Source organism: Colossoma macropomum, unplaced genomic scaffold (genome assembly GCF_904425465.1).
Source record: "Colossoma macropomum unplaced genomic scaffold, Colossoma_macropomum, whole genome shotgun sequence".
In the NCBI taxonomy this organism is placed as follows: Eukaryota; Metazoa; Chordata; class Actinopteri; order Characiformes; family Serrasalmidae; genus Colossoma; species Colossoma macropomum.
In genome coordinates, this window is record NW_023494785.1 from 13,263,809 (window position 1) to 13,385,704 (window position 121,896).

The window sequence follows — 121,896 nt, forward strand, 5'->3', positions numbered from 1 at the left end:
CTTCCTCTTCTGAGAAATTAAGCACAAGCCCTAAACTCTAAATTACAAAAATTGTTGATGTAATTTAACAATAATAGGTAACAACTGGATGTGCAAAACTCTCTAAAGACTTCGTGGAGCTCATCAGGGCCAGTGAAAGTGGGTTGTTTGTTCCTGTCGCCTGCTTAGGCTGTTATTTCATGTGATTGGGGCCATTAAGAGGAAAAAAGCACAGGAACTGCTGGTCATCACCACAAAGAGTGAAGATAATTGGCGCACATAGGACTTCCTGTCAAAAGTAGGGCAGGAATGCTTTCCCAACACACTGTCAGTACAGTAAGCATTCAATACAGGTTAAACATATAAGGCTCAGTGGATGAAGAAAACTTGCAGGTGACTTTAAAAGAACCCTGCAGTGCTGATGTTCTCTGGTTTCACAAATTTACACAGCTAAGGACGGTGATACTCAAAGACTTGACTGTGTCCATAAAATCCAGAAGAGGCGCCTTTGACCGAACACAGCAGTTTAAAATCAGTGTGGCCCCCCATACGCCCGATTTACATCCATCTTAAAGGTTTATCCACTGTTGGTGGACATAAAGACTGCCATTCAAAACATTGTGGTGGAATCCCTCTGAATAGCAGTCACTGTTCCTCAGGGAAACCTGAGCCTGCACACAGGTGAAAGGTCAAAGCCAGGTAGACCGATATAAGCGACTAACACTGAAAGGAACAGGTGGAATCTTCCATGACTAAATTAGCATTTGTCTTTTGACTTTGTGAGACACAAAACAGGTTCATCTTTTATGGTGCACATGAAATGCAAAACCTCTGCAATGGCTATAGCACCAACCTAGCACTAAAAAAAGAACTTTGTGAAATAGCTGCTTGATTAAAACAAGGTTAATTGAGCTTGAATAGCACAAAAAATAGCAAATGAATAGCAAAAAAATCCTCTCTCAAGATCCCAACTAACTGAAACTTGAATTTCACAGTGTAAGCTGCAGGAGTTTGGCAATAATATGATGACTTAAATAAATCCCGCACTATACCCAAACCAATTCATGTGGGGTTGCCTGAAGTTCCCTCTTGCTGGTTTTCTTCCTGAGGTGGTTTAGAGGGTTCGCACACACAAAATCACCATTTAAAAAGTGACCCTGAGAGAGAGGCCTACTATTTGAAACAGACCTACAGGAATAGCACGATAGTTCCTGGCAGGCAGTAGGCTATATCCTTAAACAGGAGGTTCAATGCTCCTCTTTGACATCTAACCCCACATCCAATCCTCTGTGGCCAAAAACTAAGGCTTTTTCCACAGTTATATTAGATTTCTGAAATTTGAGCAGCATTTATTGGGTCGGGTAATAAATATATCAATAATATTTACAAATAATACAAGTAACATTTTAATTAGTCTCAGTCTCAGATGTTCTACCCATGGACTGTCTGATATTTACTGTACACTAAGATAGCAACAACTATCAGAATATTGCCAGTTACACTCATATCTGCATGTCTGTGTGTAAGCTCTTTCATGCACATTATCACATCTTATTTTAAAGTCTTTAGTAGTTATTAAACCCGATATCCTGGCATGTTTGCTGATCTCTGTTGGGGGCAACACAGTACAAAGTAACATATTACAGTAACATAATTCTGTTTTCCCTGTAATGAAGTAATGTTTTGCATTACAATTTAAATTCTTATAATCACACTACAGTTACTGACTTAATAATTCACTTAATAATTATAATCAGATTATTGTTACTTACTTTTGTTATTTGCATCACATCACATCTAATAAAGCAAATTGATTGTGCATGAAGTATTTAAAACACAGTTTTCTCTAAATATTATCTGTGCCTGTTCCTGTATGTCATTTATGTGTGCATGTTGCTACCTGCGACAGCTGACTGCATGACTTTGTGAATATGAGCAGTGCAGCATGAGCGCAGGAAGTACTGTAAACTCAATGAACAATCTGTCACACTAATAAGAAATTGATGTACAAAGATCTCCATGCTGAAGAAGGAAGATCCCCAACCCTACCTAAAGGCCTGATTTGATTTTTATTCAGAATCATCTCTGTAAGCTTTGCATTTTTTCTAAAAGATTTTGAGGCAGATGTTTTGGAACTGATTCTACTGGCTAGTTTCTTGGTTTTCAAACAGCATCAGTCATTCAAGATTAGCGCAACTACCTGTGTCTTGTTAAAAGGCAGAAAATTGAAATGAAATTTGAAAGATATTTCCTTGTGCAGTTGGTACAAGTGGGTTTTACAGAGTAATGTAAAAGTAATAGTTAATGGCATTACTTTTTTAAGGAAGTAATAAGTAATGTAATTGCAGTACATTTTGAGAAAGTAGTAGAGAATTAGTGACTTTTAATTTATTCCTTTTTGAGTAACTACCACAACTCTGGCTGACACTGAATACTTTGTTGTATGAGTCTGTTTTTGTTGTAGCACCATCTACATTTGTCTGCCATTTTGATTGGCTGCATGATGCTTGGTCCCCCTACACGTCACACAGAAGCAAACAATTTCCTGTGAAAGTAAGTAGTTCTTAGTTACAGAGTGGCCCAACCTACTAGAATATCTGTTGATAGGCTATATGGATTGCAAAAGAGCCACATGGCTTAGACACCCCAATCATTGGCCTGACCACTGCACTCTCAGAGAAAAATGGTACGGAACTGTCACTGGTGCAGTACCCCTCTTGTTACTGGGGTGGTACCCTCAAGGGTACATCTCAGTACCTTTATTCGGGGAACATAATTGTACCATAATCCACAGAAATTATATTTTCTAAGTTGTGTTGAACTCACACACCCCGTCTCGTCTCCAGGCTTTTTGTTTTATTGTTCTGTTTTAGAACATTACGTTCTAAAAAGGTGCACGGTACTTTTATTTCCAACAGTGTGTACAAATTCTATGACTGTTACATTCCGTATCTGCTACTAGCAGGCGGTTCTCTCTTAATATTTAGTCCTGCTTCATTTATGTACTGTCTTTAACAAGAAACCAGTCAAAACACTGTCAGGAAAAACAAACGCTGAAAAACAGAAATAGGAAATGAGAAACAATGAACTGGGAAATATTGCTAAAAAATGCAAGTATACTCTTGCAGGACTTCATGAAGGGAATACAGAAGTCTATGAACAAGGAACAAAGGCAGGTGATAATGATCAGGAAGTGCCAATGTGCAGCCAAAGTCGGTGTGGACCTGTCATTAGCAAAGGAACCAAGGCAGATTAAAAGATGGAGTCTCCTAGGCTATAGTCTGCAAGGATGGAGACTCCCTGACACACTCACTGCATTTCTCCACAAGCCACTATCCTAGGTTTGTGTAACAGCCAAGTGATGCGCGATGCCTCAGCTGCGTATGCAAGCTGTGAACATTTCAGCCTTGATATGATTAGAATGACTGGAACAGCAGACTAGCAGCCTGAGACAATAAGAAACTCCATAAAACATGGGCCTTCAATTGAAGGCAGTCCAAAAGCAGTCCCAAGACATACTGCGACTTACAAGCTGCATTAAACAGACCATTTTGACCTAATGGCTGTGAAAACAATACACTCAATAAAAACAACATTATGTTTCCTCTTGTATGTTGCAGGCCTACCTTTAGGCACATTTGTTAAGTTAATTAAGCTCTAGATCTGTTTTTTTCTTCTTTTTCTTTCTCCTTCTTTTCTTTTTAAAAAGTATTTCATGTCATAGGATGAAGGGGAGGGCTGTGTGCGAATTGGTGTGTATGCTGTACAAAGACGTGGCCAAAGATGGGGTGAAAAGAAGTGGAGGAATGCAATTTAAAATGACTAATACAAACATTTCCTCCTTACTCACCCTCATTAAGAGTGCTGTTTCACATGAGAAAGAAAATACAGCATCAGCAAACTATGTCGCATGTTAGAGTTCTCTGCTCAGCAAACTGGACAAGAGAACCTTCATACTCTAAGAGTTTAGTTTCATTCTAACAGATTAAACTGTTACAGTGTAGTAACAGAATAGTTTGTACTAGTGACTCAATGAGCAAGTCTTAAAATTAACCCTAATATTATGAACTGTTGGATAACCACTGTAGAACTAACATGTATGTTATGTAGTTATGAAAGGAGGAGTTGCCCTTTAGGTTTAAGATGCTAATGTCCTCTCAGCTTATCATGCTATCATAGCTCCATCCATGTGCACCCACACCACTGTACTGTACATAGTAGTTTGTCAATATAGCAAAGATATCAGATACCTGGTGTTTGTAGGTCCTGCTTTATGGGTTTTAGGGTTCTCTAGGCCAGATTGCACGGCTAAAGGAAAAGCCGATAGAGATAAGGGAGTTCCACTTCCATGAAGGCTATTACATGAGCTGGAGCATGCTGGGGTAATGTAGGGGACACCTCATTCTCCTGATACTCCTCTACTCAGCAACCTTATCAGCCCACGGGGAGGAAAGTGGAGCCCCAGTGCCCGGAACTTTCCCACAAGTAGCCAGGCCTAGTGATGCATTACTGCTTTCCGAAAGTAAGACGGAAGTTAGATATCCAACGAGAGAGGGGGGAGAGAGAGAGAGAGAGAGAGAGAGAGAGAGAGAGAGAGAAACACGTAACCCCAAAACCTTTACAATGGTAATCAATAAATAAAAAAATACAGAGTGTAATTCCAGTGTCTACACACACATATACAGTACGGTGCAAAAGTCTTAGACACTTAGGTAAATTGTTTAAAATCATTTATCTGGACTATAACTACGTTTTTGCTTGTAAAACATCATGTAGCACTAAATAAATGCAAACAAGCATTAATTCAGTAAAAAAATAAATGCGAATTTTGTATTTTCAAAAAAGTAGTGATATTTTTGGACTTCTCTTCAACTCCCACATCCATCACATAGATTTATTCATTTCCATCACCAGCACACTCGAATAATTTAATTAAGTGTTGTTTAGCCAAACTAGGTACTGGACGAGTAATGCTGGGGTTCCTTGAGGAGAAGTTTGGAAATTGTTAAGTGAACACTGAAATACATAAAATCAATGTTTTAATTAATGTTATTAGTACTAATATTATTATTTCTGAGCACAATATGTTTACTGCCCACATAAACAGCTTTTTTAAATATACCTTTTTCAGGTGCCTAAACTTTTTGCATAGTATAGTATATATACACCTATGACTACATACATCAAGTGATTCTGTATTAATGTGAGTTATTAAAAACATTGTACTGTTCATGGAATACGCATTGATTGCTTTGCTGCTTGGCAACCACATCTTGCTGCTAAAAAACTACACTGCTTTGCAAAACTGCTTGATATTATTACCCATAATAAATTTAAATTAAAATTAAAATTTATCAGACATAGGTGTGTTTTATCATGTTTCTGTATTATGGTTAGCAACACTGCTTAACTGGTAAAATTAATGCAATGCACTGCATCTCATGGCTTACTGCTTTTTGTTCTTACACAGACCATATGTGAATAAGGTTAATACATGACCAGGAAACCAAAGCAGGACTCCTGGATGAAAGCCAACTATGACCAAGTCATCTTTCAGAATAGTTTGCTGTTGAGAGGGAAACATAAGCCAAAGGCCAGACTCTGCTGCAGATGATGTGATGAGTCATGCTGTAGAGTGAGGCCCTCTCTGGCTCTAGACTGTCCAAAAATCCCCCTTTTTATTCCAACTATTGCAGTCCAGGGTTTACTAGGTCAAGGTTGACTAAACAAAATGGGAAGTGGTTGAATGTTTTAGTGTCTGTGTGTGTAAAACAAGGAATGTTCCCAAGCAGGACTGTGTGAAATGCTGAATGTAAATATTACAGCTACATTCACCCTCCTCTGAGCAGGGGAAAGCAGGGATAATTGAGATTTCATGGAATTAGTGCCTTCATTACTAAAAGTCATGTTGTGCACTTGTGGCAACCAGCCCCAACATGGCGTTGGTTGGCACATGTTAAGGGGATGGTTGGTACAAAAAAGTTGCAAAGAATAAAGTAACAAATAGAAAAAAAATCCAATATTTTAACCAAAACATCAAATGTAAATAAATATAGCATTTTTTAATCATTTAAACATTAGGAATGTTTGATATATTGTATCATTGGCTTGTAATGAACAGTGATGGACTCCTGTACTTGAGTGAAAACAGAGATACCCTTTGTAAAATATTACTTGAGCAAAAGTAGAGGTGCTATATTTATATTTTACATTTTAAAAATCATACTTAATATATAAATAGTTTGGATTCAAATGTTTGTGATGATAGTTTTGCTCTTGTTCAGGCTGACACTTGTGTCAACAAAGTCCAACCACATCAGGGCACAACTCCATATTTACTTCCTGTCAGAATCAGAATCGCTGATGAATGTCTATACAAATGCCATTCTGAGCAGATATATAATGAAATAGCTATTACATACAGCATATTAAAGGATGACATGAACATTTGTAAAAATCAACAATTGTAAAGCTGTTCAAATAAGCATTGTGTTACAGGGGAGTTCAACTGTAATACTAAAGGGAGGTTTGTTGGTTTAAGTTTAACCCTTTAAAATCCCAGGTGTATTACATACTAAGGCTTATTACTCAGTAACTACAGGGACTTCAATGCAAAGTGGCTGAGCTATTCTTAGGTTATAGAAGGGTGTAATAAAACTTTGGGTTGGCTCTGGCCATGTAAGAGGTTAAGTTTAAAGTGCGAAGTGTCCACTGTGGTTAATAAGAGCTACAGCTCTCAGGAAAAAGCTGATTGCCCTAAATCTTCTACCAGAGGGAAGTGTCTGGAAAAGGTGATGTCCAGGATGAGAGGGGTCAGGTGTTATTTTGCCTGCACGCTTTATCACCCTGCTGTTGTAGATGTCCTGCAGTGTTAGCCAACTAGTATTACTTATCATTGGTTTTCAAAACATATCAAAGCACATCTGACTGCCATTCTACTAAGTTCTAGGTATTAACCAGGTAAGTATCAGATACAAACTCCAAAGCACAGATAATTATTTTGGATAGCATGACAGCAAGGCTCAAAACAGTTTATCTAATTTGTACTGAAACGCCAAAAAGGTTGTAGAGATTCACTGATCAAGTGTGGGGTACAAACTCCAAAGCACTGTGAAATTATTTTGAGTAAAATGATGATTTCAACAGTCTAACTAAACACTCTGAAATTAACGGGTTCTAGCTATAAACTGATAAAAGACATTGTGAAGTGCCTGGTAATAGCTGGTAAATACAAACATGCATTAAATATCAATGCAATGTCACACATTTAAGCAGCAAAGTAAATCAGAAACACCTCCAAGTACCAAGTACCTTGAGTAACATGGTGCAAAATAACAGCACAAAATACAAAGCAAGTTTTCTGATGTATATTGATGTAAAGACACATTAAAACCACAGTATCACTGCTTTCTATTACAGTATAGATTCAATTTAGCATATATATAATAAACAGGTACATACTATGTAAGACTTCATTCATGTACAATCTTTTTATGTCATATAACTACCCCATACTTTTCACCCACAATAACTGCATAGTACTGTGGAGGCTGTAACTTACACTTACCTGGCTAACACCTAGAACTGTAAGAGACTGTAAAAAAAAAAAAGAACTACCTGATTGGCTCAGGAACAGTCACACTCAAAACAGGGTTTGCAAGACTTCACATTGAACAATATTGCTGTTTATTTACTGCCACACAGCAAAAATGGCACTTAAAAGATAAATTCACTACATGAAAAGACTGGAAAGTCCCCAGAACAGAACACAGAGGGTGGGAAGTCATGTGAAAGAGACACAGAAGAGATGAGCAGAAACATAGCAGCTTAATCACTATGCTGTCTTTATATAAGATCAATAGAAATGGACAATAAACTTAAACAAACTTTGAAAACATATCATGTATCAGAATTTTCTTTTTTTTCAATTGCTATTTAGCAGTTCACAAGGCCAGGCAGGACAGGTCTTATCCACAATTCTTTGATTGATGGTAATGGTTTTAAGTGTATAAACAAATGACTTTGAAGCTGGATCTAAAAACATTGTACAAAGAACACAATAAAGATGAGTTAGTGCAATAACACACTGAGAGTTTTATGTTTTCCTGAATTTGCGTATCTCAATTTTGATTAATACAGGTTCTAAATGTGTTTACTTATTAGCTGAACTGTTATTTAACTTTCACATGTTTTGGCAACAAGCAATAACATTCCACTTCCTTTAATGACACAGGATACAGGCCAAGGGCTCTTAAAGTGGTCATAGACAACTGACCAGCAGAGGTATCAGATCAGGAGAACAAGGAGAAGAAGGGAAAGATAGACTAAATGAGAATGAGAAGTGACAAAATGAGTGTGAGTAAATGAGGGAGAGAGAGGAAAAGACAAAGAGAGAGAAAGGGTGAAACAGAAGCACAGAGTGAGAGAAAAAAAATAAAAGTGAAATTGTTATTACCGCTCCAAGTATCATGCAATAGTCCTGCATTCCCGTCTCGCAGACACAATTCCACGAGATGGGATTTTTTTAATGTATTGGCTCAAATATTTGTGGAAACTGTGAGCTGCAAGTGATCGGCAAGAGCACAGGATAAGATCTGTGTGCCAGTGGAAAAAGAGCTGGAAGGAGCTGGCCTACCACATGCAAGATGCTGAGGCCTGAACACGTCCTGTGCTACACACACACACTGTTCAGAGGTGTTGGGGTGGTTATTCAAAAAGTAATCCATTACAAATTATTAATTACTTTATTCAAACTGTAATGGTATGATAACTATTATTGAAATGATAACTTTAATCATTTAATTATTTCTGCAAAGTAATCTCACTACTCATTACTTCTAGGTTACTCTCTAAAACCCACACAAATCTGTACCACCTATAAAGTACAAGGGAAAACACAACAATCCTTTCAGTACTTTATAAGGCCAGTCACTCTCCCTGCATCTGAATAAAACAGCCAGTTGTGCTTGATTACAATTATGAATAGCTGATACTGTTTGAAAATCCAGAAACTAGCCAGTATAAACAGTTCAAAGTAAAATATTTAAGAATAAAATATAAATCTTACCTAGTCCTGAATAAAAACAGTCAGGCCTGTTTAGGTGAGGATGATTATCAATTTTATAGTAGGGCCACAGATTGCTCGCTGAGTTTACAGTGCTTCCTGTGCTTATTCTGCTTACACTCACAGTAGAAGTCACACAGTCAACTGGTACATGTAGCATGCATGCACACAAATTATGACAGGCACGGAATCTACAAAGAGGAAATTCCTGTTTTAATTGCATTATTAATAATTAGTATTGCTTTGTTAAAGACATATGAGAAACAAATAATATCACTCTTATAATGTCAGTAACTGTAATGTGATTACAAGATTTTAAACTACAATGCATTTCACTGCTCTGTTAAAGGAAAAGTAATCATATTACTAGTTACTTTACTTCTAAGGCTATGTTCACATTACATGCCTCATTGCTCAATTCTGAGTTTTTGCTGAGACCTTTCTAACTTGATGGTTCACATCGATACAGGTATGTGACTTAAATCTGTCACTGATGTGAATGGACCTGTGTCCAGGAATGACCCGAAAGTGCACATCCTAATCAATAACGTCACATGAACGAATCACGTGCATCATGAACAACAAACAAACTAACCAGCAGTGCAAGCCTTTTTCTCAAAGATAATTTGCTCTAAATTGTTCTCAGTTGTTCATTATTAGAGCAAGACGAAGGCGAAAAAGGGTCAGATTAATTTTTTATTACAGCGTTTATTGGCATTAACGTCCAGATTTGTCGCTGCTGCCACGTTAACGCTAAATGATGCCGCATGCACAGTGAAAAAACCCACGTGAATTCTGATCCGGCCATTCTCATTTAGGCCAAAAGGCCATGGATCAGATATGTTTCCAATCTAGGACCACATGTGAAAGACTGTGTTTACACTACCAGGCTGAAGTGGCACAAATCCCTAACATGACACAGATCTGAGCGTTCTTATTAAGTTTGCATGGCCAAAGATTAGATATGCACTTTACCTAGGATAACATATGAAAGTGACTCAGGTCGGATTTGAAAAGATCAGATTTGTGTGTCAACACAGCTCTGAAAACATTAGATCTTGCCAAGTTAGGGCAAAAAATCTGACTTCTGCCTTTTCAGCCTTGTAAAGTGAACATAGCCTAAATGAGTGTGAACAACCATCATGTTAAAGAATTGAGCAATAAGGCTTGTAATGTGAACATAGCCTAAGTGGCTCAGATCTGATTCTAAAAGATCAGATTTGCATTTCCAAACAGCTCTGAAAAAAAACAGATCTGTGTCACATTAAGGCAAAAAACTGGATTTGTGCTACTTAAGCCGGATAATGTGAACATAGCATTTGTTACTCTCTAAAACCCCCACAAATCTGTACCACCTACAAACCCAACAGTCCTTTCAGTGCCTTATTTAGAGGAAATAGCCAATCACAGTAAAGATCACTTAAAAGGACTGCCTCCAAACAGGACAGCTAGATATGCTTCATTACAATAATGAACAGCTGATGCTTTTTTTAAAAACAACTTACAGAGCTGTTCCTGAAACAGTTGATGAAAATCAAGCCAGGTCTGTTAAGATGAGGCTGGGTCTCTCTCTTCTTTAGCATGGGGATCTTTCCATCAGTATCATATTGGTGTGATTAGATGCTTTGACAGATTGTTTGTCCAGTTTACAGTGCTTCTGCCCCACCCGCCAACACCCCCCCACACTTGTGCAGCACTGATTTTAATCACAATAAGAGTCAAACACTCAGTTGACTCATGTGTACTGAGCGCAAATAAGCTACATATAGGGACAAGAATGAGTAATCTACATAGAGAAAACTTATGTTTTAAACTTCATTAATATTGTTTTGTAACAGGCATATGAGTTACACAAGTAATGTAATTCAAATTAAGCCACTAACAGTATTGTGATTACAAAAATGTATACCGTATATGCATTACATTTGCTACAGGAAAAAAAGTAAATACGTAATTTGTTACTCTCCACTACCTTCAGTCACACAAGTATCATTTTTCTGAAACTGATCCTGAAGCTGCCCTAGGATCAATGTTACAGCAATACTGCACGAAGAGTAGAAAACTTGGGGGGTAGATGATCAAGGTTGACAGCTGATAAAACTCTCTACAACACATAAAAAAGTATAACAGGGCCCTATTTTATTTCCCTTGGTTAGTCTGAGTGGCTCAGCAAGATCAAATTCACATGCGTAGACAATTTCTCCCTTGTGCAATTTTCTAACCTCAGAAGCCACATCATTAGCATGCAAAAATGGATACAACAGTTGCTGATTGTCTGATGGCCAAATGGCACAAGATATCCCCCCAAAAATTGTTCTTCATCCTTAATGAGGATGGGTTTCCATAAGATTTTATCGCAGGGAAAAGGTCTGCTGCTTTTGGACAACTGTCCACCAGATGGGACCCGCTGCTCAGAAGTGACAGATTTATGGAGCGGTCCGAGTTTTCCATGCTTAACATGCAATGTGCTAATAAGGACACTGATACACCCAACTCCTCTGGAACTGAGCAGGGGCTGGGAGTGAGACAATTGGCGAGGAAGCAGAATGAGACAGAAGCTGAGTTGTCTGTAGGTCAGTAAAGGTCATCAGAGCTGAGAGTAGGAAACCTGATGGGACAGGAAGAGTCATAATGGGATATTCCAGTGCTTCTGCACCTGGACAGGCCTGAGGATAACAGGAAAAATGGAAGATAGGAATCATCTAAGGACAAGCCCCCCCCCACCCCCCCCCGACAGCACTCACAGCTTTAAAAATCATCCCTGCACTTCCAAAGAAGAAACCAGACAGGGCCTCTGGTACACCTTGGACTTCTGGTTTCTACACGCAACTCACAGTCAAAGCCAAAAAGCCTTTTCGGTGGAAGATCCACATTGGTACTACTCAGTCCAAGACTTTACTTAATCTGCGCCTGGAAAAGTGAAGGCCCAAGAGTGTAAATCATGTTAAACGTCCAATAAGGGATTGCTAAAACAACACCATTGCTGTTCCAGAGCTAGCTATGACTTGCAGAAATTTCCAGTTGGAGAGACCACAATGAGATGCAGCTAGAAGGTTATGTCTAACTCTCAGCCTTCCCAGCAAAATTAATGGAGTGGGTGATGATTTCATCAGGAACCAGTCTGATTGAGATGTGGTCAGTTGTTTAGAACGGGTAAGATCTCCCGTTAAAATCACACAAGTACGCCTCATTAAATCTGACATACAGGAAGTACTTGCTTGTATTAGAAAATTTCTTGTTTGTAGAATTTCTTTCACCACTAAACACTCTAGTTTAGTGGGTTAGTCAGTCAGTGGTGAGACAAACAGGACATGTTACAGCCAAAAATAAATTATGCCTCTGCATTTTAAGATTAGTTCACTTCACAGAAGCACCAACTAGCCTACGTTCAACTTTGATAAGACTCAAATTGTAAGCTGGCAAATAGAACAGACAGCCTAGCACAGTCAGACAATTGCACACTGTACTGTGTCTCAGAAACTGTAAATCTCATTTAATTATTGAAGAATGCACACACATTATTTACCACACACAGAATGCTCATGTAGTTTTGAGAATCCTAAGTTCTGTGGAACCTCCAGTTCTGTGGAGCACCAATATTTCATGGGAGTTAACTGTTCAGACATTCTTTACAGGCCAACTACATTATAATAGCATGTTAACTGCGCCCACTGCTGGCTGTGTACTAGTAAATGCTGCTATTTACCAGTCTTCAGCCAAAGCTGAATCTGCTGTGAGGAACGGTCCCATATAGTGCAAATGTGTGAAACTATATTGACATTTTCTGACAAATAGCAGTTTCTATGAACACAACATACCTATGATGCTATGATGGATGTTCTGCACAGCATGCATCACTGAGCTGGCCTGGGTCTCTGTGCCTGAATGATGCTTAGATTAGCAGGGCCCTGTCTCTTTCCCAGGCAGTAGTAAAAGCATCTTCAGAGTGCTGAGGGCAACAGTTCAGAGAGAAGTAGGTGACAGGAGGCAACATATGTTTATAGACCTAGTCCTGTCACTCCCAAAAATATAAAATCAAAAATATATTTTATGGCCATTAAGTACTGAGGAGATTAGACATACCAAAATTCACACTTGTATAAGGAAGAGGAATGTGAAAGGAGGAACAGTCACATGAGAAGCAGAGATCTGAAAATGACTATGAGATTTCTTACAATTATTTCATAGCACAGTACAAACTAGTACATCTCACTTAAGAGATTTGCTGATGGTTGTTCGCAGAAGCTTAAAAAAGTCAACTCTCTTCACTTCTTGGCCACTGATGGTCAGAGATGGAAGGTCCCCCTTCCGTCTCCTGAGTTCATCCACAGACTTCTTTATGTTTTCAATATAGATGTAAGTTATTCACCCTGCTCCACTCCACTTATGCTGCAAACATGTGCCTGTATGCTGTTTCATCATCATTGGATACCAATCCCACTGTTGTAACATCTGCAAATTTGTATAGTTTGACTGAATCAGAATCAGGTATACAATCACTGGTATACAAAGAGTATAACAGAGGAGACAACCCTGGGAGGCACCAGTATTGGGAATTACAGAAAATCAAAAATCCAATAGCACAATGTCTGGTGGACACTAAGCCTCTGAAGGCATGTAGAAATACAAGCAATTTCACCTCTTCTGTAACTAGTACACCTGCTCTAAATGCATTGCAGTAGCTGCATGTTGCTGCTGCTACATTCCTCCATCAAATGCAGCTCAGCATTAGGCCTCTATGACATCTGGAAGACCTTCATAGGTTAGAGTGATGTTGCGGGTACCAAACTTTAGCACAGACAGAGGATGTACCACCAGAGGCTTCTTTTTGTGTAGTCTATACTTTAAAATGATACAGTACCAAATATGGTCCCTTGAGCCACACAGGCAAATCTTAAATTTAACTGCTTCAAATGTAGGAAAAGGAGAAGCCACAACAATGGCAAGACTTTTGAAAACAGATGACAAGCCCTTTGGTGAAACCATTTAGTAAATCAAGCCAAAATCTTGGGAGATTCAGCATGGTTTGCATGCTTGCTTTGCATAACATCTGGTCTGAACTGCACATGAATTTTGCTGGAGGAAAAGCTTTGAACCTCTTTAAATATGTATCATATGTGTTCATATGTTTTCCATATAAATTACTACTAGAGGTGGGTAATCCAGGTCCAAAAAGTAAAAACCCTCCCCAGGATTTTGTTCCAACTGCTTGACTTCTCTAATTTGCTCAAACCAGCAGAAAAGGTGTTTAGGCAGTTGGAACAAAATCCTAGGGTTTTTACTTTTTGGACCTGGATTACCCACCTCTAATTACTACTGTTGCTAAAAGGCAACTGGCAGAATCAGAGTAAGATCATTTTCAAGAACACAGAGAGCCATATACTCATGTCAGTGGGTCTTATAGGAGCTTGCTCTTGGGTCCACAAAAAACTTCCACCAAACTCTGTATGCCACCTAATGGATCACGTTTCTCCACAGCTCCTCCAAAGTCCTTCCAAAGTAGACATGGCTGCTGTGGTTTGCACTGTCTTATTATTAAAGGAAAGAAAAATCAGTGTTCAGGCCTATAACAGCGCTCATGTGGTTTTGTGGGGTTTGGGTTTGGACTTGTAGGGAGTTTCCTAAGGTTCATACTTATGGATACGCTGCCCTTCAGCTACAGAAGATTTTAAACAAGGTTAGTTGTTTCATTTTTATGAATTTATGAATTATTTAAATGTTATATGTGTCTGTAAGTCTCTGGACACATAGTAGATGCTTCAGTTTTGTTTATACAACATTTTTGGTGTTATTTAATATTGTTGTCCATTTCGTCTACACAAAATGACAAAAATCCCTTATTATCACCATTCTGCTGAATTAGAAAACATAGAAAATGATTAAAATTGAAATAATGCAGAATCATATAGACATTTAATCGAAATATTATGTGCTTTAAAATTTGTTGGCTTGAAGGTGCATCATGGATTTGACATTTACGGCATTTGGCAGACGCTCTTATCTAGAGCGACTTACAATTTGATCATTTTACACAGGTAGGCAAAGGTAGTGTTAAGAGTCTTGCCCAAGGACTCTTATTGGTATAGTGGAGGGTGCTTACCCAGGCAGAGATTGAACCCCAGTCTACAGCGCAGAAGTCAGAGGTGTCACCCACTACACTACACCAACCACAGATTTGACCCTAGAAAAATAATTTATTTTCAAAAAGCTCAGACCAACATGTTAGACCAAGTCAAGGCAGACATTCTGATGCCAAGAAAACTCCACTGAAACATGTGCCTTTGATGAGAAAAAGTAAGGTTCAATAGAGGTAGTCAAACAGAAAAGTTTGAGATTTCTAAGGAAGACTAGTCTTTTAAGACTTCTAAGGCTGAGATTTTGTTTCACCTTATCTATTTTTTCCTCTAATCTTTGGACAAAAACCAAGAAGAGAGAATGAGAGCTCTTTTCAATGCCTTATGACTGCCACAAATGAAACGTGTCTGTCCACACTGCTGTTTTCCCTCAGGAGCAAACTCATAGAGCCAAAGTCAACCACTGACTTCTGGTAAAATTCTGTTCTCTTCTTTCTTCTTCATCCTGGGAATAGTTTGTTCTTTTAGCTCACACTGAGTAGTGTGACTGAAAGAAATATGTTTCTCAGTCAGTAAAAAAAAACAACAGCATTTTAAAATGGAGTATTCCCCTCACACTATGCACTTCTATCATCTTTAAAGGCTTGTTCAGGGGATGATTGTCCCTCTGCACTGGGACATAGACACTGAAGATTGCCACGAAATGTCTGCTGAATATTTCCATAATCATGAGAATTGCCAGGGAACGCATATATTTAGGTTCGCTATTCTAGACAAGGAGGCAAAAGAAAGATAAAGAGATATGACAATATTCTGCAGAAGATCTTCCACCCTTTCAACTTTTCCGAAGTGGTCCTTACTCCAGGGTCCCAGACACGCTCAGACTTCATGCAAGTCTATCGAACTGAAAGAAATCAATTCTTAAATGCATCGCGATGCGGACATGAACAATTCTGAATCGATTCACAAATGTCAAAAATCGATTTTCTAAATTATTAATTTATAACATAATGTTGACGGAATGCAAAAGGCGGAACTTGGGAGTGCGGAAGTGCAGCGCCCAGACAGTCTGTGGCGGATGAGCGAGAAATCCGACCAGCACCCTCTGCATTAAAAGCTAGGTTGGGTCAGGAGTCGACAATCCAAATATTAAGAAGAGCCATTTTGTCCTTTCAAAAAAGATCAAACCACCTTGGGAGCGACAACATTTTATGCCCAATATGTCTCAGTATGTGATAACGTCCTAGTATAGGTTAAAAAATATAAACGAAAACACAGACTTACTTTGCTCTGCTTTAAGCTTTAGCTATAGCCACTTTCCTCCCATCTCCACCAGAAAACTTTTCCTCAAAAGTAGAACAATTTCTTGTAAAATGTCTCTCAACATTTGATTGTTTTACGAGGCTGAAGTTGCTCCTCATTTGCAAGCTTCTTGTTCAAATTTTTCCATTACACCTTAAATTCTGCCTGGAGCGCCAGAATGTAAATGCGGCACCATTCAACGTGGAACAGGAGAATTCGAAAGAGAAGCTGACTTCATCTTCACAACTTTTAAGTGTTTGACAGTCTGTCATTGCAGATTTAACATTCCAGGAAACCAACTCCGCTGCTTATAAATGCGAATAAGTCCATTCATCTCCAAATGTTCATCTTAAATCTCTCTCTTTGCCTTTTTGTTAGCTACTAGCCAGGCGAGACTGCGTTGTTATGTGACCTGCAGTCTGTACGCCAGTTCTGAGTCATTGAGAACCAGGGCTTTCGCGCTATGTTGCGCACTTTAAAGCTGAGATACAGTGTCCTGTCTCAAAGATATTTTACTGACACAGCGATCCCCCCACTCTCTACAATGAGAGCAAAACTGAAGTTACAAAATCAAAAAAATATAAAAGAAAACGGGTAGGACAGCTGTAACGTGCTGCATGGACATCTGATGCCACTGGATCTTATGTCACCGTAACTGCATTTTATCACAGATGAATGGCAGCCAGTGTCTCATGTGCTCCAAACAAGAGCAGTGAATGAGAGCCTGTAATCTGTGATCAGTCACTCATTACAGAACTGACTCTCTGTCTGTTTCCTTTCTTTGCCGAGTTGAACAGCTGCCCATCCTGTGCGTCTGATGCTGTTGCCTCTTCTGCCTTGATCGGGTGCCACTGCTTGCCAGCCTTCTGGACCGGCTTGAGCACCATTGAGCTTCATGCTGTACAACGCTGTGCAATCCTCACCCTCAGATGCTGCTGCTGCCGCTGGAGAATCATAAACTAATCAAATTAACCATTGCCCCACCTGTTTTTCCCGCTTCGTACTATAATACCGCTACTAAAATGTTTGCTATCCGGTGTTGACCAGAGGAGGATGGGTTGCCCTTCTGAGTCTTGGTTCCTCTCAAGGTTTCTTCCTCCTTCTCTTGGGAGTTTTTCCTTGCCACTGTCGCCACTGGCTTGTTCATGGGGGCTCAGACCCGGATTTTCTTTCTGTAATGCTGATTTTTTTTCTTTCTGTAAAGCTGCTTTGTGACAACACCTGTTGTAAAAAGCGATACATAAAAAAACTTTGCTTGCTTGCTTGCCTTCCAGTTCACTTGCCACATCACTTCCATTTGTTTTATTAATGAAAGATATTGGAAGTAAATTAATTATGGATCATTACAAATACTTTGCTTTAAAAGTACCAAGTCCTCAGACAGTGAGAAAATTGAAATCCTGTATAGAAAAATAGATGCATCGAGATGCATCAATAATCATTTTATAATCGCATCGCAGCCTCTGAATCTTAATCGAATCGAATCGTGAGGTGCCTAGAGATTCCCACCCCTAACAAACATTTAACATTCTCATCTGTACACATTAAACTGTCAAGTCCATACTGTGGCTAATAGACCTCATACTGTCTACAGTAAATGAAAAAGATTGTTCAGTGAAAAATCCAATTTACACTTATCCCTTGTGTAGTCTATCAGCCAAGTCATGTCCGATGTTTGTTTCTTTAGTTTTGCACTGAATATTATTAGCTACACTCTTAAAAAAGATGGTTCTTTAAGGGTTCTTTAGTAAAGTAAATGGTTCTATTTAGAACCATGAGTTCTATATGTAGAACAAAATTTCTTTGCATGGTGAGATGTTTCTTCAGATTGATAGAGAATCTGTTGTATATGGTTCTATATAGCACCAACAAGGGTTCTGCTATTGTTGCACAAGCTTAACAAATAACAGAACCCTTTTTGGTGCTTTTTGGATACTATACTGGTGGTTAAATGCTTAGCTGTCCTTCATATAACTGAAGATTTATTTACTTAAACTTACTTTTGAACTGATAGAAATGTGTATTAAACACTTTTCTTTCTTAAACACTTGATAATATGTGTGGAGCTCCTTTAGAGCCCCTACTGTTCAGAACCAGCCCTGAGTACAACTGTCAACAAGACAAAGATAAATTATTAAAGTAAACATCTGATGTTACAATGCTTCTGCAGTACATTTAAAGGAGAATTATTAGTTACAGTTAATAACCCAAATGTTTAAGTCTGTTATAATGAGTACTTCTCTTTTCTCTCCGAGTTGAGCTCTCTGTTAATGTTAGCTCTTACCGCTAAACGTGTAGTAGCCGCGCACCCACATTTGGCGTGCGGCAAGTTTAACAGCGTTTTGGCTGGTTTAACCGCCGAGCAAAAAGCAAGATGGCAGAAACAGTGACAGGAGCTCAGATTATCGCTGAGGCGCTGAAGTCTCAGGTTAGTGCAATAACACTGTAAATCTTTCACTCCTAATCCAGCGCGGTTTCGCGACTGTCTAGTTACGCCGAGAATGTGAGAAATAATTAGCTTTAAAAGCTAACTAGCTTAGCTGGCTAGTTAGCTAAGACAGAAGATCAGTCATAGTGATTTATTGATTCATTGGTTGTGTTCTTTGTGGCTGTTTATCGACATCACAGCTGCTCAACTAGAACAACTAGCAACTTTTTTTTCAATCTGAAAGGAAGTCAAATACCTAGTTAATAAACTCAGAACACGCTGTAAACTAATCAGTTTACCCGGGTCCTTCGATAAATTAAACTGGAACAAAAAGTTATCCAACTCACCTTTGGCACCTTTGGCACAGTGCTCAGGTTCAGCCAGGTCCATTGCAATGCTCATTGACTAGCTAACGCTAACCTCAGCAAATTACAAGATACCCATTTTAACCTTTCTAAGATAGCGTGTGCATTGCAGTTGCTTCTGTATCTGAGCTTCGTGGTGGTTGTATATTATGGCTGCGTCTAAAAGCGCATACTTCCATACATGCAATACTGGTTTGTCAAAAACAGTAGATATACCATCAATAGAAGTCCATTAGTGTAGTACGTGTAGTATAGAAACGTTAGTATTTGGTTTTGGACGCAGCTTATGAGTCCAAAAGTATCCAAAGATTGGAATTCAGCTACTTTAAGGTAGGGCTGAAAGATTAATCGTTCAATATCGAAATCGCAATTTGAAAAGAGTTTAAGTTTCAAATAGAAAAGCTTAACTTTTTATTATAAAATGCAAGTTTTAAGAGTGGAAATTTAACCTTATAACACAGCTTTTAAACTGCTTGTTGATGAGTTAACATTAGACCAAGCAACCACACGTCTGCGCTGTGACATCACAACGACAACTAACTGGCAGTCTGTGCACTATATTCAGCGTTAAAGCCTTAAACCAGTAAAACTGTATATGTTGTTCTTGGCAAGAAATGACCACAATTAATACAAAGCCATCATAATACTGGTCAGAAAAATCACAATTAGATATTTTGCTGAAATTGTTCAGCCCTACTTAAGGTGCACCAATTACTGACGCAGGTGTTCAGTTGCGCACACACAGCTTGTATAATCCCCAGTTGCACATGAGTCTAAGGTCACCATGCCCAATTCGAAGAGTCAGCTGGAGGGTATAAAGCCTCCCATCATTGGGCTGTGAAGCATGGAAGTGTGTTCTCTGGAGTGATGGAGCTCCATCCAACACCTTTGGTATGAGTTGGAGTGGAGTTTGTGATCCAGAACTCATCATCCAATGTCAGTACCTGACCTCACTAATGATCCTGGGGTTGAATACAATCACATCCTCACAACAATGTTCCAGTATCTATTGTAAAACGTTCCCAGATGAGTGAAGGCTGCAGCAAAGGAAGAACAAAATACCCATTAATACCCTTGATTTCAAAAGAAATATTGGATGAGCAGAAGGAGAAGAATGAGAGAGCAGGTGTCCACCAGAATAATGTTCACTCAAACAAATTTACTGAGGATCCTATCACAATAGAAACAAAGGTTTTCTAGCTAGATAGGCTTGGGGAAATCAGGAGACTGCAGTCTGGCAGAAATAAGCTGGATAACATGTCATGCAAAATATTTGTATTCATTTATTTTTTACACAGGTATCATTAATTTTATTGCATGAAAGCTTGTGTTTTACTATAATATCACTGTTCTTACATTTACAATTTTCCATAATTGGTCAGCTGATTTCTGTAGCCTGCACTCATATACTGAAAAGGCAAGTTCCACCCCTTTCTTACCTGTATAGTAGGCATCTGTTTTGAAATTTGATATGATTGCTCATTCTGAGGTCAAGACTTAAATGTGTCAAAAGGGGTAAAATGTCTTGATTCTAAAAAGCTGCGCTTCTATCCTACGCAGATTGGTTTACCTCAGAAAAAGTACAGATGTTATTTCAAAACAAGCATTTGCAAAGTAGCACCTTCTTGTGCAAAATATTGATTTTAGAAAAACATGCAACTGAGTAATAAACCATAAAAAACTGATCTCATATGTCTACTTCTCATATTTATATATTTTTTTTCATTTTTATAGATCATATATGAAATAAGCCCTCCCACTTTACTCTAGGATAGGATGCACCCAGATACCTATTCTGATCACTGACCATGTTTTTTTTTTCCTGAAAGACGGCAAACAAAGCCTTTAGAAGAGACTGAGAGTTTTAAGTTTTGATACACTGTTTTGAATATCACTTTTTAGAGTTGTTGAAACTGTTGTAAATCACTGTTTGCTTACTGTATAGTAATGTTTTTTGTTGCAGAATGTGGAGTACATGTTTGGCATTGTCGGTGTGCCCATCATTGAGGTGGCCATGGCTGCTCAAGCTGCCGGTATCAAGTATGTGGGAATGCGCAATGAACAAGCAGTAAGACCACCTCACCTCACAGCCTTTCAATTAGGGGATTCTGTTTTTTGTATTGAACGCAGCCACTATCCTTTACCATTATCGTTTCTTGTTCAACAGGCCTGCTACGCTGCTTCTGCAATTGGATATTTGACAGGACGGTACGTGTTTGCTTCATGTCCCATCACACTAAATTCTTTTGCTTTTTGTTGTATGTAAGACTTCCTCTTTGCCTCTCTCTGGCAGTCCAGCAGTTTGTCTGGTTGTGTCAGGACCTGGACTGATCCATGCACTTGGTGGAATGGCCAATGCTAATATGAATTGCTGGTAATGCAGATACACTTGAAAAACTCAATGTTTTAGAAGGTCATTCTGTGTGCTACACACAAATTGATTAGGAATTTTAGAAGTGACACACCTCATAGACTTAGTTTGTCTGTTTGTTTCCTTTTAGGACTTTTCCACATCAGTAACACTGTGTTCTTGTTTAATTACAGGCCTGTAATAGTCATTGGAGGCTCCTCTGATCAGAACCAGGAGACCACTGGAGCATTTCAAGAGTTCCCTCAGGTTTGTTTTGTAATTTACACACATATTTTGAGCTCTATATGTTGACTTTGTCTCAGCAAAAGTCAGTTATTCTCTTTTGGTCTTGATCAGGTGGAAGCCTGTCGCCTTTACAGCAAGTTTTCTGCCCGTCCAAGCAGTCTGGCCATGATTCCAGCAGTAGTTGAAAAGGTGAAGTTAGATTATTTTTCCTATTTTAGTATCTTTATTGTACTTTTTCTAGACATAGGTGTCTGCCCTTAGTGATACATTTTTTTCTTGTGGAGAAAAAAGATGATAAATTGGATGTTTTGACACCTATTTTTGTTAGGCTGTAAGGAGCAGCATTTATGGTCGTCCAGGAGCATGCTACATAGACATTCCTGGAGACATGGTGAATGCCAGAGTGGACCGGACCAATGTCAGGTGAACCAGCAACCATGCTGTAGAAGCATAGGCAGAATGTAATTAATGCAAACACTGGTAGCCTAGTGATATGAACAGGTACCAGTATCATTCACATTGTAATTAAAGATAAGTTCCACTGTGCTCTTTCTTCACGCCGCAGCTAACAGCTTCATCTGTAGCGGATGTTTTAGTTTTATTAAATAAACAAATTGTGTTTTAAATTAGCTAGAGATTGCTGGGATGAGCTCCAAGGGAACAGAGACAAAAAAGGAGAATATAGGACAGGGGTTATCAGTTCGGGTTCTGGAGGGCTGGTGTCCAGCACCGTTTGGTGATTTCCCTGCTCAGACTCTCCTGTTTTAGTAGGTATGTTTGAAATGACTAAACTGTGCTGGACACCAGCCTTCTTGGACCAGAATTGATTACTCCTGCTGTAGGAAGAACAGGTGCCCTAGTAAAAGCAATTACATAACCCAAACTTTCAGTGTTTTAAGAAAATAAATGTCAAATATTTTTTTTAGTCACACTCTTTTACCAAATAATAATAAAAAAAAAAACTTTCAAATTGTATTATTTTCCAACTCTATAAAGCAATTTCAGCTCTGGCCACTAGGTGGTGCAGTGTCCCCAGCTCTGTCTGTATGTACAGGGCCTTTTTCATACTTTGCTTATCATGTGCAGCTGACCACACTGCTGGTCACAAGTCTTGCCGCTGTCAGAGTATGTATAATAACCTGTCATTAATTAAAAATAGCAGTAAAAAAGAACAGTTGAGTTGTGTATGCAGAGAGAGGGATGCATTTGGGTTTCTCTCACTGATTCAACCCTCTTACTTTTACTTTTGCTTCAGGTTTGTATCCTGCTGTCCCCCTCCGCCAGCGAGTTTGGCAAGCAGTCAAGAAATCTCAGAGGCTGTCAGAGTTCTTAAACAGGCTCAGAGACCGCTGATCATCATTGGCAAAGGTGATAGTGAAAGAAGTGAATTTCCACCTCATATTTTCTTCTCTTGCACGAAAGTATTGAGACATCATCTCTAACTGCAGATAAAATTTAACTATATGGAAGATGTGCACACTAGTTTTATTTTAGAAAAGGTCAGTCTATAAAGTATACCATTTTTACTGTGGAAGAGGCTGCAGGACATTCAGAAGAGGATGAGATTCATTTAATTAAACATGGAGCGCAACTAAAATTTCTAAAAGCAACTTTATGCAGTGAGCACTGAAGGCAATACTGCAGTAAAGAAAAGCACATATTTATCAAAACCTTTTCTTGACTGAGGATGACACTCACAAATGGATGACCTTAATACTTGTCAGAAAGTGGTAAAGAGCGAATGTCTCTAATGCCTGTTCTCAGCAAAGTTGTATATAGAGGCATTACATTTTACAGTAAAAGCATTATTACTGTACTTTTAGTAGGACAGCATATTTCACATCATGAAAGTGAAAAGTGACCACATGAGGTGGTGTCCTTGTCTGCACTGAATGAATTGTAATCTGGTGCAGCTGTAGCACTGTGAATAGTACTGTACCTTATTTAAATATGTAAATAGTGTGTTATCCTTGATGTAGGTGCAGCATATGGCCGAGCAGAGAATGAGATTAAAGAGCTGGTGGAACTGAGTGGGATACCATATCTGCCCACACCAATGGGGAAAGGAGTGCTTCCTGATGACCACCCTAACTGTGTGGCTGCTGCTCGATCCAGGTGCAGATAAAATCTCTAACCAATCACACATTTTCTTACTGTGTGCAGTAAACATCTGTGGAAATTACAAGTTCAAGTGAGGGTTTTCATAAATCAGCATATTCATACAATCTTACAAAAGTAAACTATTTTTTGCAGACTTCCCCTCAGAGATCACTAAAGTACATCTGTGTGTCTGTCTGTCTATTTATCTAAAATAATGCACACTAGTCTTTAACCTTGCACTGTGATTCACTGTGTGTTTTTGATTAAATAATCCTTTGTTATTAATCTTTTTCTAAAAACCTACTGAAAACTGCATCTGTGTTCAGAGCTCTACTGCAGGCAGATGTGGTGTTGCTTCTGGGAGCCAGACTCAACTGGATCCTGCACTTTGGCTTCCCACCCAGATTCAGCCGTAATGTAAAAGTAATTCAGGTAGGTTAAGAGCAGTGGCAAACAGCCATTGTTAGTGCTAGGCCTTCAGTTCAGACCATAAGTAAAGACAAGAAAAAAAAACCCACCTCTACAATGATGCTAATTTCTGCTAGCGTCCCTGTGAGGTTTCTAACAGTATGTTAACACTGGTGCGCAAAAGCATTTTTGGATTGTTCTAGATTCTGTAGTTTTTGTTTTCAGCTTGTAACAATTGTAAGTATATTAACATACATATTTCTTTGTATTTGCAGTTTTACATTGAATCCTTCAGTGATGAGCACTTTACAATACTTGCAGAAGTTAAATACAAAAGCCATGTATTTTTTAGTTCCAGGAAATAATTAGGCCTTCTTTGCAGGCTTTCCCACTAGTTAAGAGTGTACATGTAGATTTAGCTTCAGCCACTCACTAAATTGTGGACACATTTGAAAAAACAAACAAACTTTTAAACTATCAGACTTGATTCTCTGTTAGCACTCAGTGTTATAGAGGAATGGTGCACTGAAGTCCAACACCTTTTGTGCAGTTACGGGTTATATAATACTTTTAGCATTTACATTAAGGGCAGTTTTACATGCCGTTCAATATGGTCAGCATAGTCATTCTCAGTTTTCAGGTTTTCTCAGGTAATCCCAGATTATTTTGCGAGCAAATGAATTTATTCAAAGGAAAATATGACACCTATTTCTGGTGAATTGTCTTACTGCAAGCTCATTACATGAGTATCATTCTGGATTCTGCTTGTATTCTGGATTAAAAGATTGGGTGGATCTGTTGTGTATGAACGGCTGAAGTACATGTAATATCACTAAATCCATGATCTGTGTGCAGGTGGATGTGTGTGCAGAGGAGTTGAGTAATAATGTTAGAGCTGCAGCAGCACTGCTGGGAGACGTGAGGGCTGTAGTGGGCCAGGTATCTACACCACAGCAGCAATCATGTTATCTTTTATAACATTGCTGTCATAGGAAAAACTCATATAGTCCTTTTTTCCATTTTATTTTGTTACACCTTTGAAAATGCCAGCTGCCGTTTATGTTATGTGAACGTTTCATGATGAATAGGCTAGAATTAATTGTGAAATGCAACCCTTCAAGTTTAATAAGAAGACTGATGTATAGAAGTTAAGAACATTTTTTTCATTCTCAGTTACCTGTTGAGATACAATGTTTTCTTACGGCAGCGACAATATGGGCATATTTTAATACCATGTCCTTATACCCTTTTACCTTACCGAATTCTAGCTGGTAGAGAGCCTGAAGTCAGACAGATGGAGATACCCATCAGACACTGAGTGGTGGATCACTCTGAGAGAAAAGATGGCTTCCAATGCTCAGATATCAAAGGTATGTTGAGCTACTAATGTAGTTGACAAAGAACAGGTCTACATTGATGTTTTTCTTTTCAGTAACGTTTTACAGTTACTGCATGTACGTGAAGCATTCATGGCATATTCATAAACAGTTCAGTAACACTAACAATTACACAATAATTTTGAAATGGTCATTGAATCATTTATTCATAATGAGTATATAATATAATGGATTGAAAACTCACTCAATGATGCTTAGTATATGCACCATAATATGTCCATAAATTGATTAAAATCTACATGAACAATGTATGATACTAAATGCACAGCAAGCTTACTCATGAGATATGCAGCTAAGGGTTGAAAATGATTACTTTATGAAATATTAGTAAATATTTTGTGAAACCCTTACACAGGTTAATATAAGGTATAGGAATATGAAATGTTATGAATTTGCTACATTTTTGTGTCAAGCATGAATGCTTTTTGAACAGTATTATAAGAAGTGTTGGCTGCAGTATGAATATTAAATATGTATTTTTGCTTAGCATTGTGTTTATTCCATGAAAAGGTGTGTTTTTTCATGAACTTATCATGACATATATACACTATCCGTCACTGAATGAGTCAATATATTAAAATATATGCTTGTTACTCTTGAATTAATGTATTTAATAAATGTTTCAAAATGATTATGTAATTGTATTGAAGGGTTACAGTTTTGTTAATGAATCTGACATAAAGGATTCATGTATATGTAGCTACTATAAAATGTTACTACCTATTTTTTGCTTTGCATGACAGTCTGCTTTTTTTCCGCTTATTTGCAGGCTCTTGTTCTCCGTGCCACTCTGCCCATGAACTACTACACAGCATTCCACCATATTGCTGAGCTCCTGCCCAAAGACTGCATCATTGTGAGTGAGGGAGCCAACACCATGGACATCGGCCGCACCATGCTACTCAACCACTTTCCCCGACACAGGTCTCTCTCTGCTTTCTGAGTTCAGTGACATTTCAGCTGTGAACTTCTTCATAGTTGTGGATTTGGCTCCGTAAAGTAAAAAACTTTGAAAATATGCTGAAACTTAAAAGCTACAATGTCATGCTATGGGCTCTTCTTCAGATTGGATGCAGGGACTTTTGGCACTATGGGAGTGGGGCCTGGTTTTGCCATTGCAGCAGCAGTACTGGAGAAAGCCCAGCAGACAGGACAGAGAGTGGTGTGTGTGGAGGGAGACAGTGCCTTTGGATTCTCAGGCATGGAAGTAGAAACCATGTGCAGGTATCCACTCAGCAGCAATCATCGTCTTTCACATAACTCTGCATTCTGACATATTTTTATACTTCCTACTTATCAAACATTCTGGACGCATACTAAAGACACTAAACAAATATTTGTTTGATGGGACACGACTGCTCGGTTCGCACTCAAGCGTCATTTTTCAAATATGTATTGGGTTAAAATTTCATGTTCAGGTTTTCACAGCTTGCCGTTTTAAGAGATTTTACCCTGCATTTACCCCCTGCTTCCCCTGTTTCAGTTTTTCTCTTCACGTAATACTGGCCCCCCAACTTTCACTACTTAAATCAGTTTTTAATTTTCTCCTGCTGGAATCACCCACTTGTATTCTTGACAGACTTTATCAACAAGGTCCATGAGGCCCATGTTCGTCAGAAAATAGATGTGCAGGAAATAAACAGCAAACAAAATGGATAGGATTCTGAGATTGTGTGCAGTGTACTATCATCCACTTGTGTCAGCATGCAAGCGAGGGCCACTTTCCAATAAATCTACACCATGTGGCTACATAGATGCCATGTTTTCTGAAAGAAGAGCTGCAAAAACTGAGGGCTGCTTCTGTCTGCAGCCCCTTTCATTACGGCATGTTACATGGTAAAACCACTCAGAAGCCTGCTTAAATCAGAGAACATGAACATGCTTGAGTTTCTGCTTAGAAAGTGGTAAGCTAACTTTGTTCTTGATGTGGTTTGGTAGTTTTTGCTATAGGTTTATTAAATCGCATTTACAGCCAAAAAATTGCTTTTAAAATAACAAAACTGCAAAAGCTTCCATTTTTGAGGCTACTGCTACTGTAGTCTATTATCATTATTTTTTTCCCTCTTTTTTGTTTTTATTAACTTTGGTGTAACCACAGTGTCAAAATCGTTTTTTTGGAATTGGGTCAGTTTTGGAATCAAAACTTGATGACATGGCTGTGGTCCGATTTCGACAGTTTTTCTCAGGTCAAGATGCCGTTTTAGGTCGGGTTGCAGTTGAACTAAAAGTTTGTCAGGCTGTATTTGGGACCACAATTTCAGGTCCAATTAACATGTGTGGTATTGAATATTGGTGTTGGCAGATAAATACTAAAAAATGATCAGACTGATGATATTTTAAACCAATATTTCATAACATATTTATTGTACTCTGGAAGAGCAGTATGTTTAGGTGATGCTGGGCTACTGTGCTAAAGCATCTGTGTTTTATTTATTATATTAATTTTAATTTTTTGAAACTCTGTGAAGAAATAAGTCGTATTTCTCTATAATGCTAATACAGGTAAATCTGGTCCCAAATTCTACCTTTTATGGATGTTTATGTATCGGCGTCTGCAGATTGCATATCAGCATCGGCACATAATTCTCATATTGGTGCATCCCTAGAGCTGCACAAAAAGCTTAACCATTTATATATTCTTCAGAAGTGCTTAAATATATGTACCATCACTTTAGGTGTGCCTATATTTGTATTTTGTGTGTATAAACTGTACAGTTTGCATGTTTGCTTACAAAATGTTTAATACACTACTTTTTACAGATATAAGCTGCCAGTTATCATAATTGTCATCAACAATAACGGCATCTACAGTGGGGTGGATCCAGAGACATGGAAGCAGATGGAGAAGATGGGAGACATGACCACTGTGTGAGTCTTGTGCCTCTGTGACAGACTGACAGGCTGCTGCTAAAGCTGCTGAATAGGATTCATATGATTGCAGGTTTGATTCTGGTTGTGCACTTAGGGCAAAATTACTCCAGGAATATTGCAGCATGGACACTGTGCCACTTATTGACTTTTTACCATAATATATGATAAAATATATGGTATGACTGCCCCAGAAACTCTTTTCGACGAAGGTGGGATTATAATAGTGTTATAATGGAAAAAATTATGCGCTTAACTTGACACCTTCAGATGCATGATTTTTACATGCTTAGGCCCAATCCCATTTCTTCTTTTTGAAAACAAGAGGTTGAAATCTTGCCTTACGAAATGGGACAACTCCAAATTAAAAAAAAAAACCTCGCTGCTGGGCTTTAGTTACATGTAAGGCATCGTATGCTTTCAAAGCGGGAGTATAAGACAATTATTTATTATCGCCCACCGCTAATTCTTTGGTGATACAAAGCTGAAGTCAGCTACTCGCCAGCTTTTTGTTCGAATTTTCCCGCTCCACTTTAAATGGTGCAGCAGTTACATTCTGGCGCTTCAGTCGTCAATCCTGCTGGACTGTTTAAGGTGGCACAGGAAAGTTAGCTAGCTACCGAGACATTAGCATACTTTTTTATGCTTGTTATGAAGAAAACGACCATAATACATTGAAATGACATTAATCTAAGATCCTAGACGTGAACGTGCAAAACAGGGGGCTAAGGGCTAAGTGGTAAGGGCAAGGAGTGAAATGGGATTGGGCCTTAGTGTGTACGTTTGTTTCAGAGCTCCTCCAGTGACGCTCCTGCCAGAGGCACGGTATGAACAGGTGATGTGTGCGTTTGGAGGCTGTGGGTATTTGGTGCGGACAGTGGAAGAGCTGCGCAGTGCACTACAGCAAAGCCTGAGAGACACAGCCATGCCAAGCCTGCTCAATGTGCTCATAGACCCAGCAGCCGACCGCAAGCAACAGGTTTCCTGCAGCACACACTAACGCACACATCTCAAGCAAACGTCTGTATAGGAGTCATTATTATTTCTATCATTTGAAACTTCTCATATCAATGCAGCTGGTAAAAACACAAAAGTAACTGAGAATTGGGTGATTTCCCAACAACAATAAATTATGACACAGTACATTAGGATGCAAATGTGCATCATAGATATGTGACATTGAGCATTATAGGACATTCTATTAATTGTGTTATTAACCAAACTAAATCAAGAAAAAAAAAACTAAAATACTGATGCTCGGTACAAAAATTCAGAGAGTGCTACTTTGTCAGAAACTAGGCCCTTTTGCTTTGTATACCAAATCTCAAGTACAAAACCTCTATTCTCAGTGTTGAGAATAAAGTCGAGTGAAATTCTCAACTAGCTCAGAGACGTTCCTGAAAACTCCTCTAATCCCCTAATGCAGTCGGAAATATGTCACGGAACGGATAAAAAATGCGCTGTGATTCTAAATTCGCATTGACTTTAAATTTTAAGAAGTGTCCTGTACAGTCTTATGCAAAAGTTTGAAAATTCTCAGTCAAATTTTGTTTTGTTGATTTTCTAAGTGAAAATAAGTTGTGTGCTGGGTGTTACAGGGATCAAATTTAAATATGACACTTTTCCTCAGATTTGTGGGCAAATTTCTGCTTATTTGCTGAGTTTAACATATTGGAAAAAGAACAGGCCTCATTTATTTTTTATTTTTCCAATATGTTACATTAAATAAACGGTAATTATACATGAAAAATGTACATTCTCTGAGTGTTAACTTATTTTTGCTTAGAAAACCAGCAAAATGTAATTTGCCCAGGGGTGCCCAAACTTTTGTACATGAATGTATCTGTTGGCATCAATCTATGAATCATCAATTTGAAAACAAATTTTCATTGATGCAGTAATCAACACAAGGACTGTCTGTTATTCTCTGTAGTGGCTGTTGTAGTATTAAAGGTCTCTGGCAAACGTGAAGTGTTAATTACACTGCAGGCCAGTAGATACACACTTACACAAACACATATAAACACCTCTGACCCCACCGACCTTGCTATTTGTAGACCTATTATTGAGAGGAGTGACCTGCTATGTTAAGCTGTGTGTGTTCTGGCAAACACAAATTGAAGGATTGGGTGTCATATTGACTGTGGAACACCCTCAATCTGTGTGTGTGGGCAATAGGCTTATGCAGATGAATAGACTCTGCATGTGTACTGACCACATTTTAAATGATAGGCCAAACATGCTTCAGCACTTTCAGATACTTCAAACGGAATTTTCTGTAAGAAAACATTATTTCTTCATTTTGTTATACCTCTAAATACTGATGTTTGCCATGGTATTTTACTTTCACAGTAAAAGCAGAGGTTACCAATCCCGTTCAAACCAAGAGGACAACCAGTCCGTCCACATTTTTTGTTGTAATCCAACATATTTTTCTATATATAAAAACAGCCATATGCTCTCTGTGTACTTGGGAACTAGACTGGGAACCTCTGGTTTCTGGACAAACTCTGATTATAACTCTGTTCTTCATTCTGACCCTCTCTTTTCTATTTGTGTTTGTTTTTCTGTCTGTCTGTCTGTCTGTCTGTCTGTTTTAGGATTTCCCTTGGCTCACTCGCTCCAATCTGTAAGAGAGTTAAGAGGCATTAAGCCAGAACATTTTGCCATCCATCACTTTCCCTCTCTGCTCCTACAGTCAGTGGTCAGCTCTTTCATTACTAACGACTGGGCAGAGCTTCAGCAGTGCCTTACTGTGTCAGGTGCTCTGTATTCTAAATCTACTTTGTAGTACTTTGAACATGAGAACATTAATTTTAGTGTAATAATCATCATAAAATGGTGCCATATCATGCACAAACGCTGCCTCTCAAAGTTTTGGAAACTACTTGAAATGCTAAATAAAACTAAAAAAATACCTTTTTAGGTTTGGTTTATATTATATAAATATGAACTATTCAAAATAAGCTACAAAAAATAACAGTTGATTCCAAATTTTGCATAGAAATACACGCTGATTCTACATTGCCAATATTGGTCTAGATCAGGGGTTTCCAAACATTTTGTACAATGTTTTGATATACATATACAGCATGCAAGTAAAAGTAGGTAGGTTTCAAATCATGTTGTAAAATGTTTTTTGTAATAGTTTGTTACTAATGTATAATTTTAAAAGGAAAATATTTTTAATAAATATATATAATTAAAATGATTTGTTCTCTTATTGGGTAAGGGGTAGTGTTTAGAGAAGGGGTCACCAGTCTTAATCACAAATTGTCGGTGTGGCTGTAGCGTTTTTATTCCAGCCAAGCAGGAGCACACCTCGTATAACTAGCTGTTTGAAGACTGAGACCAACTGATTCAAATTGATGACCCTTGGTTTAGAGTAACTTTCTGAAAGGCCAAATTAGGGGTGGACGATACAGTAAAAATGTAAACAATATCATCATGTTTTCACGATGCACGATATGTATCACAATATTGTGACACACAGATACAGTGCACTTGTAGGATCACACTTGCTATCAAAACTCTGGCACTATGATTTTTATACAACATTTTACATACTTACTGCAGTTAAACAGGACTAAATATGCTTTCTTGAAACATGCAGTTGCTTAGTGATCTTTAAATACAGACAATATCCACAATATGATCTGGAAAGCATGTTGTATGTTATAACATTTATCACGATAATGATAAAATATCATCATATTGCCCACCTTTAAGCCAAATCAAACATCCACACTGCCCTCACGCTTTGGGCAGTCTAGTTCCAGACTGTCAGGCTTTCCAGCCGTGCACTTGGGGTGATGTATCTGTTTAGGTGTGCCTACAGTTTTGCAGACCAGCTAATTAAGGTCACCAGGGCCATGTGGATTTTAGAGCCCCTTTGAGTGTTTGAAAAGAATAAATTTGTAAGAACAGGGTTGAGTATTCTTGGTCTAGAGCAGTGTTTCAGTCTGTGTGCTGGAGTGACCTTGCCCTGCACCATTTAACTGTTCCCTTATCAGACACATCTAATAGAGCTCAACATGTAATATCGTTTGTCAGTTTTAATCTGTTAGTGCATTAAAAACCTCAGTGACCTATATCAAGATCACATTATACTGTAGGTGGCAACTTTTTGTACTTGAGGAAACGTCCATTAATTATTAGATTTCATGACTTTTTTTTAATCCCTATGATTTTTCTGATCCTCTCATGTGGCTTGTTTGTTTCTTTCTTGTTTACCACATAGTTGACCTAGCCTGTGGTTATTGAATTATTGACCGGTCATCTTTTTATGGCGACAATTCCACTCTTTGTTCACCACCATCTGCTGCTTTAAGGGAACAGTGATAAACGATCCAGTTTGCAGTTCTGCCCCCAGACACAAATCATCATGAAAAGCTTTGGGAATTCAGTACTATGTAAAAGTCTGACACCACCCTTTTGTGTATTTTATTTCTGATTTACCCACTCTTTACTTTTTGGTTTTATGGACTGATGAATCAAAATTTGTAATTGGGATCAGGAGAGACAGAAAATGCAACCAACTTGTAAGACTGAACTTTGGAGGTGTGGAACATCTCTGCAGATGTCTTTGAAACACTGAAAGCAAGTCTCCTAAAGAGAATGGGAGCTTTAATAAAGGCAAAGGGTGGACACATTAAATACTGAAAAAAATATATTTAGTTGTTGAGACTTCTGAGTTTGAGTTTTCTGCTTTATTCTGACCACGAAAAAGTGATTAACTTGTCATAATGGCACTTTAAACTGGAAATTAAATAAACAAAAAGATGATCTCTGACTTCTGCACAGCACTTTATACATTTTTATGTTGTAGGGATTTAACATAATTTTACTTTTCTTTACAGAAGTAGTGCTCAGATTGTGTTGTGATGCTGGCAGAAGTGCAATGTTTGGTCAGTACTTAAGAGTGTATGTCCTGTAAGTGTATGTAAATATGTTGGCATTGGATTGATGTCTGTGGCAGGGGTAAAATGTAGGGCTGGAGTGTAGGGCTCTGGTTAAGCTCAGTCCAGCCTCCAGTCAATTAAAGCCTTCCTGTCCTCTGCTTCCCCTCTGTGTCAAAGACCATTACCTCACTGATCTTCCTTAGCCATAGAGCAAAGCAAGACCACTCCTTGTAGGTGCAAATTTCTAAGGTTATTTATTGGAACAGTTCAGTGAATTTTGCTCTGCTGATATAGCTGTAGATGTTTTAATTAATACTTTAAAGTCAGTTTCCCATGTGCTAGTAAATCACTGAGCCATTTGAAGAACATTTCTTTCTTGAGAATGTACACTTTATACTGATCTCTACAAGGTGGATGAGTGTGGGTGGTTCAGGTTTTATTGTGTTCAGCTGGAGGATGTAAATTAAATGTGATTATTAAAATGCAGTGTCTCTCTTTCTCTCTCCGTTTTCTTCATGCTGATGAATTGGCAACTGCAGTGGACGGCATTAATAGTGTTCTCCCTGCTACAGGACTTAAGTGGCCCTCTCCTTAATTGCTGTGTCATTAATTCTAAGGCAAGGAAAAGGCCAGCAAGTTCTCTGCTGCGCTGGTCGATATGGCCTGCTTAAAGGACAGCTGAGGAAGGGAACAGGAGAAGCTGAATTCCTCATTCATTCCTGAAGTCCCATTCCAATAATGTTACTACTATTTGTAATAAATAATATTTTTTAGACCTTAAAGGGTGCTATTTCAAGTGGTAGTGTTATTTTTACTTTCTATAATGTTGCATGTGGTTGTTCAAGAATTTTAGTAATTCTATTCCTGTGTTATCACAGACACAAGGTCATATTTTACTCCAACATGCGCATGTGACATGTCAACATGACCACTGAGAGGTGTGTACATGCCATATATGTGTAAGCCAGTAGTAAAGCATGCATATGAATGATGCAATGACGCATTGACACCTCAATGTCAGTCTGTGTTGTTTTGTTTTCTCTCTCCTTTTGCGGCAGGGGAAAACAAAGGCAGTGCCAGTAGTAAGAAGCTAATATTGACTACAAAGAGCAGCTGACCCCTATATATTTAGCATAGGGCCAATGCAAGGGAGCAATTTAACCGTGGCATGGGCTGGCATTCCGTTCTGTAGGAGGCGTGGGGATACTGAGAGAGGCAGGGAGGGGAGTGGGTGTGAGACAGAAAGAGAAGGGGGAGTGTTGTGGTGTGAAGCCTCAGTTTGCTAGCCAGAGCGGTTGGAGGTATAGAGTGTACTGCAGCCAACAGCATGTTCCTTCTTACATTTGGACTTTACTTACCTCTCCTCCTTCATCATGCCTCATCATACTCCTTCATCGACAACATCTTCACCTTTCCAGCAGGTACGACAACTCCTGTATCACTCCAGTATCTGTTTCTTATCTGAAGTCTGCACTCACTATGCTTGCTTTTCATCAATTTGTACACGTTAAGGTTTGATGAATCAAGAAAATGGAAATGATTGCAACATGTTGGACATTGACAGAAGACTGACACTGTCTGCACATTGTATGTGACTCTATTTTACATTGTTGGACATTTGTAAAGGAATACCATCACCAAATATTTCTACCGTTACGTCCAGTTAGAAGTATAGACATGTACCCTGAGTAGATTTTTGAAGGTTCTAGCCACTAATACAATACTATGTAATTGCTTAACAGACTTTCAAAAACAACATGTTACATCTATGCTCAGCAAACTGTAAAGAGAAGAGCTTTTTTTTTCAGATGGGTTCAAACTAAGGACAGAAGCAGCAATATGATGTATTTACTGTGAACGTTTTAAGTTTTGATTTTCATCAGGATTTTGTTTAATGCTTATGTCTAGTTGCATTTGGTAGCTACATTAGTCAAAATACTTGTGCGGTGTGGTGCATGTGTGTCTGACTGCATTTGCGATGCAGTCAGTGTTTTACTGGTTTAGTCAGATTTCTTTGCGCCTTTTTCTTTACTGATTTGCTATGTACTGTGGTTCATAATGATTTATTTTTAATGTAGTTTTGTTAAATCTGATGAAAAATTCATGATTTTGTGGATTTTGGTTCTGATTATAAATTCTGAATGTAGATGAATCCTCACTGGAAATATAAGGACATTAGTGCTCTTGTGCTGTTACTGGTTTCTTGTCCCTTTTTGTTCAGTACAATTAAAATGTTTTTTCCTTACTCAATCTTGAAGAGCACTGCACCTTAAAAACTGGCTATAAATATCTAAATACACTAGTATATTGTAGTACATTCTGCATCTGCATTTGTAGTACAAAAAACAGTCATTACAGATTAAACGTGTTCTGTACAAACTACTGTATGTACTACTGACTCAGCGAGTAATCTTACTATCTAGCAACAAAATAGCACCAACATAGAGTTGTGCAAAAGTTTTAGATATCCAAGAAAAAAATAGATTTAAAACGCTTTAATTGGGCAGTGTGTGTTCATTTGCTCAGAAAAACACTAAAATTAGAATGAATATAAATAATAGAAATACAATAAATATGAAATAATAAATTTCATATTTGTTAATGTTTTCATGTAACCATTTCCAAACCTCTCCTCATGGCAGCTCTGTTTTGTAGTTATCATCCAATACCTGTTTTGTCCAATCAGTGCTTCGTTAAATTAATTCAGTGGTGGATTTGAAGAAAACAACACAACATAACAACAAACTTTGATGTTATAGTCAGCACACAATCTACTCTTTTGAATGAATTTTTTAAGCCAAAAAATGCTTATTTCCCAGATAAATTATTTTGCTGACAGTACTGTACAAGTCACTGTTTACCTCCAACACATTTTAATGTACTGCTAAAATTGTGATTGTTTATCCAATGGCCACTTTGCTTAAATCATGCAAAATCAAACAGTTGCCACTGCAGCATCATGGTAGGTCTGCATGATGTAGACAAAATATTCTAGTATTTTTCCATATCATACAGCTTTACCATGACATTAGAGCTATAGTATTACAGTTAGATCACTGCTTACTGCAATTGTGCTGTATCTTGCAGTTTATTAAAAACGCATTGGTGAATCTATAATGTGATGTGGTTAAATTAAAGATTGGTCTTTTTATGCATTATAATGACCAGAATAAATTACTTTTGATGGATCACATGAATACTCTGCACCCTCAAACCACCCACAGAAACACTCATTTGGAATTGTGAATGATCAGAATGCTCACAGCAGTAGTAGTTAATTAGTAATAATAATAAAAAAATAATAAAAAACTTGTTGAAAAAACTTGATTTGTATATTTCAGCTTTCTGTAAAATCAGTATTATGAAGATTGTGATAACCTTTTAAAAATGATTCAGTTGTATGCAAAAGTTTGAACACTGATATATATATATATATATATATATATATACATATATATATACATATATATATATGCCGTAACTTTTGCATAGGCCACATTTTGTTGTTATTTTTAATGTTAAATTCAGCAAATAAACAGTCGTGCATTAAAATGTGCAGAGGCGTGTTCTCTGTAGAGGGTGTGTTAACTTATTTTCAAACACAACATGTAATTTAAGCAGGGGGTGCCCAAAATATTACATATGACTGTATATTGTGCACTTTCAAGGACTAGCTCTGAGCTTTCTAAAACCATATAACCTATTTAGCTCATTTTAGTTGGTTCCACAGTGTAGTATTGTTTGAAAGCATCTGTTGTTGCTTTTTCACAAACTGGCTCTCCATGTGCTGCAGTTTCTGATTGGGTCTTTAAATCCAGCAGTTGGCAGAGGAGCAATAGATCCATTAGGCTCTGACTGGCTGTGCCACTGTGTGTTTCCAGACTCAGGCACAGCTGTCATGCTCCTTCCCAAGCTCTGCTTGCACTGTATGGCAGGGTTACCCTGTCGCGCTACTTTGCTGCATGTTTGTTGACATGTTCTATTATTTCTCCCAACCACAGATCTGGAGGCGCTGGAACCAAGGAAGAAATTCGACCCATGCTGTTTACTGGCTCCACCTCCGCCCCCCTTGTTTCCCCCACCCCCCTCACTGTGGCGCAGGCCTCCGGTATGACATGTGACTCTTGCTTCAGTAACAGTGATTTGTCCTTGGATAAGTTCCATGCTTCCTATGGGCCCCTCAGGTGCTCTGCTGGTCTGAGGGCAAAAATGAATGCTGATATTGATCACTAGATGAGATGGATCTATGGATCATGTTCATAAAAGCATTAGAATGGTAGAGATACCTTTTGCATATGGGACTGGTCATTTAAATTATTAGGGTGATATCAATAGCTTGTGTGTATGGAACAATACATGCCAACTCAAACTAGAATTAAAAATAAATGTTAATGTACATGTTTTCAATAACCAAGACACAGTTGGATGAACCTTACAATAAACCCAAGATCAAGTACCTGCCTTCTCTTATAGAATGATGATGGTAGTACATGGGTAAAAAAGAACACAGATGAAGAGGATCATAAGTTGCCCTGCTCTGTGGGACCGCCTGGACCAGCCGGCCCTGCAGGTCCTCAGGTATGGTCTTTACTTTCACCAAATACAAAGCAGGCACTAACTACTTAAGCTCTAGGTCTATTAGTCAGTTATTAGTATTAAGACTTATTGTCTACCACTATGAAACTGATGTGTAAGGTATATAGTTATGAGAGTGAGGAAGGCAGGTTTGATGGAGTACCCTGCTCTAGCATGCCCATTTCAACAAAGGAAGAGCTTGTTAATTAACTAATTAATTGGTTAATTTGTGCTATAGCAGAGAAAATACTGTGGCATCTGCCATGGGCTCCGTACTCTGTGGGGAGCTTAGAGGGTGTGGCCATGTACAGTAGCTCTTGGAGCGCTGTTGCTGTTGTTAGTATAGTTGCGTTTATTAGAGTAATTGTGTCTGAGGAGGGTTAGCTTTGCAGTGTAACTAGTGGTCAGAAGTGTCTACCCTCCTTGTGTGACATGTCCCCCCGTGTTAGCCCCTCCCTGTGTTTTATGTTGGGGTAGCATGGGGCTGGGGCTGCTTTTCAAAATTAAAAAAAGTGTCCTATAAGTGCTATGTTGGCTGTGTCTTTTGCGCCAGTGCTACGCTGGTGTCAGACACAGGAGAAGGCTGCTGAGCTTGAGGAAAATGGGGGTTCACCAACGAACTCGGAGGCTAAACTAGCTATACTATATGGCCAAAAGTATGTGGGAAGCCTTCCTAATTATTGAGTTTAGATGTTTCAGCCACTCTCATTGCTAACAGGTGTATAAAATCAAGCACGCTATGCAATTTCCATAGACCAGTGGTCTTCAACCCTGGTCCCGGAGAGCTACCTTCCTGCACTGCCTAGTTCCAAACACAATTTACCACACCTGCTCCAGCTAATCAGCCTCTTCTAAAGTTCCTAATTGGCTGGATAGATGTATTAAAGTAAGGGGTTGGGCAGCTTTGCGGATACAGGTTGGAACTAAACTTTATGGGAAGATAGCTTTCCAGGATCAGGGTTGGAGGGCACTGGCGTGGACGAACAATGGCAGTAGAATGGGTCGTACCAAAGAGCTAAGTCACTTTAAATGGGGCATTGCCATAGGACAGTTTGTGAAAGTTCTGCCCTACTAGATTTGCTCTGGTCAACTGTAAGTGCTATTGTTGTAAAATGGAAGCATCTAGGAGCAACAAGAGCTCAGCCATGAATCTGTAGACCACTTAAACTCACAGAGCATGCCTACTGGAATGCATAGTGCCAGGAGTAAAGTTTGGTGGAGGAGGGAACATGGTCTGGGGCTATTTTTCAGGTTTGGACTTGGCCTCTTAGTTCCAATGAAGGGTAATGTTAATGCTACAGCATAGAGTATACAACTCCATATTAATGCCCATGGTTTTGGAATGGGACATCCAACCAACTTATATAGCTGTGATTGTCAAACACATAATGTGTATCAGGTTAAGTCATTCTTTTAGCATTGAGCACCACTCATGAGGCATGTCTTCATGAACTTTTTTAACTTTTTAATGAGGCATGTCTTCATGAACTTTTTTAATCCTTAAATATGATCTGATACTGTGATATACAACCAAAGTTGGGAGGCTGTGCAAAATGTAAATAAAAACAGAATTCAATTATATGCAAATCATTTAAACCTTATATTTAAAATAAAATTAAATAGTACAAAGACAACATATCAAATCAAATGTCCAGGGTGTATCCTGCCTTCCGCCCAGTGACAGCTGGGATAGGCTCCAGCACCCCACCGTGACCCGGAAGGATAAGCGGTTTAGATGATGTATGTATGTATGTATGTATGTATGTATGTATATATATATATATATATATATATATGTGTTGAATTTGATGCCAGCAACGTTTCAAAAAATTTGGGACGGGGGCAATAAAAGGCTGGCCTTTCAGAAGTAAGCATGGGGAGGGGCTCACCACTCTGTGTAAGAATAGTGCAACAATTCAAGAATGACGTGTTTCATTCTCTTAGATAAATGAGAATACTTGACATTTCTCAAAGTAAAATAGCAAAGAACTTTGGGATTTCATCATTTACGATACATAATATAGATATATAGAGTCCACCACCTTCTCTGGGCCCAAGCTCATTTAAGACGGACTGACGCGAATTGAGAAGTGTCCTGTGGTCCAGTACATTTAAAATTGAAATTCATTTTGGAAATCAGTCCTCCGGGCATTTCACTTTCGAATCTATAGCAATTGGTCCCACAGTTCCCAAACGCATACAGTAGAAAGAAGTAGTAAGAAGCGGTAATGCAACACATGCCCCTGTCCCAACTTTTTTTAAACATGTTGTTAGCATCAAATTCAAAATGGGCATATATTTTTCAATAAGCAATAAAATTTCAACATTTGATATGTTACTTTTGTAATATTTTCAATTAAATATATGGTTTAAATGGATTCCATATCATTAAATTCTGTTTTTATTTACATTTTGCACAGCATTCCAATTCTTTCGGAAATGGGGTTGTATTTGAAAACATTGTGATATTGAATATTAATCCGATCCTTCCTGTTTATCAGATTTTCATTCTATAGCTTAACCCTTGCCTTATGCCATGAGGCTAATATGTCCTTCCCTGTCCCAAATTCACCAGGTTATGTGACCATTAACTGAATACTAGCATGCTTTGTCCAGCTACATGGCCTCCGTGGCCAAATCACATTGTCAGGATTGACTTTTGCCCAGAAAGCTCCTCTGAGGTGTTGAGTTCTGAGTCAGCTGCATGTGTGGTCAGTTCTGTTTCAAGGGTGCTTCCCCTCTCAACATGTGAGACCCATGTGACTCCCCCTGGTCACTTTCTGCAGTGACATGGATGCACGGGGCTTGGCCCCCTGCTACATGGCGACCCATTAACGCTCTACATTTAGAGCGGACGGAAATAGCCTTTTTCCACTGCCCAGCTCTGCTCCACGCACCTTTCTTAGAAACAGTCTGCTGCTCGCGACAGCTTCCTGAGTCTAGTCTGCCCCATAGACTAAATAAAGAGGCTATTTGTCTGCATGATATGTGATCTAGTATCATCTCAGCAAGAATGAAGAGGCTGTTTGTCTGCATGATATGTGATATACTATCATCTCAACATCATAGACAATGGATATTTCAATAAGACACCTTCAATAAGAAAAACGTGTTTTTAACACCTTACGTCCAAATGTGGGTCCATGTATCAAATCCTCACTCTTACACTGCAAAAATTATGTCTTAGCAAATGAAAATAAGCAATTTAGTAATCTTGTGATATACCTACAATAATCTCATAATGAAAAATATTAGATATGTTGGCTAAATTTAAATCACTTGCCACCACATACAACTTACATATTATTTTCATAGTAGTTATAGTAGTTACTGGGTACTAAGTAATAAGAATAGTATTTAAATTATAAGCCTAAAATTTAAGGGACTAAGAGATCATTGCAAGTCTAAGTAAGATATTCTGTAACATCACTGACCATGGAGTTCATTTCTGATGATCTGCAGATTATTGCAACTGATGTCTGTTAGAGCTTTATAAGGACTGAACCTCTAATGTGTTCTACAAATACAGTGTTAATGTCGTTCACAGGGCCCTCCTGGATTACCAGGACCAAATGGACCAAAAGGTGAAAAGGTACTACATGCACACACATAGGGAAAGTAAAGTGTTACATGGATATTTTATGTAGTTAAATAGGTTATAGTAGAAGGTGCTTTTAGTCATGTTCTCATTTTCTCGTAGCAACATAGCAGTTGAATTTCACCCTATAACTAAAGTGTTTTGCTTACTGAGTTATGTGTGTAAGAATTCACACCTATATTATTTTATTTACCTTATTGGAAGCTACAAAATAACATTGTTTTGAAGCATGTAAACAACTCACAGTGAGACCCATTCAGGCTCAGAATTTTCAGTTTTATTGTGCTGACATATGCTCTTCTATTTTGTGGTCAAAATTAAATTTGCCATGTTTGACATACTTGTCACTAATACTTTTTTATTTTTAGTATATATTTTAATGTATTTCTGTTAAAAAGCTTGTCTGGTTCAAATACCCTATAACTGTATTGAATTCATTGTGTTTTATATCAGTTTACCAGACTTTTTACAGACCATGGTCTGGTACAGTTAGCCCTTTGGTGTTGGTTGTAACGGATGCCACTTACAGCTGAATTTTTCACAGATGATAGGTGTTGAAAATAAAGTTCACAGCTGCATGCAAAAGTTTGAATACCCCCGCTTAAATTACATGTGTGTTGATTTTCCATGTGAACACATCCTCTACACGAAATGAGCTTAAATATCTACAAATTTCTACAAGTTTTACTCTACAATTTCTGTTTATTTGCTGAGTTAACATATTGGAAAAAATAAAACACACTATAAAATGTGCCATTATTTTTGCATGGGCCACATTTTATATTTTATGTTTTTTCCAATATATTAAATTCAGTAAATAAACAGTAATTGTACATTAAAAAGTGAAGAAGTGAGGTTGTGTTAACTTGAAAAGTTTTTACGTAATTTCACCAGGTGTGCTCATACTTTTGCATATGACTTGTATGTTTTCATTTGTAGTAGAAACATTTGCTACATTTGCTCAAATATTTTTAAAATTATGAAGTAAAAATTAAAATGTATTGTGTCCTGCTCTCCTCTATATCACACTGTGGCATCTACATCTTTGCTGGTTCCAGGATGTTTAATGATGTACTCAGTTTTAAATATAAATCACTTGAATTAAATTTTGCCGTCTCTTATTTGTAATCTCTCTTTAATGCAGCAGCATTGAACCTGAACCACTTTAGCTTGAGTTCCATTAAATGCTTTCTAATGAGACGCACAGTGTACAAAAACAAATAAGGCCACATTCATTATGCAGCACATTGATGCACTGCCTCTCATCTTTCTTTCTTTTCCACTCTTCTCCTCCTCTGCACCCACCCTACTCCATGTTGCCAGGGAGAAATTGGGAGACCAGGACAAAAGGTGAGACACTGCATTAACCATTCCATTTTCTAACATAAGTGGATTTGCACAAAAAAAGAGAAAGCTCAATACATGCGCACACACTCTGTTCTTGGCCCGGCTTCTTCACACTGCAGCCACGCGCACAAACACAATACAGGCATAATGAAATTCTAAGCAAATGCAACCTTGACACACATTCTCAGGGCACAGAGTGCAGACAGAGCACTGCATCTCTGAAGCCAGTGTGTGCTTAACAACAGAAGCCACTGGTGGTGTCCCTTATTAGAGTCTGAACCACATCCAGCCCTCCATGGAATCGTCCCCATGGCCCCCGTCCCACCATTCCACTGATGCACAGGTGTGGTTTCCTGGAGGGCTTCGTCAGTAATCAGACGGGTTGGATGTAGGACAGATGGAAGATAAGAGAGGAAGTGCTAGTGCAGTGTATGCTAGGAGAGGGGAGAAGAGCATGGTGGCACTGGTAGAGGAAGCTTTGCAGCATTGCAGTGCAATTTAGCTTAGTGCTGAAGCTGCCCCATAAATCATTCGCTTTCCCACAAGCCCTGGCTCCTGCCCCCTGCACATCATTTAATTAAAGCCAGCAGAGTGATGGGCCTTGTTCTAGTTTTCCCTCTCAATTTCTATGGCTCTCTCTCTCGCTCAATGCTACTCTGCCTTTCAGGAACACTCTGGAGACGCACTGTCCTCACCTTGTGTTTATTGTCCTGTCTTTGAACTCTCGAGCAAATTCAGAGATTGCTCTACATTGATTTTAGGAATGTAATAAATGAGAAAATGAGAGCAAGTAATCAAGCTACTCTAGCAAGCGGACACTCCATCTGAAGCTTTGTGTTGCTTTAGCTTCCTTTACAAAAAACATTTTCTATTACTACTTGTCAACCTTGCTTTACATGTACATTATAATTGAGGGTGAATCTCTTGCAATGTGCTCAGACGTGCTCAGAATGTTTCATTTTGATCTACAAAACCAAAAGGTCTCAATATTTTCTGAGTGTTGTTTTTCATGATGTGCATTGTTCCAGGGACGCACTGGTCCTCCTGGTCTCCCAGGGCGACAGGGACCAAGTGGATGGCCTGGACCAAGTGGGCCCAAGGTGAGTGAGCTCCATCAGTGTGACTCCATGAGAGCCAGCCTTCAAACCTCACAAACTTTACAAGCACACTGCAAAAAATGATGCAAATTGAAATTATTGAAAGTCTAGTCAATGTCTCTAAAATTTCAAATTTTGTTTTAGGAACATTATAAGATCATTTAACTTATTTCTAGCCTTTAGATGTTTTTTTCAGTAATTTTGGAAAGTGAAATTGTTTGACTATATTGCAGATAAGTTTGTTTGTTTCAAGCATATTACTTAAAACAAGCAACATTATCTGCCAATATAGTGAGAACATTTTTCTTAATAAAATGACTTAAAACTAAGTCAAAAAGTTAAAAAGAAAGTCTAGAAATAAGTTAAATAATCTGATATTAAACATACAACAATTTCAACATGAGAAATATTAGAAATATGGACCAGAATTTAAGTTTTCACTTGCCAAGATGCTATTTTTTGCAGTATATGAAGTTCCATGTTGTCAGTGTGCTGATCTTGGTACACTATAAAATATCTGATGTGTTTGTTAGGGGGAGAAAGGTGACCCTGGACTGATGGGCATGCCTGGAGCAAGAGGACCAGTAGGACCCAAGGTTTGGGCAGTGTGAAATCAATAAGTCTCACCACACAGAACAATGTTGCTGTGAAACTTCATTTACTTTTCCAGCCAAACATGACAGACATCCAATAATTGTTGTACATATTATACAGTGCTTGTATATTTCATTGAGGTATCAACTCTTTTTCTCAACAATCTTGTTTGGCGATGTAGGGATTGCCTGGATATAAAGGAGAAAAGGTGAGTTTGTTGTGCATGTTTGTCTGTATATGCCCTTTGTTTTCAACTACTGAAGCTAGAATTATTTGAATAATCAATTGTTGGAGTTTTTTTTTCACTGCTATTGTGTTTGATGTATGTAATGATGTTTTCATGTGCTGTCATTTTAGGGTTCAAGAGGAGACAGAGGTGAAGCCGGCCAGAAGGGTGAGAAGGTGAGGCTGTCACGTTGTTCTTCTTGGTCCAAGCCTGTAGTGAAATGTGACACTGTTGATGTTTTATTTCTAATGGAGAACTACTCTGTGTTTCAGGGCACAATGGGTCTGCCAGGAATGCTTGGCCAGAAGGTGAGGATGCCAGTTGCCCAATGTTTTTACGCTCTTAATAAAAAGCTTAGATTAAAACATAGTTCATTTATGTTTTATCCCTAGTTTATTCAAAAGTGTACTGTAATGTACTGTAGCACAGAGACAAAACAAATAATAATAAAATACATTACTGTCCAATTGCTTATGGATCGCAATGTAGTCTTTAAATTTATGCACAGACTAGAAAAAAAGGTGCACTGAGCTAATGTTGATCGATGTTAACGAAACGTGATTTTTTTTTGGCAGGGTGAAATGGGGCCAAAAGGAGAGCCTGGAATCGCAGGAAACAGAGGGCCCACTGGCCGACCAGGAAAGAGAGGCAAACAGGTGAGGGACTTCCCAAGAATAATGATAATATGGTTTCTATTCATTCAGTTACATTTGGAGCTCATATTTGTCTAATGTCTCTTTCAGGGGTCAAAGGGAGATACTGGTTTCATTGGACCAATGGGACCTGCAGGCCCTCAGGGACCTCCTGGTCATCCGGGTCCTCCTGGTTTGCCTGCCTCAGGTTAGAGTTTGCAACAACATATAAATTGGACAAATTAACATAATCTTAAATAAAATTGTTGTATTTTAGAATTTAGGGTCCTGCATAATTCAGGAGCTTTTTGCCTTCAGACTAATCTTCAATAAGTGAAATGCAAGTTCAGGGGCATTCAGGGCAGATTTGGCCAGGCAAGAACACTGCACTCTTTATAATCTCCTGAAACGAGAGAACTGGGTTTAAAAGGGCTTTGATTCCTATGCAACTCACCCAACATAGATGCCATTGTCCTTGAATTAAAGCTATCATACAAGTCAGTATGTCATTCAAAACCAGTTTCCTGGAGTACACAGACAGAACAGCAGACGTTATGTCATGCTCCCGCTTATGTTACAACTGTTATACACTGCACTGAATATTACCGTGTGAATCTGTTGGTTCTGTGTGAAAGGTGATAGAGAATTAGGCCTTGCAGTGTGCAGAGCTCGCATAAGTGAGAGGACTTTAAATCAGTACAGGATGTCACACCGAAGGATCATTTTAGTCTCAGAGCAACCTGATCTGCCCTGCTAGATCCCAGAGCCATGACATCACATCCTTAAACTGGCCGAGAGAGAGAGCAGGCTCCTCACAGATACACACACATTATGTCATCACTTTATTAATGTGACAGTTGCTGTCTTGTTCTGATTTCTGCACAAATTCAGTCAAATCCTTACTCTTTGTGATAGACAGCAGAGTGATAGAGCAGGTATGGGTTGGCAATTGGAAGGCCTGGGACAGTTCCCAGTGTGTCCATATGTGTGTGGGCCACTCAGAGAATGAGAGACATGCATTGTCATTTTTAATGTTGTCTTATATAAAATTAATGGAGAACGCCCGGGATAAACAGGATGTGCCGGGCAAATACTATAGTACACATATCTAGACGCATTAGTGGCCAACTGCATTCACAATGTGTGGCCTTTGGCTAAACCTGTAAATGCCACCACCCCAAGAACAAAGCATAATTATAACAGCTGGAAAAAGTTAAACCGCATAGGCTAGTTTGAGAGAGAGAGACGGAGAACAACTTTAAAAGCACAAGGTGGAAGGGGAATAATAACTGAAAAAAACAGAAAAGATGCAAAGTAATGGAGAAATGAAAGTACCTGGCTTGTTTGGATATCAGAGTGGGCCGTGCAGAAGAGGTCAATTAGCCTTCTTGTTCAGTATATTTGCACGCTAAGGCTACAGATGGCTGGCTTAATGTTAATATACTATGTACTGTCACATGGCTAATTAACTAGTGCAATGACAGGGTGGAGGGGGCGTTGTTTGTGGGTCATGGTTGTTAGGGGAGGTCACTGTGGTTGTAGTGGGCTGGAAAAGTCCAGGGCTGAAACATAATGTACATATTCCAGGTTCTTTGAATCAACCTCTAAACTCTAGGAATGGTCTTGAGATGCCATTCTATTTGGAATATTCAGAGAAACAGAGAGATGTTTATATCACCACTCAGTGTGAATGACTGTCTGTTCTTCAGGGCTGTACATGGTGGGGCCAAAAGGGGAGAAGGGACAGCCAGGCATTCCAGGCCGTTGTAGCTGCAGCTCCCCCATGAATGTCAACAGCCCTCCTTATGACAAGCACTCGTTCAGAAGCAGCTACCCCAAAGTGCCAGCGGTAAGCCAGTTTTTGCTTTATTTTTCATTAAAGTATTTTAATTAATTACTACTAGCAATGTTTCAACGTTTATCTTAAACTGGTTACAACAACCAGTTAAAACTACATAGCAAGACAGTATAATACAATCATTACAAAAGTCCTACTGAACAAATAAGGTTATGATTTAAAGACTTGTCAGCAGCCATCTCTAAATTGTTTGCAACTCAGCTGTTTCACATAATATAAATTTTCACTCAATCAGTTTGTCTGTTTCTTTCAGCAGTGCTTTTCAAAATTCCCATTTCACAACCTTTGGTGCTAAACCATAAATTATTGATTGAAAGTGTTTTGCTTGCAGATTTTTGTGGTGAATAATGAACAGGAGCTGGACCGTCTGCACACGGATAATGCACTGGCTTTCCGCAAAGACCAGAGAGCACTTTATTTCAAGGACATTGATGGGTGGCTGCCAATTCAGGTACAACCCTATTGATATGTTTCTTGTAACACATTTATTAATTTGAGCATTTGGACCTTACAGCTGGGGAGCATAACAATAGAGCATATTAATGCTTAAGGTTAAGTTTCTAAACTCTGTAAGACTTTGTTATTGCAGCTGACACCATTCCAGTCAATGGAGCATGCTCCAGACATGGATGGTTTCTGCGGGGACGGCATTGTGCAGGTTGAGAACGGAGAGGAGTGTGATGATGGAAACAAAGTGGTCACAGACGGATGCGTCAGTAAGTATGGCCTCTCAATGACACTTTCCTTTCAAGGAAACTAGTTTGTCTGTCTGCTTTCTTCCTTCAACTTTGCTCTTGTTTCTCAGAGTGTAGACATGCGTACTGTGGAGATGGCTATCGCTATGAGGGAGCTGAGGAGTGTGATGGAAAAGATTTTGGATATCAGACCTGCAAATCTTATCTGCCTGGGTAAGTGCCTGCTCAAGCATTCTCCAATGTAATCCACTGATAGTGCCACTGTTTTAGATATCCAGAGAAAGACTGAGTGATCTTTTTCTCTCCAGAACATACGGACGTCTTAAGTGCACATCCGACTGCTTCATCGACTCTACAAACTGCAAGTATTTTACATGAGAAAAGAGGAAAACAACAGTAGAGCCCACAGTCTCGTTTGAGCGTCAGGGAACAAGATCCAGGTAACCCAAGACACTGCAAACAACGAGAATCCAAGGGCGTGATGAGAATACATTTGATGGGGAAATTAATAAGAATATGTATATTATGCTCCTTTGTTGAAAAGCTGCTGAGAAGCCACATAGCTCACTGGGAAAAGAGCAGTCTGCTCAGTTATGGCAAACGCACAGGACCCTTCGCTCTCTGTCTTAAAAACTCAACCAGGATTTCAGACGCCGTTCTCCGATCAGCCTCCTCTCTTTGGTGCTGGGCACCTGGCTCAACATTCTGCTTAGATGGTTTGCCACGCTAAGAGGAACATGGAGAGCCTGCTGTCTTGAAAAGACCAGCCCAGGCCAGACCCTTCAATACCTCAATGTAGAACTTTTCCACAAGAAGGCCATCTTCTCTGTGGTCCAACCCCACTGTCCTTTGCCCAGGGTGCTGTGTATCTGGACTGCAATGTGAACAATTTACTGTAGAAATTTTGCATGGGGCTGAAAATGGTGTAGCTATGGCAACAGGCTACTTATGGTATGTATCCAAGGCAAAAAAAGAAAACCACTTAAAGCTGCATACATAGAGTTTAGTGGATGGGCCTTGACCAAATCTGGAAACCAAGCATCACGTTAGAAGCTCTAGGTTAAATAGGCTGGCTCTTTTAGAGCGTAGTCTATGACACTAGTGCTCAGCAGGTTGATCTTTTCCACAGACAGGTGGGCTGCTAAGCCAAGCGCATGGCTGCAAAAACATCAGCTGAGCTGCAAGGTCAGAAAAGCCCCTCTCTATGGAAAACAATAGAAAGATTTGAGCAAGCTTAGGCTACTAATGCTTCTTGACCGAAGTGTTATGTGTAGGTGCTCTGACTACAGTCTCATAAAGGTCAGGGTTAGATTTTAGCCAGACATTCGCATTCATACCTCAGGAACTCGGTGAAGAGAGTCCTCTCATCATTAGAGCCTCTTCACCTCTATCCCTAGGTGGAGCAAGGCTGGCATATTCCAGTATTCTTAAGCTGATTCTTCTGGTATTGCTGACGTTGCTGTCTTTTGTATACTATGTGTATGCTGTTAATGCTTCTAGATATGATGAATGAAAAAAGCCCCATTTTGCCTCCAGGGTTGTTTTGGGTGATAACTGTGTCACATGTGAAGGCTCTCAAACTGTTATAAAGGATTTCTATACTGTCAGTCAGCTTTGGCAGAGGAAGTCCATTGCTGCTACCTAGTAGGCTAAAGACTGTTGGAATGAACCTGAAATGATTAACCAGTTAATGACTGTTTATTTCTTAAAAGTGGAGTTTGGACATGTAGCATGCCTTCGCTCTCTATGGTCAGTGTAGCATATATAAATATATATTGTACTTATTGGTCTGCTTTTCTTGTATTAAAGTGGTATATGACATTTTTGATACAGTAAGCTACATATTTCCATAAGCTATAAGCAGCATTTGCTATGGAGACCTCTCCTTACTTAATTATTTCTGGGGGTAATACACCTAACCTGTCTACAGATCTAATGTGTATCTTGAAATTGTTCTGGTGCATGTATTGTTACTGTATACTCTCACTGAAAAGATCAAGAATGCAGTACTGCAATGGTTTAATGTATGTGTATAGTTTTTATTGCCAGTGTACTGAGCAGAGTTTTCAATACTGTTTTTGTTGAAGCAGGGATGACTGTTAGCAAAGTGCTTTAGCTTTCTCATGGACTGTTATCTTCTTTTCCAGCAATTTGAGGAAGTATGTTAACATCGTATATTGCACTATATACAGAAGGGCACCAAGGCACAGTATGCATCCACTGGTGCAGTTGCATGTTGAGACATAATGTAGCGATGACTGTTCTGTTCCATTGTGACGTGGAGAGTAAACAAGTTCTTATTAAAATTCTAATGTTTGATACGGTCCTGTAATAAGGTCAAAATAAAGCTTAAAGTAATATTGTATGAAATCTTCCCAATTATTACACCTTTAAAAGGTTCTTCAAGCGTTCTTTAGTAAAGATGATGGTTTTACAGTGCCAGGAAAAAGTATGTGAACCCTGTGGATTTACCTAGTTTTTTGCATTAATTGATCATGAAGTGTTATCTGACTTTCATCTAAGTCACAAGTACAGACAAACACAGTGTGCTAAAGCTAAGAACACACAAACACTAATAATCTTTCATGTCTTTATTGTGCACACCAATTAAACATTAACAGTAGATTTAAAAACTTTGGGTTTAATAACTGGTTGAACCTCCTTTGGCGGCAACCTTGTTCTTCCGGTGCTTTTGGTAGCTGTGGATTAGTCCTGTGCAACATTCAAGAGGAATATTGGACCATTCTTCCTTACAGAAGTGTTTCAGCTCAGCCGTATTCTTCAGATGTCTGGTGTGAATAGCTCTCTTGAGTTCATTCCAAAGCATTTCAGGTCTGGGCACTGACTGGGCCACTCCAAAAGGAGGAGTGTATTATGTTTATTTAAGATATTCTGTAGGTGATTTACTTTGATGCTTAAGGTCACTGTCCTGCTGCATCACCCAGCTTCTACTGAGCTTCAGCCGGCAGACAGCGACCCTGATATCATCCTGTAGGATACCTTGATAAACTTGGGAAATTATTTTTCCCTCGATGGTGGCAGTTGATGATGATGGTGATGGCAACAAGCCTAGTGGCAGCAAAGCAGACCCAAATCATGATGCTCCCTCCACCATACTTCGCTGTTGGGATGACATTTTCATTTTAGTATGAAGTGCCCTTTTTATGCTATGCGTAGTGCTGTTTGGTCTTCATGAACAATTCAACCTTAGTTCCATCAGTCCACAAAACATTTTTCCAGTTGCATTTTGGAAGGTCAAGGTGCTGTTTGGCAAACTTCAGGGGTGCAGCAGCTTCCTTGTTTTTCGTATGTTACACTCATGAACTAATGACATGTTAACCCATTACAATGATTCTTTCAAGACTTGAGCTGTTACTCTTACGTTTTTTTTTATGTCATTGAGCATTCTGCCTATGGAGTGATCTTGGCTGGGCGCCCACTTCTAGGGAGAGTAGACTAAATCATCTACGTTTGCAGTCAGTTTGTCTAACTGTAGACTTTGTAACCTCCTCCAGCTTTTTGCACATCAAGAATCATTGATCATAGATCTTCTTTTGCAAGGTATGGTTCACATCAGTTGATGTGTCTTGTGAATAGCAAACTCAAATTGTTTAAGTGGCTGGTGCAATATGGACAAGAATAAACACTATTTTTGTGTTATTAAACAGATTTTGTTCTTTACTGTAACTTTATTGTAGATTGAGTTTGTCCTTTATTCTAACTTTATTGTATCTATTGTAACTCTAGTCAGACCAGACCATATTTTAAGATGACTTAATACATAAGTGCAGATAATTACAAAGGGTACACATAATTTTCTTGCCAGTCTATATAGCATAAGCACTCAAAGAACTGTTTTAATGTATCAGTGGTTCTTTCCATGGTTAAATGATTATTCTCTGTGGTGGAGACCCTGCTGTACCTAGTTCTTCAAAGAAAAATGGTTCTATATCATAGCAAAATGGTTCCACTGTTGTCATATAACCTTTATTTGGCACTACACTGAACTCTTTTTGCTAAGATTATACTTTTTTTTTTATAATCTTAGGTACAATGAAAACACAAAAACATCACTTTTATATAAAAACATTCTTTTTATATGCCATTTATTTGGGTAGTGAGTTGAGGCAGTACTGCATGACATTTTGTTCACTGTATTAACAAAACCTCTTCAAAAAAAAAAACTTTACTGTGCATTAATGTAATGTGAATTTCCAAGTATTCTTGGACCATCTATACTAATCTATTCGTTATAAAATGTTCACATAATGCAAAGGGCAGGTGGCCTCAAATGGTGTTAAAAATGGTTTTGCTATGAGAACGACTGTGCTTTGCAACTCTGCTGTTTCTCATAGATGTGCCGAGAGGCTGCTGCTTCTACCCTTAGCCAGCTAGAAACTGCCAAGTGAGCACGGGTGCTTTGGACCTGCTGATGGAAAGGCTGCACGTGGGCAGGTGGACCTGCAGTGTTTAAAGTGCCATGTCAGTGTTCTGAAGCAGAATGAGCTTGAGAAGCTGAACAAGGGCCAGTCAGCAGCTGTCACTGAAAAAACTTGCTGTGATGTGCTCAGCCTCAGAGCAGGACACCTGAGTCATGGCTTCTTTTTGACTTACTCTTGGTGTCTGTATGTGTGTGTTTGTACGAGGAAGGCGGAGGGCTGGGCGAAAGGAGAGGTTTTTTTTTTTTTTTTGAGGCTGTGCGCTGCTCTGTAACTGTATTACATAGCCATATCTCTCCTGTTCTAATTACATCAGGGTAATTTGTCTGTAGACGAGCCGGGTTAGAGCTTACACATGCCTTTTTCAGTTCACTGTACAACACAAGGCAATATGATTTGGAACTTGGAAAATACCTTTATGTAACTTCAGAGCAAAGATTAGCACTTTTTGTAAAGTGATCTATGTCTTGATGCTGACTATTGTTTACTATAGCTGAAAAGGCACAATGGAAACTCAGGGATGAGCTGGTGTAGCTTTTGAAATTAAAAAAGAGGGGAAGGCAGCTGCCACCTCCGGCTTGTAGAGCCAGATTATTTTAGTTCAGGCTGAGGTGGGGTGTCGCGTTTCGGCGGTTGCCAAAACGGATAGCCTCACAGACAGGAAGCGCGCAGGGCCAGCTGTTGGCTCAAAGCCAGTGAAAAGGCCTTGACCTATAGGATGGAATAACAGGCATGCAAGGTGCAGTGGCCTGACAGAGGACACACTGCCACACTCATAAACCACATATATGTACTGTTAATGAGTAGGTCAGTCCTGTGGCTACAAGACACTAACAGAACACTGACCAAATATGAAGTGGTCCGAGTGGGAGTTAAAGCCTTTTGTCTCAGTTCTGTATTTGCCTATTTATACTGTATTGTATATTATTGCTGGCATATGCAAACACTTTAACTCCATTTTTACCACCTTTGCATTAAATGAATATTTCAAGTGCTAATGATCATTCTTCTGTTACTCAGAGACCAATTATTCATCTGTTTACTGATCAGGGTTTTCTTAAACGCATACTAGCACAAAGATGATTCTTGAATGGTAGAGTGAGCATCACAATAAACACTCTCTCTACCATTTAAAATGATCCTAACAACAAGATGCTTTTGGGAAACTGGGCCAAGTTTGGCACTCCAGCAAACTGTTTAAAATCGCTTATCTCCATCCATCCATCCATCATCCATCCATCATCTAAACCGCTTATCCTTCCGGGTCGCGGTGGGGTCTATCCCAGCTGTCATCGGGCAGAAGGCAGGATACACCCTGGACAGGTCGCCAGCCCATCACAGGGCAGACAAACAGACATATACATCCACACACACTCACACCTAGGGACAATTTAGCATGTCCAATTGGCCTGACTGCATGCTTTTGGACTGTGGGAGGAAACCAGAGTACCTGGAGGAAACCCACGCAGACACGGGCAGAACATGCAAACTCCACACAGAAACGACCCTGGTCACCCGGCCGGGAATCGAACCCAGGCCCTTCTTGCTGTGAGGCGACAGCGCTACCCACTGCGCCACCGTGCCGCCCATCGCTGATCTCACCAGTAACAATTTTATTCTTTTATTAAAAGTATTTGATAGGTGTTGAACTAGTAAGAAGAACATTTATCATAATGCATTTGGGAGATGCTCTTATTCAAAGCAACTTACAATTTAAACATTTTAGGTGTACGTAAATGTAGCATTAGGAGTCTAACTGGTATAGCATGGTGTGCTTACCTGTGTGGGGAATTATACCTCCATCTGCTGTATAGAGAGCAGCAGTATTACCCCTAATGCTACATCAACCATTAACAGGTTTGGTTCTAGATTTTTCTGCAATGTCCCCAGAATCATCAGCACACTTGATTTAATTAACAGAAGTGTTAATTAGCCAAATATGAATGATAACTACAAATAATACTGGGCTTATTCAAGGAGAGGTTTCAAAATGGGTAAACATTGACTTATAACATTACTACAAAAAGTATTGATTTCATTTGTTTTTATTTGAATATTGCTTTTTTTATTAAGCAAAATTGCTTACTGCTACAATAAGTAACTTTTACCAATACCAAATATAATACCTCTCTCTATATATATATATATTTTTATTATTATTTATTTATTTTTATTTTTTTTGGATCATTACACACTTATCAGTTCAGCCTGCAGATGATAGTTCACACAGAAAGTCCTCAGAACATTCAGTAAGGCCCTATCAGTATGCAAGCCGAACTGTTAATGAAGATGTGTTGATTTAGATTTTTCTAGGGCTCATTCCATGCACTTCCATCAGCTCATTCTCCACAGTGTTTCCAAACTCGTCTTCATAGATGAACACTCAGGAATTCTCGCAGAGCAGAATAAGGTCACATAGTAAAAGTGTTTCCACTGTGTACGGAATGTAATGTGCTTACCTTCAAGCCCTGCAGTGAAGTCCACACTATTTTTGTCTTACAACTACAGTAAATTTAGTCACAGCAGAGCTATATGTAAGACCTTAACAAATGGAATCGCAGGCCCCCCAATCATTCACTCTGTTGAATTTTGTCAGAGCTGCATCTGAGGCCTCTCCCTGATTGTCAAGCAGAGAAAGGTGATAATCTTAACTACAGGTGCATGGGGCAACAGCTGTGCATCTCTCTCACCCTTACAAACACACAATCCTTCTATTCCTGGACCCCATTATTGGGGGTAGTGACCCTTTTTTGTTTGTTATGCAACCTGGCAACCGCATGCAGACATATTGAAAGACTGAGTGTCATGGTGACAGTGGAACACACTCATACACATCTATAAGAATGCATACAGATTTTTTTGGCTTTTAAACAACTGAACTTGAATTTTTACTGATAATTTAGTATAGGGATTTGTTTTCTACAATGGTGAATATAGTATTGTGGGCCCAGCTGATATCCAATGTTCCTCATGAATGTGCCTGCTGATTCATTAACATTTATAAAATGTTTATAAATTGGAACTACATCTAGCTGGAGTAGCATTACAAATAGATTCATAAAGTTTATCTCTGTAGGGTTACAAATTAATAAGAAGTAAATGTTTTAGCTCAGCAGCCCAGCATCACCTAATGTTCTGTTCTTACAGAGTTCAATAAATATGTGATCAAATATTAGTTTAAAATATCAAATTGAAACATCTGTCTGATGCTGATGTTTTTTTTCTTTAGCTATTATCAACAGTTACCAGCAAGATTTTGATATATTGTGTACAAAAGTATTTACGTTAAAATGCACTTTAAAAAGTTTAAACAATAAAAGTACTAAGAGTCAATAGTTAGTTGTTCACACAGCTCTCCTTAACATAATTTATTAAGTAATAACATAACTACGACAATACAGGATTCCTATTTCCATATAAAATACAAAATCAATGTGAACAAAAAAATTGCCTTGGCCTTTCATTTTGCCACTAATTAGAAAAAAAAAATGAGAATACACTAACAGGTGTGTTTTAAACTTTTAATACATTCTTATGGAAAAATGCATTTCTGGGTGTGCAGTATGAATAGGAAAGTTTGTAATATATAAACATAGTGTTTTAACACTGGGTAACAGCACCCTCGAGAACTACTGGCATCTCTGATAATGATGACGGGGCAAAAAGACCATGAATATTTGTCTTTGTTGTTTATCTGCTTGATCTTACACTGACAATATTAGAGGAGTCTTCAGTTAGGTAACTTACTAACAGAAAAAAAAAAAAACATTCATACAAAAATATCAGTATAACTAACAAACATTCTTCTGAACAGAATCTAAGTGACACATGCTACCATTTCATCTTTTTTAAACACACTTGAACTGGTCATCCATGATTGCCTGGATTTATACCTCTGGTTTCATTCATATATAAATATGAAGCAACACACAACCCAAATGCCATTAACTATCTATCAACATGAGGAAGAGCAGATAATACACAAATTAAATGAGACCATGTTTGTTGATCTTCATAAATCAGACTGGGTTTAAAAAAAAAAAACATAGTTTCACACCTGGAAAGACCCATCTCCACTATTATTAATTAGGACGTAACAGGAGCTGAGACAACTCTGAATAGAAGAGGATGAATGTGTATTTTGCTCCCTTGTACAATGAGGAAGATGGTTGAAAAGCAAGGATTAAGGATTTCTCCAATGATCAAATGCACCAAACAAATGTGACCTTAGTTAAATTAAATTATTTGGAAGGCATGCTAAAAGAAATTGAATTAGGCTCTAAGTTTTAGCAACAACACAGAGGTGAGTCTGGCATAAAAAGATTGAAGGAAATGCAGAAAAGAGCCGTTTCTGCACTGTGAAGTATGGTGGTGAATGTGTTGCTGTGGATAAGATTTTCTTTTCAGATACAATCACAGAGTACCATCATATCATCACAGTCTTCCGACCTAAACCCCAGTGAAAACCTGTGGGTGGAGCTGAAGCAAAGAATCCACAAGTGAGGACCAATGCTTTTAAAGCATTTGTAGAGATCTTGCATGAAAGAATAACCTCAGGTTATTTTGCATGTGTTCAGTCCTACCTCAGCCAGCATCACAAGAGAAGACCTAGTGCTGCTACCCTAACAAAGGAAGGGTGCACAAACTACTAAACGCCAGAACTTGTAATTTTTCTTTTGAATCCGTTTATCTCATTGATGGATTACATTTCTCTGATAATTTCGATGTAACATCAACCTGCTTTTTTTCTCGACTTTACTAAGCATTCCAAAAGTGCACTTTAAGACCATTGAAAATGCAACAGTATCTGGGATCTATGGCATGTCATGAATAGAGAAGTCCTGATGTGACATTACACTGGCACTGAAAGAAAACAACATGCTTGAAAGAAATGTGCTTGTTTAATGCTGACTTGACAAGTCCTCCATTCTGTCCTTTCAATATGCATGGAAATAATTCAAGTGGCCATGATATTGTAGAGATGTTTATAAACGCTAACATCTTAGGATTGAAGGCTATGTCCATTCATAGTCATTAATCTTTGTTCACAGTCATGGTGCGTTTCTACTGGAATGTACTTTGATCTATTTCACAAAACATAAAGCAACCAACATGTCATGTAGACTACACCGACAGTTTCATTTCTCCACCAAATATATAGGCTTCTGTACTTTTTAAGAGAAAATTCTAAACTTCTAATCCACACAATTTTGGTACAAATTATGTACTCAAAAGTTTACTTTTACTCTTTCATGAATGGCCTGATTTAAATATAAACTTCAAAATGCATTTGTAAATACTATTTTTGCAAACATATATGCAAGCAAATATAGCTAAAGTATCAACTGAATGGCACCTTAATAGATATACCTCCCTTTCTGTGAAAGACAAATTAGTCAGTGGTGCCCTGTGCTTGCTAAAAATGTAGACCAGTGACCAAGGATAGAGAATATGAGCAATGTAAGGGGAGAGCACAGCTTTATTTATTTCAGAGGGACCAATTTAATTTCCTGCTACCGTAAAAAGTCTTTTGATTAAGTATAATACAGACTAAATTCAAATGCATTGCATCACATGCTGTAGCTTTATACTTGTATTTATAAAAATATCTATATATACCTTTTTAAATGTACCTACAGAGAAGATTCCCTGTTGTCAGAACAGGTAATTCATGGAAAAACACACAAAGTCAACCACCAGTGAGCCAACTTCAGAGCACAACAGTGGTACCAAAATGTGTGGATTCCAACTCAAAATAGGAAAAGTATAGTTGCCTATAAGATACAGCTATAAAGTAGATGCACCTAACAAAGTGGCCACTGAGTCTAAGCATACATATAAATGGAATGTAATTTGCTGAAGTACATATTGTACAATTATTGAGTACAAATCCATTTTGGAGAAATTTTGAATTTCTTAAGCAATAAGCATGGAGTTGTTTGTTCATCCCACCTGAAACAGGCAGAGCTCTGATTTCTAACTCAGCACTGCACAGCCAAGGCAGGCAGGCATTTATGTAAACTATAAGGCTAATTAGCCAATACATTAATAATCACACACACACACACACACACATTTTCTAACCCCTTATCCTTCTGGGTTGCAGGGGGAGCTGGAGCCTATCCCAGCAGTCATCGGGCAGAAGGCTACATTAATAAATCAGTAAGTTATTTAAATTTGGGCTCTTCTTTAGTTGACACAAAAATGAACCGAACCCATGCAATACAACATGCACAGAATTGTTCATTAGGCTACATTAATGAGTAAACATGGTATAATTCTTAGAATAAAATCTACTCTTAATTCTTATTTACGTAAATAATTTAATAAATAAAAGTTATTAAGAAAAAAAAACAGAATAAAATGTGCTAAAGGAAAAGTATGATTAAGATAACTTCAAAAAGGTTTAGACAGTTTGTATTTTTTCCATTGTTTTTTCTTTGGTCCTTACGGCCGATCTAAAGATTTCCTGTGTACTTTGGGAATATAATGTTTTTATTTTGTCCAATGTTTGCAGCCTTTAGTCTAGAATCTATCGAGCAATCCTTTAGGTCATGCATGTTGAACTGCTGCTTAAGATTAATGCTGGATCTTTGTTTGAATCCCAGTCAAATATTTTTCATTTGTGCTTGTCTATGGAATATGGTATGTAGTGGTGGTCAAAGAAAAATATGATCTTGTGAGAGCAAAATGATAAGGGTATTAATAAATACTGCATGCAAAGCACAAATACAAATATTGTGGCTTGTATACTTACTGACTGCTCTGTATACTCACCACAGATGTGCATGTTTTTGCATAAAAAAAAACTGCTGTAACATTTTAAAAATGGCATTTCATAGCATCCTCTGATGGTCATAGGTATATCAAAAAGAACCCAGTGACCAAACTTCAGAGCACTCAACCACCACCATGGAGGTTACTGAAAAATCGCTGTTCCCTGAAAAATCATCACAGTCTATGAGACGTACAAATCTTGGCCCTCTGCCACCTTTAAGAGTTTAGGTGAGTGCACCTTCAAGCGTATGGGACCAGGGCAATATTGCTATTTGTAGAAGCCCAGTATTCTTGCAGTGCTTGCTTCATCCATATGGACCAAGCCCCTTCTTTCAGCAGCGTAAGTATCACCGAATCAGGCTCTCAAACACCAGAGACTGATCACTGCAACCAAGACAACGCCTAGCCAAGACTGCCATGAGCTCTGTCTTGTTTTTGTCTGTATGCATGTGTTGGTGAGTGGCTCAAACCACCTCGTCAGACTCCAGGCTGTACTCCTCATACAGAGCGTCCAGGATGGCCAGCTGTTTCTCCATGGCAGGCAGATAGATGGCTAGGTCCCGTTGCATGCCTGTGGTAAAACCCTCCTTCAGCTCATCACCCTCATGAGACACCAACGCTGCCATGAAGCCACTGTAGGAGGGAGCGGCCCTCAGAGCCAGCTGCATACAACACACACAGCAGTCAGGGTGTATGTTTAGAGCTCAGGTTTGTGTATGTGTAAGCAGAAAATGAAATTAAATGTTTATAGTACTTACAGCAAAAACTCCCCGGACAACCCATCCATGATACTGGCGTAGTGTCTTTCCATAGGCATTGTCTGGTAAAAAGAACAACTGTTCGAACCACTCAATTTAGACCACTCAATTTCAGTTCTGAAATCTGACTAGCTAAGCCATGTTCAAAGCTGTCGTGAAATACTCAATATACACACCTGTGAAAGCACACATCTTCTCAGTTTTGTGTTAATGTGCCAAGGTATTACCATTGTGCTGTTCATGGAATAAAGGCAAAAAGCCATTTGAGACCATGAGCTACATAGATTTTCCATGGTTAAGGGGGTTTTAGTCCTGCCTAACTTCAGCCCTTAAACAATGTAATCCATTGCTTTACACAACAAGGTTTGACAGCTTTACTGGCAAAGGTTTTACTGAAAGGGCACTTAGGTTTCCTGAAACATTAAAATGACAGGACGAATCACACTGTAATGGCCATTGTTTTAACAAGAATTTGTGGATTTGGTCTTTTAAATTGGTCAGTGTATGCAGCAATAGTGCTCACAGAATTCGGACTACTTCCTACAGAATAGAACAAGAGGAACAAGAGAACTTAAACAGTCAGGGCCAAGTTTCCCAAAAGCATCTTAGTCTTAAGATCATCTTACCTGGAAGAGAGAGTGTTCAGTGTGCTCGCTCTACCCTACCATTTAAGAGTCACCTTTGTGCTAAGATGCTTCGGGAAACTAAGCCCAGATTATTAGGTCATCTTTTGGTGACTATAAGCTAAGGGTGCGGGAAAAAATCGATTCTTAGATGCGTCGCGATGCGGATGTGAACGATTCTGAATCGATTCACAAATGTCAAAAAAAGATTTTCTAAATATTTAATTTATAACGTAATGTTGACGGAACGCAAAGGGCGGAACTTGGAAGTGCAGCGCCCGGACAGTCTGCGGCAGCACGTAACAAAAACACTACTGGATGAGCGAGAAATCCGACCGGCTCCCTCTGCATTAAAAGCCAGGTTAGATCAGGAGTCACAACACAAATGATAAGAAGAGCCATTTTGTCCTTTCAACAAAAATCAAACCAGCTTTGGAGCCGCAACATTTAATGTCCAGTATGTGTCAGTATGTGTTAATGTCGTAGTATAGACTAAACAATATAAACGAAAACGCAGATTTACTCTTCCGTGCTTTAAGCTTTAGCTATAGCCGCTTTCCTCCCATCTCCGCCAGAAAACTTTTCCTCAGAAGTTGATCAGTTAAATGTCTCTCAACGTTCGGCTGTTTTACGAGGCTGAAGTCGCTTCTTATTCTCCAGCTTCTTGTTCGAATTTACCCGTTCCACCTTAAATTCTAACTGAGGCGCCGAATGAAAATGCGGCACCATTTAAGGTGGAACGGGAGAATTCGAAAGAGAAGCTGACTTCATCTTCACAACTTTTTACTGTGTGACAGTCTCTCGTTGCAGATTTAACGTACCAGGAAACCAACTGCAGTGCTTATAAATGCGAATAACGCATCGCTGCTATCTGACCTGCAGTCTGCACGCCGGTTCTCAGTCATTGCGAAACAGGGCTTTCGTGCTATGTTGCACAACAGATATTTTACTGACACAGCGATCCCCCAACTCTCTACAACGGGACCAAAACCGAAGTTATAAAATCACTAAAGAAAACGGGCAGGATGGCTGTAACGTGTCGCATGGACATCCACTGCCACTGGATCTTATTTCACCGTAACTGCGCATTTTTTCGCAGATGAGTGGCAGCAGCGAAACTTGAGCTCACACAGTGAGAGAATAAAAATGCTATTTAGAAAATGAAGATGCATCGAGATGCATCGATAATCGTTTTATAATCGCATCGCAGCCCTCTGAATCGTAATCGAATCGAATCATGAGGTGCCTAGAGATTCCCACCCCTACTATAAGCATAAATTCAGTCAGGGTTGACAAATTCAACTTTTTTCCAAAAGCTACAGGAAGACGTGTTAAAACATTCTGGCCAGATAAGTTTGAAAACAAAGCCAATTCAATGAACAGGAGACCAATGCAAATTGTTTACCTGCATAGTTTAGAGAAACCAAGTTGTTTCTGACCCAGAGAAAACAGTAGCTATTTTCTAGCATGCACAGACTGAGCTCAAACAGAGTCATGTATTATGAGATTTATCAAGAATTCAATTGTGCTTTAAAACTGTAATCAGCAACACAAACAACTTCTGAAAAGCGGACCACATTAAAAAAACGTGATTTCAGGCAAATACAGGTTTATCAATTTATCAGAAAAGCTTGATTTATGTTCCCAATGTTCCTAATCTGTGACAATAAGTATTTGCATTTGCTCCCGTTACTCACTCAGAGCTGCGTGGATGTCCTGCTCTCCTGCATTCACCTCAGAGAGAAACTCTTTGAGGAATTTCAGTCCTCGTTTGAGCCACAGCAATGCTTCAGTGGCTGAGTTCCGCACCTGTGCCACCTCCATCTCCACTTCATGCAGTACGATACTCTGCAGGGTGGGAAAAGCGTCAGGGTCCGACAGCAACTTCTGCTGGACTTTCTGAGGGAGGAATTAAAGATCTTCACAAATTTGAAAGCTCCCATGACCAAAACTCATGTTAAGATATTTGATTTTTTTTGGTGTTTGCTGTAGTCAGTATAACGAAATGACATTACTGTGACATTGAAAATATTGTTTTCTTTTGTCCACATCACAAAAAATGTTATATAATGATTGATCACCTTTTGTTCCTCTTAAGAATAAAACCTTTTTAATAGAATGTCATGACAGTGTTGAGACCACCTAGTGGCTGTTATGATAATTCGCTCAGATGACATGCTCAACACTCTCTTACATGTTGCAATGAAGTGGCCAACAATATTTTTCAATTATGACCACCACTTTCTGAAGTTTTAAAGAGATTTCCTTCTGTACCATAGTGATACGTATAATACATGAAGGTTTTTGTGGAATTAGAAACCCTTGGGTTCGTATAAGATTAAAATTACTTTGCGAGCAAAACCATTGTCCTGATTCTATGTGGGTCTTTTATCACAGCTCAAAACACACCTATAACATTGCTTGTATATACACACTGTAAACCCCTGAGGGCCTTCAGATCAAATGACAATATACGGATTTTGCAAATTATTGTTCTTCTGAAAGAATGCAAGTTGATTCAGTGGAAACATGAGACATTACTGGGGAATTCCACTTTCTTCCACTTTTGCGGAAACTACAGAGTAATTTTGTGGGTATTGGGCAGTAAGTTAGATTATTATCATGTTATCATTAGATCCTCATCAGATTATCATGTTATCATATTAATTTTAATCTTTAATCTATTTTTTTAATAAAACAACAAAGACTTCAAATTAAATTCTGAATGAAAGTACAAAAATTACACGTAATCAATAAAATCTGTGGGAGTGCTGTTAGATGTCTACACAAAATTACATCGTTAGACCAATCCGAAGTTCTGTGGCAAATTTCCTTATCATACTAAATTTAGTTTTTTAACAAAATATACTGGATGACTGATAAGATGTTGCTACTCACCTTAATGTTGCCCACAAAATCTATTTTAACTGGAGCGAAGACAGTTGGTCCCAGCTTGTCTGAGAAGAAAAAGTCTGGATCATTGTGCTGTTGAGTATTTAGAACATCAAAGACCTACATATATGATTAGTTTGCACGCTGATGAAGCTCCCACGGTTGGACAGGAACGGCTCCATTCACAACAAAGCAACAGGCCATGGCAAGCTGAAAAAGTCCACTGACTGAATGCGAACACTGCAGAGCTGAAGTCTTTATTCGGAGCAAAAAGTGCCTCAAGCCTTTTGTATACTTTGCTCTGCACATATACCCGCATTAACATTAGCTGTACCTACTCATCAATGTGTGAAACAAGAAGGCATGCATAATCCCCCCGCAAACTGAGAGAGTGAAGCAAAAACAGCAGTGACTTTGTGAAGAAGCAAACGGTCAAAAGGAAGAGAAAAAATGCTGCCAGAAAAAGAAAAAACAAGGGAATCGCGGTAGAGCAGGTAATGATCTTTGATGGTGGAAGGAGGAAAATGGGATTGATGGAGAGAGTCAAAGGAGGAAACTGTCCTACCTAATACTGGCACTATAGCATAGCAAGAGTCCAAAAAGGCCAGTGTGGGGATACCTTTGCCGTCCTCCAGTCTTATATCACTAAATCTACGAAAGGAAAACCACAGACATTCAGAAAAAGACAGCGCATTAGTGCACATTCCAATTTGATAGGGGTTTATTTAATGAACACAAACACTCAAAACAACAAGAATACAGCTGAAGCAAAGTCATGTAACTCAAGCAAACTTAAGAAACATAAAAGCAGAAAACCATGCAGCCCTTTCTGATCTGAGTCACAACTCTGAAGAATGTCTAAAAATCTGCACCAAAATCTATATTTATGAGTTACAAGTTACTCACGTATAAATAAATAACTTTGTGACATTGTTTATGGATGTTCTGTACTCCATATTGAATGAATGCAATATTGCTTTGGTAACAGTTCACAGTATATAGTGTATGCAAAAGTTCAGACACCCCTGGTAAAATCACATGTGGTTGATTTTCTAAGTGAAAATAAGTTCATCCTCTACAGAGAACTTGATCCATTTAACACAGTGGTGCCCTGCTTGTTCCTCAGCCTAACTCACAACACACAGGGATGAAGGAAAAATGTGGACCATCTGATGGGCCCTGAGGACCAAGTTGAGAAACACTGATTTAACATACTGGGGGAAAAAATGAAAACATAAAATATTACATGTGCCATAATTTTTGCACAGGCCACATTTTATGTTTCAATTTTTATTAACAAATAGAAATCCTGCACAATACTTTACAGAAGAAATGCCATATTTAAGTTTGTTCTCTGTAGATGATGCGTGAATCTATTTTTACCTAGAAATTCAGCAAAACAAGTTATTTTACTGGGGGGTTTCCAAACTTTTGCATACAACTGTATTTGAAATATTGTTTAAGACTCACTCTTAGTACAGTAAGAGTATAATGGTGTAATACTGACAATTTCATTATCGCAGAAGGAAGAGCAGAGTGTAATAAAAAAGGCTCTACAAACCCATTACGACAGGCAGGGCCTCGCTTTCAGAGTAATGTGAGAGAAAACACACTAACATGAACACCTGATCATTCACACGCTATCCTCCAAAACCAATCTCTGTAACTGCTGCATTGAAATGTTTGTTTCTGATGAAGACTTTCAGATAATTGTAAGACTGATCAATTCCATGTTAAACTATTACATCTATACTACCTCTTTAGTAGTACTGATACATTTCCTTAGTATTCAGCATTGATTAGATGAACCCCAGCATGGTGAATATTACTTCTTACTGCATGAAAATGATCTATGCTACATGACATGCTCTGTAATTTCGTCCTGAATCTACATATGCATACGTTAATTAGTCAGTACATGTCAATTCTCTAGCTCACAGCGGCAGAGGTTCCTCATACCTGTGGCTCATACTACTGAAGAATGTTTCCACCTGATCTTCTTCCTGTTTACCCTGTGACTCGAGCTCATTTGCTTCTGGGACAGCTTTGTTTTGATCACTGGCCTGTTGCTCTTTGCTCTGTCTGGAGCTAGGCAGGACTTCCTCTTGGGCATGATCTACTTCATCCGAACGTGCATCCTCTCCTGCCTCCTCTCTGGGACGTTCATCCTCAGCAGGACCCTGTGTGCTAGAGTGAGGAGCATCCTGGACCTCTGCTATGTCCTTATTCTCCTGCTCCATGAGGCTGTTCCCTGTTAAATAGTGATTAGACATACAGGTGTATGCAAAAGTTTGAAAACCCCTGGTCAAAAGTGAAAGTTAGCACATCCTCTACAGAGAACAAACATAAATATGGCATTTTTCAGCAAACTTTAGTGCACAGTTTCTATATATTTGCTGTGGTGCATGCCACACTGTACAGATTTCTTTTTAAAAATTCAGCAAATAAACAGTAATTGTGCATTAAAATATGCAGAAATGCATTCTCTTGAGGGGATGTGTTAACTTATTTTCACTTAGAAATTCAACAAAACATAATTTGACCATGGAAGCCCAAACTTTTGCATATAACTATAGAATGATAAAAACTAGAACCAAAGGAGGATCAGGATGGAGATAAGTGTGGCCGATATGGCAAAAATATATCATCACAATATTTTTTTTTCATTATACACATAACAAAGACATGTTATGCTATCACAACATCTAGTTTGTCTGAGGTTTACAAACAAGCTGGAATGAAAAAAATGCACCAGCAAAGTGGAAATGAAAAATTGAGTACAATGATAAATGTTTGCCAATAAAAATAAATAAATAAATAAATAACCAGTGTATAACAGCTGCATAAACTGTATAGTAACTGCAGTTACTATACACTGGTTATTGATGTTTATATGCACTCTATAATTGAGGCCTCTACAAGTACTGATAATACCCAAGATATAAAAATGGTTTTGTGACATTTGTCACAACAATGATAACATATCATATATCGTATTACTCGACCTTGATGAAGACTTACAAGGACATCCCGAACTAACTCAGGTTTTACAGAAATTTACACCTAACATTAAACTATGTGAGCACACAATCTAAGACGTCAGTGTGATCTTACAATCAGTAAGACTTTTGAATCCAGCATTCATATGAGCACTGAACGTGTGGTTTACCTGTTGATGTGTTCTCTGGTGGAGGTGAAGGGGGTTCCTGCTCTGGTCTACTCTCCACACACTCTTGTGCTGATGCTCTAGATGAGTTGTTTACCAAACCCCTCTGTCTGCATAACAAATACAAAATAATGAGTGATAGCCTTTCAACAGTTCAGAAATGCTGGGTGAATTTAAACTGGAGAGTACTGGAAAGTCCAGATACAGTACAAATATATTTACCCAAAACAGAGACACATTCAACTTACTTTTCCTCTGAATTGTGACTTGTTTGATTAAGAGGTTTGATCTGCAGGACAAAAAACAAGACATAAAAAATTACACCTTCAGAGACGAGTCGTCGTTAATACTAAAATAAAGAGCACAGTCAAAATATATTCACCCTAGATATTCTAAACAGGGGATTATAACTTCATAATGAATAAGATTTTGATGTAGATCTTCATAAACACCTTCTGAGGTTTGACAGCAGCGACAGGTGGTGACCCTGGTGGACTGTGGCTCAGCAGGTCCGGACTGAAGGTTCGGCTGGCAATCTGCATGCACTCCTCCAGCGTCTTCAGAAAAGTGGTGCATGTAGACTTTACCAGAGTACCTGTGTCATCCCCTGTCTGAGCCCCCCACACAAAACAAACACAGACATTTTAATGGTGAATTTCAGAAATACACAGGTAGTTTAATGCATCACAATATCAACATACTCTCAGTTATTATTATGTTATTCTACGTCATCATTAAGGATCGATATTTATCACTGATGTTTACACTGTGATAAATTCCATCACATTATAATAAAATAGGCTTTTCTGAGGATATCACAGATACTGTCAGTACCAAAGTAAAACTGACTGACTGAATGTTTCATTACAAAGAGAGCATAATTAGTGCTGTTTAGGCAGTTTTATTGCATTACATGTGAAATGAATAAAAAATATTCTTGATACCACTGTTTTTAGAAAAACAGCACGCTATATATTGTGGTTATCGTCAGTATTTCAAGACACTGAACACATCAAAAAAAGATTTACACCAATTATAAACAGCCTGTAAACAACAACAACAACAACAACAACAGCAACAACAACAACAGCAACAACAATCAGTGAAAAACACCTGCAGAAATTACACAGTAACAAGAAGCTGATAGGATGTCAGCCCATTATGCTTATTATGTTTTCAAATGTATTCATTTTTATTGTTCTTTTTTATTTGTTGTCCTTAATCCTTTGCCACATTTTTATCCAGACTTTTTTCTTCAAGTTGGTTCTTAAGTCCTTCTAAGTATTAATATCCAAGTAAGTGTGAGGTACAAACTCCAAAGTACTAAATAATTATTTTGGGAAACAAGAGCATATGTTATTGGACAGTTTATCTAAATACACTGAAATAACTAACAGGTTCTAGATATTAATTAAGTGTGGGGTGAAACTGTCAAAGTGCCATGTAATTAATTCAGGTAAAATGATGGCAAGTACCAAGACAGCCAAACCAAATTACACTGACATGATTAATAGGTTCCAGCTTCTAAGCTGTTTATAAGGTATAAAGGCACAAAATACAAATAGCACTTTGGAGTTTGTACCATGTACTTATCCAGTCAATACCTGGAATCTGTTTAGCATTTCAGTTTAATTTAGTTAGACTGCCCTGGAACTTACCATCATGTTACTCAAAATAATTATCTAGTACTTTGGAATTTGTACCTACATTTTGTACCTGGTTAATACCTAGAACTTAAAGGACTGGAAAAGAAAGCATTACTAGTTCTAATCCTTTGCATTCCCAAGAGGATTCCAGCAGAAAACCACTCACAAAGACTGACTTACCTCTGCAGAGCCAGCTGCCCCCTCACCCAGAGGATCCTCCTTGAGTTTGTTCACTTGCTCGAGAAGAAGGTCACAGTATAGTCTCAGCTCACACATCTTTGTTTTTAGTGTCTCTGTGTTCTCCTGGAGCTCTGAGTAGAAAGAGAGATAGAATATGTTTAAATAAACATTTTTCCTATCATACACAGTCACAACAGAAGATAAGGCTCATCAAGAATTATCATAGCTTTGCTGTTTTCATTCGCCTAAGATATGCAGTCTTAAGTCAGAGAAAACATACAGAGTAATAAAGATTCAGAAATTCTAGGAGATTCATAGCTCACCTTTCTCTCTCTTGGTCCGGTTGTCTGTCAGGCAGGCTTTTGCAGTTCCTAAAGCTACCAGCCATTTCTGTCTCTCTGCTGCATTGATTGCCCTGAGGTAGAAGTACTGCTCTCCTGGTATGGTCAAATCAACTCTTGTGAAATCTGTCGGGTGCACTGTAAAGAGTTTTGGAGTAAAAAGAGAAGAGATAGGCAGTAGGTAACTGTCAGGAAATAATGTTAGGGGTAGTACAAGATAATCTAAGGTCATAGCAAACCTTGAACTTACACTGCACAATAACAAACGATGTGAGAGTTCACAGTAGGTGGGAACCCTAGTCTTAATCACACAAGACAATAACTGATGATGAAATCAACCTTGAATTATTACTGCAAAAGTTGATTGACCTCTTTATATTACCTTGTATTTCGCACACAGAAATCTTGATGCTGCCCTTGCATCCTTTCCAAGCATCTTCTTGGGAATCATAATATGAAAGTGTGCCTCCAGCTAACACAAACCAGCGAGGCTGCCAACCTAGAGAGGAAAGACAACCGTCATTTATTCTAAAATGTAATAAACAGTAATTAGATACTGATAAGTGCTTAGCAATATATTGTTTATACCAGTACATCATGTTGTTAACATACTGCAATAGCATTTTTCAAATTTAGTGATATTTTTAGTGATATGTTTGATAGATAATGAGCATTAAATCCATGACTCATTAAATAGCCCTGTCTCTGTTGCCAACAGGATTGCTTTTAGCATTTTAAATCCTATTTTGTGCAATTCATGGCATCCAGGACTTGGCAGTTAACTACAATTTGTGTCATTTGCTGGGCCTTCAAGCTGTTTTGAAAGGATAACTGAAAATCCACGGACTGGTAGTAACTCTCAGGTTACAGTGATGTGTAAGGTTTGCTTTGGTATCATTTCATTTAAGCAGAACATAAAACATTTCAGGTGTGTAAGACATTCTTTAGCACTCATAATGAAAGCAAGGGCTCATTAGACTTATTAATGCAGTCTAAATGATCATTTTATGCTGTGATATGTTTGGAAAGCATTATGATATCAAAGCTTTGATCAAAGCTGCCCAGCACTACATTGACTGTGAGCTTCACAGTGCTGCTGGCAGTGTAACGTTAGAGGATGGCCATGTCTTATTTAACAACAGTCACACAGACACATAAATCAGTATCAGATCTACTTTATTTGCTCTCAGTTCGATTTGATTCAGTTTTCATTCCAGCTGGGTGATGTGAATCAGTCATCAGTCATGACAGCTCGTTGACGCAGGTTTCATGTGACTAGTTTACAACTTCATCAATAACTTCATCACAGAGTGCAACATTTAGCACTACATGCTAACTACTGTGGCCACTCATCCAGCTCATATGAGCTAGCACCTCCAATAAATCTTCCAAACTTTGCTGACCAGCTAAACAGAAAGCTACAGCTGCCTATACTGACCGGTACACATTTAACAAAACCCTATATCGCCTCGCAAACCCTAAACACCGGACGAGGCTGAAGTTGGCTTCCTACTCGAATTTTCCCGTTCCGCCTTAAATGGTGCAACAGCCAGAATGTAACCGCTGCACCACTTAAGGTGGAACGGGAACATTCGAACCAGAAGCTGGCGAAGAGGAAGCCAACTTCAGGCTCGTAAACACCGGCATATTTAGAACAACTAAATGAGACAGAAGAGAGCAGAAGTGCAGAATGAAATAATAAACTACCCGTAAATAAACTAGCTAGCTAGCTGGTCGGATAGCAGGCTGTTACGTGGTGACACAGCCAAGCCTTAGCTACTTACTTACCAAGCCTCCGCTGAGGCTGTTTACGTTAGCTACGTTAGCCCGTGGCCAACTTCGGAAAACATTAAGACTGTCTGACATTTCGGCTTTAGTTAAGAGCGAACTACGCAACTTACCACTTATATAATTGGTCCATTTATACAGAACTCCCTCCATATCAGCGTCTCTAAGGACGGCTCATTTCGAGACGCTCCCCAACGAGTGCGGCTAGACGACTCTTCGGTACGAAACCCGTAGTCTGAAAATGTACAGAGGCTCGTCCGTAATTTTAGATTCCGGCTACAGAGAGCGCACACTGCGTACGAGAATACCGATCCATATGATCACACAGGGATAAGCCCGTCCGAGTGACGTCATACGGATTGTTCGTTGGTTAACCAAAGAAAGTGCAGAGAGGAGATACGCCACTCAGTAATGTCTTTCGGGTTTGTCAGACGCTGGAGGACACAATGAATGGGTGAATCTGGAGCTTTTGAGCAAAATCATAATTTGTAAATGCTTAAATTTTTTTTTATATAAAAGAATTGATTCATTTCCTGAACACAGAACCGTACGCAATATTTTAACACAATTGTTAACACCGCTGAGCGCTTTTAAACTGTACAGTTACAGGACTGTATAAGCGTGCCCTAATGTATGATCATGATGTCAGTGAGCGCCAGCAGCTTCACTCAGCCAATGAGCTGATCAGCTGGCCAACAAATCAGCACTCAGTAGCAATAATGCAAACCAATCAGCACACAATAGCAGTAATGCCAACCAATCAGCACTCAGTAGCAGTAATGCTAGCGTCCTGCTGCCTAAAACTCGTTGGTTGTAGAAAAAAAGAAACAACACAGGTAAGGTTTCTTAGATTATTTTGTGAAATATATACTTTCTACTTTATAAAATTAAAGGAAGGTCCTGAACAAGTGGTTAGAGACTATTTTATCTTTTCGTTTTTAGCCGTATAGCTCACTTTTAGCCATTCATTGAGGACTCGCTCGCGGGCGCCCTCTGGCGTTTTGCAGTCATGTTTTTGAGATAAAGGGAGAAATATGAAGTGCTCAGGCTCCCTTTAAACTCGTGCCGGTCGAACCTTGTTCTCTGATTGGAAGCGGTCAGTTTGTGTGGGCGTGGCCTTGCGTTGGCAACGCCAACAGCGCTCCAATAAACACGTAGTATTCCGCTCTAAGGCGGATCCTCCAGCGAATTCAGCCAATGGCAGTGACCGTTTGGCGAATGGCGATCTGTTTTTTACGCAAGGGAATATTTGGGACTGAGAAGAGTCTTTAGAAAAAGTTGCGATGCCACGTAGTCGGTGCGATTGGCTGCAGGCGTTTCGACGTTTCGCTGGTTACACCGCTGTTTTTTCTACGTGGTAGTTCAGAGGACATCGCCCTCATTATAGGAGGTCAGATATCTGGCCGTTATTAGAGTGAAGATGATCCTGGAGCTGTGCTTTCTCTCTGCATTACTTTTCTGTGTCAATGGAGCAAAACTCCCGGAGCCGGAGGTGAAAATAGAAGTTTTGTACAAGCCTTTTCTGTGTCACCGAAAATCAAAATACGGGGATATACTTTTAGTACACTATGAGGGATTCCTGGAGAGTAATGGCACCCTGTTCCACTCCAGGTAACGAGTTGTTGCATGATGCACTACGTTAGTGTAATCGAGTTAAATAACTTTAATGCATGTTATTCATACACAGTGCAGTGTTCTGAGCTTTAGTCACTTGAATAATGTAAGTAACAGCCTCAGTAATATAATAAGCAGTGCATGTTCATTGCAGTGTTTATGGGCTTCTAAATTAACTACAGCGGTTCAGTGAATGTGCACTGATTCCTCATGGTACATGTGTTGTTCTGCTCTCGGAAGCCGTCATCATGGAGATAAGAACCCAGTGTGGTTCACACTGGGGATCCGGGAGGTGATCAAGGGCTGGGACAAGGGGCTCCAGAACATGTGTGCAGGGGAGAAGAGGAAGCTAACCATCCCCCCAGCTCTGGCATACGGGAAGGAGGGCAAAGGTGGGGCTTCCAGGGAGTGCTTGTGCTCAAAGCAGTTTGAGTGTCTTTGAATATCTGGTAATACACTGTCAGTACACATTAGTCATCATGCAATTCCAAAAGAATGGCTTAGGAAAGCAAGATACAACTGCAACTTTGCTTATAAACATTGTGACCCTGTGTGCTGCCTTTTTTAGGGAAAATCCCACCAGAGAGCACCCTGATTTTTGACATCGAGGTCATGGAAATAAGGAATGGCCCCAGGTCACATGAGTCTTTCCAGGAGATGGATCTCAATGATGACTGGAAGCTCTCCAAAGCCGAGGTGTGTAATATCAAAATATGCAGCTTGATGCTCATATTTTAGTAACTAGACCAATCAACACTCATTCAGCCCAAAAAAAACATACATTCATTCAACATGAACTGAACAGCAACAAACCCTGTGTGAAACTGTGAAATTTTGTGTTTCAGAAGTAACCTACTAAAGGTGTCTTGTTTCAGGTGAAAGAGTATCTGAGGAAGGAGTTTGAGAGACATGGATACCCTGCCAATGACACCCATCACGAGGCCATGGTGGAGGACATCTTCAAGAAAGAAGACGAGGATGAGGATGGCTTTATATCCGCCCGAGAATTCACATACAAACACGACGAACTGTAGAAGCCATTCACTTTGCTGCAATACAGTTCACTCCCTTAGCAATGTTCAAATTCAGAAATACTTCACACTTAACACAGTCCATTATCAGTTTAAATTGTGATGCAGCATTTGAAAATGGAGATTCCTGTTACAGTCAATATGAATAAGTATTATGGAGCAGTTACATGGTCACCTCAGTGAACTGTTTCTGTTCTCAGAGATGAGGTGACCATTCTTGCTCTCTAGCCTCTATGCACTGAGGAAAGTGTGTGCCTTCTTTTTTTTTCTAAGATGCCTGTTGACATGTGGAGCATACGGGATATTTCGAACATAGATCTTTTTGCTGTGTTTTTCTACAAAGTGTGTTATGAAATTCAGGACTGAATTAACTTTCATAAGAAATTAAAAATGTTTACCAGTGACATCAGTGTTGTACATTTTAAGCAAACTGTTGAACTGCTGTGAGTGACAGGATGCACACTGTGTGTTCTAGGTTTGTAGACATCTGCTCATTTCACATTTTTTCTGAAATCAAGGGTATTAATACGGAGTAGGAACTTTTTCAACATGGGACTCATTTCTAATAACTAGTAACTAGTACATCTCTTGATGTTGGATAATTGGTTCTGCCACTTTAGCTCATCCCAGAGGTACAGTATGGTGCCCCATCATTCCAGAACACAGTCTCACTGCTCCACAGTGCTGGGGGGGCTTCATACCCCTCTACCTGACACATGGCATTGTGCATGCTGACTTTATACATGTGTGGCTGCACCAGAGCGGCTGCTCTAACCCCATTCTGTTAGCAGTGTTTTTTTAACTAGATTATGCAAGCTGCTTGTGCCCAATTTAACACCTGTGTCAGCAATGGGGAGCTGAATTCACCAATTAGAGGGCGTGTCTGGATACATCTGGGTAGACTGTGTAGCTTGATGGATGAAAAAGTGCTAATTTTGGATATCACCAGCAGGAGGAGCTCTTCATTCAGCACATGCTCATCTTTGATGAATGTACCTTCAAAAGCAAAAGTATTACGCAAGAGAATGCTCAACAATTTCGGGAAAAATAAAAGACAAAAAACATTTTAAAAGACAGTTTTGTAATTTTTATTCCATTTAGCAATTTACATTTTGTGAAAAATCTGTAAGGTCTTCCTCAAGTACAAAAAGGGCTTATCCAGTTTCACTAATATAAGCACTCCGGCAGGTTTACTTACACAAATTGCATGCAGGAAAACATGAAGAGAGAGATAACGAATCTGTGCTTTTTGTTTGTTGGATTTATGTGTTTACTGGACTTCACCACATGTTGATGCTAAAGATGCTGAACTACAAAGATGAATAAGAATGACAATGCTTCCCTTTTTAATGATAAGACTGTGGCAAGAAACATTTTAATATTGAAGTGCATGAAGCCCAGAAACAGAGTTTGCTTAAGTGTTTCCTGCCTATTTATCAGCCTATTTAAAACACTGTGAACCTTTGCAGTAACACAGTGCAGTATTGTATTGTTTTGTATGGGTCCACACCCACCCAGACAGGACAATAATGAAACAACAGTATGTCTTACTTGTGCATCAGGATTAACAGGCCTACGCAGCACTTCCATTTAACATATCAAGCTATTCTTGGCTTAATGCTTCATTACGTTCCATTTGATATGACAATTTTACCCAACCTCTCTTTACAATAGAGTTTCCTGTCACAACACTCCTGGTAAGAGATATGGGTGCTTGCTATAATGGTATGCAGCCATTTCTCTAAAAAGTCTAAAGTATATGAACTTTGTTGTCTAAATGTTCTACTTCAGATGATGACTGCTATGAATTTTTGGTCTTGTGGATACAGTTGATAACTAGGCTAATCCTAAAACCAAAACAGCTTTAACACCTATTTTACAAAGAAACTGAGAATATTAATGAGTGTTGTGATGAATCCTGAAAATAAAAGATACCCTGCTACATAGTCTTACTAACAGGGAGTAACAGGAATATCTTACAATTTAAAAGTGCAGTTCTTATGGATGTAAACTAAACAAACTCATAACAAAACATTAGATTTTATAAAGTCTATCTCAGACATAGATAGGACAACATTGACCCTAGTATAAGTGACCTGCATAAAAATCATTACTTAAAAAGTAGTAAAATCCCATTTAGATAATAAATAAGAGGCTCACCATATTCAAAGCTGATCAAATAACTACAGCCATGCATCACTTTGAAAATGACCACAGTGTGGATCAGGGATGAGGGTTAAAAAAAAAGCCTTCATATACAGTCTATGCTACATCTGTAAAAAATATGTAAAAACACAAATGTGTCTGAATCCATTGATTGGTTTACACTCAGACAGACCCAGCACTGGTGGATGAATAACTGTTCATGACAGCATTATAATAACAACAACAACAATAATAATAACAATAATTATATAATAATAATTGTTATTATTATTATTATATGTAGTAGTAGTATTGCGATGGACTGGCGACCTGTCCAGGGTGTATCCTGCCTTCCGCCCAATGACAGCTGGGATAGGCTCCAGCACCCAACCCAGAAGGATAAGCGGTTTAGATGATGGATGGATGGATGGATTATTATTAGTAGTAGTACTAGTAATAGTGATTGATTAATCAATTAAGCTAGTTTCGGTGTTCATGGTAGGTGAACTGAATATAAAAAGTCTGTCTAATGTTTGCAGTTTAAAATCAAGTCTTCCCATATTTGCTGCAGTACAACAGTCTCTAAACCCATTCCCATCACTGACCAAATTCACCTTTAGAGTATAACCTCACAAGTAAAATACAGAATAGTGTGTTTTATGAATATAGGCACAAACCATCAAACAGGAGAGAAAGTACAACTTCTGCATAAAATCAACCACTTTGTTAGCTGAAAATCTGCACATCTGCTGTTTTCCCACCAGCCTGCCTGCCTGCCGAGAGTTATGAACAGATGGATTGTGGATATTGTAGTTTTTTCACAACGCCAACTCAAATGAACAAAACCTCGTACTTTTAAAAAACGTTCGAACATAGAAAAAACGTGCGAACCAAATTCAAAAAATAAAAACCTTTTAACTTTTATTCTGAACCGAACTTGTTCAGTGTGCTGCTTTTAACAGCGGAGGCACACCGCAGTGTCGCTGTACCGCTGTGCTCTGGGCTGCAGTGTGTCTGGCTCTGCGCTCCAGTCTGTCTTCATCACGGCTCTCTCAGCACCAGCAGGGCTACTTGGCCACGGCGGTGTTGTTCTCGTAAAAGCTGCAGTTGGCCGGTAAAGTCCCCCTAACTCTCCTCTTCTCCTTAAAGCGGCCAGACCGAGAAACCCTCAGGTTCCTCCTGCAGGTGTTCTCGTTGAACACGGGTTCGAGGTGGGAGTCATCGTAAGTCTCGTTACTGAGCAGTTTGGAGTTTTGGCTCTCTGTGCTCTGTTTGGCAGGAGCTTTGGCCTCTTTTTCTGCTTCTTGCGGAACGATGGTCTCTTTAAGGATGTTGTTTTTCGTCCTGCTGGTTAAGGACTTCCACCAGGGATACCTTTCTGCCATCTTCCGACTTTATTTCACCTTAACATAAATCATAATAAGGATTAAAACCCTGTAACAGTTCAGGATTTACCATTAAGTAGACTGAAACGTGCTACACCCTGCCCTGTAGGACACCTTAGGAACCCATCAAATGCATCTGGAATCAGTCCCAGAGCATCTGTTAAATCATTAGAATCCTTTACACTGTGATATAAACACATCAGAAAACACAAAATACCATTAGGGACTTGGGCATCTATAGGAACCAACAGAAACGTCTATTGGTTTCTATACTAAAGAAGCAGGGCACTTAAAACAGTTGAATTAAGCAATAAACAAGCTTATTCTCCATAAAGTACTTACCAAAGATTCTAAGTGTAGGTAAAGCTTTGCAGTATTGTCAGTGTCAGGCTTTGACCACTCAGTGCCTGTATCTCTCCTGTTTCTGTGGCTCCAGACTGGGTAATTTCAGTATCCCAAAGAGAAATCCTTATGACACCATGTTGAGCCAGCTGTAGCTGTGACACAGTAAGCTTAGACAAGCAAAGAAAGCTTAGTTTACTGTGTAAGTTCAGCCCACACACCTTTGAGGAGTTGTAAGACTTCCCACTGTCTCTTTCATTGGTCTGTAGCCTTTGGCAGCTCTTCACACTGCCCTCAGAAACTGGTTTCATGTTATCTTGCTGTCATCTGTGAATTGGCAAAAAAGCCACCTGCGGGCATACCTGCTGAACTGTTTGACACTGAAACAACGTCAGCTGCTTCACACCCCAGTAATTTGAATAAGGTAGCCCAACCACACTGCAGCAGGGACACCGTGCTCGTCTGTGTGGCTGAGGTCGGCAACACTAACTCAAATTATTTCACATCCCGAGAAGGTAAACAGTGGAAAGAGTCATGATCAATGTAGACAAGTATCTGTTACCTTACTGCCAGGACAGACTGCCAGCAGTCATCAAAAACAAGCTGCACTCCTAAAGATGGCGCTTCAAAGGTTCTTTAGTAAAGAAAATGGTTCTATATAGAACCATGAACACTCACAGAACCCTTTGCATGATTAAAGCGTTCTTTGCCTCATGGAAGTGTTTTTCAGATTGATGGAGAATGTGCTCTAGATGGTTCTGTATAGAACCTTTTTGAAAATGGTTCTGTATAGCACCCAAAAGGGTTCTTCTATTGTTATTGTCAAGCTTGTAACAATAGAAGAACCCTATTGGGTGCTATATAGAACCATTTTGAAAAAGGTTCTATTTAGAATGATATATAGCACATTCGTGCACATTATCCATCAGTGCAGAAACCCTTTAATCATACAAGGGGTTCTAGGTGTGTTCATGGTTCTATATACTCCATTTCCTTGCTAAAGAAATCTTGAAGCACCATCTTTTTTAAGAGTGTAGCTGTAAAAATCTATTAACCTTTTGAGATTGTACAGTACTGTGCAAAGAGTCCGGGACCACCCCTCATTTCTTTATTTTCTTGTCGAAACAGCCATTAAGTACAGAAGGTTATTAATTTTTCAGCATCAAGGAAAAAAAACTTATTTTACAGAAAAATGCACAGAAGCCTCAAGGACTGAACATTTTTTTTTTTCAGTATTTAGTATGTCCACACTTTGCCTTTATTACAGCTTCCATTCTTTTCAGGAGACTTGCTTTCAGTTTTTCAAAGAAATCTGCGGGGATATTTCTCCACATCTCCAAAGTTCAGTCTTAGAAATTGATTGCAGTTTCTGCTTCTCATGATTAAAGTACTTCTAAACATATTCAGTGACGCTGAGGCCTGGACTCTGGGGTTACCAGTCCCTTGCTCTGAGAACACCTGCAGCTTTTTTTGTTGGATTTTCTTCTTTTTGACTATTTTTATTTCTCAGTAAGGGCTTCCTGACAGCTACACATCCTTTCAGACTCATAGTGTTGAGTTGTCTTCTCACAGTGGAAGGATGGACAGAAACACCTGTGGAGCAAAAGTGGAGCTTGATTTTCTCCTCTCTCTCAAAGATGAAAGCTTTAAATACTGTTTATCTGATGGTGACAGTTTTGGTGGTCTGCCAGGTCTTGCATGGTTATTAGGAGTTCCATTTTCTCTGTTTCTCTTAATTATTTTCTGAACTCTAGTTTTGGAATCTCCTGCTTTTGACTTTCCAATTCCAAGTGGACTGTGTTTAATCTCCTCAGAAATAACTCCTGAAAATAAATAACTTGAAAATAATAACTTATTATACAGCTTTGGTTAGAAATCAAATAAATGAAGGGTAGTATCTGAATTTGCACAGTATGGTATCTTTTTATTTTTATAGCAACTACTCTGTTTGTTTGTGTAAGAACACTCTTGGCAAATGAACAAAGTAAACATATCTTAGTAAACCAGGTTTACATAATTTAATAAATCAGTATTTGATAAATTACAATCATAATTACATTCTTCACAGAAAATACTTTTCATAGAACAAATTTGTAGAAAGGTCTCATATCAAATAAACAACTTCAACAGACATAGACAAAGGCAACAGAACTAGCTGTGATTATTTCTTTCCAGCACCCAATCCACATTGGCTCACACGCCGATATCACAGTCAGAGACGGTCAAAACGCTCCTTATCGGTACCATCCTTAAGATAAGAACAAGCTGTGTGCTACAAGAGTATATACAAGCACAAAGGAACTACACTGAACATTATCGGTGCCTTTCCCTCTGTTTTTTCTGGCAAAAAAATAAAAATTAAAAGGGAATTTGGGGTTTATATTCATAGTTATTAACACATAATGCAGAAAACTTAAGGATGAAAATATTTACACTCTTTGCAAAAGCAAAAAAAAGTGCTTCATATTAGGTCTTTTCATTGTAGAACACATATCAAATGTGCACATATTCTGTACATACCACCCTTGTTACAAAGAACAAACAACTTTTAAATCATATTGAACCATGAAATCATCATCAGTGCAACACACTGAACACGGAACCATCAGTCATGTGCCAGGCTGTAATTTACATTATTTGGTTTCTGGGGAAGTAGTACTCTAATTTTACTGTATCGTACAAACAATTTATAAAAAAAATAAGATTTTGTCTTTATTCGTCTTGATTTGCTCTGCATGGGATCACAGTAAATAAGAATACATATAAAAAATAATGTAAGAGCATTTGTACTGATCCAGATAGCATCGTAGCATCATGACCACCAAGTGTTATTGGTGGTTTACAACACATTCGGTGTAATTCAGCATGTAATGCATCCATATTATGCAATTCTCTACCAAAAGCAGGGTCTTCAGATTTGATGGATGGCCACCCTGACCACTTCAGAAACCATCTGAGTACTGAATACGAAAACCTTTACGGTTGATGTGTTTAAAACAGGATATCTTCATGCTCGATCAATAGCTGTACGATGAGTTTCTGGTGCCTCATGTCGTTGAGGCTGGCCAGTGTGTTCTGGTCTGGCGGCTGCATCAGAGTTGGACCAAAGACGATTCCCAGATTCTCTGCATTCATTAGATTGTCTTTTTCGTACATGGTGACCCTAATGGCAAAGGCAAAGAGAATGCACTTAAAATAAAACCTCAATGTTTTAGTGGTAAACGTGCAAAAAGAGACGAATGACCTATTTTTCTCTGATGGGAAAATGTATGGAACCTAGTTAGACAAGTTACAGCATACCAGTGAAGCCCATTACCTACAAAGCCAGGCTATAGTTTTTCTTTTTAGACCAGCTGACAAGCACGTACACATCCAAACAAAGTAGAAGCGATGGTACAGAAGCACACAAAGAATTGTGATATTATTACAATTATTCTGATGAATTAGTTGACCATTGGTTTTATAGGGACTCCCAGTATGCAATGGTAAAATAAAAATGAACATTTAAGAGAGGCTGACCTGTGATATCTATGTCATCATTAGATAAGACCAAAATAGTGTAAAGGAACAGAACTGTAGGATTAAACACAAGCATGCTATCATCCTACAATATGAGCACCACACAGAGTAAGAACAGCACATTATGGACAGTTTATCTAAACTGTTTGGACAGCTAACTATTTCATTATATCAATTTGTTTTATATTATTTTTTATTTTATTTATTCATGATCTAATAACAGATATTGTTGCTACACAGTAATTTAACTGGCACTAAGGTTATATTCAGCAACTTTGTGTAATGAGCCAGTTTGGATGAGTTTTGGACAGAATTTTCAGACGTTTCAAATATTCCGATGTCCCTGACAGCCTTCATTACCTGGATCAAGTGCGTTTAGAGTTAAACTCTGCAGGGTGGTGGATCTCTAGGAGCAGCATTGGGCATCCCTGCTCTACACCATACTGCATAATATCCTACTTTTTCATGGTCAATATTTTATTAAACTAAAGAAACTACAGTAAAGTAGAAAGTAATGTCTTGTGAAAATAAAGTCTAAAATTGAGGTGCACCTTACCTCTTCAGGTGGGTCATCAGGTAGCGGAGAGTTTCATAGTGGGCAGGAGGAAGCTGTAGAAGGCCGTCGTGGATTGCCTCTAGCCTGGCGTCAGCGTCATTTATTTCTGCACAAGAGCACAATAGCTATACTTATGATTTACAAAGGGATTTTATTTTCACTACTTTGTTAATTCTCCTGCAATGTGTCTTTAGTTTTGCCCTGGAGCTACAAAATGTAGTTAAAAACTAATAGTAATAGAAAATCTTTTTTGGTGACATATTCTTCTATTATTTTATTTCCAGTGCAAAACCAAAAATCTTCAGACACTAAACATGTCTTTGTTGACTGACAACATTTGAGGTAAGGGAAAAATTGTATACATTTGACTTTTCAGTGAACCATTCCAGTAAATCAGTGTTTCCCAGTCCTGCACATTTTAGATGACTTCCTTATGTAACAAGCCATATTTAGCTCATCAGCTGTAATCATCTTACATGGAATAGTCAATGGAATCAAGGTTAAGGTGATGGTGTTTGATGGCTCTTACTGGCTGCCTGTATGAATTTGGAGTAGACGTCATAAGTGATGACTGGAATGGGCAGATCGCGCAGATAGAGCTTCAGGGCTCCTGTAATGGTGTTGATGTCTGGATAGGCATTGGCACTGATATCTGCCTTCTCACCATCTGTGGAGGAGAATCACCTGTCATACTGAGAATGAATGCCCAGACTGTACTGTGTCTTGCCCTTGCTTAAATGCACAGGAAATCTGGCTGCAATCCAGTTCCAATTCTACATTTCCAGCAGTATCTGGAAACCACTGGAAGCGTAGTTTCATTGTAGTTACATCAGATGCTGATGTAAAATTTGAGGGTGCACACCCACCTCTGTCGAAGGCCAGCCTCACATCTTCTATATGCTCTGTGAAGCCTGACACTCTGTAGAGGCCCTCTGACTTCAGCCCTTAACACAGCAAAAAGAGCATATAGCTGAAGGTTTGCTGTATGGGACAGACTAATTTCATACAGTAAAGCCAACCATGTTACTGAATTAAAATACAGTTTAACTGCTAACCAGAAATAAGGTTATATTTGAGAAAAACTGAACATAGTTACACCATATTGCATAATATTGCATGTTTAATATTTCATTAAATCAGAGAAACTACAAGGTAAAACAGAAGGGAAACCAAGCTAAAGCTTGGGATTCTGAATGATGATTCTTCTTGCAATATTTTGTTTTTATAATATCTAAAAAATGCAAAATGAAAAAGAAGTGTGTATTTCTGATGCATAAAAAGGCTGCTTCCACACTTCTCTAGTGTTTCACTCTTGTATAAGCCAGCAGTCAATATGTAACGTAACTAGCCAGGCACTCTTGGAACAAGCCACTGAGAGTGTGAAAAACACTATGCTTCAGTTCAGTATTAAACAAAACAGATAATCTGTGTAATGACTGATGATGCTACAACAGCCACAATCATATGATGCTTCAACGTAATACTTTTGAACAATATTTTTGTTATAATGCATAAAACAGTACTATAGTAATGCAAGTGAAAAGAAAACAAAAGCAGGAGATATGTTGAAATAATGCAAACAGAAGCTAAATGCTACTAGGTAAGATGTTATTAAAAAAAATAACTATTTGGCATGTGGAATATGCTCCTATTAGGTATTTGGAAACAATATTAATGAATTATTAAATATAATAATTACTTAACTGATTCAGACATACATTGAGTTTACAAGATCTTTTTTCTAGTTAGCCAGAAAGAACCCAGTCCTAAACCCTGATCTAACCCTTTTTTGTGAAGAAGGAAATGGGCCTGAGGGTTGTGGAGGAAAACTCATTACCTCTCAGCTCTATCTCTCGGATGCACATGTCCACGACCATGGGCCGTGGCGTATTGTGAGCTTTAACCAGCGTAGTGAGGTCACAGCTGAAGACCTTCTTGATGCGCCGCAGGTCAGGCTGGCAGTCACTGGGCACCAACTTAGAGCACTGTTTATGCACATTCAGCCCACAGTCTGCAAAGGGTCACAGGTCAAAAGGTCATGAGGCCATCAACCTAACGTCTCCAGACCAGCAGACAGTCCTGGGAATCACAATGGGGATGTGGGCATAACGTGTGTGTGTTTGTGTGCTGGTTTTGGCTGGTGGGGAGAGGGTTGGAGACAGGTGAGTCAGAATGACTACCTCAGCTAGACTGGGTGGTAGAGAAGAGTGTGGGAAAGGATGACCAAGTGTGTTTATTAGAGTGATGGTGTGGGACAGTGAGTGATGTGTGTGTTTACCAAGATGCTTTTGTGCGTACGCATGTATATGTGTGTGAGTGGGTGTGACCCTATGTGTTTTCATCTGTATCTGTATGTGGGTGTGTTGCTGAATGTGTTCTGTGTGAAATACCCTCTGGCTAGATATGACTTTTGGGACTCCAGAATTAGATATTAGAACCAGAAAAGCTCATCTCTCTGTTTCTATTAGGGCTGCAACTAATGATTAGTTCCACAATCATCATTAAACCAGATTATGATATGTTGAAAATCCTTTAAATAATAGCTCGCAGCACAATCCTGTCCAAACACGTTGAAACGTCAATGCCCAGTGAGCACAAAGCTGTTTAAAAGACGTGAAAAAGTCAACTTTGTCAGGCATTTTTGGGACATCATGGTTTCAGCTACAGTGATAGTTTTAAATCAGAAGTCAGTAAGATTTAAAGTGCTTTCTGTGTTTTTCTTACCATTACATTGGTGCACGATTCTTTTGCAGCTACGTTATGCATTGACAATAAATACATAAGACAATAAATAAGTACATAAGATAATAAATAAGAACTAACTAAATAAGATTAACAAATAAACAAGAACAGTTGTGTGTGTGCTGAGATAGTTGAGATAGTATCTAATGCTCCCTGATAACAGGTTATTATGACAAAAGTACCACTTATCATAAACTGCATAGCTTCATATCTGATCAACTGACTAAACAAATTTTTATTACTTCTCACAATAGAACCCATTTCACTCCCACTGCTTCATGTAGTGCATTCTAAGCTGCCAGAATAACCATGTGCATCACACGAACATTATACAGCATTATAAAGCACTTCGTTTACGTTAACATGTTGAAACTACGACTTTTTGCAAAATCGTTTTCACTGATGACTAATGGACCTTACTAGCTAACCATTTCAGCCCTTCTCTCTGTATTTGTCGATCTGCCTGTATGCCTTCACAAACACATGCTGTCTCCTCTCTTCAGTTCCATCAGCCCATCCATCACACGCTGTCGCTTTTACTGCCTCCCTGATCTGCCTGCACTCCTCCCTCACTCAGCTTCTCTTTAGAGCACTGAGACAATGAGAGAAAATGAAAAGAAAAGCGTTCTGTGTCCCTCTGCTCTGATTTGGGGCTGCGTTCACAACAGCTCTGCGTCTCAGCATGTCTGATGATACCAAGTCTCGCCTGGGGCCCAGGCACCAACAAGAGTAGCTCTTGTGTGAGGATAAAGGCCCAAGTTATGTTTAAAACCGCTGAAAACCATTCATGTGTGAAAAACTCGAAATAAAGCCTTGTGACTGGACAGGGTTTCTGGCTTCCCAGTCTGTTAAGACCAAACAACCCAAGTAATCTCTTATTAACATGAACCACTGCATGTTTAAGAGCATGATCCTGGAATTTGGAGGCATTTATTGCACAAACTCTCCAATTTGTTTTTAAATTTTACAGTCTATAGATTTCAAATAACTGAAACATGATCTGGAGAGAAAAGATGGAAATCAGCAACACAGCATTTATGGATAAAACTTTGACAACAAGAAAGACACAAAACTCTACAAAACTAAATTAAAAGGTGCCACAGTTCCTTGAGTGATGCTATAGAAGAACCATAAAGAACCATGTTTGTAAATGAAATATGTGAGAGCAAAGAACCTTTTAAAGGCTTAAAGAACCTTCATATAAGTTAAAGGTTCTAAAACTATTTGAGGGTTCTTCTTAGAGCCTTTACATTATCTGGAAGTTTTTTAAACTTTAAAAAAGATTTTTCACGTCTCATTCATATATGTAATTTACAAAATACTTCTCTATAGTACCACCAATTGAAAGGTTCTTTAGGGAACATCACACAAAGAACCTTTTCTAGCACCTTTATTTTTAAGAGTGTGGATATTTAGTCCATTTAAATGCAAATTTCAGTTAAAATACATACAAACAGATATGCACTTAACATAAACGTCTGGGATTTTTTTTGTTTACATACATGCAGACAGTCTGGCTCTGTAAAGGATCAAAAGAAATCATACAGGATATGTGTGTGTGAAAGACAGATTTGGTAGAGAGCCAATTTTTACTGTGTACTGATACAGTTTGTGCCTGTCCTCATGTGACATGGGTGTGTCTCTCGCTTTTCTTCTGTGTGCAGCGTGCATGCCACTATAAATAGTTCCTCAGTGAACTGAAGGTAGAACTGGTCTGGACCAGGTGTCAGTCAGGAATGCTATATACCCACATTGCAATAGCATAGTTACAGCTTTGAATTGCTTAGTACAGGCCTGACAGCCTCTGCTTGGGATTAAGTGAATGGGGGCAGGTCTGGAGCCAAACTTACTCAGTTACCATAGCAGCAGGGAGATCGCTCTGATGGGATGATTTAACTAGTTTTCTTATCTAGCAATTCAATATGAACTATTTTTTAAAGCAGTAATAAGCTGGGATAGCTTCAAATGTAGAGTTCATCTGTGCTGCACAGAACTCTCTTAAAAATAAAGGTACTGAAAGATTTCCTTGCAGTCTTTGGGAGCAGTGCCATTGAACAACTTTTGGTTCCATACAGCAGTGATTCTCAAACTGGTCCTCAGGGACCCACAGACAGTCCGTATTTTTGCTCTATTATTGTGTTGTGAACTGGGATGTGGACTGTCTGGTGGTCTCTGAGGACCACTGCCCGGAAAAACCTTTTGATGGATGGTCTTTTAAGAGATGAACTTCCACATAATGGAAAGGTTCAATACCAATTATTTTTAGAACTAATCCAAGTCAAGAGACCATTTAGGAACCTTTAATTTTTATGTATATGTGATAGGCAGTGGGTTACCTGAGCAACGTACTCCCTGGGCAATAAGACCCCACATGAAGTTGGCACAGTATTCACACCAGTGTGGTCCTCTGAAGGTGTGTACCTGCACAACAGACAGCACAGACCATGAGTCACATAACACACACACAGGTTCAAAGATCTACTCCTCACTAAAACAGTTTTCACTGATAATTACTCTGCAGAAATTCATCAGTGACTTTTACAGAGAACTAGGAAATAAAATGACACGAACCAAAAAAGACTGAAATGAAACTGGTAACACATTGCATCCATGCCTATAGCATGGAACTATCCTTTCAAATGGCCAACATACACTACCTGTCAAAAGTTTGGAATCGCTTATTCTTACTTTTATTAACCATTTATTGGTATTTTATATACAATAATAACATACTGATGCTGTCCAATAAAAAACAAACACAAAAAAACTTGCAAAATAGAAACTTTACAGGAGAAGGCAAAAAAGTTATTAACTTCAAGTTCATGTGAAGAGATTTTATTCCACGAAAATTCAGAGAATTTCTATTGATGCATTTATTACACAATGTAAAAGGCAGCTGCGGTGTTTAAATGATTAAGAAATGTAAAGTATGAAAAAAAAGAAAGAAAAAAATCTGATTTTGTTTGATCAGCTGGTGGAATGTGAATATTTAGCAAAATGAATCAGCAACATGAACATTAACAAACTAAAACTCTTCCATGTTCCATCTGTTTATATTTCAAAGACAAATACTGCCTGAATCAGATGGCAAACTGTAATCAGTAACAACCATGTAGAATCTCAGTGGACAGTAGGCCACTGGCATCCAGTTTGAGCAATTCAGTCAGTAAACAAAGATTACAGCAGTGTTCTCAGCAGGGGGGGGGGACAGGGGGAGGCCAGGGTGAACCCCCTGCTGTGGCACAGGCCTGATTTTTCAACATGCCACTTGAATTCTGTAATCTGAAACAACCCATCTAGCATCTGTTGCCAATGCAGAGGAAAGTCACATGTAAAAAAAATGTTCTCAAACATGCCCTCAGGCTAAGACACAATGCAGACCAGGAGGAAAAGAAACACGCAGAACAAAAACATCCAATTCTTGGTTCATGCTGCGGTAATGTTCTAAGAAAGCCAGTCCTGTGATGATGACAATAATGACGCTCTTCTTCATTATTGTGAAATGAGTAACAATGTGAGAACTGTACGAGGGAGCGTCAGGTTAGGGTGTGTGAAAATCCACGTCTGGCCTTCTTATTGGAGAACAGAACAATGTGAAAAGACGAGGCTTATAAGTGGCATGTCTGGGTAGTTAAATTCTTATGATTCGAAATGACTGCAAATGACAGGGATGATTCAGCAGTCTGTTTTCTTCCTCTCTGTGAGCTGGAGTCTTTAACAACTCAAAATGGGTAGATACATAAATCCATACTGCCACACAGATCCACCAAAGAGGCGCTGTTAGCGTGGGAGCTACTGAGCACAGTGATCAATCCCTACTCATCAATACTGCTGTTAATTGATTAAAAGCTTTGTCAATTAGTTGCATCCAATACTACATTATAGCTTACTGATAGATATACAGACATACAGTAAAGCATAATGTGCTCTGCTAGCATTTACAATATAATCGCTGCTGTTGGAAGAATATCACGTATCTCCATTTTTGTCGGTTTTCAGTTTTTGACATAATCTGAAAATGCCTGTTGCTGCTCACATTGTATGTAAATTTCATGAAAAATGGTCCAAAAGAAATGGCCCAAAATTACTTGGAAAAATTTGGTTCCATTGACTTACGTTAAAAGTAAAGTAGGTTTTTTTCCTTTTCCTGTAAAGTTATCATTTTGGAGATACAAGGTTTTCGTCCAACAACAGTATTATGCAAAGTAACATTAAGAAGCAACACCAGCTTGCTCAGAGCTCACCTTAAAGTTATGGACCTTTTCGTAGTTGCAGAGTTTCTCAGGCCCGTCCTTCAGTGCACTGCGTCTGCCCGCTGGAGACGTGGATATCTGTGGACAAGCCAAAAGCTTTAGTGGCTTCCAGAGCAATGTGCCCTTAGCCCCCAGCCTCACTCCTAAAGCCAGGGCCAGCAGCTCCTGCCGCTTTCGATCCTGTCGCTTGGCTCTAAGAGGAGCCAGTTCACTCCCTGTGGGTACTGGGAGGCCTCCAGGGTCCTGAAGAGTCTGCATCTCCTCTGAGGAGAGGAAAAGGTGAGAAATGAGGTGGCTGCTCAGCAGGGAGACGGCTGCTGTGGCTGTGCTGCTTCTCCACTGACCGGCTGTGGGGGCTAGACTGAGCAGGGTGAACTGCCCACTCTGGCAGTTTGTGGGGAGGGGTGGGGGGTGGCAAGGGGGGTTAATGGGAAGGGGCTGCCTGAGGGCTAGAGTGTGCCTTACACAATGGCACTCATTCAACACTGCCAAAGAAGGGTAGAGGAAGAGAAAGAGAATACTGTGTAGGACAGTGGTTCATGTTAATTTATCAATTTTAATTTATTATTTTTGTTTAAATATTTTTTTTATCAAAATGAACAAATGTTCAGTTAATATGTTGAATAAAAACAAATGATAGAACCCAAAATGTGAATGGATTTCTCATGGCAAGGTAACATATTCTTTAGGTAGGGTATCCATGAGAGCTTTGAGCATGAGCATAGCTAGAAAACAGACACGTTAGCCTACTTAATTGTAGCAGAAGTTATAATGGCTTTAATCAATTGTTGTTAGTGCAAAGGAAGTAAAAGGAACATACCATAAGACCAGCCACAGTTTCAACTTTTTTCTCAGTATCAATTAAAAATGAATGTTAGCTATGTGAGACATATTAGCAACACAGTCTCATAAAAAAAGCAATATTCAAATATTATGTCTGAAAACACCACATCTAAAACAGCTAACGCAGTGGCAGACCACAACAAACAAAAATTCAATGTCAGATACAATTTTGAAAAGAATATAGGCTATTAAAGCTGCTATCAAATAAATATAAACAGTGCATTGCCTCTCAGACAAGGACAATGTTTGTGCCTGTTGTAAAAATACTGTGCAGACCACTAGTGTAGGATATAAGAGAGGAGAGAGGAGAAGAGGAGGGGTTGTCAGTGCCTTCGGTACGGCTGAGTAGCTCTCAAAGCCAGGATCAATGGGGTCCAGACTTTCTGAGCGGGAGGAGGCACGTGTCCGAGGAGGCGCATTTCCAGTCCAGTTCCCTCAGACATAGCTATTCTTCCGCTTTCTTGAAGTTCACAGCACAAAGTACAATTTAATCCAATACAGCAGCCAATAGCCACTTAATCATTATGTGCAAACAATGGCATGTTTATCAAAAATCTTTACAATCATCATTACTTAAGATTTTTGAGCAATTCTCTCCCTCTACAGCACCCCAGCCTCATCATCATCATCATCCTTTGCCCACATCCCCAATCCAAATGACCCATCAGATTACAACCATAATCTCACCTCACAGTGTAATCCCCTGGTGCTTAAAACCCCAACCCAGTTTACAGTAGGGCTTGACTTCACTGCAGGGGGCAGTTGCCAAGACCAGAAGCAGTGCCTGAACCTCTGTCAAAACATCCTGCACAGTTATAAAGGGCACTGTGGACTCCATCTACTGCCATTTACTAACAGCGCAACTAACAGCGCACAAAAAGGGCTGTATTCATGGTAATAGGCCAATATAACCTAGTAGACTGGTCAATACTGAAGAACAGGTTAAGTGATGCATCTCAAATCACAAATCAGTTAACACATTGGTAATTTTTTGGATAAATTATTTAAGTTACAAATGTAAGAAACACAAGTTTCTAATTCTGGCTGAAGCTTTACATAGCACTTTGGAATCTCTATGAAAAGGTTCTACATGACAACATGAGAACAAATGATCCCTAACAGAGGCAACTGGAGCCTTTTCCTTTAAACCTCCCAACTAAAGCAATACATTCCGTTTTCAGTGATTCAGTTTTGATGATGACAGAACTTTCTGTGTGCTAGTAGTGTGTCCATCACTGTATAAAATAAGCATGATGTCTTTATTGTTGGATGTTTGATTCATCAGAATAACAATAAAAGGCAACTGAAATGTGAAATATATCCCTACGCATTTGTGGTCTTGCTCAAAATAGTAGCTTCTGACACAAACAAAATTAAATCTACTATTAAAATCATGTTATTAAAGGAGAAGAGTAGATTAACAGGCAGAGTTAGCTGTTTTTCCCTCAGCATTAAAGGGTTAAGGGCATAATTCCAAAGCTGAAGAGCACTGGATTTCTGGCATAGCAGTGTTGCTGAGCAGGGTGGTGAGGTTAAACTGGCTGTTTGATTTTACTGCTGGTGACCTCCTCAGTCCTGCACAACCAGGGGGGCAGAACAGGTGATGCCACCTACAGTGAGCCTAGCAGAGCAGCACTGCAGGCCATGGAGATAAGCAGGGCTGATTCGGAGGAACTGTATGACACATTCTAACCAAAGTGAGTCATAAATAGATCATTACAAAGAAGGGTATGTATTAAAGGGAAAGAAAAGTTGAGTGGGGATTAACAAATTCAAAACACAGATGAAATCAAGGAACTCAGACATACTATTTCAGAACAAGGAAGTGTGTAGAATTTGGAGATTTGGGCAAGATTATTACAAAGTTACTGATCCTGTTAACATTTTGCATAATTTGTCTTTACACTATCTGGATCACATAAATAATGTTGTGTTTCTGTCACAGGTGCATCCAGGAGCTGCATGTCAGTAAAGGTGCTTGGGTTAGCTGGTTGACTGTGGCTTTCTTTAGCCTAGCTGAAGTACCTGAAATATCATTGGCCTGATTGAGTAAACGTTGACATACTGCAGCTACCGCAGAATCAAATATACACTGCATTTGAGTACTTACATAAAGTGCGTTTCAGGTCTGCTACTTTAAACACTCAAAATGAAACTAAAACTGAAACCAAGCATTTGTGAGATCCTGCAGGTGGTTTCCTCTCTTTCAATGATGCACACAAATTCCATGAGCTAACAGTATTAACAGTGCCCCCTTCTGGAAGATTTTAGCCTGCTAAATGGGACAGAGTGAGGAGGTGTGACTTGTAAAATATTTCATACAATTATAAATTTCATTAATGACAAAAACTTTTCTACACAACTTAAAAAGTTGGTTCAAGGGTTCTTTAGTAATCCCCTATTAATAGTCAAGCTTGTAAAATAGAAGAATCATTTTGGAGCTATATAGAACCATTTTCAAAAAGGTTCTACATAGAACCATATATAACATATTCTGAAGAACCACTTTACCATGCAAAGAACCATTTAAGCATGAAATGGTTCTATATAGAACTCACTTGCCTTTCCTAAAGAATCTGTGTAGCTGTTACTGAGAATGTTATTTCAGCAGATAAAAGATTCTTCTAAATTCTATTAAACAGAGTTTGTAGGTCCTCTGTGTGTACAGTTCCTTACAGGACCGTCAATGAAATGATCCTGACCTTGTAAAGTGCCCTTTTATAAAAGCTACATGTTTCATTTTTGTGTGAGTGTGTATGTGTGAGAGGGTGGGTGGGTGTGTGTGTATGTGTGTGATTGTGTGTTTGTATGTGTATATGGAGAGAAAGAGAGCAGGACTTGCACTTTTTGTTCTTAGGCAGATGGCTTCTTGTCTGCTAATGAAGGCTGAGAGAAGAAATAGCACAACAGACAGACAAAGCGGCCTGGTCTCTTTTCAGAGCGCGCTCTATTCTCCTCAGTCACGACAGCTGAACACACACACACAATACAAGGGCACTACAGCATAAAATAAAAATACACAAGTGTTTCCCTGTTGGTGCATACAAAGCACAACATAAACAGAGTGCAGTACAGTGTGACTTAAAAATCCTGTATGCTTTTATACTCTAAAAAGACTGGCTAAAATTCAATAAAATGTGCAGTCAATGGCTCTTTATAGGGGGTCTATAAGGATATACAATTCATAAAATGTTCATTGAAGATACCAAAGGCCTATGAAGAAAAGGCTGTAATTGTAAATAAGAGTTTGGTCCTAATCAGTTAATCATTTACTGTGTTAATTAAAGGATGGATGACACAAATAGAGTCCTTATATATATATATATACATATATATATATATATATATATATATATATATATATATATATATATTTATAATATCCACAAATATCCACAGAAGATTAAACTGACCTTTTTTTTCCTCCTAGACATTCAGTGGACAGACGTGTCACGTTGATATGTCATTTAAGGATTAGTTTATAACAGGCAAACACATTTCCTCAAATGAAAAAGAGGACTGCAGCAGGACTGAATCAAAACATGGCATGTTATAGGAGAAAACAAATACAGCAAAAGACCAACAACAATTCACCCAGTCCAGAAGCCAAAGAGACCCTGTATTGAAACAGCAAACAGCAACAGCTTCAAATCATCATTTGCAAATTGCTTTTATGTGAAATTTGGCAGGTAGTACACATAAACAAGTACATGTACAGAATGAGATGTGCAAACAGTTCTGAGAACCGGTGACTGGAGAGGTAGAGTGAGTCAATGAGCCATCCATCATAAGGAAGGACAGCACATATAGAGCATCACGCCTCATGTGCTAATGTGTGAATCTGGAGCTACAGTAAAGCAGTGAGATTCACCAGTGAGAGAGCAATTTATAAAGGATTAAAGACTTTAGTTTCATTCAGCGCACATGATAAAGTATGCGTAGTTGCACACTAAGCATTCTTAAGCAATGTAATTATATTTTAATCATTTATGTTTGACAGCCTCTGATAAGTTATAGTACAATAGGTCTCTCTCTTAAGTAATTTATCTACTTATATGCCAGTCAAGGTCAAAGGACAAACCATGCCACTGCATATTATTAGGGGTGCCTTTTGTTCAAATATTGGAATTGCAGTCAATAATTTCACCCCATAATTGAGCATCCTATTTTTTAGCTTACACACACATTGATCCACTTTTAGCCACTAGAGCTGGGCAGTTTCATTCTTTTGCAGTCACTCAAATAGCAGATAGTGGATAGACAGATACATAATGGATAGATAAGGAATAACACCACCACTCCACATACAGGAGACTGGGCTTCAGACAGGAACACCACTATGACACCAATACAGTCAAATGCAAAAGTTTGGGCACTCCTGGCCAAATGTTTTGTTGATTTTCTAAGCGAAAATAAATACATCTTTACAGAGAACAGACTTCTGCACATTTTACTGCTCAATTGTTTTTTTCTGCTACTGTTAATTATATTGGAAAAAATTAAAACATAAAATGTGGCCTATGAAAAAGTTATGGTATATTTTATGTTTTATTTCTTCCTCAATTTGTTAAACTTAGTAAATAAATAGAAATTGTCAACAAAAATATATAGAAAAATCATACTTACATCCATAGGGGATTTGCCATTTTTTTCTCTTAGAAAATCAACAAAATATGTCATTAGACCAGGGATGTTTGAACTTTCGCATATGACTAAGAAATTAGACAGGAGTTCTGATGTTATATTCAACTATTAACTAAGTGGTTTTGGATAGAACTATCTTTTAAATAAAGTTAAATATTATCATAAAATAACTGCCATGTCTGGTTTGTCTATGTAAAATTAATCAGCGATCCATCTTTGGAGTTTTAAAATGTCTTATACTCATTGAAAGTCCTATAAATATCATAGTGTACAGTACATTCCTATTTCTTTTCTGATACTGATACTGAAACCTTGAGCCAACACCAATAGAATATGATATTTTTTTAGAAAACAACTAAGCTTTAAAATTAGCTATTTATTTGCTGCACTTCACTTAAGATTAGGATCTAAAAGTAAGTTACCCCACAGGAAGCAATACACAGCTAATAACATCACATTGCACAGTGTGAGTGTGTGCTATTTCAGGATAGATCTGTTACAGGATTGGATCGAATTCATGTCTTTTTTCTTCCAAAATCCAATCCAGATTTTCTGCTGATATCGGCCTGATATCAATAGCCCATCTCATCTAATTAACACCAACGTGTTCATTATTGGTTAGTGTTATCAGACCAGGATCTATTTATAACTATCTGTAAGTGCTGAGGGATGCATTACAATTGAAGAAATGCTCCCGCATTATAGTTTAACACATATATGACCATTACTGTATAGTATAAATATATAGTATTTAAATTAGGATTTTGCTTATTCTTCCTTTAGACCTCTTTATCTAAAGCATGCAGGACAGAGGAGGAACATTTCATGCATCAGCCTGATGGAAATGTTCTGAAACTGAGATCAAAGTGTTCTGGGAACATCAGTCCTACAAATTCCTTCATCTGCCTGCAGCAACTGAGAGGAATATTATTTGCATTTCTCATAGCCTAGAGGATGCAACAAAGCCGTATCGCATTACTGCATGCAATGACATGAGTGAGCAGCAACACTATTACATAATACCAATGTGTTGTTTTCTCTTTTTGAGGACAAATGGTTGGAGTTTTCATATTTGCAGTTCAAGAACACCGCAATCAATCCACATTCAAAATCCCTTGACTATTCCTGCGATTTCATTTTTTGCTACATTTCATGGAAGAAGTGGGCTGAATTTGATATCTCTGAGCTGTTTACTGTTGATGAACTCCTCCAGAGGATGTGTTTTATTCAGAGCATGGTGTTCTGGAGTGGTTGACCACTGATATGAATGCCTCACAGTACACTAATGATGGATATACAGACTTCAACCCTAGACAGGGAAATGTGTTTTGTCGCTTCACCACTGCCAGCAGAGCAGACCGTTATTAGGATAATGATAATTACTCTCTCATTTAGACTTCAATGAACTTAGTGAAAAAGAAGGAATACAGCATACAAATCAAACTGGTTCCATCCAGAGGTGTACTAGGTACATCATATTGTTTAGATGTCTATTCATATTGCCTTACTATTCGCTAAACAATGGTTTTGAAATGGAACACACAATGGAAGTCACAACCCCACTTAAATATGCTGCATCAGCCAGTTTGGTCTTTTTTGCCCTCTAGTGGTGTCTAACAGAGTAAAGAGTGAAAATAATTAGTGAAAATAACTGATGATTTTCAAAGCCACAAACTCCCTAAGCAGCGCACAGTTCATTAGCAATTCTGAAATGGAATTCATAATCAGCAGAAAATAACTTTCAGATAAGAGCATCTGAGAAAACTCATTCACAGAGTATCACAACACTGCTGTTATCAAGGGAGGCTCATGTGAAGTGTACTGTACAGTTAACATTACTTTTGACATTTAATTAAAAAATCATTCAGTAGGATATAATTCCTCTAGGAGTTTATCAGATTAGAATGCACATGGCAGACTCTGCAAGCCTGATAGTGGAAAGGGCTCAGACTCATCTGTCAGAGAATCAGACAGTGTGTCTGAGAGATGAGAGACTCAATCGGACGAAAGGTATGAGAGATGAGAGAGGCGACGGCACATTTGCCACCATTATCTTCCATCAGAGCCACTCAGGCGAACAGAAGCACCCTGCTCCTGGGACACTCCATCACACTCTGTCACAGAAGTGTCCAAATTTTGAGATTCATTCCTTTTTACTGTTTGTCTTATTCTTCTGGAGGACAAATGTTTGTCATAACAGGTCTATGCATGATAACCAGAATAAAGCTTAATATGCCAGACTCATTGAAAGGCTTTTTTGACCTGAATTAATAGAGACACATAGCAGCATATTTGAGTCTATACTTTGATATTTATTGTATGCTACAGATGGTAAAATATATGTAAAACACATGCACGGATACAGACAGTCCCCCACTGTGTGATGTGTTCTTCATGTTAAACACACACCCTGACTGATTAAAGGAAATGATAGGTGACTGACTGTGTGTCTGTTTATTGATTCCTCTTACAGGAAGCATAAATGGGTAGTCATTTACTAATAGCAGATGCTGCTTTGAATGTATGTGCTGATTAGAGATGCACTGTTCAATGGCCAATTTCGATTCTTGTTTCTTTACAGCCAAATTGGCTAATTTCCAGCACATATTCCAGTACTTTCTATTAGCCAAAGTCACAATATCAATAACAATATTTGCTCTCTAAGGTGGCAAACGTAAATTCTTTAATTAAAAATCAGATGTCTGTTCAAATTATGTGAATCAAATAAAATTCTACATTAAAAGTAAGAGGCAACTGGCTATTTAGTACAATGAGTCGTGCATAATTATTTTATGACATTTTGGTAAAGTTGCAGCTGCAGCATTCAAATATAGCACTTAACTGACTCATATTACTTACACTGTAAAACTGCACGCATCGGCCGTTTACTGATTGTATGTTTGTAGCAAAAATCTGCCGATGCCAATTTTAGCCGATTCTGATCATGTATCCCTAGAGCTGATTGCACCAGCTGTGTTCTGTTAATTATGCCATCTAATGCAACTGCTGTCCAAACACCAATGCTTGGAGTCAGCTTAACACACATTCAGTGTCATTCATCACATTCCTAGCTCCAGCCCTCCCCCCTTCCCAGAACTAGTCGTATTATTAGGATGTACGACAAAGATACAGTCATCACTGTGAGCCCTTTGCTCAAAGATCAGGTGGTGAACAACATAGCATGTCTGCCATGTCCATGAAATGCATTAATAAAGGTCTAGTTAGTACTCACCTTGTCATCCTGTTGGAAAGTGACTCTCTTGGGCTCAGAGCGTGCCCGGTTGAGACGGTGGGTAATCTTGTCTCTCAGTAAGGAGGTGTAGCCCAGGTGCTGGTAGATGGGGTTAGTGGTCATCTTGGCGATGTATTCGGACGCTTTGGTCTCGATGTAGAGAGTGATGAGGCCATCTGTGACCAGGTCATGCACCGACTCAAAACGCTTCTCTCCCACAAAGTGTTTCCCATCATAGAAGAGCCTGTAGTTTAGAGTCTGACCCCCAAACCTGATAGACAGAACACGGATGGAAAGACGATAAGCGGACAGACAGATTAATGGATAGAGGGATGAGAAAACAAATGCCACTGTGAATGAACGTGTAAGTGTGTGCACGTCAGTCAGCATTTGTGTCTGTTAAATGAATGTTTCCATATTCATAAGTTTACAGTAAGTCCTACTGTGTCTTAAACCACATCAATAAATCTGCATTTTCCTTAATGAATAGCTGGATGAGTGTTGGGGGTGTATTTATGGAAATAATTTGGGTGACTACTGACTTCTAGTGTTTGTTAGCAAAATTAGCCTCACAGCTCCAGTGCTAAACTAAAAAAACAAAAATTGAACATCAACATGTCTCGGCTGATCCACTGCAACTAAACTGTCTATTCATCAGACTAGTATTGTAAGATTGTACTCTTTAAGAAATAACAGGTCCTAAATAATTAAAATAACCTAATATTAGGCTTATTACTATATACATGGATGCCTGTGTGTGTATGTTCCTACCATTTTCTCCCATTTTCTAGCATCAACTAAACATTCAATATCATTAAAACAAAAATATTAAAATTACTGGTTAAAGAAAACACTTGTTAATAATATTTGTCAATATTTGTATATAATAATTTAAAATTTCTCAAAAGGGCACTTGTGTATGCATGTGTGTACATGACAGCGTGCGTCCTGTGTACCTCAAAGCGAGTGTGCAAGTGCCAGGCTGACGTTGGCTTTCTCTGATGAGGTAAGCCCCCTCTGCTCCACCCAGCAGTTCATCTGCCTGCTCTCTAGAGATCAGCCCATGGAACCTGTACCAAGAGCCCACGCGCTACTGAGACCAGTACACTCATACATGCTTACATATACATAAACTTCTCACTTCCTTACATACTCGCCCCTGAAATACAGACTCAAGGACATGCACACCCTCCATCACACACTTGACACATCCCATACATCACTGTCTTTCTTTTTCCAACTCTTGCGCTCTCCGTTATTCATATCCCCCTTATTAACGCCCACACATCTGAGAGTCTTGCACCACATCTAATTCCAGTCATAAATGACACATCTCTCCCATTCTCTCCACATCAGGCAGGCACTATCTGAAAAAGACTGAGGATGCTGATAATAATAAAGTTACACACTCACTCTCTGCCGTAGTACTTAGGCCTGCTCTCGATCTAAAAAACGAGAGAAAGATAGAGAGAAACAGAGACATAAGAACAAGAGCAAGAGCAAGAATACAAATTAGCATCAGGCATTATATGCATTTTCCCAAATCACATCTTCTATGGGCAAGCCTGAACAAATCCAGTTCAGTGCAGGCCATATATTTAATTAGAGAGCTTTAAGCCAGAGCACATTGAGACACATATTAATGTTATCCACTTTGTTACTTAATAACTGTGCAAATCTGCTCTACTTCTTACAGCACATCTGACATACTGACATTTAAAAATGATGAGCCCACTGGGGCACATCGGTGTGTTAAATGAACAAATATACAGTGGGTTGCCGGTTTATTGGGTACATCTACCTTCACTCAATGACCATTTAATGAAGTAGATTTACCTAGAGCTGTCATAATCATGAAAGATTAGCTGATGATTGTCATATAAATATCAAAAATTTAAAAAACGATTTAGCCATCTTACTTGTTAGCTGTGTTCACTTAACACTGGTTGTATTGTGGAATCATGCACACACTTACATAAACAGTCATAGTTACACAGAATCACATGCAGAGTCAAGCAAAGCTACGTTCTTCACAAGAGTGGAAACACAAGGAAAAAACACTCATTCTGCCAGCATACCTGCTAAAAATATTAAAATAAGCAACATAGCTAACAAATAAACAAACATTATTCAGCTCTGCCGTCTAAAATTGTTAGAGCACCAGGTTACATGTTTATTTTAATATGTCCCATGAGGTCTCAATTAATGCATTTACAGGTTTCTTTTATTTACATTTATGTGCCTCGACCTAACACCCAAATTCATATTTGCTTGCTGCAGCATAATACAACTGTAAAATCTAAGGACTATGTAAAATGACTGCAGTCAGTTTAAATAATTGCAATCATGTTAAATAATTGTGATTAGGTGGTTATGTATTAATTGTGACAAGTCTAGACCTACTATATAGGTGCACTTTGTAGTATGGCTGCACCGATACAAGAATTGTGGGTTGATGAAGATAGCTGATACTTTCACACACATATCTGCCAATGCAGATAATGCTGATACATAATCAGTTATAAATTGTAGAAATTGGTATCAAATCTAACTGTATTAGCATCACAGAGAAATAAAATATTTGTTTGTAGAGGGTTACAAATGCAGTAAAACTAATAAAATGCAGACATTTAGCACAGTCGTCAAGCGGCACCTAAATGTGCTGTCTATTTTTATAAATTTACTCAAGCAATTATCTGCCAATACCAAATATGATTCTGATATTATTGTGTATCCTTCCTTTGTAGGTTCACAATTATTGACTGTAGCCCGTTGGCTGCCGCACAATTGATCAGACCCCCTCTACCCCATCAATGGAAAGGGACTGCCCCAGGACCAATCTCAGCACAGCAGTGATATCAACATGGTTGTGGCATGTTAGTGAGTATGTCACTGGTACCAGTGCATTAGGCACAGCAGTGATGCTGAGGTTTAAAAGCAACTCAGTGTCACTGCTGTGCTGGTATAATCCACCAAGTAAAATATCTAGCCAACAGTAGGCTACAGTCATTAACTTTATACCTACAAAGTGCAGCTACACAGTCAATAATCAGGGCTCAGTCTGAAGGGGAGTGCTAGCCAGGTGCCATCCCTCTGGTCAAAAATAAGTGAAAAAAGCCTTACCATCTTTTCATCCCCTTTGGATTAATGTGATAATGCTTAACCTCTTAAATGGCCAGGGCCTCCCAGTTTTATTACACACTTCTATAATCTAAGAATAGCTCAACCAGTTTGCATTGAAGTCAGCAGTCACTGAATAATAAGCCTTAATATATAGTATGTCTGTGATTTTAAGGGGTTAAGATGTCTAACATTAATATTTTCAGTTCCAGCCCTATGTGACACTGGATGTTTAAGGAATTCTTTAGGTCAACCAAACATATTATGACTGGGGCAAGCACAAGAACACGCATGAACCTATAGTGAAGGTGATTAAGGAAAAAAATCACGCTTTTCATTGGTGATACAATACAGCAAGATGTGTGGGTTTCCTCTAAAAAGAGAACGAAAAAAAAAACACACATGATAACCAACATTAACCAGGAAAATCAGTTTGAAGTCAATAAAAATTACAACTGGAGCTTTTTATCTTTAGGGATTTGCTGTAGGGAGTTTTGTTATGGGGAAAATGCTCTGTAAACAGCCAACATGTTGAGAAGGACAAGTAAATTAGCTAGCATTGCATATAGCAAGTGACAGAGAAGCTCATGCCTTACAGGTTTTTTGAGAATGGAAGAAAGCCAAGTTGGTCGTGTATTTAGCAAGAAACAACAAAATTGCTCACAGACTGAAAGGGGATGCAACTTATCCTGAACCTAACTGATAAAATGAGTTTGATGAGAAATCTCAGGTTGAAACATGTTGCAAGCGTCTTTAAATGCATGGTAAGAAAATTAATTCTTCTTAAAGTCTAACGACTGTAGGCAAGGCAAGACAAGTTTATTTATATAGCACCTTTCATACACTGCAGTCACTCAAAGTGCTTTACAAATAAGAAAATACAAAGCTAATTCAGATTAAAATGTAAAAAGATGTAGGAGAACAGTAATTAAAAACATGATTAAAATTTGACTAAAACAATACATCTAAAAGACAAAAATTTTAGTAGAACTAAGAAAAGCTTATACTTTATTCTATATAAACAAATAACAAATGGCAGTCTAATCACAATATAAGACAACAGATACCTGAGCCAAAAACAAGGAAGTATATGCATATTACAGATCACATGTAACCCACTGTGCCCCCTGAATTTAATTTGACCAGTGCTGAAAAATATAGTTAAATGCACTTAATCTAACCTAAAAAATTTGTAACTCAGTGTAACCTTAATATGCTGTCTGTAACAGTCCCTGGTCACTGAGAACATCTGCCCCATTCCAATGTTAAAGGTATGGTCACAGAGCGCAACCAAGTTATCAACCAGATGCAGAAATGTACAGTGACATGCACCTTTACTGACCTCCTGTGGACAAGTGATTCTCTTTGGTCTCGGGGCCTCCTGCTGTAGTTGGTACACTGAAAAACACAAGCAGACACATACATTTCCATTTTCAGTTTCTCATGATTTTATATGCTAATAATAAAATATATCCTATACTCTGTAGTGTAAACTGCTTATATTCAATCCTGTACATTCGATTTAAAGATTTCTCACTCATTCAATTCACATGAATAGGATTAGTAGTCAAAACCCTTTCAAGTAATTTTCAGTGCAGAGAGACATTTTGTAATGGTTATTGATCCTGCTTTGGTCCAAATACAATTGAAGACAGACAGAAATTCCAACTTAGCGAACTGTCTAATTATTGTGTTGCTTCCCATTATACTTTAAAAAACAACAATGGTAAAAATAAGTGACTTTTGGCTCAATAAAGAATCTTTCACTGAATGATTGTTTAAAAAACCCACTCATTTGTAAGATCTTTTAGAGAACCAAAAGGCATCACTGAGCTCTAGCAAGGAGAATGTCACTACATTTGGACAGCAGACTAATCTCTGAGAATTTGCATTTCTCTCTGTGTGTATCAAGTTCTCAGCCTCTCTCTTCCTGCACCAGTAGGGACACCATATATGAAAGTGAATGTTCCAACTACATGATGCCTGCTTAGTTATTAATCCCCCCTTCTGGAAAACAGGGCTGCACCAGCATATGCCATCAAAGCAAGCGGCTATGGATTATGCGTGTGTGCTGGTTCAAGCCATTGAAAAATAAACTCCGAGCTCTGCAGGAGGTGAGCTGATAAATCAGCACTAACAGTTAGTCAATGAGAGTGAAGGCAATCAGGGGTGTTTGGCTGCAGAGGTTACTGTTCAGTGGTAAACGTCCTCCGGGAATGCCAGGTTTGGAGGCAAATGCTTCTGTCCTCTTGATAATTACAAAACATGTTAGTTTGACCACTTAAATTCAAAGAAATTATGGACAACTATGCATATCCATTCCTGACCCACATCATGGTGTAGCTTAATTCCATAGTAACTGAATAACTCATAGTATTTACTAAATAATAAGAATTGTAAAAATTTCATTAATAAACAAAGAAACAGTTTCTGGCATTCAGGATTTTGTAGATTTTTGGCTGCTGACAACAGATTACACATTACAAACCTTTAAGTGTTTTCTATTTTTGAGATTCCAGCTCAGGAGCAATGAGTATATCCACTCCAATTTCCATTCAATATCCATTATTACCAGCTTGAGCTCCCGCCAACAACACAAGTTTCGCAGTGGCATATGGATCAAAGAGCAGCATGGCTGTATGGACTGATCAGAACACAAAAACAACAGCAGATGTCCTGGGGCACTTTAGGGTGACATCGACTAGAACTGCCCTTGATGACTTCATTAGAAAAGCAGGCTGTCCCAGAGAGGAGCATGATGCAAACGCAGAGAGATGCTGGGACCATGTGGGAAACAGGAAGGCGTCCGGCGGTGATACCGCGGTTTTTGTCGGGGACGCTCAGGACAAGCAGCAAGGCCTGGACAACATCCACCAACTCGATAAGGACATGGCAGGCCCCGAAATACCACAAAGAGGGAGTGGGGAACTAAACTCTACGATGATAGGCCAAAAAAGAGCTGTCATGAAAGAGAGAAGTTCACAGTCAAGGCACAAACCCTAAACCATCGTCCACACTAAAAACAGTAACTCTATCGGTTATTATGCTTCTAAACTGTGGAACTCAATTCTTCCTTTTATTAGACAATCAAGCTCAGTGCACACTTTTAAGAAACATTTATAATCTGTTTAACTTAGTGTTTAAAACTCTGACTTTTTATTTATCTTTTAATTTGATCTCTTTTCTTACATTATTTTAAATTAGCACTCTGATTTCTTGTATTACTGTTAAGCTTTATCACCTGTCTGAAAAGCATTTTGAGCTGCCAGAATGAAAAGTGCTATACAAATAAACATTATTATTATTATTATTATTATTATTATTATTGCACTGAATTCAGCTGATTAAAATGTGTCCATAACCTTTGGTAATAACTGTGTTGATGTAATATAATTTATTAATGTGGAAATTATGTACAGATTAGAATTAGAAGTAAATTTAATGCATCATGTTTTTCAGTGCAGTGCAGTAGGTCACATTCCAAAGCTCTCATGTACTCAACCCCTGAAAGGAGTGTAGTGGAATTCTAAGACGATTATGAAATGTTTGTGTGATAAGAATGATTGTGATAGTCCAGACTTGTTGTGTTTAGCAGCTCTTGCTTTAATGCAGAAGTTACATACACACATATTACTTCTCAGCTGACTTAAAAAGGAAACACAGAAAAACCTTCTGGTGTTATATTACAGAACTGGGATGTTGGCATAGAGTCAATTACACTGTAGAGCCAGACACACACTGTGCAATTTTGGAAATCTTGTTATAAGATGAACTCACACTGCATGAAAAGGCTCAGTCCGAATAATATTCTGCAACTTGGGTGCTCACACTGCATAAGAAACGCAACCCCTATAGAGAACTCTGTCTATGGACAATTTCCAACAAAGTTGTTTTATTTAAAACAACACACTGCATGCCTGAAAGAGAAAGTGTGCTACAACAGTTTTGCTGAGTTGTCCCACACTCTGTGCTGAAACTAAAACCAAGAGATGATGTAAATGAGACAATACAGACTCTCTGCAGTTTACTTAGCAAAGATATTCTTTTTTAAAAATTGATATATTAACTTTTACACCTTACAATTGCACTCAGTCAAACAGAGCAAAGTTGGCAAATACAGACAACATAAAATGTCCACTTTTTGACGGCGTTCTGTTACTTATGATTGCCTGTGGAGGGACGGTGGTGGTGATGTGCATGCGACTTTGGGAAGCTGGTTCATGAGATTGCTCATATAGCAAGACAAGCGACCAAAATTTCTGACATGTCAGAAATTCATCCAATTGTCTGACAGCTCAACAGTTAATCGGGCATAGCTTATCCTGACCCCCTCCACAGTGCATGTGAAGCAATAGCTGAGGAAGCTGAAATTTGGCCCAATCCTGAAGTTTTAACACTGAAAACCAAATTAGGCTTAAAAATGGGCTTAAATCACACTGTGACTCGTACTTACAGTAGGATTTCCATATTGGTGGTTGGTAGTCTTCAGGATCTGTAAAACACAAAAAAACAAACAAAAAAGTCAATATGCTGCAAGCCCAACTGCCAGCCTAGGTTGTGTACCTGTGTGCTGAAATATGATTCTATCAAAGGTTTATTCCTTTTTCAATAGGTCGTTGGCTTATTTAGTGTCACTGAAGCGATAGGGAGTCTGTTTCAAGGTTATTACGTTGTTTCATTAGTGAGAGTTATTCTGCTAACAGAGGCTTGCACACAGTCACATGCTTCTGCCAATCCTCTTTCAAATCCCCGCAGGGGGCACGCGCTTTAATGTGATTCTATTTAGTCCCCATGCTCAGGGAGAATCAATATACACACATCCACACTATCTCTTACAAGCTCACACTCACATACGTATACTCACCAAAACACACACAGGGTTGCCGGGTTAAATGGACATTGATGGGGATAAGGGGTTATGGATACAGGTGTGCAGTGTGATGGTATGGTGGAAGATTTATTTCTGATATAAACACAAAGCCACTGCTTCAAAATCTCTTAAACGATATATATGGTCAAATATCAGAAAGTTGCAGGTTTAGTACTCGCTGCATTATGTCATAGCACTCATGAATAAAGCACAGAGCTGTATCTCTGAAATGCGCTTCCCCTTAATTTATGTTCATGTAAAGAAACTGCACCATTTCTATTTGCCATGCACAATAACATTGGACAAATTCAACTGATACTTTAAACCAAACCAATATTTGATGACATATTTTTTTCTTCCTCCAGAAGAGCAGAAATTTTAGGTTGCGCTGGGCTGCTACTCTAAAATATCAGCATTATCAAACTTCCAGCCATGTCCTGCACAGTCAGAATTCTCTGGATTCACTCAATCATTTCACAATATTATGTATGGTAGATGGCGAAAGACCTACATTCTTTGCAATCATGTGTTGAGAAATGTTCTTTCTGAACTGCACAAAGTGGTGAGCCATGAGTCTTGGTGGACGCTCTTTTACACCCAATCATGAAGCCCTTACATGTTATTAGTTCACCTGCTTATTGTGAAATGTTTCAAAATGGTATGACTTGAATATTATATAAACTTTTAAAGTCTTATTTCACCCTCTGTCCCAACTTTTTTTAACTGTGGTGAAGGCATCAAATTTACAACTTGTTCATATTTACAAAATACGATCAGGTTGGACAGCTAAAACATTAAAAGGCATTTCTTTGTACTTTGTACTTCTTTGTACTTTTTTGTCAGTTAAATAAAGGTTCAAGAGAACAAATCCCTGAGTCTTGTTTTTTTTCTTTTTGCATTTTATAAAATGTCCTAACTTTTCAGAAAATGGGGTTTGTATTTTACTGCATTTGCAGCTCTCTATAATATGTTATGTTCTCCATAATGCTAATCCAGGTGGATTTAGTTAGTTATGTGGTTTTGATATGACAGATGTCCCCACTTTACACTTAGAAACCTTTGGTATTAAATGTATGCTTCCCTTAGTGTTCTTTACCAAAACTCTATCAAAGACATACTATCTGATAACAGCTTTCTGCAAGTAGTTTTTGGTTACAAGATTCAGTCATTTGGTTAGAATTCATCTCTATCACGCCAAGCACTAATGCATCAATCTGCCGAGCATCCATAATATGCAATGCCTTAAAATAGTTGATCCAATATCCATGAGCCAGTAATAGTTTGTCAGACAAATTACTTTGTTTTCCATTTCAAAGAGAACGCTCCCACATACCAATAAACCAAACACACAGTGATGAGCTATTGTTAATTCAACATGACTATTCTATGTCTGTATTGCATAATTATAATCTCTGTAGGTGGGCATCAAATTTCTGTGTGATTTGAATCCTGTACTTTTGTGCTGAGGTTTCAATCTGTTTTACTGGATTTTGGCCACACTCGTGTACACAGACATTTGACTGCTAAGTCACTGCGAGCTCATGTTACAGCTAGAGATTTCATGATAAACTTCAAAATATCAAGTCCATTGGAAGCTGTACAGTGAGTTTGGAACAGCTGCGCAAAATGTTGCTGTCCTCCTTCCTTTCCGAGTAATTTTTCAGGGGAGTGTCACATAGTGAAAGAGAGGCCTACAATACCCAAAGAACCCTGAGAACTGGCACAGTGTAGATTAGCATGGTAAACTCATTACACACTAATGGAAACACAACGAGAAGAAAACTTGAATGCTCAAGCTGAGCAAGACTGAGACTCAGTCTTGTAAAAAGGAATGTCATGCTATAAGCCCATAAATGGAAAATGGTACGAAAAATAGCAGAACAAGACTGCAATCTTAAAAATGACAGAGAAATATTACATTAGATTACATTAGCTAAGTATGTTTTCGATAGTTGGAGTTAATGTATGTACATGAACAGAAACAGTCTGAACAAGAATTTTCCCATCAGGAGAGCAGCTTTCCGGGCATTCATCAATTGATCAATACTGTCTTTCGAGACATTCTGTGAGATGGACACACTTATTGTTTATTAGAATCTGAACTGAAGTGTCTGTGCATGGTTGATTTTGTTTTAAAATCGGTGTGTTATGTGGAGTCACTCTATAATTACTGATAAAGATGGGTAAAAAAGGTCATGAAACATGTCTTTGTGGTTAATTATATCAACGTTACACTGCAAATATGAGAATTTTAGGTGACGTAAATTTGGTCTAAGAAAACAAAACAACACACAAAAACTAACAAAAAAAAACAAAATCATTAATTCACAATTATTGGCACTCCTGAAGTCAGTACTTTGTGCAGTCTCCCTTTGCCAAAATAATAGCAATGAGTGTTCTCCCATATTGCTCGATTGGAGAACACAGAGCAAAAAATCTGAGACTCCTCAACAAAGAATCACATCAGTTACTCCTAGATCCCCATTTTTGGACTCTTAGCTTCAGCTCACTGTATTTTTCAGGGTTTATCAGTGTCCAAAGCTTCATATTGTGGTCACTGAACCATTTGTGTGTGGATTTGAACACGTTTTGCATCCCTGTCCTGCTGAGAATGTGGTTAAGGGTTTTTGTTTTCTTACACTAAATTTACTTCACCTAAAGGTTTGATTTTTAACCATCTTTACCAATAGACTATCCGACACTTGCAACACCCACTAATGAGCTACTATCATGTTATCACTGCTGTGCAGAGAATTGTCCATCACCCAAATAACATCTGGTCAGTGGTGGTCCTATGGGGGCCCTTTTCCATTAATGGATGGGCTAGAGGTGGGGTTGACACAATGTTCAGCAACAGATGAGCTACAGTCAGTAACTGTAAACCTAAACTGCACCTATATGGTGGATATATTTGATAAAATGACCAATTAATGTAGGTACAAACATTAAGTGTACCTAATAAACTGGCAACACAGATATGGGATATAGACCTAAGATTTATAGGAAAACTGGTAGCTGGTGAGCAAAAATTATTCTGTAACACTTCACTTAAATCCTGCTCCATAACACTACATAACTATACCACAAACATCTCATGGTCGATGTCATTTGCTGCCATGACATGTCATGACAAAATATTGCTCATTAATAAAATAGCATCATGTCACCTACTACTGCTTGATGTCATGATGGCTTATATCACACGCTACTCTAGTAAGCCATTATCAAATATATCATGACAATTAGTGGTATTGGTAACATGACACTGTTATATAATTGGATAGAGGTGGGCAATATGACCATATTTTATCATCATTGTTATTATCGTAATACACAACATGCTTTTCTGAGCATATTGTGGATATCGTCCGTACTTACAGAACACTGACCAGCTACATGTGTTACTGAAAAAAGAGAATATTATTAGGCCTGTTTTATTGGATTTAGTGAAGTACAGTTGGTGAAATGTGGAATAATAAATCTTCTGAGTTCTGATGGCAGTTTTTAAATGTGGCACTACTAGTGCATCGTATCTGTGTGTCAAAATGTTGTGTTACTTATTATGTATCATGAAAATGTCTTTTAAGTATCGTGATATGACATTTTTGCCATATTACTGGACACACTAATCTGTAATGACATGTTAAATGGTCGTGTCAATGTTATGTTGCAGGGTTCAAGTAAAATGTTAGCAATTATTCAGCTTTTAAAACAGGGTGTTTTAGGAGAGATTGGTGTGAGAGGGTATAAAAGTGTAATAGCACACATGTATTTGTGTATGTTTTCTGATCTTGTGTGCATGTATGCTGGTCTCTATGGATTCATGTCTTATTTCAGGCTGGGTTTCTCACTCTCTGCCAGCACTTTCAGCCTGCAGGCAGTCAGCACTTTTCCCCTGTACTGCCTACACACTCAAACACAGAGAACATAGACACACGCACACACAAAACCAGAGACACTCTTGAGCTTCATCCAGAACCTCTGTTTTATCCCAACCCATCCAACACACCACAACACCTTCAAACATGAACTCTCTTTGTGAATAACAAAATCTGTATTCTCTCCTACTGTGCTTCAACTGTCATCGTAATAATCTCCCATTACTAATGCATTAAGTCTCTGAGTCTCTGCACTTGGCACACTCAGCATCACCAGTCTGTGAGAGCAACGCATTTTAATTCTTCAGCTATGTTTTCAAACTAAACTACACTGGACTTTTATGTGCTAACTGGACCATGCTAAGCACAAATCTAAGCTCTGTGTCCAACAATAAATACAATCCAATTAATATGCAGAACACAGCAGTATGAGACAGATGAAGTGTATTCAAATATGTGTAGTACAAAAACATTACAGACCTGTACAAAGATGTATGATGATGATATGTCCTGTAAAATACCAACTGATGTTTTTGTTTGCTTTTAGCACCAAAGGTATTAACTAGGGATGCACCTATGTGGTTTGATACTGATACCCAATATTTTTCACAAGCATTTATGAAATGTAGAAACTGGGACTACATCTATCTGGATTAGCATTGCAATAATATTTATATGCAGAGGGATACAAATGCAGTGAAATTAATATGCAGACATTCTAGCGTAGCAGCCCAGTATAGCGCACATGTTCTGCTTTTCTAGAATACAATAAATACAAGACCAAATCTGTCAATGCCGATAATTCTGCATCCCTAGTATTAACTAGAACTGTAACTGTGAAATTGCAGCTCCAGACACAGTATACTGGATAAGCTTATGTCAGAAAGTGCTCTACTACTTTTAGGGACAGGTTTTGAAATTAATCTCTCTATCTCTCATTCTCTCTTGATGGTGGAGTGAATCACAGGGAAATTACTGATCGTGCTTTAACTTCACTTTCCACATCTCCTCAGATGGACTGTCCTTCCATATGGACTTACATGAGCACACGTTTTGACTGGTTTGAGAGAATGTATTGTGTATGGAGACTGGAGGGCACTGCCATGATATCTGAGCACTGGCAAACCGTCAAAATTAGATATTTTACTGCTAACCATTTGGAAAATGTGATTTATATTGGTCACTTGCCAGACGCTCGCTTTCCTCTTCCATTGGTTTTAATGAGAGGGGCCGTCTGACTCTGTTATTTTGTAGTGGCACTGCAAGGGAGGGTGACTGTATGATACTCAAATATAGCGCTACTAATGTACAATTACATGCTCTGCCACACTGTCCATTATGTTTAAGGAGGTATAAAATGCATGACGTACAAAGAATCCAATAACTGCATATGATGTGCACAAAGGATTTTTGCAGTCTTCACTATACAAATCAGCTGTAAATACTGTAGTGATAGGTGCACAATATATTGGTGGTTGATATTTGCTGATGAATAGGAAAACTTTAATTTGTACTATTAGTTTTATTATCGATATACAGCCATTAATCAGAACCAATAATTTAGTGTTCCAATTTTAGTTTCCACTGATACATGTATAAACACCGTGTAGCATTTGTAGTCTTTTCGATTCAAATGGATAGCATAGTGGAAAACTGCCTCAGTGGTTTCCATGAAAGACTGTTGTACTGAAACTGTTACACTCTCAATAGATTACAGCGTGAACTTGTTTTAAATATAAAAGAAGACAAAAACAACACTTTTTGGTAAAAGGGATGTGCACAGGCACTTAAGGTAACTGTTTGAGGTGCCAGTCTTTCAATATTGAAAGCACTATTTGAGTACAGCTTTAGCTTTATAGCTAATTAGGTTAATAATGAAATAAATGAAAAATATAATGAAATAATGAAGAATATATTTCTCTGACAAATGACAATGTGTTGGCACATTAATTGGACAGCAAGTCCTTATTACCATCCAACCTTGTACCGGTTAGCTGTAGTGTTAGCTCATTAGATTATCTGATGAGCCAGCCTATGTTCTGACATGCAGACCTACTGATTTCTCTCTGGTTGTTATGAATAATAAAACATGCTGTACAATTTTTAAATGTTTTTGAATTTGTTCAGCCCCCTAACACCATTGCAATTATCTAAAAAAGTAAGTCTACAGCCCAGTGCTAATTTCAGTCGCAGTCCTTTTTGCCTTTGCCTTCCCTGCAGTCAACTGAATATCCGATCATTAACTCTTATGGATGCTGAAATATCAAAATGAGTCACATCCCTAATTGGTATCAGTATCAGCCACAAGATGATGTTAATGTTCAGTTGTGGTTATCAGCTTAGAAATTACATATCAGTGCATCGCTAAATAAAATGAAAGGCAATAAGACTGGGATGAGACAATGTAACTGACTACTAAAGTCTCAAAGATCATGCATTATAAAAGCACTGTGCAAAAAAGTCTTGATGTTTGTGGGAGAAGAAGATATGAATATAAGAAGTGCATTTTCTCCAGAAGGAGAGAAAGCTATTAATTGTGTTCTGTTGTGACAGTGTGGCTTTCTTTTTGAGGACAGCACTGAGGAGTGTTTGCTGTTAGGGAAAAAGAGACAGGCAGCCACGGATGAATATAGTACAGAGGGAGCATGCCAAGGACAACATCCTTGTGCTGAGATGGTTTGCACCAAAGCCAGGCCATGATAAAAGCTGCCATGTTTGTTGTGTTCGCTGATAGCAACAGCCCAGGTGCGTATTTGAAGCGTCTTTCTTGCGGGTTTAGTCGGAGATCTCTTTTGAGTGATGTGTATGGGATTTTCTTGCGTAGGCAGCAGTCTGTCAGGCACCAAAAGCTGGCAGAGGAAATTATTCTGCTGAGCATTTCCAATGTGTGACGACTGCTTTGAGCAGGGTGCTTTGGCTGCTATCTGCAACACACACACACACACAGAAATGTACAAATACTCTACACCCACTCACACTCAGAATCCGCCTTTTCACACTCTCTGTCTGTGTCTCTTTCCCACTTGATTTTCTGTCTCTCTCTCCCTCTCTCTCATACATACAGCTCCCCATGTCCTCTGTCTTGATGCTGACTCTTATCTCTCACACACTGTAAACTTATGTGGATAAGAGCAAACACAGAACACCCACACTGCACACACACACTGCACACACACACACACACACACACACACACACACACACACACACAAGCAAAGCTTCTATTCTAGGGCTGAACATTACTGGGAAAAACTAATCACTTTTTTTCTGACTAATGTTGCGATTGTGATTAATAATTTTTTATGAATTAAGCTCAAGTCTATTTTTTCCCCAAGAAAACCAGCACTTCTATTTTTTCAGGTTTCAAGCTTGAACACTGAATCTGGAGTGCCAGACTGCTACTTCACAAGCTCTGTCACTAGATTAAAAATTGTCCTCTCAGAAATTGTTTAGACAATGATGAATAACATAGCACACAATTAAAACTGCACTGTTAAATTGCAATTTCAATATAAAAATGACTGCATCCTATCTGAACCCAGACCACAGCTGAAAAAGGAAGACAGCCCAGTAAAACCCCACACACATATGTTACACACACTCCCCCATCTAACACGCACAAACACATATGTTATTCATCCCCGACCCCCACACACTCTCAGTCCCTCACTCACACACACCCTTGCTGATCTAGTATTTGTGGGGACATGTGCTGTCTCCTGTGGGGAGGCCATCTGTACATCATACCATTCTGTAAGTGCTGCAGTACATTATGCAGAGATACAGCACATTATGCACTCTCTTAGTCACAAACAGCCCATTAATGAGACACCTCTCAATATGTTTTTCCAATTCACACAACGTGTGGATAATACTTAGCACAAGGTAAGGATTTGAATAAGTGATATTAATACTAAGTGGATTTCGGGTCTACGTTCGGAAACACCAATGAGCAACTCTAGACAAGGCATGGTTGAAAAGCCTAGGCTGGAAAGTGCTACAGATAGCTGGGGTGCACAATGATGTAGAATCATATCAGCATCAGCAGATATTTGCTTTAAAAGAACAAATATCGGCTACATGATTAGATTTGACTGATATTTTAAAAGTGATATTTGATGATGTATTTTCACAAATTTTATTAATTTCACCGTATTTGTAACCCTACAGAAATAAATGTTTCATGTCTTCATAATGATAATCCCAGAATTATGTTTCGGTATAGGCATCAGGGCGTCCAAAAGTCTGACATCGCTAATGAAAATTATGGGTGTAATGATTCTTCAAATCCACAGTTTGGTTCAGACACTGATTTTTAGAGCCATGGTTTGGTTCATACCTAGTTTTTTCTTGTTTTTTGAGGGGGGTGAAAAAGAAAAAATTGGAAAAAAAATTAGGCTTTTATAAAATGGTTTGTGGGTGCGACAGAATAGTGGTAACTTCTAAGACTGAAATTTGGATGAAAGCTGTCAAAATTCAAAGGTTGGACACACTAAATACTGAAAATTTTATATAGATTATATTTTGTTATTGAGGCTTCAGTGTAGTTTTCTGTTAAATTAAAGATTTCTTCTTTTTTCTGTTTTCACTGGAAATAAATAAAAAAGTGGCTCATGGCTTTTGCACAGCACTGTGTCTATAATATACTTTCCTAAGCCTAACCCTAAACATAACCATAACCTCAGTGACCAAAAAGAAATGTTTTTCCCCCTCAGTTTTAAAACTTGCACGCACACACATACACACACACACACACACACACACACACACACACACACACACACACACATTGATCACTGATGTTAGCATGAAGATCTATTGTTTGGTAATGTGATTCCAGCACTGTGTGATGGATGGCACTAAGGCTGTGTACAACTGTAATGAATAATGAATGCAGAGACAGTGGATGCATTGGGTTTTAAACAGAGCCTGTCCAAAACTCTGGCTTTCCCCACACACCTATGAAACTACAGGTTTAAATAAACACCATATTTCACTGTGCCTTACCGGCCCTAAAGCTCTGGACAGAATCATGGGACACACGCAGTGCAAAATGTCTTTAAAGAAACAAAAATATACAGTGTCCATTGCAGTAAACTCCACCATCCATATAAATATGAGTTTGCACTCATGAAAGGCTTTTAATGTAAGCTGAATGTAAATGTAAATCCCTACAAAATTAAACTATGTAATTAATCATGTAATTGTGTAATTACATTTAAACTGTATAGCAAAACATCAACAATGACTCTAGACTAAGGGTTAAAGGGAAGTGTGCTTCATTTTCCAGCTTTGTCACTGCGGGCAGAAGGCCCATTAAGTCTCCATTCATGTGTTTTATTGCTTAGTGTAGAGCTAAAACATGTAGGGAGGCCAAGAGGGCTTTTATGCTGGTTCACAGCCTTATGACGCTGGTTTAGGCAGTCAACAGTCCAGGAATGACAGGCTAACTGCAGTACAGCAGAACAGCACTATACCCACAACACAAGGCATAATTGCATGATACATTACAATAAAAGAGAATGGTTGGGTTCGCACATTTCAGCATACGATCCCTCGCTGTGTTGTACAAAATCCTACTAGATTTGTACTACTTAACGTTCACAGGCTTACAGCCTCGGGCTGGCTTTGTCTCCTGTAGTGGATGTCTTCCTTTAAGGGGAACTTCAAAGGGCACTGACTGGCCTTTCATGTCAGAAGCACTGAACGCTGCAGCATCCAGTCTGCCGGAGCTGCTCTCTGCTTGTTTTCAGCCCTAGTTTCGTACGAAATGGAACGAACACGTCTTCATGTCCCTTGAAAGTCACATGCGAATGGGTTAGGATCGTTCAACCTCTAGCTGTGCCAAAAAGCATTCCAGGAAAATAATGATACCCTTGTGAGGGAGTCTGGGAGCCTGGCAGAGGCGCGGCGAGCAGCGTCTGATGACTGGGCTGAGGGCACGGCGTTAATGACAGCCCTGCGCACCACAGGCCGAGGAGACTTTCCTCTGCTCCCAGCTCGTGGTCGCAGCACCAATCTGCTTCTTCAGCAACACACACATGAGATAATCTATTCGAGAATGTTTAGGGGGCCACAAAGCTGGGCTGGCTTGGCCTCCTCCTCTCTTGGATTGGCCTGCAGAAGAAAATGTGATTTAGTGTGTGTGTGTGTGTGTGTGTGTGTGTGTGTGTGTGTGTGTGTGTGTGTGTGGTGGTAGGGGAGTTAGAGGAAGAACGGAGTGAATCACAGTGTACACAACCAAACCTAACTTGAGGAGAGGCCAGCATGTGCAAACACAGCTCACTCTGTTCAGCTCTAGAGTAGTATTTTTTCTCAGAGAAACTTTATCTTCTTCCACACTACATTACTATACAACAGCGTTTTATACCACAACTCCTAAACCACAGTGTTTTATACCACAATCTCCTAAAGTACATACCTACAGCAAGGTATAACCCTGCTCAACAGTAATATATCTTTGCTGTCATATCAATGATAACTCAATGACTCATTTTTGTTCATTTTCCTTTCTTTTTCTTTTTTTTACACCTTCTGAAAATGTCTGTTGTCCTTTACATGGTGTGAACATTTCATGATGAATGGACGAACAGAAACGGCCAAAATTGCTTGGAATACATTTCAGGCAATATACAGGTTCATCTAGTATACCGTATGCCATACAGTATGCCATAACCTTTATTTACTTTTTAAATCCAATTTTCTACCCGCTAGCTAGCTCTTCCTATGCTAACAAGCTGGAGGGTGAAGGCTTCCTCTGAGACACTTGAAGCCAGTCACTGCATCTTTTCAAAAAGCTGCTAATGCAACAGCTCAACACATCAACACACTTGGAGGAGTTGGCTAACTGCCAATTCCATTACGTCAGCTAAGAGACACTTGCGTTAGATAGCACCATGCTGGGTGGAACAAGAAGACTCCCGAACACGGATGGCTGTGGCATTACTGGGGATGGAAAAGCCTTTACTCTCACATGGACTGCAGTGCCACCTCCCTTGGTCAGCTGCATGAGGCAGTGCCGCAGTCTTGGGGCATGGACTTTCCTGCTACTGATAGTGTGAATAACGTGTAATATTTACTCAATTCCTGCAGTGACTGACAGTCATAAATGTAATTACATGTTTATGTGAGACAAATGATTTGAGGAATTTGAACATGAAACAAGTTTTAGCCTCAGGCCAAGAGAAGCTCCTGTGTGCTTATGTGTATGTGCTATAGGTTAAAGGTTTATATTTTTTAGCTGTTTTTACTATTTTGCAATTTATTTTAAATTTACTTCAGTTTTTAAATTTGGTTCTTATTAAAAGTGAGAGGACATCCCACAAGAATAAAGCTACTGTAAACCTGCAAAAAATAGGTTTTATGTAAGCATCTGAATTAGTTTTATTTAAAAACAAAAAATTACAATATACTGTCAGATTAGTAATAATATATACTGTAAGAAATTTTAGTTATACTGTGACATTCATTTGTGGCCACATTACATTACCACTAGCAATTAACATACATTAAAGTTAAGAATGTTTTTTTCTTTTCTTAAAGTTTCCATTTTGGAGATGTGGCTTTGTTACGACAGCCATGATATCATGATAATCTGATTAACTGCCACAGAAAATGCCTGCACTTGGCACACCCACTGAGCAAAGCCTGTGCTTTGGCATTCCTGGTTATCTGTACTAAGGTTAGGGTTAGTTCTGCCTATATCACTCCTCTGCCTTCAAAGAGCCTCCCTGTGTCCTCCCAGATGAACAGGCAAAGCATTCTTCTGGGGGAGTGAGTCCATACTGGACCCACCACTTTTCCAAGCAGCTCTTATCTCCCTCAAAACACTCTTGCTCCATGTGTTTAAACACCTGCAAGCTCTTTCGCTCTTCACACGTCGCAAGGCAACAGCCATACACAACATCTTTATTATGGCTTTAGGAAATGTTAGATCCTCAGGCAAAATTATTCAGCGGTCCAAACTACACTCATCACAAGTGAGCATTTATTACTGTAAAGTGCACAGACATGAATATTGCATATCTGAGGCATTTGTACATCTGAAAAGCAGATTCAGTGCCAAGTGAATCCAATTCATTGCCAGCCAAGGTCTTCTGCACCTAATATGCCTATTACATGGCTAATGTTCCATCTAAATCTATAATGTAGACACCTCTAATGTCCATAATAACCATTCAGAACATGTGCTTCACAACAGTATATGCATCAAAGCGTGTTTTATGAGCAGCTGAAGCACAGATATAAGGTGCAAAACAATGGCAAATCACTGGCCTCCCAGTTATGTGGTACACAAACCTCTCAGCATTTACAATGACAAAGGATCTGAAAAGCTCATTTTCAACTGCAATGATTTTTTCAGGATAATAAGGTCATGATAATAGAAAATCTCCCTCAAGTGAATAAAATGAAGGGAAGCGGGGCTCTTTGGGTAATTAGCTTTCATTGGGCTCACAGCACAGGGCTTAATGACTCACTCATAGCGGAAAACATCTCTCACATTCATCTCTTCATGACTTCGGCTTCACTGCAGTTATTACCTGAGCCATTTGTACCGCTTCGTATTCATGTTTAATAAGCTTTAGACTGTGCACAAAATGTATTATTATGTCTACCCCTCCTTTGAGAGATATGGCTTTGACAAGGAGAAATTCGCACTAATACTGACGTCTCAGGTGAACTACAATCAGATATTAGTGCTCCCCAAGGCCTCACACGAGAAGTAAATGTGCTCAATTGGTAGAAGCCTTCTTTCCAAAACTGCTCTTAGATACCATGTTCATGTTTTCTGGGTTTAAACCTGTAATCATACTTGCATTTTTGACTCTAATCAAGTCAAAATTTGGTTGAATTGGCACTGTTTCTATGTCAGCTGGTACTACATGTATAACAATCAAGTTTTCTCTTGTTCTTGTCTGGAGTTTTCTTTGAGGGCACTTTGGGGTGATCAGATAGTTTATGATAATAAATGGCCAGGAAAGATCTTTTTACACTTGACATAAACATTTAACTAAGGTGATACTGATGAAATTCAGTATCATGACGTTTCCAAATGTATGATGTATTAAACATATTATACATAGTTAATAAGATAGCATTAATAAAGTTAATGCTTCTTGCTAAAAAAAAACTGACATAGCTTATTTTTGCAACATCTGTCATGGTATACCAGCATCCCTATGCTCTTAGTCCATATCCTACATTTTTCTCATATTTTACCTTTTTTACTCAAGAGGTCCACTTATGTTTATGTATGTCCAGGCGGAAATGCTTATAACTTCAGTGTGTATGTGCAGGGCTAATCTGCTGTAGGCTGAATAAGCAGATACATGTAAATGTGTTGGTTCTCATGACATCACAGATATAATGAATTCAAAATGGACTGTTTATGCAGCGTATTTTTTCCTATAAGGTCCATATGGATAAAGTAGTGGACAGCACATTTTGAAATTTTAACAATGCTTACATACTAAATCAAACTCATTATTTAAAAAACCATAGGGATTTTTTCTTTAACACTAAAACAGCAAAACCCTGTCCACTCCTCACATACAGTCACTTTTAACTTTTCTCATTGAAACTTTGTCATAACATCATTAGCCAGAATGTCTTTACTACACTGTTTTTAAACAGTAATACTGCATGCAAAAGCAATTGTGGCTTCAGTGAAGAAAAGGCAGATGATCTATAATTCTTTACCTTTGGTTTTCCAGCAAATCATGTGGCAGTGTGGCCAATTTGGTCTAAAAACAGAAAGTGCTCTCTTAAAACTAAATAATGGTGATCAGAGTTGCTCCGTGTATCCTTTATTACAACCAAGTAATCTCTGACTGCCCTAACCACAAGGCGTGCACCTCTCACTGAAGCAATCATAGCAGTCCAGCACTAGCATATTACAGTTCTGTTCCAGTTATGAGTGAGAATAGATGTGGTTTGTGCACTGGCAACTAGTCCAGTATACCGGATGCTGACATACCCTTGATGTACCACTAGTTCTCAGTTTTAGAAATATTTTTAGTGAAATGAAGCGTTGTACCCATGACATAATGCCTGTAAAATAGCAGTGTCCCTGTTGCCAAGCAGTTGGTTTTTAGTTTATTTCTATTCTGCACACTTTACACATGGTACTAGGTCCTGACAACTGCTATATTTGTAATTTAGTGGGTGCTCTTTTTGAAAGAGCGGTTTAAAAATCATAACATTTAGGACCAAAAAAGTAACTTTTCAGGAGAAGAATATTTTTAACTTTCAACGTAAGTTTGCATAATAAGATTTTATCCTATGTCTCTTGGATCAATTTCTGTTCACCCATTTGTCTTGACATTTCGAAACAATGTAAAAGGCAGCTCATATTTTCACACTGTATAAAAAGGCCAAAATGAAGATATGGAGGAAAAACATATTAACTTGTACTGGAATTTAATGTAAAATTAATTTTTTTCCCAAATCATTTTTGGCTATTTCTGTTGGTCCATTCAACATGAAATTTTAACACAATGTTCATTCTTCATTAAGTACACCTTGTTTCTACATTCACTGTCCATTTTATCAATCCCACTTACCATACAGGTGCACTTTGTAGTTCTACAATTACAGACTGTAATCCATCTGTTCCTCTGCACACTTTGGTAGCCCCCTTTCACCCTGTTCTTCAGTGGTCAGGAATCCCACAAGACCAGCACAGAGCAGGTATAGTTTTTAAACTCCTCTGTGTCACTGCTGGACTGAGAATAGTCCACCAACCAAAAATATCCAGCCAACAGTGTATTGTGACCACTGATGAAGGACTAGAGAATGACCCACACAAACTGTGCAGCAACAGATGAGCTACTGTCTTGGACTTTACATCTACAAGGTGGATCAGTAAGGTGTTTGTGTCTAATACAGTGGACAGTGAGTGGACACAGTGTTAAAAAAACTCCAGCAGCACTGCTGTGTCTGATCTACTCGTACATGCGCAACACACACTAACACACCGCCACATCAGTGTCACTGCAGTGCTAAGAATGATCCACCACCCAAATAATACCTGCTCTGTGGTGGTCCTGTGTATGCAGAGAAACAGATGGACTACAGTCTGTAATTGTAGAACTACAAAGTGCACCTATTTGGTTAGTGGAGCTGATAAAATAGACAATGAGCGTAGAAACAAGATTTAATGAACATCTGGTATATATATATATATATATATATATAAAGCCAGCATTACTAATGTAATATCACGACATATTCAGAAAATATCGTACACAATTGTATCATCGTAGCAATGTATCAATCCCGCCCACCACTACTGGCAATATCACAGCTCCAGACCCTTTGATGAAGTATACTGAAGCCACAGTAATGTGGGAAAAAATACACGTTTCTCATTCAGGAACGAGGAAAACAGACTTGAGCTGAATGACACACCTCAGCGTGTTCTGTCCTGCTTTAATGAGTAACTAATAGCATTTGCTCGCCAAACCCAAAGCCATGATATAGCCTGCTAAAACGACCGCACAGCGGCTTCTCTAAACGCTTATTTTCGGGCTAATATCGAGGTTATAGCTGGAAAGTGGCAGAGCGCGAGTTCCAGTCCCATAAACATGCCCACTTTGACCAGTACTCACCAGAGGAGACGGAGGAACCTGAAAGACTTGAGTTACTAGAAGCTGCCATATCTCAGTCAGTCAGCCAGTCAGTCAGTCTCCTTCTGCTACCTCGTCCATCTCAGTCTTCCACCTTCTCTCTTTCCCTCGTGTCTCCCAGGCAAGGCAGTCTGTGCTCATCTGAGAGGGGCTCCTGTCCTCGCTGCTGTCCAGCTCTCACAGAGCTCCGTGACGCTCCACAGCAGACGGGAGTCGCCAACGTTGCCGCATTTACAGCCGCTTCAGTGGCAACAGAGCGGGATAAAAATAGTCGAGGCGCGTTTTCTGGAACCGTGCGAGGGGGAGATACGGCAACCTGTCAGCTGGAGGTGAAGAGCTGAAACTTTCAGTCATTCCGTAACATTCGCGCCTGCGTTCGCCATGTCGAAGAGGATTAGTCTAGCGCTGGTGTACCGTCTCCATGTGCCACTCCGGGCTCGGTTAGAAACACACCACGCTCTGCGGCTGGGTCCGCCTCCTTAAAGTGGAAGCGCGCCGCGTGGCTGTGGACGCGCACCCGGGCACGCGCACGCCGCCCGCACGCGCGTGGGCCTGAAAAGTTAAGCAGCTACTGCAGAGCATGGATCCAGACAGGCCACTGTGGTGCGGTTTATGATTAGAGTGCTACCAAATTTGAGAAGTTGTAAAGTTGTTGAAACACACTGTATGTGCAAATATGCCCGGACACTCCCTAGGAGTGAATTCAGTTACTTTAATATGCACAAATTGTTGATACAGGAGTTCAGTTGTGCACAATCAGCTGGAATTAGTCTCCACAGAAATCCACTGACAATAGAATGGCATGCTCTGGAGCAGCCATGCATGAGCCCAAAGACACCATGCCCAAATCCAAGCGTTGGCTAGAGTGGCCTAAAGCCCCCCAGCATTGGACTGTGAAGCAGCGGAACTGTGTTCTCTGAAGTTATGGAGCTCCATCTAATACCGTTGGGATGAGTTAGAGTGGAACTAATCATCCAACATCAGTACCTGACCTCACTAATGATCTTGTGGCTGAATGCAATCATATTCTCACAGCAATGTTCCAACATCTAGTGAAAAGCCTTTGCAGAAAAGTAGAGGCTGTTACTATAGCAAAGTGGGAGAAGCTCCCTATTAATACCCTTGATTTCAGAAGAAACATTGGATGAGCAGGTGTCTACAAATGTTTGGACATACCATGTTTTAAAAAGAAACAAATAAAAAACAAGTTATGGATATCATGAGTGTAGAGGTTGAAGGGGGTGCATAGTAAGTCTGGAAAATGCAGTGGCATTTTCTGTTTTCTGAAAAAAAAAAAAGAAAATCTTAAGCAGCCACTTATGAACCGGCAGTAAGGCACATGTCAATACAGGCCTCTGTGGTTACTGTAAGTTACTGTAAT

At 38.8% G+C, this 121,896-nt stretch overlaps 6 protein-coding genes across 7 annotated transcripts; 3 read left to right on the forward strand and 3 right to left on the reverse strand.

Moving 5' to 3' along the window:
• The first annotated feature begins 18,737 nt into the window (after positions 1-18,737).
• hacl1 (2-hydroxyacyl-CoA lyase 1) lies at positions 18,738-33,110 on the forward strand. Of its 2 annotated transcripts, none has more exons than XM_036582893.1 (17): positions 18,738-18,847; positions 21,176-21,280; positions 21,380-21,420; positions 21,506-21,586; positions 21,757-21,829; positions 21,920-21,997; positions 22,137-22,231; positions 23,064-23,176; positions 23,788-23,923; positions 24,235-24,340; positions 25,172-25,255; positions 25,585-25,686; positions 26,483-26,637; positions 26,779-26,937; positions 28,474-28,581; positions 29,374-29,560; positions 31,182-33,108. In XM_036582893.1, exons 1-17 carry the CDS (start codon positions 18,794-18,796, stop codon positions 31,212-31,214), a joined length of 1,710 nt encoding a protein of 569 aa, XP_036438786.1. In that variant the 5' UTR covers positions 18,738-18,793; the 3' UTR covers positions 31,215-33,108. The 2 variants fall into 2 exon arrangements, with proteins under 2 accessions (XP_036438786.1, XP_036438793.1); XM_036582900.1 differs by having other exon boundaries at positions 18,823-18,847; positions 21,511-21,586; positions 31,182-33,110.
• A 72-nt stretch (positions 33,111-33,182) lies between these two features.
• Positions 33,183-49,077, forward strand: colq (collagen-like tail subunit (single strand of homotrimer) of asymmetric acetylcholinesterase). The gene is made up of 17 exons (XM_036582912.1): positions 33,183-34,903; positions 37,484-37,590; positions 37,956-38,060; positions 41,605-41,649; positions 42,979-43,005; positions 44,031-44,102; positions 44,633-44,695; positions 44,875-44,901; positions 45,051-45,095; positions 45,192-45,227; positions 45,495-45,575; positions 45,663-45,759; positions 47,261-47,400; positions 47,741-47,860; positions 47,999-48,125; positions 48,215-48,317; positions 48,413-49,077. The coding sequence occupies exons 1-17, from the start codon at positions 34,810-34,812 to the stop codon at positions 48,480-48,482; spliced, it is 1,359 nt and encodes a 452-aa protein (XP_036438805.1). The 5' UTR covers positions 33,183-34,809; the 3' UTR covers positions 48,483-49,077.
• Positions 49,078-55,998: 6,921 nt separating this feature from the next.
• On the reverse strand, positions 55,999-71,053 carry plekha8 (pleckstrin homology domain containing, family A (phosphoinositide binding specific) member 8). Its single transcript, XM_036582926.1, has 13 exons — positions 70,828-71,053; positions 69,309-69,425; positions 68,909-69,064; positions 68,586-68,716; positions 67,212-67,370; positions 67,008-67,048; positions 66,763-66,869; positions 65,553-65,844; positions 64,159-64,244; positions 63,600-63,658; positions 62,399-62,600; positions 60,079-60,140; positions 55,999-59,982 (listed from the first exon to the last, which is right to left on the reverse strand). The coding sequence occupies exons 1-13, from the start codon at positions 70,865-70,867 to the stop codon at positions 59,785-59,787; spliced, it is 1,650 nt and encodes a 549-aa protein (XP_036438819.1). The 5' UTR covers positions 70,868-71,053; the 3' UTR covers positions 55,999-59,784.
• A 924-nt stretch (positions 71,054-71,977) lies between these two features.
• Positions 71,978-73,765, forward strand: fkbp14 (FKBP prolyl isomerase 14). The gene is made up of 4 exons (XM_036582936.1): positions 71,978-72,325; positions 72,569-72,720; positions 72,897-73,024; positions 73,204-73,765. Exons 1-4 carry the CDS (start codon positions 72,135-72,137, stop codon positions 73,360-73,362), a joined length of 630 nt encoding a protein of 209 aa, XP_036438829.1. The 5' UTR covers positions 71,978-72,134; the 3' UTR covers positions 73,363-73,765.
• A 2,110-nt stretch (positions 73,766-75,875) lies between these two features.
• Positions 75,876-77,564, reverse strand: LOC118813397 (proline-rich protein 15-like). The gene is made up of 2 exons (XM_036578719.1): positions 77,232-77,564; positions 75,876-76,907 (listed from the first exon to the last, which is right to left on the reverse strand). The coding sequence occupies exon 2, from the start codon at positions 76,887-76,889 to the stop codon at positions 76,572-76,574; it is 318 nt and encodes a 105-aa protein (XP_036434612.1). The 5' UTR covers positions 76,890-76,907; positions 77,232-77,564; the 3' UTR covers positions 75,876-76,571.
• A 1,662-nt stretch (positions 77,565-79,226) lies between these two features.
• Positions 79,227-120,984, reverse strand: chn2 (chimerin 2). The gene is made up of 13 exons (XM_036582949.1): positions 120,498-120,984; positions 104,594-104,632; positions 101,483-101,538; positions 98,434-98,465; positions 97,977-98,090; positions 97,021-97,291; positions 88,293-88,379; positions 86,385-86,469; positions 83,144-83,317; positions 82,173-82,250; positions 81,836-81,973; positions 81,307-81,412; positions 79,227-80,394 (listed from the first exon to the last, which is right to left on the reverse strand). Exons 1-13 carry the CDS (start codon positions 120,544-120,546, stop codon positions 80,223-80,225), a joined length of 1,401 nt encoding a protein of 466 aa, XP_036438842.1. The 5' UTR covers positions 120,547-120,984; the 3' UTR covers positions 79,227-80,222.
• Positions 120,985-121,896: the final 912 nt, after the last annotated feature.

Bases quoted from the DNA above. Each gene is read 5' to 3' on its own strand.
- hacl1 (XM_036582893.1), top strand. From the start codon at position 18,794: ATGGCAGAAACAGTGACAGGAGCTCAGATTATCGCTGAGGCGCTGAAG. The intron at 22,232-23,063 runs GTGAACCAGCAA...CTTTTGCTTCAG, and splicing joins GTGGACCGGACCAATGTCAG to GTTTGTATCCTGCTGTCCCC. The intron at 23,177-23,787 runs GTGATAGTGAAA...TCCTTGATGTAG, and splicing joins GCTGATCATCATTGGCAAAG to GTGCAGCATATGGCCGAGCA.
- chn2 (XM_036582949.1), bottom strand. From the start codon at position 120,546: ATGGCAGCTTCTAGTAACTCAAGTCTTTCAGGTTCCTCCGTCTCCTCT. The intron at 101,539-104,593 runs GTAAGTACGAGT...TGTGTTTTTCAG, and splicing joins ACCAATATGGAAATCCTACT to TGTACCAACTACAGCAGGAG. The intron at 81,974-82,172 runs GTGGGTGTGCAC...TCTCCTCCACAG, and splicing joins GAGGCTGGCCTTCGACAGAG to ATGGTGAGAAGGCAGATATC.
- plekha8 (XM_036582926.1), bottom strand. From the start codon at position 70,867: ATGGAGGGAGTTCTGTATAAATGGACCAATTATATAAGTG. The intron at 69,065-69,308 runs GTAATATAAAGA...AACTCTTTACAG, and splicing joins TTCTGTGTGCGAAATACAAG to TGCACCCGACAGATTTCACA. The intron at 67,371-68,585 runs GTAAGTCAGTCT...TGGGGGGCTCAG, and splicing joins GGGCAGCTGGCTCTGCAGAG to ACAGGGGATGACACAGGTAC.
- fkbp14 (XM_036582936.1), top strand. From the start codon at position 72,135: ATGATCCTGGAGCTGTGCTTTCTCTCTGCATTACTTTTCTGTGTCAAT. The intron at 72,326-72,568 runs GTAACGAGTTGT...TGCTCTCGGAAG, and splicing joins GGCACCCTGTTCCACTCCAG to CCGTCATCATGGAGATAAGA. The intron at 73,025-73,203 runs GTGTGTAATATC...GTCTTGTTTCAG, and splicing joins GGAAGCTCTCCAAAGCCGAG to GTGAAAGAGTATCTGAGGAA.
- colq (XM_036582912.1), top strand. From the start codon at position 34,810: ATGTTCCTTCTTACATTTGGACTTTACTTACCTCTCCTCCTTCATCAT. The intron at 37,591-37,955 runs GTATGACATGTG...CTTCTCTTATAG, and splicing joins CACTGTGGCGCAGGCCTCCG to AATGATGATGGTAGTACATG. The intron at 45,228-45,494 runs GTGAGGATGCCA...TTTTTTTGGCAG, and splicing joins CAGGAATGCTTGGCCAGAAG to GGTGAAATGGGGCCAAAAGG.
- LOC118813397 (XM_036578719.1), bottom strand. From the start codon at position 76,889: ATGGCAGAAAGGTATCCCTGGTGGAAGTCCTTAACCAGCAGGACGAAA.